The sequence below is a fragment of the Beta vulgaris genome, chromosome 3 (assembly GCF_026745355.1).
Source record: "Beta vulgaris subsp. vulgaris cultivar EL10 chromosome 3, EL10.2, whole genome shotgun sequence".
NCBI classification, from domain to species: Eukaryota; Viridiplantae; Streptophyta; class Magnoliopsida; order Caryophyllales; family Amaranthaceae; genus Beta; species Beta vulgaris.
Genome location: NC_079204.1, coordinates 10868200 through 10990705, shown reverse-complemented (window position 1 = coordinate 10990705; position 122506 = coordinate 10868200). Strand labels below are relative to the sequence as shown.

The window sequence follows — 122506 nt, the reverse complement described above, 5'->3', positions numbered from 1 at the left end:
ATCAATTTTATTGGCTCTAATATATGAATATGAGAACCTCAAAAAGCCTAAATCATCAACTTTACAAAGATATTGCAACATTCGAGCCAAGTTAAATACTCAGATCCGGATTTAATTAATCTTCTCCTAATAATTCCGTGTTGAGAATTCATTTAATCCATAACTTTTCAAAAATATGTGATTATTACCTAAACAATTCTTTTTTTATTCATATGAGCCACGAAGACAGTATAAAGTATAAAGAAGGGGAGAGGAATTCGAACTTGTGACCTATCATTCACAACGTACACGTCAATCTTAACCACTAGTCAGGACATCCTTGGTCCTGAACAACTATTTTTAATTGTACAACTAGTTTTTAGTCCCGGAAGATATCCTGGGTCATTAACATTTTCATGTTAAAAATATCATCTAATGTTGCATAGCTTATTGGTTAGAACTTTAGTATATTAACTTGGGATCATATACATAGTTGAATCTTATATGGAGCATGGTTTTTTCAATGTGTATAATGATGAAATAAAATGAAACAACTTAAGGGAGAGTGTCTGGCGTGTAGACTTGCTTAAGAACGTTTTTAATATATTACTAGTGTGTGGCTCGGGGGTTGCTCCGGGTGTTCCTGTTTTAATTTTTGCATAGTTGAACTTTTGTTTCTATTGTTTATATATGTAAATTGTATTGTGTGCTACTAGCTTTGTTTTGTTTGTAATACCATGCATGTATTTTGTAAGTTGCGATATAAAACAGCTAATCACGATCGAAGTTTAGCGTTAATTTTACTTTTGGGATAGTAGATATATGTCAAATGCAATAATGAAAATAATATTCCAACTTCATGACTAGAGGAAGGAGATGACGACCATTATTAAGACATATAAGGGGTTTTGTGGACATGAAAATTGATGAAACATATTAGATGAAATGGTAAATGTATTTCAATTTTTATTAAGAGGTCAGGGGTTTGATTCAAGACACCAACATGTTTTTCAGAAAATCCTGAGGGAGGGTTCCACGTGTCGCGTAAACTTTGATAATGCAAGCACACCTTTTAATATATTTTTATAGATTAGGCTAGATTAGCCCGAAAATAAAATGGTCATACAATTAATTATTAAATGTTTATAATTTTTTTAATAAAAGAATAACATAATTAGAACATTTTAAATGTAATGTCGGTGAACCAATATATGTATTTCCACGAACACTTGAGAATGACATTTTCTACCATGAGATGCATCATCGTACATGTGATGTCCACGTTGCCTCAAAATACAGTATAAGTATTATCATACTTTTTTAATAGTAAGGAGAAAGACTATGTCTACATCTCAACTCACGTGGTATTCTTAGTCTAGTATTTGCAGGCCAGACACTTGATAGACTGATAATAAGGAGGGAAGGAAGGGGAATCCCTACCCTAAGTAATACTGCAGTTGGAAGGATTCAACCTTATAACGCTAAGATTATAAGGTGAATCTCCTACCAACCACACCAAGCTATTATCATATGTATAATGCACGTGACCATGTCTGGCTCCAAAAATTCAGTATGAGTACTCTAAAATGGTACAGTTGCTATGTACTATCAATAGTCTATAATCCCATTGAATGAATTACATTGGTATTACTATAAGCTGTTTTTATCAAGGAAATTCTTAAGGCGGAGACAACGGGATTTGCAAATGGGTGTAATGAGGTGAAAAAGGTTGTTTTAGCAATCCATATGCATCTTGTTCTTGATAATATATACTTCGTCGACAATGCATATAGTTCGACGAGATCTCATACGATAATTGTTGGAAAAAGAAGCCATCCAAATTTTCAATTCTTTGTACTAAACACAATATGCATATTTGTACATTTGTCATCTGGACATTGGTTAACATTGTATCACACTAGATTCGTTTCTTATAAATATGTTGAAAAATGTCTTGCTCTGACTGTAGTAAATCTGATTAGATAATGTCATTATATAATAAAAGGTTAATAGATAAAGACGGTCAATACAATTTTGTCTTTTATATCCAAATGCATGGAACTAATGCTTGATTCATGTCACAATATATATAAAACAATCTTAGAATTGATTAAATAGAAACAATTCTACTCCTTTGATTTCGGTGATCCACATTATTATCAAATCAAAAAAGATTCAGCATCTTGTTTGGTTGAAATAAACCATATGAAAATTCGTTGACTTCATTTAGTATTCTAAGTATTCTGATGTAATTTGCATGAATCATGGTATATTAGAGTAACTTTTCAGTATACATACTAATATAAAAAATATAGTGCAAGCGAAGGTGGATTTAGGGTTTTGAATGTAAGTTCTATTAACAATCAATTTAGCAAGTAATAGCAGACAATAATAGAACAACAAAATAAAGCAATAAAATACACAAAAGGATTTGTACGTGGAAACCCAAGAATTGGGAGAAAAACCACAAATCTGCATTAGGAATCGATGAATGTTCAAGAAAGATTACAAAAACACTCCAAGAACTCTCTCTCTAGCTTTCTCTCTCTTGAATATGAGAATAATAATGTAAACTACAATTATAAACGTATTAGGGTAAGTCTATTTATACCCACTCGAAAAAAACACGTTTTCGCGTCGAAGAAACCCGATCGGGCGACTAATTGCCAAACCAAAACGGATGCGGGCCCAATCGGGCAAGGAACGCTCGTGTTGTAATTCGTTCCTTTGCCTGCTCGGGCGAACAAGCCCGATGTCATCGGGTGCATCACGAAATCACATTGTTGCACACCTTGTCTCGGGCCCAATCGGACGAAGCCCTTGTACAGCAATTCAACGCCTTTTCCTTCTACGCAACCTCATCTCCACACGCATACACCATGCATCTTGAGCCCCATATTGACAATATGCCCAACATTGAATTTGGGAATCCTAACAAAATTAAGCAAATAGACAATGATCACAATACACAAATGAGAAATTCAGTTTCAAAGATAAGAAACTAATATATATTATTTGAGTTATTTATTAGATATACCTTCATTATATCGATATTTCAATACTATCTCCATTTTTAAAAAATCCAACAGATTGACTCTTACCTTTAATATCTTTAGTTATTTGTTCCTAAATTTCTAAAGAAGTTGATTAATATAAATTTAGTAAATGTAAATAACAACAAATCCAAAATTTTACATAGTAATATTATTTCTAAGTATTTGTAATAAATTTGGCCGTGCTTAAGAAAGCAATAGTGTACGAAGGTTGTTTAATTTATTTGAAAAAAGAAGGAGATAAATCGTTACATCACAACGAAAATTCGTTAAAATTAGAAAAAGAAAAAATGGTAGAAGAGGAAAGATAAGAAAAGGAAGTAATAAGAGAACTAAGAAACAAGAAACAAGGCTTCAAAGCAAAGAATAAAGAAAAAGAAAAAAGAAAAAAAATTAATAATAGCTAAAATTGTACTCATGAATCAATCCCGCGTCAACCTGCCTGCAAGAAGATGTGAGATAGTTGACCACTAGAACAAGTTGGATTATATGATTTTAGTACGGGAGTATTAGTTTTTATCTATTGTAAATATCTGCTTGACGTTAAGAATTAAAAAAAGAATCTTTTTTTTTTTTTGTAAGGCTCGTGCGACCCGGGAGGCTAGGATCCTTAATAGGTCCGCCACTAAGTGCAAGGATAAAAGATTATAGTTGGAAACTTGGAACTTATCTCATACATGCGGGGATCTTTCAATCGTAAGTGTAAAAGTTTGACTAGGAAAAGGAAACGATCTAATTATAACATATCTCATAGATGTGGATAGGTTTAAAATAACATGATGTTCAGAATCACATATATTTAAAATCTCGAGTAACTGTTTTGAGATTTCCTTAAGAACTACAAGAAGATATTTCAGAAATTTCAATGACAACTATAATAAACGTGGAACATATTTCACATTCGCTCTACAATTTAATTTACGCTTGCAATGTATAAGTTGTGACTCCCCTGACATCGAGAACTTTTGAGAGCACGAATTGGGTTTGTACACGAAAAAGCAAACCATTTCGACGTAGCTCTAGACACAATAAATTGGTAATAAAACTGTAAAAATTACTATTATTTACAAGTAAAGATCCTCGATCTTGAATTATTTGAAGCATGCATCAAATGTAAGAGGAAGAACACAGTCCCTTAGCATCATCCTAATTGTTCACTCATAATTTAATAATGTAACTATAATATAGTAGTTTATAATTTAGGTAAAATTGGACTCAACACCCTAAATTATATTGCGGGTGCACTGAATATTCCCAACTACGACTTATATCTAGACCACCCCAAAGTATGGACCTGGGTGCAGTCCATACCATAATTGAAGTCGATAATCAAAGTTCTCATCGGCTTTAAGTTGAGTGCTAGATATTGGGCGGCCTGTTAAATATGACTTGAAATCTTGTGAATGGCATAAGGCTAACTTTGAATGCACATATCTCTCAATCTATAAATGATTTTGATGTGATTCAAATTGGAGGTGATAGCTTGTTCAAAGAGCTTTCCAACGATAGGTCATATGCCCAATTTCGATGAGAAACGAGAAAGTTATGACTGTTTTACGAAAAACTGACGAAGCTGTTTTGTCCCGGGCCCGACCGGGCGGATTTCGCCCGACCGGTCGGGCGGTGCGCAGTTTTGAACGCTGAACGCGTTTTTCGATATATTTTTCGTTTTAAGTTATCTTTTAGGGTTTGTACGGGTTCCTTATGATTATAAAAGGGCTCTTAGTGTTCATTATTATTAACACAACTTATGAAACACTTTTAGCCTCTAGATTTAGGACTCTTGTATTATTCTCTCTGATTTTCTCCATTATAGTGAAGAAGCTCTAATCCCCCACCTGTGGATGTAGGTAAAATTTGACTGAACCACATAAATCCTTGTGTTCTTTGTTTGTTCATCTTTATTATTTTCTCACCTTCATTATTTCATTGATTTTCTGTTCCGCATTAATCAAACTACAACACATCCGTTATAACACGGCCGTAGAAGCGTTTTCCTTTATTGTGGTTGAACTTCCTTTATTGTGGTTGAACTTCCAAGTAGCTTGAACAATTGCAGGCAGTCGATGTCAACAGTTAACCCTGCCATTATCTAAACAGATATTTGATTTTTTCTTGAAACTTGAAGTGAAGCTGGGCTCATTGTTATTATGTAGATTTCACTGTTTCATAATTTAAGGTTCATTTGGGAATAAAGAGTGAATTTGGGGAAGTAAAAGGAAACTTGAGATGGAAGTCTTTTGTTTAGTTAAGGAATGAGAAAATGAAGGCACACACCTTTTTTAGTTTAAGTAAAAAAAATTAGGTTTAAAAAAATAAGAAATTAAGAAAGGGGAGACGATCTGGTGAGAATTCTGGGCACCAACCTCATTTATGGTACGAACTGTACCCATCCATACTTTGGGATGTTATGGCTATAAGTCGTAGTTGGAGTTGTTTGGTGCACCCACGCTATAGTTTAAGGTGTTGAGGCCAATATTGCATTTAATTTAATTAACTTAACAATAAGTGCTCATTAACCCACAAATAGGCCCATTGCATAGACCTTAATCAATTGATAGATTGCTTAATGATTAACTTTAATTTGCAAAAGATCACAAGTCATGTCTGACATTACTTGTGTCCTATTTGAGGAAAAAAAAAACCATCGATAATAATTGAAACACTTCTCTCTTTTATGTGAGAGTTTTAAGTGTCAAATGCACGCACATACACTATATGTGACTTAATAATTTCTCATCTGTAGTTTTTTAGTTTGCTCACTTGGAGTCTCGACACTATTCACAGTTAGAGAGAATATTCTAAATTATTTTCAATATATAAGTGAAGGATTTATGTCCTCGACTTAAATGCAATTACTAATGTATAATGGATCATATTATAGAGATAATAAGTTCGTTATATTGGGTCGTCTATACGTCTTGCTAGAGAAAGCTATAGAACTTCGGATTAGTAAATAAATAAACCCGAAACCCAATGTAACGGATCCTACAAGGTCACACATTAAACTTGGATCAACAAAAGAAACCTAGAGCCCAAGAGGGCCCGGCCCTAGGGTGGCCGACCAAGAGAGGGGAAAAGGAGAGAATTCTGACCTAAATACTTTTATATATTTGGGTTAGGCAGAAAAGAAAATCATCAGTTTATTCTATTATTATTTTCTCTCTCCTATTCTCTCTCTTTCAAAGTCACGTAAAAACTCCAAAAACAAGAAAGAAGTTTTCTTCCTTTCCAACTAGCATTGGTGGAGTGTTGATTCGGGTTGGTGGACTAAGTAGAGGAATCACATCTGAGATTCTCAATCCGGGTTATTCAAGCTTTGTGGAAATCACGCTACAAAGGTTATTTCTAAACTTGTATGTGATCCTTAATTGTATATGCATGTGATCTTGATTTAAGTGCTTATGAATTAGATTCATGAAATTTCGCTTTATAGTACTTATAGATTCCTACAATAAGAAAAAAAAATTATGGTCATATATGATCTTATTTGATTTGTCTCAACATATATGAAAAAAATGATCATGTGAGATTTTATTAGTATTCAATGATTATAATTTTTATTAATATGTAATGAAAGATATTTAAGGTTTAAAAAATTCATTAACAAATGCGTGCAGACTTACAGTCAAAACAAGCAAATTAAAAAAAATACATAAAGTATTAATTAACTTTTATAATTATTTATCCTGAGTGCATCCATGACTAAAGTATATCTTGAACAGCCATGTTAATTTCTCCATATTTTGAACTATTTCACTTATACCTAATAGCTATTTTTTTTTTTTTTAATATCTTCAATATGCTGTCAATTAGAAGTATAAAGTGATTAACAGTGCAAAGCATATAGAATAATGAAGTCAAATCAATAAAGTGCCCTAGCATGAGTGTAAACATCATCTCATTTGACTTTTATTTATTTTTTGAACAAATCTGATTTGACTTATTAAAATTAGCTAGATTGCATGTATATAGGTAGCCAATAATCATACATACTCGTGCTTTATGAATAGACGGACAAAACCATTGACTACCTTAGCTTGCTAAATTGCCACATAATATATATAAGTTCTTAAACTCAACATAGATTCATCATAACTTCTTAGAAAAATTTATGAACAATTGGCAGTTGCCACCGCACCAATTCCATTAATCATCTACGAACAGTCAGGAGAGAGAAATCCAAAAGATAAGTGCCAAAATTAAGTCAAAAAGATGATAGTGTTGTGTTGGGTGAATTTGAATACGATTGATGCTTGTATATTATTGGTAATGTATGGTGAAGGAAAATTCCCAATTAAAGTTGTCTATTGCTGGCCTAGAATTATGTGGTATTACTAAATACTATACCAACTATATATCTATAGAACTATAATTGAGCCCACATAATTCAGAATTTGGTGTTTGATTTTATTGGAGCTCAAGGTTTCTCATATTGCACCTTGCATATATATTTATAGCATTCAACAACATAGTTCATGTCCTTTTAAAAAATGGATAGTTTTTACTATAACGAGGAGAAAATTTAAATAGAAGAAGTTCATAAGTTTGTCTCTGACAATATCAATGTTATCATTGATCACACCTTTTTTCATTAATTAATCACATATTTATAGTACAAGATACTCTTCATCCATTTGTCGGAGTCAAACTCTCCATCCACTTGTCGGAATCAAACTCTAAAGTAGGCACAATGCTAAAAGCTGCAAATTGAATAGCAGTAAAGTGGTGGTCTAACTGTCAAGGGACTGCGATTTCAGATGGTGGGCCACCCACCTGAAACAGATCGTGAAAGCCCAATTAAAGGAGGAGGAGTGATGGACATGGGCGGAATAGAAGCAGGCCATGGGTTGAGAAAGAAGAGATTTATAGGCTCAAGGAACGGGGCTTGATGGTGGTGGTGTCAGGGGTGGATCTAGGGTTTTGAATTTGGGAGGTCCTAACTAAACCAAGCAAATAGACAACGATCACAATACACAAATCAGAAATTCAGTTCTAAAGATAAGAAACTATACTTTATATTATTTGAGTTATTTATTAGATATACCTTCATTTTATCGATATTTAGTGCTATCTCCATTTTTAGTAAATTCAACAGATTGATTTTTACCTTTAATATCTTCAGTTATCTATGCCTAATGCTTTTAATAAGTTGATTGATATAAATTTAGTAAATGTAAATAACAACAAATCCAAAATTTTACACATCGAGTAAAATTATGCTTAAGTATTTGTAGTAAATCTGGGCCATACTTAAAAAAGCAATAGTGTAAGAAGTGAAGTTGTTGAATTTATTAAAAAAAAAGAAGGTAATTAATCATTACATCACAAAAAAAATGGTTGAAATTAGAAAAAGAAAAAATGGTAGAAGAGAAAAGATAAGAGAAGTAAAAAGAGAAATAAAAAACAAGAAACAAGGCCGCTTCAAAGCAAAGAACAAAGAAGGACGAAAAAAGAAAAAAATAATAATTAATAATAGTTGAAATTGTACTCGGGGATGGAACCCGCGTTAACCTGGAGGCAAGAAGGTGTGAGATACTTGACCAATAGAGCAAGTTGGATTATATGAATTTAGTGCGGGGGTATTAGTTTTATCTATTGTAAAAATCTGCCTGATGTTAAAAAATATAAAAAGAAACTGATTTTTTGGTGGGGCCCGTGCCACCTAATACCCTTAATATAGGTCCGCCCTGGGTGGTGTTGGTGGTTTTGTTGTTGCTACCATGGTTATGGATAAGAGATGAGAGAGAACGAGTGCTAATTGAGAGACATGAGTGTGAAGAGAAAAAGGTTTTGATGGTGGCGGGGAAGGGAAAGAGGAGGATTGGCAAGAGGAAGAGGAGTTGGTAGCAAGGGATGCAGGAGGGAGGAGAAACAAAGATTGAAATAGGAGGAAGAAGAAACCTGTAAAAAAAAGGTTAAAAGGGAAAATAAGGGGGGTTAATTGTTATTTTTTACAGGTTCAACAGGTAACCTATCATCTTGAACCATGTGTGTGAAACATCCCTCCCCCTCAAAGTTGGGACTGCTTAATATTAAATTAAACTTAAGATTGTTTTTGTTAAGGGGGGCATAGTTGGGAGTAGGGGTGTTAATGAGCCAGGGTGGCTCGCAAACTGTTCGAGCTCGGCTCGGTCAAAGCTAGGCTCCAGAGGACTCGGCTCAAGTTCGAGATCGACTCGTGACCTTAACGAGCCAAGCCTGAGCCTAGTAGAGTTCGGCTCGAAAGCTCGCAAACATGTTCGAAAAATTTTAAAGTTAAATTTTTATACATTAATTTTTAACCCAACTTGAATTTCAATTTCAAGTCCACTTTAAAAATATATACGAATTTAAAAGTTTTAGCCCAATTAAAAAATACAAACTAAGGGCTTTTTTCTCAGCCCAATTAAAATTTAAAACAAAACAAACAATTGAAACAAAGACCAAAAAGAATGACTGGAAAGTTAAACCCAACATCCCCAATTTCTGCCGTTCTTCTTCAAGGGTTTTCGAAGAATCCTACATCCCAATCTCGAGTACCAGACCTTCGACGGCGAACCTTACACAGCGACCAGCGTGCGTTGGTTTTCTTGGTGGCGAGAAGCAGTCTGCGGCGGCGAGCAACATCTTCTTTGGCGGCGAGTATGATGACAGGTAATGTTCCACTTGTTTTCGTTATTTTTAGTTTTTTTTTTCGATTTAATCTGAATTCGAAGTTTCTATGTGCCATAGTATGATGAATTCGAAGTTTTTCTATTTAATCTGAATCTGAAGTTTTTCTATTTAATCTGAATCTGAAGTTTTTCTATTTAATCTGAATTCGAATTGTCTATACATTTTTTGAGTTTAAGTGGTTTTGCTGGAGTTGGGTGGGAATGAGTTCGATATTGGAAGCAAGTGTGCTGAAATGTAGTAGAAACATTCTCGAGCTTTTTCGAGCCGAATAGTTCGCATATTCTTTCGAGCCGAGCCAAATTTTTCTTTTCTCGAGCTCGAGCCGAGCCCGGATTTTCGAGCTCATCGACGAGCTTTGAGCTTGAGCCGAGCTTGGACCCTCACATTCTAGAGCCGAGCCGAGCCTGGCCCTGTTCGGTCTCGGCTCGGCTCGTTAACACCCCTAGTTAGGAGGGAGAGGAGGAAGAAGAGACTTGTAAAAAAAGGTTAAAAGGGAAAATAAGGGGCTAATTGTTATTTTTTTACAGGTTGAGCAGGTCATCACATATGTACTTGGACCATGCGTGTGAAACACCTACCCTTCCTCCTCAAAGTTGGGCTTGCTCAACATTAAATTAAAATTAGGACTGTTTTTGTCAAGGGGGTCATAGTTGGGATTGTCTTTGTTAATTTTTCCTTTTAATAATAATATTTCCTCCATTTTTCTACTTGCAACGTTTCTCATTTTTGAAAGTTGTATATTACGTAAAAACAATTGACGTTATTGGTAATATATTATTTCTTTCTCTCTAATAGCACATTATATCCCTTTTTTTTTTATCTCTCTCCTCTTCTAAATTATTGTGTCACACAGACACTCCAATGTTGTAAGTCATAAAAAACAGAGAAAGTATATGTTACTTTTCGTTTTTTGATGGCCAAGTATATGTTACTCTACTAGCCTCATATGCTCGCAATGCGTGCGTTAATTTCAAAAACTTTTTATTCTATTATATAATTCATCCGTACTATAGTTATGATTACACTTAAAATGTGAAAGATTGATATTTTTTTTATCGTTAAAGATTGATAGTTAGAAAATTCAGATATATTGGTCCGCTAATGTAAAAAAACTAAAAAAGGTTGCGAGTGATTTTTAATATTAAATTTTTATGAATGAATTTTGAACAAAAAGAAGTGACATTATGAGTTAGTTTGACTAAAAAAGAATCAAATGTAATGAGTGTTTCATACTTTTCACGTGGATATCATGCATACCATCTTCTCTTATTAAATAAAGGTCAAAAAATTATTTCCATTTAATTTTTTCATTGAAGTATTTGATGCATATACAATTTTAAACTTGTTTAGAATAACAAGTTCAAATGAGAAAGAATTATTAATTGTTTTCTTTTGTAATTTATTCATTGAATTAGATCATTAAGGGTAATTCAGTACTTTTGAAGGAGGACACCATCTTTCTCCCCCATTCCCTTATATTGAACTATCAGAACAATTTTCTCTATAACCATATTTTTTTATACCCATCTAAATCCCACTAATAAAGGTATTTTATCATCAAGCTTTGTTTATTGCTAAAACATTCTGATAATTTTAGAGTTGAGCAAGAAGAAATTTTGCATCAATCTTTTGTCCATAATATATTTTTATCATATAATTCTCCTACTCTAATTCTCTAATTTATGCACCAAAATAATAAAATTCCTACTTTTCGTAAATGTATAGATAGGACTACATGACTAGCCCCAATATTATGCTTTATTGCTTTTGACCTCAGAACACAAAGATGAGGCAACTAGTGGTACTACAGAAAATAAGGCAATAATGTTTGACCCGAAAATGTAGCAGCGGTATTTCTGTCCACCACCACTTTCCTTAGGTTTGATTTCAAGATAAAAGTTGAGCTTTCAGCCATTATCACAAATTCACAATTCTAAAATCTGAAAGAAACTTAGGAATTAATATATGTGCATTTATGTGCATGTGACCTGCATTCGCTAGCAATTTTCGACATTGACTTGTAATATTGCATAACTTTGCTATACGCTTGCAAGTTGCAATTGGCAAAGATTAATGCATCTACTAGTGTCACTCTCTTTGTTCAAAAATTAATTTTGCTTTCAATCCTCCTGAATCTTGATGCCATAAATTCATACAAACTTGATTTGTTTTGGAAATTTTTAAAACAACATTTTACTAAATACGCAAATGTATCATGTAGCAACTCATCCCCTTCACTTATGTCGATTATGCAACTTACCAATGGGTAAAGTGTAGGGGGTTTGACTTGTCACTAAATATTATCCTTGCCAAATGCTCCCATATGCTACCTATAAGCGTGGAATACATTCATAAATGATGTATTATGACACTTGGATGCATTATTTGAGTTATTTTTATCGGGCCTTGGAAAAGTTTTAGAACTGTGCATTACAGCTTTCAACAGTGATGAATATAGGAATTATGCGGAACTGACCCATTTTTATTCGTCGAAGAGCTTTGTGAGAGTTTAAAGATACTGTGGAATGACGCTTGGTGATTGAAAGTCTTTGCATTGCCTTAAAATGCCTTGCATGATGTGTTTTTCGTCATCCCAATTTCACCTTGAAATGGCTCTAAAGGCCACCATGTATATGTTCTAGGGCACAAGAATGTTTTCAAATGCGCTCCCATAACCTTAGGATGCATTCGATGGGATTCATCATTTAGGTCTCGAGAATGTCCGAAAGCATGTATCAAATTCATCAAATTTGCTATTTTGGGACCATTTATGGCCATTTCTAACCCTAACAATGTTATCATTATGCAACTTTTCAGAGTGTCTCATGTAGCTTTGTGGTGACTCTTAGGTTTTTGGGACTCTCTACATTAACTCAAATGTGCTCCATGGCTTGTTTTATACCTTTCAATACAACCCCATGAAGAGATAGTTAAAGGTTATATGCCCTTTCTAAGACATATATATGAGTGCTTTTCAATGTCCTTCGATGACCTCGTGATACATCTCATAGAGTTCTTGACCCGACCCCGTTAGAGTCGATAAATCATATATTCTAACCTTCAATTTTGGATGTATTTATGTTGTTTCCAACTTTTTAGGCCCGGTAATGTTGTTTATCTGTGACCTCTCCAAGGTCCACAATATACTTTAGGATGACTCTCGGGTTTTTTGGACCCTTTACATTGGCTCAAAATGTCTTCCATGATTTGTTTTGCAACTTTGTAGCTCAACCTAGAAATGACTCCTAAAGCCATCATATGTTCATTCTAATGTTTAGGAGTGCCAAAAAATGGCCTCCTACTGCCCTAGGTTTTATCCATGGGGTTCATCTCTTGGGGGTGAGAATATCTGAAAAATGTGTAGTTCGCCTTCAATTTTAATAAGTTTGGGGCCGTTCTCAACTTATTCTAGGCTCGACTTTTTCAATTGATATGAGGGTCTCGTTATGCTTTGGAAATTTCAGGTGAATTAAACCCAATACATCGCCTCAAAATGCCTTATACGGCTTGTTTTGCGTCTTTATTTCGAGTTTCTCCTTGAAATGACTCTGAAGACCATCATATGTCTTGGGTGGATTTTAAATGGTTATCCTATGGCACCATGATGTATCCCAGAGGGTATGTTATCTAGGCTTCGGGAATTTTCAAAAGCATGTAATATAGCCTTCAGTTTTGTTATTTTAGGGTTGTATTAAATATTTATTGCCCTACCATGTTTTCTATCCAGGACCTTTCTAAGGATCTCTGAATGTTGTGGGATGAATCTTTAGTGCTTTGGACCCTGTATATTGCCTCAAATGCCTTGCATGACTTATTTTGCACCAATCTATTAGTTTAACACTAATAAGGCTCTAAAAGCCATCATATGTCGTTCTACAATTTTGGAGTGATTAAAAATGGCCTTATAAGGTCCCGATATATATCTTATACATTCCATCACCATGTCCCCTAGAATGTCCCAAAACGTGTGCCAGCCTTGATTTTTGGCTATTTTTGGGCCATCCTTGGACTTTTTTGGACTTGTATATTTTTGTATCAGAGATACTTTTAGGGTCTAAAGATGCTTTGGGATTAATTCCAAGTGTTTTAGACCCTTTATTTAACCTCAAAATGCCTTCCATAGACTATTTTGCATCATTTGAGATCCTCCCCGAGATGGCTTCGAATGTCATGAAAGTTTGTTAAAGGTTTGAATGCTTTCAAATGGAATCCTATGGCCCAAGAATATATCCCATGAGGTTTGTTGTCCGCAACCTGAGATTTTTCAAGAGCGCTTTTTTGACTTTTTTGGGTCCGTTCATGTTTTTTATTTAGGACCTTTCCATGGATCTTTGATGCCTTGGGCTCTCGAATCCTTGAAACTCTCTACATTACCTCGAAATGCCTTCTAAATTTTTATTCACAACTTGTTGTAGCCAATTATTAACAATCATAACTTGGTCCTATGTGTACGTGTCTTGCCTTACTTAGTAAGATTATGTTCTCATACTTAGCCTTTCTCTTGTGAAAAAGGACTTCATAATTTGCTTTGAATGTATTTAGGTTCCGTACGAGCCTTTATGAGCCTTATATAGGTTATCTTAGGGATTAGAGGGAGGGAAGAATTGAAGTGACATAGTGATGAACCTTATTGGGTCATGGAAGCAAAGTCACAATTCTCGGTCATGTATTTGATTCGTCGAAAAGGATTCACCTAGTAGCTCGGTAGAAAGTGTATTTCGATGACTCTCATGATGCATCCGCCACACCGGTTTAGCCTAAGACACATTGCCTATGGGCCTGAAATCCTTAATGTACGACGATAATCGAGCGGCGGTTAGCATTACATCAGTTCTGGACCAATTTCTAGCTTAAAGGTATTCAGTCATGATCTAACGCATGGTAGTTTTTTTTCCATTGGCTTTCAACTAGGTGTAAATATCAATTGTGCAAACATCAATTTGGTTATGATTCTTTCATTTTTTAAAAAAAAAATGGAGGGGAAACCTGGTGCTTTGATTACACTAACAAAACCATATACCAGGTAAAATATGCTAGTACGACTTATTATACATTACGTTAAAATTTGGTCAGTACATGGCACGCTAGTGTGCGTTATTGGATTATTGCCAACAACGTAACATTAAAATAGGAAACATACCGTTTTAGGCCCTAGTCTGTTAGTCTATGAAATTTGTTGATTCTAGAATCAACAAAATCTTTGATAATATATGTGACTCTTATTCCTTTAAGCACAAACTACTCTAATACCACCAATTCAAAGTACCATCATAAAAATACAATCACACAAACTACTACCTAATATATATATATATATATATATATATATATAATATATATATATATATATATATATATATATATATATATATATATATATATATATAATACAATCACGCAAACTACTACCTAATATATATATATATATATATATATATATATATATATATATATATATATAATATATATATATATATATATATATATATATATATATAACAAACAAATGTAGGTGTACATTATTTTGCTAATCTTAAAGATCAATCAAAACTCCCTATTAATGAGTTAACATATCCCAATTGATGTAGATGTATTAGTTGTAAAAATTATCTAGTGTTTCAACAACAATCAACAAGCTTTAACATGTTTGATCTCTTTGTAAGATAAATATATATACTCAAGAGTCAAGACTCAAGAGAGTAATTAAAACATAATCCCGTGCTTCTTATGAATAAGTCATGTCCAGTCTTCTATGTGGGGCTAAATATGCATGTGTGGTAAGAGATGTTCCCACTTACTATTAAAATTTAGAAGCATCAAATGTTTTGCCTTTTCAAATTAAGAGGATACAAAAGCGTGTTTTTCGTAAGATAATTTGTTAATGGAATAAAATAGAAGATATGGAATTGGAACTTGGAAGGTATTTTATGGAAATTTTTTATGATTAATGGTCCCAACAAACAACGGCACTCTTTCTTAATTATGTTTATCTCTTGCTTCCTTTTCTTATCTCTGTTATATTGTTAAGGCAAATATATTGGCAATACTAATTTCAGGGAAATTTGTTTGATTTTGATCCAAATTTATTTATTGTTGTTCTAGAGTTCCCTTCCTTTTAAAAAAAACAAAAAAAAAAAAAAAAAGTTTCCCTCCAACCTTGCTTAAGTTGGCCATGCTTTAGATGAGGGTAATGATCACATTTGCCAGCATCATTCTTAATGTACACTCGTTCTAATCATTACATCATGCACACGTGTATAAGATTTCTTATTTTGTACCTCTTCTATTTCTAAAAATACATCTAAGCATGGTTTTCGGTAGGGTTATCAATTCAATCCGGATTTGATTCTAATTCGCTTCGATACGAAGGAAAAAAATTCGAGTTGGCTACAGCAAAAATAATAATTTGAATTCGACTTCGATTAAAATGAGGAGGTCGGAGTCGGATCCCTAGAGATGGGCATGGGCCGGTCCGGGTCGGGCCTGTTCACGGGCTCGGCCCGCGGGCTTGGGTGAGTGTTGGACCGGGCTTGAAATTTTAAAAAGTTGTCCAAGGCCCGGCCTAGGCCCAGGTAGCTGACAACGGGCCGTACCGGGCCTCGAGCGGGCTCGGATCGGGTCGGGCCCAAATCGTGCCGGCCCAGCCCATGCCTACCTCTACGGATCCCATAAAAAATCGGACATCTGAATCTAACTTCGACTTTAAGACAATTAATCCTTTTGTTATTTATATTAATGTATTATGTAATATGTATGTATATTTTGACTCTGACTTAAAGGCAATTGTATTATTTAAGATTTTTTCCTTGAAGAAATGATTGTTAAATAAAATAATAGTAATGTTTAGATTATATGTACAATACATGATTTCCATATGATTATTAAAAAAAACAGTAATAATTAGATTATTTGTATTATAAAAAAATCTTTTAAAAACATGAGGCGGAAAAAAATCAGATCGAGTCAGAGTCGGATGTTAAGAGTTTAAGCCGGATAGGAGTTGGATATTAGGATTTTAAGTCTGAAATCAGAGTCGTGTGTCGGAGTAGGAGTCGAACTCAAATTTAAAATCCGACTTCTATGCATAATCTGGTCCAAGTCCGACTCGTTGCCATCCCTAACTCTTCCTAATTCATATACGTTATCCAATATAATACTTTGTTTCTTAATATTTTTCATTATGTATAAGTAAAAATTACAAGAGTTGATATTATAAAGTTATGCATTAAGACAAATCAAATAATACTATATTGACTATATTTTTTGTATACATTTTGAGAGAGAATATAAGATAAGACTATAGTATTTGCTATGCAAATGATACATATATTTAGAAGTAGGGAATATTTCTTATATTTTTTGTATTCTCTATTGTTTGGACCACTTTTTTCATTTACTTTTTCAAGAGTTGGAGCTGGTAGCTCTTTTGTATATAGGATAATAAAAGCAACTGGAGTAATCTCCAATAGACAAACCAAAATGAAGATTAGAGCAATCTTTTGAGAATAAAGTTAGGAGGTCTAAATTTAATGCATGAAATTAGATAATGAAGCTGCTAATTTGTATCCATATGCTTCATTATGTTTTATAACTAAAACTAGGTTCAGATAATCAAATAAAGACCAACAAGTTCAAATAATTTTATATAACAATTCAAAGAAAATTACCTAAATTCGGTCGAGCAAAATCAAGTTGAAATAAACATCGACTCATAATTACTTGTAGGTAAAATTGAGAAACGCGAAAAGGTAGCCAAACTTGCATCTCAATGGTTGGCTACTATTCTTACCTTGAAAAAATGATTCATAATCTGGAATATGAGGTTCAACAAGATATTTTAAGAAGAGATGAAACTGTTTAAGAAGATTAGTAGAGCCAGTGGGAATATCAATACTTGACTGGAGCATAGTTCAATACCTGTTTGTAGTGCACAAAGGGGGAATCTAATTCATATAAGTGACCCTAAATCATTGCTTAACGACACAAATGATAATAGCAACCAGCCATTTAAATCACACAAAAGTTTTCCTGTGCAATTAACAACCATCATTTCTGTGTCTAAATTCTTTGACTAACGCCGTAAATTTGGTCCTACCCAAAGCAAATTGTGAGCAAAAATTGAAAATCTAAAGCTATCATAATGTTCCAGCTTCAAGCACCTATATAATGCTTCAAAAAGATAAATCCAACAAGATAATGTATAGAATTCAAAGCCAATAACGAGACAATAAGGGCTTTCACTGTCTCACTGGCCCAGTTTCTAGATTACCCTGGGGTAATAAATACCCTGTAACTTGTTTCCATGAAAATAAAGAACAGTGGTTTTTTCAAGTACAAAAATATTCACAGGAGAACTACACTAGCTTATTCTGACTTCTGAGAGATTAAAGTTATTTCACAAGAATACATAAATCACTTTTTATATGTAAAAGATTATTATGAGAATTTAAAAAAAAAAAATTGGTAAGAAGAATTTCTCTCGACTGCCCTCACACAGGGTCCTCACCCAGACCTATTGTTTGTAAAATAGTTCGTAAGTGTTGCAAAACAAAACAAAGTAAGTACGAGACATGACTGTATAAACAATAATAGAAAAGGCATGATAAGCATTTTTGTGTTGTAAATAATTTCATATTATTGGGAGAACAGAAGAATTCCAAAAGTATTGAGGGGGAAGACTATTTAAGAAAAGGAGGCGTTACGTTGGTCATGCTACAAAAATTTTACTTCCTCCAGTTCATAGTATCTGAACAGCATTGTGCATTTGTGCTATAGATTGTTCGTTTACGTCCAAATGCACTATTTACTTGTTTAATTTGTTTTACACTTTAACTAGCAATGCATTAAAATTTGAAAACATTCGCACCACCTCAAAAACAGAGTTGATAAGTAGGGAGCACCTATAAATTACAACGAATGGTACCCTATTTTCAGTAGGGAATCTGATCATCTCATATCATTCACATTATTGTCTAAAGAGAGTAGCGCATAAAACAGAAAATACTACTCCCTACAAAAGAAGATGGGTAAATTCCCCCATCTCAGTGAAGGATGTATAACTAAAAGTAAATTTATCAAACTTTTTGCCAAGAGATCAACGAACAGTTGCTCGATAAGTCCGGCGAGATAATTAAACAACAAAAGTTTTACAAACCTTAATCATATTTCATTAAACCAGACGAACATGTACAATACAAACAGACGATAACAGCAATTTACAGCGAAACTAACTATTGTAACTCAGTTATAATTGGAAATTGAAGAAAGTACAATACAGACAAAAAGGGGGAGGGGGGCAGAAAGAATTTACAGTACCCTCTAGCAGATATAGCCAGAGTCAGCTCCTCTAATTGTTGGCAGCATTCTCTCAGTAAGCTACAATACCATGCTTTTACAGAAAGCTTGTCCCTAAAGAAAGGTCATTCAGATTGGAAAATATTTGGGATCTAGTGGTCCCAATCTGGTGGGCAATGTCTAGTTGTTCTTCCAGTGGTAACATTTCATAACTGCAGAAGAGAAACATGATTATTACAAACATCTTACCTTTGAAAATTACGCTGCAAAGTAGCAGCAGCCAAATTAAGGTATTAGTAAAAACATGTGACATGTTGCAAGGGGAAAGGAAAAGAAGAAACTGATACTCACTGGCAGAGCAGCTCACAGTCAACAATGTTGTCAGGCCCAGGGCGATGTGCCCTACCAATTGATTGGAACTGGCGAAAAGACTTAGGATTTAGCCCAGCAACATGAGGAACAGCATCAACAAGCTTTCTCTGCAACGATTGCAGCCTCCGAAATGATAGCTCATCAAGAGGTGCGATACAGCCCACGCTTCCATCAAGAGTACCAAATAACAAAGCGTATCTATTAGTTTTATCGGGGCCTGGAGTAGCATTGGGTCTATCAGATGAAGCGGGAAGCATTTGCAATCGCAGGAACTTCGTCACATGGGCACCAATATGAAACTCAGCTCTTGAAAGAAGCTTCTGTCCTTTCCAACTCTCAGAAACCTTTGGTGCATAGTAGAAAATCTGTTGGAAAAAAATGCCTTAAGTAGATGGAAGAAATCTTCAAAGAAAAGGAAGCTGGTAAAAAAAAAACCATAGCAAATTTGGAACATTATGGGTTGGGCGATGGATAAGAAGGAAAGGAAGCTGGTAAAAAAACCATAGCCTTGAAGAAAATGTGAAGCAATCCTTTAATCAACCAAAAAGTTCTGATATAAGCAATTGCTCCAGCAGACTCAGAGAGTGCGTGTGTGGGACAAGCAATCCCTCTAATCAAGTAGAAAATTTTCATGTAAACAATTATTTCAGCACAGAGAGTGTGTAGTTGATCACTCCAGCACAAAGCATCATCAAACAACAGACTGGAAAACATGCTACTGGAATATTATGTCCACTTCAACCAGTAGGCTTGGTTACGTTACTACCTACAGTCGCTTTGAATTATAGTGGAAAACATGCTACTTGAAAATTATTCTAGCTGACTGCCAAATAAATTCTAGTTAAGTTGCTATCATGCGCTACAGCAATCTTTACATGAAACCCAAATCTTAATGTACCCAATTCTTTTTCATTACCTGTCATCAGTATACATATTGTGCTACACCCATATACAAGAGGTGGTTCATTCAAATGAGTTCAACAATGACTACTGTTTTAGAACAAGTTATTAACAAGACTATTTCAGAATGGATGAATAAAGGCCTTGGCTTAAAATAAACTAACAAGCATGATAATCCGTGTGATACTCTATATAGGCTTTTGAAAGCAAATCATTAAGCAGTAAGCCAGATACACCACCATCCCCAGATTAGAATTTCACCTATACATAGATTGTAAAAGAAACTATTATTTGTCAGTCCTCTCTAGTCACAACTAGCACAGATGCCTAAGATTAATACTAAATTTTATTACATCGGTGTTTTCTCATCAACATGATACGTGGAAAAAAAAAAAATACCAATATAGCTGTTTCTAATCACTTGGGATTCTTATCACTGTCCTCAATATTAGATTCTAGGCATTAAACATATTATTGATCTAACTTAAGTGTGATCACCTATCCACCCCCAATGAATTAAAAACAGCACATTTGCAGCACAACTCCAGTACTTGATGTAGTTAAATTGCAACATTAACAACATGCTCTTTCTCCTCGTAAGAAATCAATGAGCCTGCCTGCATGCATGGTACATGGACATAACTTCCCCCGGTCAAAGGGAAGTGCACCCAACAAGGTAATGAGAAAGGAGGCCAAGCTTTACATAGGCTCATCTATGAAATAACACAGGAAGCTGTAGACGCCGACTAAAGACTGATTTATACACCTGACGGAAATCAAAACCCCAGTATCATCATGAAGCACAAAATTCCCCTAGAACACTCATGTAGGATTCGATTGCTTTACCTCGATCAAAGATGGTGTCAAAAACCAAAGTTCTACTACTAAATAGATTAGTTGCTTGTGATTAACCACATAAAAGGCAAATAATCATTGCCACTTTCAATCTTATCTTGTGCCAGCCTTTTAACTTAAGTAAATCTGCACCAGCTTATACAAAATACTAACTCATAAACACTAGATATATCTATAGGTTAGCCAATCATTAATAGCCCTTCTAATTATAGTCTGATACTGCTACATTTTCCATTCTAATTCTGTTCCAGCTGCTACAAAGGTTTTACTAAAAACAGTCGAAGTGCTGACCTGAACATTCTTCTGTTCATCTGCAACTACAAGGCTGAGTGTGCTCCCATCAATCAGAAACTCAGTTGAAAAAGTATCAAGTGATGCAAAATCCTTAGCTAACAAGCTAAGTTGAGAACCTTGTTCCTTCCAACTAAGAAAATATATACTCTTGTGAATGTCTCCAAGGAGAATAAAATTTTTAACCTGCAAAAGTCATTAGAGTCGTGAGAACTAGAAGAGCATTCTTGATATACTTCTCATTTTTGTACTTTAAAGGGTATCAAAAGCAGCTAAATGTATACTTAATAGTTTCTAAAAAGCAAATTAGCATAGTATTGCAAATTTGCAATAATCATAATGAGGTAAAAGAGCAGCAAACTACACTCAATGGATAACCAAAAAATCATCAGACCATCCATTGATATTCATAACTCATATTTTTTGATAAGACAAGTTCCACTCCATAGAAATTAGAATTATGAAGGGGACTAGTGGAGCACCAAAATCAATCAAAAAGAAACAGAAAAGAACTCCAACTATGTATCACATATAACAACACAAACTGGGGAAAGCCGAAAGCCCGTAGCTAGTGCCCTGCCCCTGTGAGAAGCTGAATACAGTACTGAGTTCTATAAGGATGCCAGAGAAGACACCTGGTTCCAAAAAATCCTCCTATGTCTCCTCAGCCAGATTTTTCATATATTAGCAACAACAAAAATGCAGCTCACCACGATTCCTAAATTCTTACAAACTGGAATCCAACAAGAAGTCAACTCGTGGACACTCAACAGATTCCGCTTTCTCCAACTCCCAACTCATATGGGTTTCTTCTAGCGTGAAAGTTGTCGTAAGATTTAATACCAAAGCCAAAGCCTAAGAAACAAAGGACATTCAACTTCTTTAGACTTGTATTTTCGAGATTTTACTCCTTATTTGCTCGATATTATATTTTCTCTGTCGAACTATTGGACCCATTGCCATCTAACTTATTCAGACATTAGCATGATAAATAAATTAGCGAACTTTAATATGTATTCAAGGTTCATTACAGAATAAGCTCCATTATCTCAACATATCTTGAAAATCTTGCGATTCCACAACATATAAGATCCAAAACAAGTTGTATGCACATTGCAGACACCATCGGATGTAACTGGCTGCAATTTAGATGAACCATTTTTACAGCAGCCCTTTCAATATATAACATCCCCGTCATGCAAAGTAAAGATAAAAAAAAGGAGGGTGAGTAGAAGCCAGTGCCAGAAGGCATTACATACAATGTTTAAGCTCACAACATGCAGAGGTGGATCAAAAAACGCCACACCATTCAACTCTGTACCAGTCCATTTGTGCAAGATAATTTTGGGGCCAGCGGCTATTAGCAAATGACCCTGAAGTGAAGCTAATGCAGATATGGCACCCTTCAATTCCTTGGAGTATATTTCTGAAACCTGAGGAAATACCCAAGAACAAATAAAAAAAGTGCTCACCTGCACAGCTTTCTGTAAAATCTATGCTTTACTATAAAATCCCAAGAACAACATATAGTAGATTTAACAACTAAAATTTTAAAAAATTTAACGATTCAACAAAATACCAAATTTTGAGGATTGTCTGATTTCCCCAGGGAATATAAGAGCACCCGTCCTCTTGCAGCCACATCTTCCCCTTGCACATAAGCTGTCCCAATAGCTAACAGGGTTTCATTTTCCTTAGTGGTTGTGTTCTGTAGAAGACAATGATAGTGGAAAAATCGAGAGTGATATAGCTGACCAGAAACAATCATCAAAGTTGCAGGCAAGAGACAGCATACGGAAACTAGTCCATTTCCAACTGTATGACGCACTTACTAGGAGGGTAACCATTCGCACAGTGAGAGCATTTTCTGAACTTTGCATAGGAATAGTAGCTTTAGTTTGCCAAACTCCGCCAGATTTTTCTGGCTCCAAGATCCGAATTTCAAATGCATCTGTCGTGTAAGTCTTTTGTAGCTCATCAGAACTAAGATTGTCATGATCAATCTGATGGCCAGTTTCTTGATCAACTAATGAAGAAAGAATCTGATTTAATGGCTTTATAACCTGTTAGAAAAGACATCACGTACAGAAAAGAATGAGTTGCATGATATATTTAGCAGCACCTATCAAGGTAAATTACATTATAAAGGAAACAATAACAAACAGGCAGTATAACAACACAATGCCAGTAATTTCAATATTCAGATCTAAAAGCACTATCAAAGTACGCGGCTCCAGCAACTAACTTCCCTGTGACAAATTGCTTCATTGAATGTTTACACAACCAAAAGGTGCTTAACAGTTAGCAGTTTTTGACAAAGTCATCAAGTATTAAATTGTTTATTCAGTCGAATTTCTTATATTATATGTGGCTAAAAATTCAAATCCATTTTTCCACATACTTGAGCTGCTTACAATCATATGCAAAATAGGCAAGTGTGAGTGTGTGACCATTGGTAAATGGATATGCTATCAGCATCCAGGACTTCCTAAATTAATTTAACCAATAACAGCAGAAAAAGATGTTTTATCTCTCATGTGTCCTCTACTCCTCTTCCTTTTGTCATTGTTCAAGTTTAAGATGGAAAGCAAAATTAGATTCTGGGAGGATGCATGGAAACGGTATCAGCCTTTTCTGCATGTTCCTACAACTGTCCCCCTTTTCCACACTTTCTGATGTACTTGTGTCTGCTTTCCACGTCAAATATGATAAGGATCTCCACTTATATCCCCCCTCCCCACAAAACAGGGGATAAAGGATTTATTTAGATGCTTGAGGTTCTAGTGCTGCAATTATCATTAATTTTCTGAGGTGGAAAAATCAAAGGTACAGGTGTCTGATTAATTGATGATCTCTTTATGCAAGTTCATACCAACAACGCCCCCCCCCCCCCCCCCCCCCTCTTCCCAGTTTCTAGCCCATGAATGTTTCCCTTAAGGCGAGCTTTTGTGTACAACCTGAAATGGGTTATTTTAACATTAATTAAGTGCCCCAAAACTGAACACTGGAGTCAGCTATCTTGAAAGATATTCATTTACTTTGTCGTGTCAATAATGTGTCATAATCTCGGGCCTTTATCACTGACACATAACACAATATCTTTGGAATAAGGTGTTTGTTTTAGAAGGAGACTCTTGGCTTTAGCCATTCCCTGTTTTGCATTGGTCACAAATTTGCTTTCCGAGATTTGGAGGGTCCAAGAAGAAGATGCTGTAGTGCCATGTTTTATGACAATTTTAGTCTTGTTACTAGACGAAGTTTAAAGCCTTCTCATCATGCGACTAGATGTTAGACAGCACATTTAGCTTTCTTGTAGGCTCAGGCTGCAGGTGATTTCAAATATTACCAGATTTGCACATCCAAAAAAAATCAGGCTATTTGAAATATTTGATTGTGATGGAGAGCATTGCACCCTCTTCACTAATTTTACGTATACTGTCTATTTCACAATATTCGGCCTAGTTACCTCTTCTTGAAAATTATGCAAAGTAAAAACTAAGAGTGGCTTAGTTGAATGATTAATTAAATGCACAAAAGTGGATATTGATTTTGATGTATCCTGAAATTGAAAAGAGGAGAAACATTATGAACAAAGAAGCACTTTCTGTTTCACCCATAAAAAAAACTCAGCTAGCTTACAGTTAGCTATTAGCAATGTATTCATCTGGTGAGGAATGAGGATCCATGGCATGTGTAATTTAAGGGACTATCTGACAGATACACCTATATGAATGCAGAAAAAGTGCAGCAAACACAAAATGCAGGAAAAGAAGAAATTAGGCAAGAAAACAAACTGACTTATCAATTATCATGTTGCAATATGGCAAAATTAAAGATATCAACTCCTCAACCATTAGAATGCCAAGATGCAGTACTCATGAAAGAACCACGGTTGCAAGAACTTACAGGAAACGAAACGATAAGTGGGTATAAATTCTTCTCCGCAAAATAAGTGACTTGATGTGGAGTGCCCTTCAGTGGCATCTAATATAAATGAAGAAAACACCTCGAGTGAGCTCATCAACAATAAATGATTCATTCATAAACATAATGTTAACAATTTCTAAAGAAAATAAAAAGGGAAACCCGACCTTTTGCACAGGCCAGTGATTGTCATAACTCAGTCCAGATGGCAGCTGACAGATTTTAAGAAACCCCTATCACATCATAGTGCAAAATTTATCAGTCAAATGCCTCGAGCTAGAATTACAAACCATTGCGCCACAGGTGAGGATATAACCTGTGAGGTCACATATATAAATCCATGATTGCAATTGACATTGTGGAGAACTGTGAAAGCGGCAATGGGTCCATCACATAGCTGCAACCAAAGGAAAGACTTGTGTTTACATTGCCAAACCTAGAAGTACAAGTAACAGCATGTGCAAGTATAATATGTACAAGACAACAAACTAGACAGAAGAGTCGAGGGTTGTCAAAAGTCTTTAGAAAAGAAAACCTAGGAAGTATTTTTTTTGAATGGTAGCAAAGTACATATAACAACCAAAGACAACATATCATGTTTCCTGCATGGGTTATGTATCCATGCTGCAAATTATAGTCTGACCTGTGGATGAACACGCAAGCGCTCCCTGAAAACCATAAACCAAGCTGGTCTCATCCCAGAAATAAAAAATCCCTGATGACTACCAACATTCTTGAAAATGGAAATACGTGGCAGGGCACCTTCTGCGGGCACTTCCTCCCGTGTGTGCATATCCAACGGCATGCGGAGAAACCTCAAATTTCGCAGCCTAGAGGAACTTACACTATCAAGAGTACTCGAATCTTTTCCTCCTTTGGAATCTTCATTTTTAGCATTTTCCTGAGCCTCAAATACATATGCATGATAACAAAGAATAGTTCCATCTGTCAGAATTCCAAATAGAAAAGGGCGGCTGTGCTGTCCTGCCCATCTATGCATTGCCACCTCAGAAACCTTAATGTTCTGCACATTCTCTTTTCTGCCCTGACTAACCGGATCCTCGGAGATCTCATGAAGTTCTAGTAGTGATTCTTTCACATGTGAATCAATAAGATGGGCCTTTCCAGAGATGAATTTTTCCACAGAGAAAACACATTTAAAACTTGGTACATCAAATATTTCAAGGGTGCCATTGTCATAACATGTGATACAATAGATATCTCCATCATGTGGCACCCCATCTGAAGCATCAATAGCCTCACCAACTCCAGTTGAAAGCCAAGCATCTGTACTGGCCTTCCGGAGCCATGGCTCAGGACCCCTATCATTATACAGAGTGCATGCAGAGATTGATTTCTTTGAACCTTCAAATACTGAAGGAACATTAATGGACACAGTGCAGTTAGAAGAATCTGCATATCAAAATTAAAACAAGGCCAAATGAGATATTCATATCAAATAATTAAAACAGAATACAAGACAACAATGTCACCATCATACCTCCAACAAGAAGCTGGATACTACCGTCACTCATCTTTAGTAATACAAAAGGATCAGCAATTGATACTGCTGAAACGGTTACGCTGTCAGTCCCAGAACCTGATTCTGTGCTATTAGGTCCAAAATTTAGCTCCTGGGTCATGTACGACCCATCTAAGATTCGGGCACCACGAGCATAGATCTGGATAACACGACGCCTAAATACAAAAGGAATAATACAACGCACAAGAAACTACATCAGTCCATATTATCCAATTAAACAAACAGTCCATTTAAGAATTTTATGACACTGCAGAGCACCCTAATAATAGATGCCATCCAATCTTATTCCCAAAACACATAATACATCCATGTAGATTTTCTCGAGAGACAAGTCTTGACAAGCATGATATGATTCTCGGATGAGTAAAAAATCCGCCTTTCAACCCATCTAGGCATGTAGCCTTCTATAATCTATATATTCTTTCTAACACTGAAACCATCCCACAGCATACTTCTAGAATCATCCCCCAAAGAAACTCCCGTATAAAAGAGAAAATTCAAATAAGAGAGAAACTTGGTATCCTACAATCTTTAAAAGAGATTTTATCAAAAGTGAGAGCATCCTTATCCCCTGTCACTGAACTAAATATGTGATAGCTCTAACGCATGTAAGCAATATGCATGTGACGTGCTACTAGAAGCTGATTTAACTCTTCTAGTTGAATCATTACGAAAGAGTATTCTCATTCATAATGATTGCAAATTAAAAGGTCTTACACCTCTAAACATAACTGTAAAATCCTCCCAAGGGAAAACAGAATAAGCACGATCGTGGAGTCACAAGCACTAACTAGCAAGGGTATTATTACTTCGAGTCAGCCAATCAGATTATGACTCTACATTTCTTGAGGAAAAAAATCAAAAACAATTGTTCCAAAATGAGGTGTTAAGTGTCCATAACCATGTTGAGTCGAGGATCTGACACGGCTACTTACCTACTTTAGCTAAAAGTAAAATGGAGAGTCTGAGCAGCATAGGAGATATTCACTTACATGTTTATGAATTTAAGAGGAAGCCATCCTATATAAGCCTAGACAATGATCAAAGAATTCAAGACATATTACTGTAAATACTCACCTTCCAAATAAATTCCCTGCAGCAATTGTACTCCCTTGAACATAATAGTCAACACTTTCAGTAACTTCACCGAGAAGATCAGCAGTTTCAAGGACCTAAAAAGATGGGAAACTAGTTGATGAAATAGAGAATGAAAAAGAATATCGATGCGGTAATATGGGAAAAAAAGTTTTGAGACACTCCATGTGTACATTTCTGAAACTAGAAATTTCAGATTTGAATTCAATAGGTACAAAATGTTTCAGTTTCATGTTTCATCAAAAAACCTCCTAAAAATCAACACCACTCAGCCGGGCATGAAGATTACTGTCAACTTCAGAATAGGAATCGAAAAATTCAAATATATTTCTCTTTTCAAACAAGAGTCTCTACCACTATTAGTAGATAAAACGATTTCTTTTACTTTTGAATTCCGAAGACTTCGATTAGGAGTCAATACACAAATATTTCAGGTCATTTCTTTAATTTGCTGTCCATTTTAAGTTCATAGCTTTCGCGGTAACAAGCTGACACCACTCAGCCGGGGATGAAGGTTAATGCCAACTTCAGAATTGGAATCTACAAATTCAAATATTTCTCTTTTCAGACAAGAGTCTCTACCAAGCTGATAGTCGTGCACTCATGCTACATGACTTGTCAATCCTCCCAGCAACACTGTTGTATTTTTAGTCATACGGTTTATACTATTAAAATGAGCAGGAGGCACGGAAAGAGAAAATTAGAAAGATAAATAGTTCAAAGGATAGTCAAATAAAACATTAAATGTGATGGTAACTGTCGACATTAAGCTCCCCGTAAAAAGATATAATGCCTGTTTGACCCTGCAACCCTGCCCAAAGTCACTACTCACTCGGAGTGCTGCTCTATGGCCAGATTGTTCAACTGTTGACATAAACCCGAAATCAAAATTTGAAAGAGATTTCCAGAAGCACAAAATCAGCTAAAGAATATTGCAATTTGCAACTGCATCTCGAAACATGAATAAAGTTTAAGCCACAAGAACAGGAACCCCACGACAACAGTAGCTAATGTGAACTACAGCAAGCATGATGTTGTGGCCAATCAAAGGAGCGGATGCAAGACAATTATTTCCACAAACGTTTGCTATATGCAATTTTTCCAAAAGGGTTGAAATAATATACCTAAAATAGGAAGCTTATGCTCTCAATTCACAAGCCAAAATATTCATGGACAAAAGAGAGCAAGAGGAAGCAGATTCATACAACTGCAGCAATGTTGATGAGTGGTCAGCAGAAAGAGTAGAAATCACCTTACCATTGTTCGTGCCTCTAAGCTTATGATCAAATATGCATGATATTCGTCCTCCTCGGAAGCTATCTTGGATGCATCAGAATTATGATTGCGAGAACTCTTGTGATAGACAGTCCATATACCTTTAACTCCAGGCAACTCGACCTTCAATCATCCAAAGAGAGGAAAAGACACCAATTACTCACAACATCACATTGCAGAAAGAACTGCTAAATGAAAATATTCATTATTCAGGCATTGTGGTCAACTGGTCATAACTCACACCTGTAAAAAATTTAATAATCCATAAATTTAAAGAAACTAACAAAAAAAATAAAGAGCCAAATAGAGGCCTCTTTCAGATTGAAAAAGAGTCCACAGCGGTGGTGAAACTAGATAATGACTAGAAGGCCCCCCAACAACCCCAATCCCCCCCCCCCCCCAAAAAAAAAAAAAAAAAGAAAAAGGGAAGCTATGGAGGCGTGTGAGTGATGAGAATTTGAAGAGTTCCTTAAAGGTTGATTAAAGAAGAATTATGATGGTGTCTATGTGCATACAGACGAAGAAAGTTAAAAAAAAAGGCCAACACAGTGATTAAGGTATTCTGGATGGCCAGACAAGCATAAACAAAACAGAATTTATCTTCTACAAAAGGAAAAGTCATTTTCTTCCTTTTCAACCAATATATGAAGCTGTTCCTAAACCAATACCAGCTGAACATCCCAAAAAGAGCAGATTATATATGTTTTCAGATCTCATTAAAAAAGCAATGATTGATGATATCCTTTACAATAGTCATGTTAACAGAAGTACAGGAATAAAGCTAAGACAATAGGACTGGAGTAGATAAAACAACATACTTTTCCATCTCAGCAGTGATAACTCATCATGAAAATAGGGATGGAGGGAAGAGCACAACAGTCTAAAGTTCCACACTGGAAAAGAGAGCAAAATACCAAAAAAAAAAAAAAAAAAAAAAAAAAATTGCATATAACCCGTGATCTACCAGAACATACCTCAGTAATCATTTCTGGGCGAATTGAGCGCTGAAGAACAGAAAGCGCTCCATTCTTCCCATGTCCAGAACAACAAACCTGCAAGAAACACATTGTGAAATGTAGAACTGATAATAAGTGAAATCTGATCAAGATTAGCACAAGATGATATATCCAACTTTTCCACCAGAGGAAGTTGTAAAACATGGGGTATCTTTTAGTTCCCTAGTTGCCAGTTTGTCACTATCAAAAATCCAAACCACATGAAGAAAGATTCAATTCAGAACCCTTATTTCAAATTAGTCAAGAAAAGCAGAACTGACCAATTCATAATTACTCTGTTTAGCAATTCCAGTGGCATTGGGGTTTGCATTGATCCTTAAACCATATGAGAAATCCTTCAAAGGACCAATATTTATCAATGAGTCCCTTACTGCAAATGAGAAAGATTTCTGCAAAAAAAAAGTCATGTCAAGTTGATTAATCAATGCATTATTTAAAGCTAATTAATTATTTGGATTTCACAAGGTAAGTCTTGTTACAAACCAATGTATTACTTAGTGTTATACTTCCTCCGTTGGGTAGTATCTTCTCTCTATCTCTCTCCTTCACATGGCCCCCACTTCTTATTTATCTCTATCTCTCTCCTCTTCACATGGGTTTCTTAAACAATGTGCCAATGGGGTATGTTACAATTATTATAGAACGGAGGAAGTATTTTTAATTTGCCCCTCCTTTTCTCTTCCTACTGCCAATTTACACTGGAGCAACTGGGGTCTAATAGTCAATTGAACTTCCGTTTCAATCTAGATGCTAGAACCTTAAAGACCATAATATTAAAGTACAGGAAAGTACAAAATAAACAGTAACTGCACTAAAGCATAAATGATAGCTGAGTTCTTTGCCATTTGAAACAAAGCCCATCTACCTACACCATGGTGTCAAAACAAGGCCGCATCGTATTGTATCGCCCATGCCGTAAAGGTTTTCAAATCTACCGAACCGATATTACCCGCATCGTAAAGGTGTAGAAAACTGCAGTTTAGGCGAATTTTAGGATATTTCATGGTTTAAGCCGATATTTAGCGGTACGACATCCGCATCATCCCTGTTCCCGCATCACCGTGACCGTGACCGTTACCGCGACCGTGGCCAAAATCGTATTTTCGAACTATGACCTAAACACATCTTTGGCATGTTCTTACACTCATACAGATAAACCTAGGCACAATAGTTATGTGGTCTTGCAAGGGAAGGAAACAAAAAAAAATAAAAGGAATCATAGCTTGCATCCACTTAGACAAAAGTATGGCTTTGAAGGGCCACGATTCTAAAGCTAAAGAGCTTCAGCTCAATGCCAAAAGGCCCCATATGCTTCTTGCCTCGAGCAGATTGGCAATTTATCTCCCTTCATTTTCCCTGCAATCACAAATGTCGATTTGACCAACTTTTAGGTCATGGGACCAGCTAGATTCAGTGGGTAGAATGTGAAATCGAGGGACACACGAAATTGCCTGACCCAAGGACTTGTTGACAGAATTCAGGTATACACCAAGTGAAGACACGCTTAGAAAGAAAAACGATCTACAGCTCTAAATTCCAGATATTTCCCCATAATTTGTCAGCAACATTTTTGGTTCTTTCTTACGTTAAACAAGCATTCTTACTTTGTCGTGTTGTATAACTATGCTTTGCACCTTATAGCACAGGTCTTCATGACCTTGCATCACAGTCCTAGCAACACCGCACTTGAGTAAGGTAATATTTTCAGCAGCTCTAAGTATCTCAAGCAGAAACAAAGAAGACAAGCAAGAGAAAGATGAAGCAGCAATATTCCACTGGTTGAATGGAGGATAAAAACAGACTATGGAATGCAGATGCAGTGGATCCAAATCAATTGAGTCTTTTCTTTATAGCAAACAGGGTATTCTGTCCGGTAAAGGAAGATTCAGCTTAGGCATGTCGTTGTTCAGTAAGAATTTTACTATACAGTAATATAGAATAAGTCTAATGATATAACATCAATTAAAATTGTTCGTTGGCGATATCCAACCCCTTCCCCCCCCCCCTCCCAACACCACCCAACCCCACAAAAGAATAATCCAGATCCATGCCTTAAAGTTGAATTAAAGAAATTCGGAAAAACAAATTTAAAAAAAAAAGGAAGTGGATGTGCATTATGCAGAACAACTTTTCGAATATCAGTGATGCATAATGCATTAAAAGATTCAGATACAAAGACAGACCTGTGTAGAGTCTGCTTTGTTAGGAGTTGAGCCATATAAAGAAAGTTCCTCACCACCAACCATATCTTGTAGAGCATCTGATGATGAGCGCCGTAGCCGTTTCGTTGACGGGGCATCAACCTCAATATCCCCAACCTGTTCAAACAAAAAATTTGTTGCGGGGGATTTGTCAAAAAAAAAAGAAACCATGTACACGCAATTTAGAAGAGGACAAAACATCCTCAAGTATCTCAAAATTTAAAACTAAAAATCGACCCGACAAAACAAAAAGGGGGTGTTAGAGCGCAATATTCCACCTCAATTCAAAAAGTACAACGTTGCTTTTTTCCTGACTAGAAAAACTGCTAGAAAAGGGTAGGGTCTAAGAACAGAAGCATACAAGCAAAAACAAAAAATGGGAGTAACAAAACAGAGAGAGAAAAACTCAGGGGATCAAGAAGCAGCAAAAGTCATGTGTAAACTAAAAACGGAAATTTAGATTCCATAAAGCACCTCTTCCTTCACAGAAGATACAGAGGCTGTAGGAGCACTTCCAGAAGTATATTGCACAAGCAAGCTATCTCCCAAGCGGCTTCCCAGAAAGAACAAAGAGTTTCCAATAGTTGTTATATCCTGTAAAATAGACAAATCTAATCAATGAAACATCAAGAGGCGGTTATTCTTTAACTGAAATAAAACCATGTCCTGACGTAAAGATTCATGACATGAACTATGAAGGAATGAATCAGAGCCATGTTGATATCTGTAACTAACCGATGTAAGCACAGAAGCTCTGGACTTCACAAGGTCAAGCCTCTGCACAACCCTGCATATCAAGAACAGGTTTGATTTTTTTTTTTTTACATAAAAGGAACAAACATGAATAGTATACAGAAACTACCTAACAAAAAATCACAAACCAAAAGAGATTTCCGTACTTTTTTCCCGTCCAAACATCAACAACTTCTTAGCATGATTCTCATGCATGTTCTATACATTGATACATGAGTAGCTGTATGTAATATTGGGCTGTTAGTTAGTAAAGGACTGTAAGGTGGACAGCAAAAATTGCTCTTCTGTTTAGCAACTATAGGTGTTTTTACTAGTAAGTGTAAAAACAAGATCCTAGCGCTAGTTTCCAAGGCAAAATGTATAAATTATCTGCAAGTTACCAAGGCAAAATTTGACGAGTAGGAGCTCTGAAAATTTGGGTCTAAGACAATGATGCCATAAGAACCCTGGGGATACAAGCAATTCAGAACTTCCTCTTTCAACCTTATATTTTAAAGGGTTTGATTCTCACCCACCACAACTTTCAACCCCTCTATCCATCCCGTCAATACTTCATCTAATTGAAGCCTAATAATGGGCTTGGATGTACCAACCTTAAAAAGAAAAATCGAACAGAAGTGCATGCCAGTCACACTTTGCCTACAGCAGTCTTTGGAGTTCAGCATAGTAGGTCAACTCAGTTATTCCAATCCCAAGATTCTCAACATCTTATTCAAACATCAGAATTTGCGATGATCCTTCAAATGGATAAGAATAGCTTCAACAAACTACCGTTTTCCCCGTCGCAAATGTATGACACCTTAAAGAAACAAGCCTAAATTACCGTCTTCAATTGCAACAAAAAAACTTTTAGTAAAACCGACATCTGTTTTTCCATTGCACTACTAGTTGCACCATTTCCTACAAGTCTCTTTAGATGCCTGTCTTCAGTGATCAGGAAATAAAATCAAAATAAATAAAACCAGTTTCGCCACCAATAACAGGAGGGCAAAACTCTAAAGTCAGAAGCATGCCCTTAAGCTTTCATGTGAGTTTATCTACAAAAACGAAAAGTCAAGCGCCACTGAATGCTCAAGTCTCAACACTTAATTCCTGGCTTTTTTCCCCCATTCACCACCAAATTCCAACAGAACCACACTCTACACTTCAAGGATCTCACCTTTCTTCATCCTTTCCCATGTCACAAGAACGTCATTAGGAGCAAGAGATTGAACCAAACTCATCCAAGCAAAGCTGAGGATAAGTAAAGAGATAGAACAAATTCAATGACTATGGAGTATTCAATTCTGCATTATACTTGGACACGGCTGTGAACATACAGAGTGTGTCATAAAGTTTGCATGGTTTTATACTTATCAAAATGTCCAAGTCTGCAATCCCATTTGAATATCCAACACAGCTACTAGAAGTGAAACAAAGAGGCAACTGAAGAATGTCATAAAGTATGCATACCATTAAATGACTAATAATTATACAGGCATTATTGTTGTGGCTCGGAGTCTCCAGCAGTTCGCAAAGAAGTAACTAGCGAACACTTAGAATATAACTTAAGAGATTAGACCACCAACCTTCCATCATAAACAAGAGTCAGCAAAAGTAGTTCACCAGTTTTAGTTGACAGCATGGCAACATCATTGGCCAACCATGTTGCATGGGCAGTATCAAGCTCCACAGTAAAACTCGATCTTGGCATCTCTTGGCTGACCAGAAAGTTGCATAAAAATACACCAATGAAATGCGCAATTCACATCAGTAAGAAATATTGCATAAACAATAAGCAAACTATAAAATATAACACATCCATAAAGGATTCAAAGAAACTGATAAGTACAAAAATTTATTAAGGATCTTATCTTAGGTAATAAATCGGGATATGAATCTTTTTTTTTTTTGGATGGGTGTCGTGATGAACTAGGCCTGGGAAGGGGCCCTACTGCCAGGGTGGTCCCCAGCGCAATTGGAGCCCGAGTGCCCAACCCTCCCCCCTCCCACTAATCCCATTCTACCACGGGCATGTATGCTTTTGCCTGAAATCATACCCAGAACTTGCTTCACAGGAGGTGGAGTTTATACCTTATGAGCTAAGATCAACTGGTCCCTTTGGAGTATGATATTGTCCAAGAAAAAAAAAAAAAAAACAGCAAACTCACAAGGAATCAGGAAGTGATGCCAGAGATTACAAGTTGATCATAAGAAACTGATTTTTCGATAGAAACATAATATTCCCATAATATATTTTGTGGGAGAAGAAAAGGAAACAACTCTAACTCGTTATATAAGGTATGGATCAAATTTTGGAAAATAGAGAAAAGCCATAACAAGAGTGATTGTCTAGCCATCAAAGTTCTGTCACATAGAAGATTTTGTAACCTGTGCCCCACAAATCCCGCCCAAGTAATAGGAGCAGGGATAATTCTTAATGAGGATGTTGCACCACCTGGAGGCTGGAGAAACAAATACGGAAGACATTACATCCTTCTACTCAGCTGAGAAGCAATGTAGAGGAATTCCCCATAATACAGGTGAAAAATGAATTTTTTCGCAACTGATGCATGTAAGACGCCACTAGAGGCAGCGGAGTGATTAAAACTCCCACCAAAGTAAGGTAAAGAGACACATAATTTACTCAGCCTTAAAAACTCCACACTTCCATTTCTTTATCTCCTTGCCTATTTCTATCGTCTATTGAATTTAAAAGGTACTGTATATTGGTCGTTCAATCTCCTTAAACATAACTAGGCATGAATGACCTTCCTTTTCTCCAGCCATTAGTGTTTAAGTCATGTTTGATCTAAGGGAAACAGGTAGCAATGCAGCATTACTCCAGTACCCATCTTTGTTTCGAATCATAAAAGACACCTTAGTAATTGCTACCCTCTGAGGTACAAATTCGAACCCTGGAAATAGGTACTATGAATATCTGAAGTAAATCATTATAATAATGGGAAAAAGGAAGGAATGCTACTAAAGCACATATAAGAAAGGCAATGTACAGCCTATTTGTGTTTACTACAAGTGCCAAAAGGCTAAGAGCAGTACTTGTCGGAGTATTTGGGTTTGCATATTAAATAATTGATCATTATGCAAGGATATAAGGTAAAAATCTAGAGGAGAATAAAAACTACCTGCCATCAGCTGAAACTGCAAAAGTGTTCACAGCCAGAGCACATGACATCGACTGCCAAACAAAAGAATATTCACACACGTTAATAAACCATGTTCTGCAAACATCAGTTGAAGTAGCTGACAAAGTACCAGAGTGCTTAGAGAAAAGATTGACGATATCAAATAAACGAAACATAAACAAATACAATGTAACAGCACTGAGACAAATGCTTCTAAAAAGACTTAATACCTGGCTGTGATAATAAATAGCATTAGTGGATATTACAAGAACACCGCCAATTGGAGAAGGAACTGCAAGCAGCTTGTACGCATCATGTGGCAGATTCTGTTACCAGATAAAGGAACATAAGTCAATAATAATATGAATGTGTCAAGACTAAGAAAGCAAGACAACATACGATCAAAATTAAGTTATATACATCCTCGGAGAAAAGGACTCGATAATCTTGGGAAGAGCTTCGGATTTCACTTTATTTAAGAACACGCAAACCTAAATAAAAGTGGTTTATAAGACAGAACTCTCCGAGTCTCCTAACAAGATGTACGGCGTATCTATGTATCTGACACCTCAAACAGATATAAATACATCAGCACATCATTGAGATATAATAAGAAAACATAAAAAAATACACCTTAACCACGTCTAATGCTTCACCATTCCAACACTACATACGTAATTAAGTGGCAGCTCCGTATGCACCTATCCGTGCCTTGTATATAGACTTAATATACGGCAATGGGGATTATCAATCCTTGAACGCAGATCACAATGCCTTATAACCAAATTTTATTTTTTTAGTGTTCCACTTTGCAAACGCACAATTTTATTCTCAATTAGCAGAATTGATAAAAAGTTGGTATGTTGAGATTATACATTACAAACAATCCTAAAACATCGTACATAAAAACGTTTGTTTGTAAGAAAAAGAAGTAAAAGAATTGAGTCGAAGTGAAATATATAAACACTGCAAAAAGTCAAATTGGAACAAGTAAAAAAAAAGAGGGAGTATTATTTACTACTTATACATAGTAAAAACCATTATTCTTTTGTAACAAAAGCATAGAAGTAAATCATAAATTAACTTATTTATATTTTATTATAAAAAAAACTTGACACTGATGGCCATCTTTCCTTATTGTTCTTGAGAAACTATTAAGATCCTCCACAAACAGATAAGTCTGCAAAATTGATAGGGATCTCAATATGGATCGGTCAATATCCACAATTTGGGTCAATCCCAATACTGATGAGCTAATTTTGGCAACCTTCAAGCACATTCAACTATTCTAAATGAAATGCAAGCAAGAGTAAAGCAGCTATAACTTTTTTTCCTTCCTCTTCCCGTTATCTTCCTTTTTCACGTTGACAAGGTTCCTAGCCCTCAAATCCTCAGTATAATTGTGCAAATACAATGAGGTGAAAACCTCCTCTATTACAGAGCAGAAGATAAGTATATGATAGCAGATGAGACATGTGACAGTCAGTTAACAACCCCCGAACGGCCCAACCCCACCTTACCTCACAGATGAGAATAACACAAGAGTGGAACCAGACACAGAGAGAGAGCGTGAGACGGAGAGAGAACTAGGAAGGTAAAAGTAGAAAACTGTGGGGATGGGCAGCTATTGAACAACCAATTAAGAGCATTATAGATTATCCATAATCCTGAAGCCTTCAATTTTTAAATATGCAATCGTAATCCTGCTCCCTGTTAATTATTCTAATGATAGCCAACTTGAACCTCTTTGCAATGCTATTTTATCCAACTGGAAACTTACCGTAGCAGACCATATAAGGGGATGTTGCTTCATCGTTGTGTTGATACTAAGGGCTGAAAGCATGCAAGTGTGGTGCTTCCATGGGATCCTCCCCGCCCAAGTAAGCTCCCGCTCATGAAGAATTACCAGCACAGGCTCAATATATCCTGAAAATCAAACCATGTGCATTTAGAAGTGCTTCACCAGAAGTACAGCTGCAAGGGACGATATATGCACGGAGAAACAGCCATGAGATAAATGTAAAGGGTTTCACAGGAGTTAAATATGTAAATATAAAGTGACATAAAATTCTGTTAACACAGTAAGAATGGGACAATGCAAATATTTATATTCATTTCCAATCTGCACGTAATTCTTCCGTACAAACAAATAAAGGTTTTGCTTCATGAATGAATATGAAACTTTTAACACATTACATAAGTTAATTATGTAAAATCAAAGTGACACAAAATAAGTATTACAAATTAAGAATGCAATATGCAACAATGCAAATATTTATGTGCATTTCCCATCTGCATGAAGTTCTACGATCCAAATAGAAAGGTTGTTTTGTGAATGAATACGAAATCTATAAGATATTGCTTTCACTGAACAAAGACTGTGAACCTCACCATGAACAAATACAAAATCTTTTACATGCTTGATGTCCAACTCCCTTAGATTAATCAAATATGTCGATTCAATGCGAGCAGATGCTGCACCTCCAGAACCAAAGCTTTCATCATCCCCGACTAAACCTGTACCAGCCTATACCAACACACAAAAGTAATCCATTTATACAATATACTGCACAGAGAAACAGAGATACATCATGCATTCAAAAAACAAAATTTGTATGCCCTATCAAACATTTCAAACTTCATGGTGCCTATGCATAGGAAACTGCATAACAACATGATACTGGAAAGTATGATGTTCTAATCCTATTAACAGAAACTGTGATATTTATTTTTGGATCGCTGATCTTACTGGATTGGGTAGTATCGAGGTCCAGAAGAGACCAAAAGTTGCTGACAGATACATTCATATATTGCTATAAATTCTTGAAGCTGCAATATAGTCTTCGTTACGTATCAAATCTCTTACATAACCCAACTTCGGACAGTATAGAATCAGCCCTCATTTTTCTACTCAGAGATACACGTGCCTATATTGTCTGTGACCAGAATTTAGCCTCCATTTCATGAAAAATCTCATAGACTCAAACTCTTGCTTTGATGTTCATTTGAAGGATCTCGGAAATGATCAGGCTTACCAAAGGTCAAGGTGGCCTGTCAAGGCAAACATGTGTTGCTATGCTCCACATGAGAGCCAAATTTGGTGGCAGATGTTGGGTTAAGAACAGTAGAGACACATACCTCCAACTGACTTCATTCCTATAGTGATGAATGAATACCCTACATAATGCTAGGCAATGAAGAAAATTTCACTCTGCATTAGTTTTGTAATACCATCCATGATAGACCAAGAACAGTATCATTTGTTCTTCTTATATCTTACTTTTTTTTCAAAAAAAATTAAGATCTATGTGACATTACTTAGCAAGATACAAGTATACAACTAAACAGAACTCCAAAATATGCAAGCAGTTGCAGTAACCCAGGGGGAGAATATTCGGCCCACAACTATCTTTAATGACAAAGTCACTCCCAAATTCTGTCACTTTCTCTATCCACATAACCTACAGAAATACAAAAGAGCACACTTGCTTATAGAATTCTCAGTTCTTAGTCCCTCAATATCAGCATAATCACCTAGAGGGATGGAGACGCGAATAACTTCTGGCGGTACAAACTTACTTCTACCCTTTGTCCCTTCCACCTCAAGGAAAGTTCTAACGTGTAATGAACTGAGTATCTGGACAGTAAGTCTTAAAGTAAGAAGATAAACATCAACATGAAGTCATGAAGTAGAAGCGAATTTAGGGGATTTTGATAGTTGATTGTAGTTTGATGCAATCAAATGAGGAGCTTACAATCCCAAGCCTTCAGGCTTCGAGTGGCTGGAACCGGACACCCCCAAGTCCCAAGACAAAACAAAGTAAAACAAAACTCAACCAAATTCTGCTTATCCCTCATTCTGACTGATCACCTCTATATATAGAATAATTTTTTCCTTCTCTACTCTAACTACTCAACTTATTCCCCAAGATACCTCCTAACAGATCTATACTGCCATTTATAGAACCACTCCCTCTAGGTCAGTCTATTACATAAAGACAAACAAATGCATCTTTAAATATTTAATTCTACCCTTTGTCCCTTTCACCTCAAGCAAAAAGAAACTAAAGACAAACAAATAGATCTCAATCTCTCCTCAAAATTTTAAACCTGAAAAATACTGAATTTTATCTGAAAATACTGTTTCTCATTCTTATGTCCCAGCTCCCAGGTCCTATGAAAACCCACTCATGCGCTAATAACCAATGGCCACCAGTCAAAAGAAACCGAATCCACATAAAATATACCAGAATTGATCAAGCAATTGTTGCAAGCACCACAATAAGCTACTATGGGAAATCAAAATCATGGCTTTACCTCTACCCACATATTCCCTCGACCTATTACTTCCTAGGATCTGTTCACTTCAACTTACTTTTAGTCATTCTCAGGATAAATAAGAAAAGTTCAGAAAAAAAAAGTTCATACAAGTCAAGAAAAAATAAGTAAAAGTTAACAAAAAGTAGAGAGTAATTCTGAAAAGTTCATAAAGTTCAAAGAAATTAAGTAAAGTTCAAAAAATAAAAGATACGTTCTAAAAAAATATGTTGAAGAGAACATTCCCTTACTTATGCCTATTACCTCGATAGTCACTGCTTATCATTTGATTTTTAAGTTCATCCATCATTTGTTACCCAACATTGATACTCCCATTCCACTAAATGCTTCATTTAAAGAATACAACTAATACACTAGAAAAAACATCATTATTTAAAAAAAAACATATATTGGACAAATTATAGGTCAAAATACAACAACTTCCCACTCTTTATCCAGAATCGTGCGTGACAAAGAGGTGAGACAAATAATTATGCAAAGGCCAACTGCAAATGATTCATAATTGCCAGATTTGATTCCAAAATTAATCAAAAGGGGTGAAACTCACCAACTAGAAGACCTTTGTTGTGCAATTATATATTTATGAGACCATTGTGGGTCCACTAGGGTGAGTCAAATAAGATATGGGGGAAAAAGAGTTGTACGATCATGTGCACGATGATGATCAGTGAAAGCAAAGATAGCCCAGTGGTTAAATGCCTCCACATGAAACACATCTCCATCATGATAGTAGCGGGTTCGAATCCCAATCTAAACACATCTGCTGGTTTTCTTAAATTTATTTTGCTGTTTCTTTTGATGGTTTCCTTCCCAACTTTTTGGTTTGGAATTGCATTTCCTTCCTTTTTTTTTCTCACTATTTATCTGGATTACCCCTGCCTTTGTTGGTTTCCTTCCTTTTATCAATTTGCCTCTTCCGTTCTCATTTTCGAACTTCCTTTCTTTACTCTATTTTTGAGGGGGGTGAAATTTTCCTATTTGTGTTTGCTCCCCCCTTCGTTATTCACAATATTAGTTCCAAAACAAGCAATAATCCAAAACCTTACTCCTTTGACACAAAAAGCCAGGTCCTTTTATACTCACGGCCCGTTTGGTTAGTGGTCATAAATAGTGGTAATGGTAATGAAATATAGTGTAAATGTGTAAAGAAGTTCTCATGCCAATGACCATGGAAATGATAACTTTATCACAAAACATGGGTTTCCCTTTATAAATTTCCATTACCACCCAATATCACCTTCCGAAGTGGTAATGGATGGTAATGAGTTTTTAGGAAGAAATTGGATATCTTGGGGTGAAGTAGCATTACCACAGGTAATGACATTGTATTTGTAGTACAAATTTACACTATAATGCATTACCATTCCCACCATTCATCGCCTCTTACCAAAGGAGCTGTCAAGGTATGAAACTTGTCGGGTACAATTGCAACTTTCTTGTTTCGATTTAATTGCACCCCTATTGATCATTAGTAGGAATTTGGACTAAGATATTAACTATTCTTTAAATGGTTATAGGCAAAAAGTCTTTGAAACCACAAGCTAGAATTCCTCGATACACCAGTGTATGAGACCCAAAGAATACACAAAGGCCTCTGCTTTTCCCAAAGACCACCTTGTGAATAGCATCTCCTTAGTTTACGGTAGTTAGAAGATTGATTTCAAACAGGGGAAACAAGGAAATGTAAGGGAAAAAAAGTTGTTGAAATCAAGCTACTTCATTCAAAATGGTGCAAAGCAACCGAGGATCGTGACAGATGAAAAAAGAGACCTGAACAGTCTTAAGTATTAGCATTTGCAGATCATAAACAAGAACTCCGCCGCACCTTCCTTGAGGATCAACTTTCACCAAAGGGCCTCTTGCAAAGGATTCTCTTCCCCTTTTCAGATGAAGCCAATCTGGACCCTCAAAACAATGCAAAGAGCTGAAGACAAAATGCACAAAATCAGACACCGTAGACTGAAAGTCTAAATAAATTAATCAGCGAAAAGATGGGGAAAAAGCAAATAAAAACTTAAGATACACCATAAGCATACCCTACAACAATAAAGAGCACAAGAAAATGTGAGGGAGTTAAAAAATAAGCTATACATGGTAGCTTAGTAACATTAAGTAAAGATTAGATAACAGAAAGCCATGAAGACAGAACTCTTCCCACAAAATTCAGACAACAAATTTTTGTTTCAAATCCGTTCCTCTTACAAAAGGAAAATGCATAGAAATAATGAATAAAGGTCAACAGGAACAAGTCCCTGAATTTTCACTTCGACGCAACTGACTTTGGGGAAAGCTCAAGCCAGGGGAACACTCATGCATTCAAGAAGAGGCTTGGGAAAGGGAAGACCCTCTTTTAAATCTTTTTGAAGTGATACTTATCACCTTACTCTTCCATACTACACTCTTAGGGGGAGTTTGGTTAGGGGATTCAAGAAAGGGTAACGGAAAGAAAGGTCTTAATTCTCTTTCTTGGTGTTTGTTTAGTCACTTTAATCATTACCTTTACCCCTTCCTTTCCCCCAAACTCCTCTACAACCATTCCCTACTGCCCCCCCCCCCAGGTTTCACTTACCCTTTCTCTCCTCTACTCCATGATCACTTGGACCAATTATTGACCACCACAGTCATCACCGCACCACTGCCTGACCCACCTTCAAAACCACCACCACCCCCCCATAGCCAAGCAACCGGCCAACCACCTCAGAAACCACCAGAATACCCCCCCCCCCATAACACATCAATCACCTCGGAAACCACCAACAACCCCAAAAGCCACCCACCCTCAACCCCAAAACCCAATCAACACCCACCAAAAACCAGCACCACCCACAAGAAACCTATCCCCCACCCACCAAAACCTAGCCACTACCTCCAGAAACCGCACCACCCACGAAATACCACCCACCACCAACAAAAAACAACCCACAAAACCACTACCCACAAAAGCCTACAGATTCGTAAATAAGAAAAATAAGAGTGAGAATGGAGAAATACTTCTTATCATTAATAATTGGCTTTAGGTGGTCAAATTCAACCAAAGAACTTCAAATCTGAAGTTTTTATGGTCGAATTCAACCAAGAGATAGGCGGCCTTGGAGGAAGTTGAAAGGCAAGGGTCGGCGGCAGTGGAGGAAGTGGAAAGGCGAGGGTCGTCTGCGGTGGAGGAAGTGGAAAGGCGAAGGTCGACGGCGGTGGGGGAAGAGTAGTGGTAGAGCAATGGTGAGAGGTGGAATTGCTAGATACCAACCAAAACAACCTTTTTCATCTAAGGGTTTTAGTTTCTTTTCCCCCTCTACTCCTTTCTTAACTTCATTCCCTTTACTCCATTGATACCAAACGGCCCCTTATGTTTAATTCTATGGTCAAGAATGCTGATCTATTCAGTACATTATAACGTCTACTTTATGGGTAAACCTTATGTTTGGGAATTAAAAAAGCTAGCTTTGTTTCAGAATCCTTTCGAATTATAACCTACTCTTAAAGATGACATACACACCTAAAAAGTACGTTGAGTAATTGGTTGATCACCTACTGCTAATTTGTCCTGGACTCCTGGGTGCACTCTTTGTGGTGTATCATGTATGAGGAATTAAGGATCTTCTTGTTCGGGTTTTATTTGGTCCATAAAGCCAAAGATGTGTTAATTGTTCTAAAAAGAAGCATGAAGTATATGTGGATTTGGAAATGGGCAACTTAACTCCTCTAGCCATTTAGTGCAGCACTAGCAAGCAAAGCCTGACATTTTTTCAGGAAAAGCTTACTCAAAATAAAGATTATAGTTTCCTTCAGTAAGACTTCTCTGTCACACTTCACTGATACCATGGTATCTCCATCGGTCCATCCTATTCTGATTTTGTGGCAACGATCAAGCATGATTTATCAGCTTAACTGTGTAAGACATGCTATTTTGCCCGATTGCAATCTTGCAGATATTGGTGAAATCATTAGCTTATACAGTTATACCTTGATGGACACTCTCTGTTTGAATATGCCTAAAAGCCTTTGATTCCCATCTAATAGTATTTTTTATCAAGAACTTAAAAAGAAAAAAATCCAGAACACCTTAATTAAAGCCCTTTGGAAAGACCATGTCTTACATTTATGCTAATTATAACTTGTTCAAGGGCTACACAGAAAAGGGAAAAAAAAACTATTGTGAACCAGGAAGTAGATAAGCCTACATTTATGTTTCTCAATGGTTATCATATTATTATAATAAAAGAAATCAATTCAAGACCTCAAACATGTAAACTACAGAGCCAAACATTGTTTATCAAAAAGTAGCAGAGTCTATAGTGTCTTCATATCATAGTAAATTCGTGAATCTTACCTTGCACGAAGACTATGAGTCGAGTCATCATACTCCAAGACGGAAACTTTTGCATCTCGAAATGCTAATATGATAGAATCTCTTCTTCTAGAACTGTCAGAGCCACCAATTGAGAGTACAGCCATCGATTCAATGTTAGCATGCAACCTGGCAAATCCCAGTGGTCAAAAAATGCATTCAGAACTTCACAGTTCACAACCACAAAAAAAAATAGAAGGCTAAATATTATAATGGTAAATCAAATTAAAATTTCTCATCCAATTAGCCAAGAGATCTAATTGGTTTAAACATATGCAGACAAGCTGAAACAAAACAAAGAAATACATTCTTCATGCTGTCTACACAAAATTCCCAGTCCAAACAGATATATACATATTCCCCCTAATCTAATTGGTTAATTGTTCTCGTTGCCGCCCACATTTACTTAATTGAGCTATAATTACAGCTCAAAATGTCAAAACCAACTACATTTTCCATCAACAGCATAATAAACTAAACTAAGCTAAAACACGAAAACTACGAAACTCGAAAAAGAAGTAAACGGGCAAACCTATAGTGGCAAACAAGCTCCAAAGAAGCACCGGAAACACCAGCCATAAGACCGCCACGCTTAGCATCAGAAGCAGCATTGGTTTCCTGAAGGCGAACGATGTAAACCTCGAGAACATTGGCGGCGGAAACAATTAGATTAGGGATAGGACCAATGCCCGGATTCCTAGGCCAATCAGAGTCGAGGTCGTCGGAGGGAAGTGTAGGGATGAATTGAGCTGTGGAATCAGCAATGGAGTGAGTGAGGTAACCAGAAGCGCAGTTTTCGATGCCGGTTGCCCAGTGCATCATCTTGTATGCTGCGTAGCTCATTGTGGAATCACTGAGGAGAGAGAGTGAGGGTTTCTGGTTTCTAGGGTTTTGGAGTAAGAAGGAAGAATGAGTTCTGAAAGCCTAAAACCCCTGTGTTAGAATTTTCGCTTGGCGGGATGGTTCATCAACTCTTATTTTTGTCAAGACTGATAAGTGCATATCATCAAAGTTCATAGACTAAGGTAGGAAAATTGACGCTACTCTTAAAGTTAGAAATTCATGGATTGTGCTTCCTGTTGTGAGAAATAGAGAGAGAAGTTATGCAAATATATCAGAGAGTATTGTATTGTATTGATGTGTAAAACTGATTTCTTACACCGATGTATTTATAAGCAAAGTTTTCTACTGTGCACAATTGCAAAGTTTTCAACACGGGAGAAAATTACTTGACATGCATTAAATGCACGCAGGAAATATGGACTTCACACATATGTGAACAGTGGACTTCACACATGTAAACAGTGGAATTGTTCATTCTACTGTTTCTCAACACTCCCCCTTGAATGTCCACTTATAAGTCATAATAGACGTTGTCTCATTAAGAATCTTTGTTAGGTAAAATCCCGTGGGAAAAATCCATAACTAGGGAAAGAGTACAACTATTATGTATCCTTATATGCTTAAAATCAACTGCCTCATTAAAAACCTTGTCAGGAAAAACCCAGTGGGATAAAAACCTGATCGAAGGGAAAAAGAGTGCAGCGCATATAATACTCCCCTGAATCTAGCATATATCATGAAGATGACGCATTCCAATTTTTCGGACTAATTCTTCAAATTTCTTCGCCGGAAGGGATTTGGTGAATAAATCTGCAAGATTCTCACATGATTGGATTTGTCGAATGTTGATCGTCCCTTCCTTTTGGAGGTCATGAGTGAAGAAGAGCTTTGGTGATAAATGTTTAGTTCTGTCTCCTTTGATGTACCCTTCGCTTACTTGGGTGATGCATGCAGTATTGTCTTCGTAGATGATAGTTGGATTTGTTGTTATTGTTTCCATCCCGCATTCTTCTTGGATATTCTTGATCATTGACCTTAGCCATACACATTCCCTTCCAGCTTCATAAAGAGCAATTAATTCTGCATGATTTGATGATGTGGCCGTCAAAGTCTGCTTCGTGATTTCCAAGATATTGCAGTACCTCCATAAGTGAATAATATCCGGATTGAGACTTAGCCTTTTGTGGTCTGAAGGTAGCCAGCATCTGCATATCCAATGAGTGACGCATTGGTCTTGACTGATAGAATAATCCGAGATCTTGTGTTCCTCGAAGATAACGTAATAAGTGTCTGACTCCATTCCAATGTCTCTTGTTGGTGCATTGCTGTATCTAGCTAACAAGTTTACTGAAAAAGCTATGTCAGGTCGAGTATTGTTAGCCAAGTACATTAAAGCACCAATTGCACTTAGATATGGTACTTCAGGACCAAGAATCTCTCGTTTTCTTCTCGTGGTCTGAATGGATCATCTTTCTCATTCAGGGAACGCACTACCATTGGAGAACTTATTGGGTGGGATTTGTCCATGAAAAACGTTTCAGGATTTTTTTGTATAGTTTGATTGATGGACAAAAATCCCATTTCTTAGATGTTCCATTTGCAGGCCAAGGCAAAATTTTGTCTTCCCGAGATCTTTCATCTCAAATTCTTTCATCAAGTATTTTGCAGTCGCTTCAAGTTCTCTAGGAGTTCCGATAATGTTCAAATCATCGACATATACAGCAATGATCGCGAATCCTGATTTAGATCGCTTAATGAAAACACAGGGACTGATTTGATTATTTTTGAATCCTTCTTTCAATAGGTATTCACTAAGACGATTATACCACATTCTTCCAGATTGTTTTAACCCATAGAGTGATTTTCTCAATTTTATTGAGAACATCTCTTTGGGCATGCAATTTTCTGGTAGTTTTAGTCCTTCAGGAACTTTCATATAAATATCTGTGTCAAGTGAGCCATACAAATATGCGGTCACTACATCCATCAATCTCATTTGCAATCCTTTCGAAACTGATAAACTTACCAGAAATCTTAGTGTAGTTGCATCGACTACTGGAGAATATGTCTCATCATAATCAATCCCTGGCATTTGCGAAAGCCTTGGGCTACTAATCTTGCCTTATATCTAGTAACCTCATTTTTCTCATTTCGTTTTCTCACGAATACCCATTTGTACCCAACTGGTTTTACACCTTTTGGTATTTGGGTTATTTGACCGAATACTTCACGTTTTTCAAGTGATCTCAATTCTGCTTGAATTGCCTCTTTCCATTTTGGCCAATCTTTTCTACGGCGACATTCATCAACTGTATTTGGCTCTACATCATTTTCATCGTATGTCATTTCAACCGCTATCGAGTAAGCAAAAATTTCATTCAAGACAACATCTTTTCGATTCCATTGTCTCTTTAGAAACATAATTAATTGAAGTTTCATTGTTGTCTAGCTTTCATGTTCCTTTTCTTCTGGAACACGTTTCTCTTCATTTTTGTTTTCATCATGCTCTGTTGGGAGATTTATATTAATTTCGTTCGTTGTCTCCCCTTGCCTTTTCATTTTTCTCGGTTTTAAATCTTTAGAACCGGGTGGTCTGCCACGTTTTCGACGTGCTATTGACTCATTTTCAATTGCCTTATTGTCATTAGGAATTTCAATCCGTTCCGGAGCATTCGCAGCAGGTACATGTGACTTTGTCACTTTCTTAGAATCTGTGAATGCATCTGGCAATTGGTTTGCAATACTTTGCAGATGAACAATTTTCTTGACTTCTTGTTCACATGAATTTGTTCTCGGTCCAGAAACGACATTTGCGATGCGTTCCATGTAATTTCCGATTTTATATTTTGTGGGTCCACTTTCTCTCCCCCTAAGGATGGGAATACCGACTCATTAAAATGACAGTCGGCAAATCGAGCCGTAAATAGATCACCAGTTGTTGGCTCTAAATATTTGATAATTGATGGAGATTCAAATCCAACATATATTCCCATCCTTCTTTGTGGACCCATTTTAGTACGTTGGGGCGGAGCAATAGGTACATGTACAGCGCACCCAAAAATTCTCAAATGTGAGATATTCGGTTCTCGACCAGATACTAATTGTAATGGTGAGAATTTGTGATAGGCTGTCGGCCTTAATCTTATCAATGTTGCCGCATGTAATATAGCATGACCCCAAGTAGTAGATGGCAATTTTGACCTCATTATTAATGGTCTTGCAATTAATTGTAGTCTTTTGATTAATGATTCAGCAAGACCATTTTGTTTATGTACATGAGGTACAGGGTGCTCAACAATAATCCCAATAGACATGCAATAGTCATTAAATGTTTGGGATGTAAATTCCCCAGCATTGTCTAATCTTATTTTCTTTATTGTATGATCTGGGAATTGAGTTCTTAATCGAATTATTTGAGCCAAAAGTTTTGCAAATGCAACATTTCTGCTTGACAGAAGGCTCACATGTGACCATCGAGTAGAGGCATCAATTAATACCATGAAATAACGAAATGGTCCACATGCAGGATGAATAGGCCCACAAATATCTCCTTGAATTCTTTCTAAAAACATTGGAGATTCAGTGGCAATCTTATTTATAGATGGTCTGATTATCAATTTGCCAAGTGAGCATGCAGAGCATGTTAATTCATTTGACCGAGGAATTTTGACATTCTTTATAGAGTGTCCATTTGAGTTTTCAATGATTCTATGCATCATTCCTGTGCCAGGATGGCCTAATCGGTCATGCCATAGAGTAAATGATTTTCTATTATCTAACTTCTGGTTAGATATCATATTAATTTCAATCGGACGTATATCTATGCGATATAGTCCCGAGGAAATTGCTGGCAATTTTTCATAGATGTATTTCTTGCCGTTTTTCTCTGCTGTTAGGCATATGAATTCCTCTTTGTTCACCGTCATTGTTTCCAAATGGTAACCATTCTGACGTACATCTTTGAAACTTATGAGGTTCCTTCGAGATTTACTCGAATATAATGCGTCATTAATTATCAATTTTGTCCCATTTGGAAATATAATGCAAGCTTTTCCAGAGCCTTCAATTAGCTTGGCTGTCCCAGAAATTGTACTAACATTTGCTTGGAATATTGTAAGTTTTGAAAAATACTCTTTATTTTTCAATATGGTGTGTGTTGTCCCACTGTCCAGGAGACATTGTTCTTTAGTTCCAACTTCTGATGAATTCATATCTTCATAAATAATAAATACGATGATTAGTATAAGAAAAATACGTATTTTTATTAATAATAAGGAACAAATACATGAAAGTGGATATTGAAGCAGTTGAAATAAACTAAGCACATTAATGATTGTGATCTAAACAAACTTATTTTCAACTTCAGCATCATCCATAAAAAAATCTGAAACATCAAGGCTGGGCATGGATGTAGTGGCTTCATTAACAAAGTTTGCTTCAGCATTTTTTCCTTTGTTTTTTATTGAAGCTTGATATAGATCTACCAAATGTTTGGCAGTACGACATGTGCGGCCCCAGTGCCCAGTCATGCCACATCTATGGCAAGTATCATTTCCTTTATAGGACGTCTGCCTCTGATTTCCAGATGATTGTCCCCAATTTTTATCAGAATGTTTAAAATTATTATTTCTTGGGGAAAATCGGCCTCTTCCACGTCCACGCCCTCGGCCACGGTAATTACCACGTCCTCTCCCACGACCGTTGTAATTACCGCGTCCACCACTATGTATAGCATTTGCTTCTGGTGGATTAGAGCTTTCTATTGCATTTATCTCATGAGTGGCTGAAGACCCCGTAGGTCTAAGATTATGATTTTTCAGCAAAAGATCATTATTTTGTTCAGCCACAAGTAGTACTGAGATTAGCTCAGAGTACTTTTTGAAAGCTCTGAACCTGTATTGTTCTGCCAATATGATATTAGAGGCGTGGAAAGTGGAGAGCGTTTTGTTTATCATTTGCTCTTCTGTGATGGGATGATCACAATATCTTAACAATGATACAATTCTAAACAATGTTGAATTGTAATCACTGACCGTTTTAAAATCCTGGAACCTCAGATTGGTCCAGTCATAATGTGCCTTTGGGAGAAGCACATTTTTGTGATGCCCATATCTTTCATTTAGGCTATCCCATAGTTCTTTTGGATCATCCACAAGTAGATATTCACTTTTTAAACTTTCATGTAAATGATGTCTTAGGAGGACTAAGGCTTTTGCCTTTTCTTGTACAGTCGCAATTTTAACTGATGCGGCTGTTGTAGTTGCATCCCCTTGTTGGGTTGTCACATCTTTAATTGTATGTTCCAGTCCTTGGGCCTTTAAATTCATTTGGGCGTCCACCGTCCATTCTAAAAACTTTTGCCCAGATAGATCTAGTATGTTAAATTGTCTTTTCACTAGATCTCCCATTCTTTTGACTACAAATAGGTAAATATTTGAAATTAGTAATGATGATAAATCACATATATATATTATCTCCCCCTGATTTATATCATTATTATTATAGATAAATAATACAAACAAAAAAAACTAAAAATAGCGTACAACAATAATGAAGCTAAGCAAAAAAAACAAGAAAATACCAAAAATAGAAACAAAATACAACAAGTGAATAAAAAAAAAAAACTTCCTAAAATGCACTTAAAGACAAAAAAAATTGATATTCATGTGCATTTTTCGCCATTCTTCCGGGGGAATATTTTTTTTTTTTCTCCTATTTATGTATTAGGAGATATATCATTAATGCCATGAGGAGGAAAAAGAAACCGGCTATAAGAAATAAGTAGAGTTTTATTTTCCTAAAATCCTCTTCAAAAGAGGAAGATGAGGGTGGAGGACGGTTGTCGTCGGCGTTAAACATGGTGGCCGGAAGGTTGAGGAAGAAGGAAAAAAATTTGTGGGTTTAGAGAAAAAAAATCGGAAGAAGATAAGGGATATGTGGTGAAAATGGGGATGGTAATCCGCTTTTATAGAGGGTTATCCCTAACTGTGCAGTTCATATACAGTTAAAAAATATACAACGCAATAAAATTCTAATATTGACAAATATATATTAGAGCATGCTAGTAAATTGGTAATATAATATATGTAACTATAAATGCAAAAAAAAGTAGAAGATTAGAGACAATAATATATAATAATGTTCTGAATGCTTGTTCCCTGCATACATACGACATTATTGCACATATAAGACATAATAATGCTATCATTCACTAGGCCGTCCATATAGGTGGCAATAAAAAAATTAACCTGTCCATATAGGCGGTTTAAGAGCAGATAAAATAAAATAACGTAAATAAAATGTCCTTGCCCTCCATGAAGGTGGCGTTAAAATTATTTGTTTTCTGCGTTAGTAGTATGGTGACGTTTACTACTAGTTTCTTCCTGTTCATCTCTATCTCTTTTATTACTGGGCGGAGGTTGATTTTCAGCTGGTTGTATAGGAGGGTTATTATTGGTGTTGGGAACAGGGGTTTGTGGGTTTTCTCTGGTATGAGTATTTGTACCGTTGTTACGGTTACTGGGTCGGGGCTGTATTACAGTTCCCCTCGCTGGGTTGGTAGTGAATGGCACATTGTTTCGCTCTATCCAAAAATAAATACCCGAGACAGAGACATTGTGTAAAACAATGTTAATCCCGTTACTTTTTTGGTCCATGTTCGGGTAGTAAAAGGGTTGGGCTTGGAGAAAAAAATTTAAACTTAAAAACAAAATGGATGTAAAAATTTTAAAGATACCTTAAAAAAAATTTCCGGTAGAACACTCGTGCTGATAACGTGTTGTGAGAAATAGAGAGAGAAGTTATGCAAATATATCAGAGAGTATTTGTATTGCATTGATGTGTAAAACTGATTTCTTACACCGATGTATTTATAAGCAAAGTTTTCTACTGTGCACAATTGCAAAGTTTTCAACACGGGAGAAAATTACCTGACATGCATTAAATGCACGCAGGAAATATGGACTTCACACATATGTGAACAGTGGACTTCACACATGTAAACAGTGGAATTGTTCATTCCACTGTTTCTCAACACTTCCACAATACTTCATATACAACATTTACGAAAATTAAAATGAATATTTTATTATTGAAGTGGAATATTACAAAATTTTATTAATGAAAATGAACATTTTATTGTTGAAGTAGAATATTACAAGAGTTTACTTATGAAAACGAATATTTTACTGATGAAGTGGAAAATTACAAGAATTCAATTACGAAAATTAACATTAAACTGTTGAAGTGGAACATTACCATAATGCAATTACGAAAATGAATATTTTACTGTTGAAGTGGAACATTAACATAATTCAATTACGAAAATGAACATTTTATTGTTGAAGTGGAACATTGTCATAATTCAATTACTTAAATATAACATTTGTTCGTCAAACATAAAACGTATTTTCACGAAAACCAGAGTATGTAAACGAACATTTCTTACAATAGAACGTTTGATCATCGAAAATAGAACATAATTTTCTGCTAAAAAATAAGCTTAAAACAAATATTTAATGAAATAGAACATCTTCTTATTGAAAATAGAACAATTTTCAATGAAAATATAACATTTTTGTTGTAAAATATGCTTAAAATGAACATTTGTTAAAATAGAACATTTGCATATTAAAATTAAACAACTTTCACAGCCAATAGAATATATTTTTTTGCTAAAAATATGCTTAAACGAACATTTGTTGAAATAAAACATTAACTCATCGAAAATGGAACAATTTTACCCGGTGCATCCTGCTCTTGGGGGAGCATAATAGTTTTCTCACACAACTCGTCCCATTTATGGTGGAAGATTTTATAAGGTCTCATTTTTTTTGCTCTATACGTTTCTTTTTAATTTACCCATTTTCCTTTTTTGATTTGTCTTTTTTTTTTCTGCTAAAAAATAAGCTTAAAACAAATATTTAATGAAATAGAACATTTTCTTATTGAAAATAAAACAATTATCAATGAAGATAGAACAATTTTCAATGAAAGTAGAACAATTTTCAATGAAAATACAACAATTTTCAATGAAAATAGAACATTTTTCAATGAAAATATAACATTTTTGCTGTAAAATATGCTTAAAATGAACATTTGTTGAAATAGAACATTTGCTTATTAAAAATAAAACAACTTTCACAGACAATAGAATATATTTTTTTGCTAAAAATATGCTTAAAACGAACATTTGTTGAAATAAAACATTAACTCATCGAAAATGGAACAATTTTACCCGGTGCATCCTACTCTTGGGGGAGCATAATAGTTTTCTCACACTACTCGTCCCATTTATGGTGGAAGATTTTATAAGGTCTCATTTTGTTTGCTCTATATGTTTCTTTTTAATTTATCCATTTTTCTTTTTTGATTTGTCTTTTGCCTTTACACTATTGTTTTTTCTATTCTCGGTAGGACCGTTTATGGGTTGGGTTGGGTTGGTTTGGTATGTAACCCAAACCAAACCACTAATTTTACATTTTTTCAGCCCAAACTGCATCGCCTTTTTCCCAAAGCAACCCAAACTGAACCACACAAAACGGTTTGGTTTGGTGTGGTTTACAATTTAACCATATTTTTATCCGCTATATAAGTTTTGTAATCCTCAGAATAAAAAAAAATTGTTACAAAGTTATTGATAATCAATACATAATTCTCCAAAACTACACAATAAATACTGAGCAAATTAGTGGATGTAGGAGGAGCAGGAGCACATAAGGAGAATTGCATAAATGAGATGAGTGATGAGTGCAAAGACCTAAACTAATACTCTTATTGACTTGTATAGTCGTATTATTTGTATACTCGTATGTCTGTTAGTTTGTCAAGTGCTTTTCTAAAAAAAATTAAAAATCGATAACCCTTATTTTTTAAATAAAAAAAATCATATAAATTTGCGGTTTACTGTGCGATTTCGGTTTACAAACATTCAAGCCCAACCCAAGCTGCAAACTGTAGTTTGATTGAAATACCAAACCAACCTACATTTTGGAACCGCAAACCAACTCAAACCGTGAAAATACGCATTTGGATTATGGTTTGGTGCGGTCCATACCGCACTCTAGATAATCCTAATTCCCGATAACATGTCTAACCTATTTTCTCCTCTTTGTCCACTCATGTCATTCACTTTATAATATTTTAGCTTACCTTTTTTTTTTTTAGGTAAACTCACAAAGGAGATCTTACTTCACTATATCGAAACGAGCACCAATAACAACAAAGTTACCCTCACTTATTTTCTATCTCCAACTTTTGAATACCACTTTCATACTTTAATTTGTATTTTCTCCTCCAAACCCCCCCCCCCAAAAAAAATGAAGTGAGAAAACTAAAAAGATAAGATATAGAGAGAGTACTATCTTATTGTACATTTGGTTCATTGTTCTTGAGCTCTTAGAAACGAAATCTATTATTGATTTCCTTTCTTCTTGTTTAGTTGAATCTCCAAAAATATATGATCATTACTTGATGGTAGTGGATCTCCCAATATGTTATATTTCCCTCTTACTCAAGTAACAAAGTCCATTTATAATGTAGTAATGGTTACCATTCTCTTTGTATTCCATGGCTTAAAGCAAACAACTACTAAATTAGTCATTTTTGTTACCATTATTCTCCTAAGTTTTCTTTATTATCTTGAATTGCTTTTAATCTTAGGGGAACCTCATTTCAAAACGGTCCTTTAGTTTAATAAAGATGTTAAGTAAGTTTATTGAAGCACATGATGACACTATCTGATAATTATCTTCTAAAATAATTAAGTACGATGAAATAATGTGATGTGTCATAATCAACCAATTAAACAAGTTAATTAAGTTGAAGAACCATCATGGGTCGTATAGGTCATCCAAAGTTGAGACTGTTCTAAGATAAAAGAAAAAAAAGTTGGGACCTTTGAAAACGAATCAGTTATAGTTGAAATTGATAGTGTCAATATTTAAAAGGAAATCTTGATTTTATGATATAACTAACTTTGTTATATTATACTATATACACTAAATAATTATACATAAACCCAAATGCACGTAATGGATCAATGGATGTTTCAAATTATAAAAATATGTATAATAGTCATAGTATATTAACATTAAATTTAAAATCGTAAAAAATAAAGGACATTTAAGGTGCTTTAGTATACACCAAGCTCCTTAAAAGTTGGCTTATATGATAGATATATTTACTTTTTGTTACTTTTACTATGCATGCTATTTAAAAAGAAAACTTGTCCATATCTACACACACACAAGCGTGCGTGATAATGTATATACGCCACGTGGAACCTCTGTTGTTCCACTAGAATTGTTCAATGTGTACATAAGTCCATGTCAATTAACAAAAATAAAAACAGTACGAACTCGAGCAATTACGGCCCCAAATACGAGTTTTGATTTAAGTGGGGCTCATCTTCCCTCTCCTATATCTAAATTCGGTCTATGTATCTTTCCGTCGAAATCAAAAGCAAGGTTTTATGTTAGAGGGATCTCAAGTTTTTTTTTTTTTTGTTAAAAAAGTTAAAATCATATTAGTACGTAGAGGTGGGCATGGGCCGGGCCCGCACAAGCCTGTTCGAGCCCAGCTCGGCCCGTTGTCCGCTACGTGGTCCGTGGGCCTGTAAAGGTCAAGAAATTTTATTTCCGGCCCGCACCGGCACGAGCCCGCGTGGGCGCGGGCCGAACGCTCCTTTCCTTTGTTTTTTACTATAAGACTGTCAAGAATACAAAAAAAAAAAACATAAAACATGGGCCGAGGACAAAATTTTGAAATCTCAAGTCCGGCCCGGCACGACCCGCCACTCATGGGCCTGGGCCCGCCATTTACTCAAGCATGCGACCCGAGCCCGCGAACAGGCCCGACCCGGCCATGCCCACCTCTACTAGCACGTCTTCTATGAAGATTGACAACCTTACATGTGCCATAAAGATGTCAAATTTTGAAACTAAACAAATCACTATTATCTATCCTAGAGATGTCACTTCTATTATAAGTGATCCATTTACAACACCTAAATTATACTAGCGACAACCTTATACAGTTACCAACCTATTGCAAACTAATTTATCTTCTTCTTTTTTATGAACTTTCATGGATTTTTCTTTTTTATTTTAAAATTAAGTTGTTTTTTTCCTTATTTATTATTTTTCATTCGATTTAATGCTAACTATTTTTTAATTTTTCTAAACTCTTTTGAACTTTTTTTTTAAAAAAATTTATGAATTTGATTTTAAACTAAAAAAAAGCAAAAATAAGGTGGAGAAACTACGGCTTAAATATATGTTTAAAAGTAATATATGTAAAAGAGGAATTTTCTGGAAGCGAACAAAGCACCACTTAGGATCGTCATGTCATAATATTTTTCTTTTTTAAAAAATAGGATTCTTTATATTAAGAAAAATACATATATAGCGTTTTAGATAGCGGAAAACATTTCTTCGATTTTGAATAAATTAAGTATGAATTTTTTAACATGATTTAAAATATAATTATTATTATATAATTGAAACATGCTCAAAATATGCTTCAAAAATAATTAAAGCATAACTAAATCACTATAGCATTATAAAAAATATGAATTACAGTAGATTTAAAGACTATAAAATTTTTTAACACATGCTGCTCCAAGATTTCAAAATCCCCTCCCCCCCCAAAAAAAAAAAAAAATCAACTGACACAACAACATACAAAAAATTTAAAAAAATCCGACAACGCGTTAATTTGTCCTCGAAAATTGTTTTATCTAAATCACTATCTAGCAAGTTTTTAAAATAAATTATTATAATTGTTCTAGTTGAATTCTCATAATTTACGAACTTTAAATTTCTCTCTATGTTTTTCTTTATTTGCTACATTGTTCTACATGGTTTTCAAGACGTTTTTATCACTTAATATCCTCTTATCCCTTTAAAGTGACAATTACAAAAATTTGATATTATGATTTTACACACCGAGATAAATCTAACAAGACTATACACGACTATATTTTTACTTATAAAAAATCAAAATAATCATTCAAAGTTGGTAGCCAGCTTTTCCAAAATAGAAAAGCAACAAATAAAATAAGCGAAGAGAGTAATATTTAAATAACAATTTACTCCCTCCGTTTCCTAAAGATCTTCCCACTTACTGTTCCTACAGATACCAAGGAAAATCAAGTTGTGTGGGGGCATGGTGTGAGTGAAGTAGGAGAGAGAAAGGGGTTAGTATATATAAACAAATAAAGAGGGGTTAAAGTAGGAGAGAGAAAGGGAGTAAAATTGAATTAATAGTAATGTAATGGTGGACCATATGATAGTGACATGAGAGGGTAAATAGGGAAATTTGTTTTGCCAAATAAGGAATAAAGCAAAAGAGGGAAGATCTTTTGGAAACACCCTTAAACGGAAAGAGGGAAGATCTTTAGGAAACGAAGGGAGTATAATATACATCAACATCATTGACAAAAGTTTATTGATGATTCTAGTTTGGAAATCTTATGATATTATTTAGTTTATCAATAATTTGGGTACTCGATTCATACTTCATAGATAGTCATATAAATTTGTGATGAGATAAGCAATTTCATGTAAAAATATCTATTAAATAATAAATTTAAAACATGTAACCACTAATATTAAAAAAAATATTTGCAGCAAAGTTTATAAAAAAAAAAGCGAAAAATTATTTTGAAAAAAAAAAGAGAGGTGGAAACTTTGAAAGATAAGAAAACATCTTCTTTTTATCCACTCCTAAACAAAAAATTTGAAGGGGCCTGTACCACCCAGGATCCCATATGAGCCAGCCTCTATTTTTTAAAAAGTAAGAACTTGTGTAGGATTACTGAACCATAATAATACTAACTTTTAGGTTTTTGTACCTTATTATAGTAGAAACAGGAGACTACAATATAAGAATCGTAGTAAATATAAGATACTATAGTAAATATAAGAATCATATTAAAATTAGAAGAAAATAGTATTATACTACGATATTATCATTATAAATACTTATAAACCTAGCTCATGCTCATACACTGAATTCAAAAGCTTTAGTATTGACAAGATTTGTGAATGTCCCTCACATAGGCCATAGCTATTTGACTTAACATCAACACTTACACGACGAAGTACGTCAGTAGTAAGTACAGTACGTAACGACGAGGGTTCTCGTTCAAGGGAAACAGAAAGTCATAAACGTGAAGATCAGATTTTTGGACCTACAAAAACAAAGACATCCCTGTCAAAGGAGCGTTTTCGGGGGTAAAAATACGGGACCCACAATTTCAAATATCCTGGAATTGCTGTTATATGTCGTTAACTTCATCATCATCATCATCAACAACAACAACAACAACAACAAAACTCTTAAACCTTCCAGCAAAAACTCCTATCTTCTGCAACGATTTTTCCGCCAATTTCCCCCTAAAAATTCTTTCTTTCTCTCTCTCTGTCTCCTCCGTTTTCTCTCTCCTAGGGTTTTCAATCGAGAGAGAAAAATAGGGGAGAACAGAGGGAGAAAGCTAAGATTAAAAAGGGGTTATCTTCTCCATTTTACGTCGTATTTAATTTAATTCTACGTTTTTAATTGAAGAATTTAAAGAATAATGGACGTAAAAATGGAGGAGGTAGAAGATAAAGTTTGTGTTTTTGAGGATTCTTTGGAAATTGACTTTGATTATGAGTTCGATGTTGCCAAATTTTATGATTTTACCAAGATTGAGACGCCTGAAGAGATTCTGGAATATGAACTTTGGTTTGAATTATCGGGAGGTCATCCACCTTCTCGTAAGATTATTCTTTGATTTTTTTTTGTAATTTTATGGATTTTGTTACACATTATGAACCAATTTTGGTGTTTATATGATTATTTTTCAGTAAATTTGAAGTGAGAATCTTTAGACCAATTTTGTATGAGAATTTCAGATTCTTTTCATGTATTTTTAGCTTGCAAAATTGATTACAATTGCTTGTCTTTTACAGTGAATTTAGTGGTTAAAATTCATATACAAGCTCCAAATAACTTGAGGTGACACTATTTGATCTTAGATAAAATTAATTTAGGGCTTGATTTTCTCATCCTAGCGAATTGAATTCGAGAAAATTACAATTCAATTCAAATAAGAGTTCCCAAGTATACTCCACAACTAGATTAAAGTTTGGATATGGTTGAAATAAGAGAATTTCAGGTGAAAAAGGAGAAGTTTTTTTTTTCCTTCTCAAGTTGTCATATTTTCATGCATTGAGATTTGATTCACCCTTTTTACAATGGTTCCTTATGACAGTTCATGTTAGCCGACCTCAAATTTGGGACTAATTCTATTAAATTAGTAAAGAATTTTGACAACTTTTCTTTATGCATAAGGATTTCTTGGGTTTAATTTCGGATGAACTACAACTCAATAAACGCAGTAAGTAGTTCAATGTTGAAAAGCAGATTATTGCTGAGTACACTCCAAGAATAATGTGTATTGATGGTGTAACAGAATTAATACATGTAATATATAATGCACCGGAAGTCCATATATACCTCAGTTTGCAGGATATTTCTTACTATTTGTTGTGTAGATTTGCCGGGCTAGCCAATCTGATGTAAATCGTGAAATGAACACGTTTTCTAGTTCTATTCATTGATAGTTCTATAACGTTAACAATTTTGGGTATATTCACCATTTATCCTTTCAAATATATAATATGTTAGCATTCATCAGCTTTGATAATGAAGTTGGACAAGGGAGCAGATGACTTGGAAAGTGTAACTTCTTCCACAAGGTATGAATCTCATGACGCATATTCCACCGATAATGACAGTGGAGAGTTTGAAGTTTCCTCAATTGAACAGGCCAAAAAAGGTATGTTCATAATTCTCTGTAAATGTCCTTTCTTGAATTTAATGGTTTTACTTTCAGCATCACGACTTTGAAATTATGGACTGGAAGGGCACCCGCACATAGAATGCTGAGACACTTGTATGTATAATCCTAGTCAAATGAAGGAAAAAAAAGAGGGCAATACTTGTAGCTTCTTGATGAAAAACAATGCAGCTTCTTTGACGTTATTTTGCATTTATTATTATATCCGTGTATTCTAGGACATTTCATATACTGAGAGTTCAGCAAATATAGAGCCCTATTTTTTTGTCTATTCTTTGTATATTTGGTTGGGCAATTCAAAGAAAGAGGTTCTAACTACTATGGAATTGTTCTGCTAACAAGCATTTTTCTTGACAAATACCCTTTAGCTCATTTTTTTGTCTGAAATTAATAAATTAATTCCTGTACTGTATGTCCAAGTGTCACAGGCATGCTGTGTATGGTAATCTTTGTGTGAATAGTTCTCACAATTGATCATATGCTCTTATATGGATTGACTAATAGTCATTTTCAGTTGTACAAGTTATGGTTTGTCCACTGGTTATGTTGTAATAAGTTTTACCTTGCCAATAACCATTACGTTTTGTACGAGTAATTGTCAGTTTGTCACCAAAAGAGTAATTGCTGAACAAGTGTTCTTTTGTTGACACTTAGTTTCTGCCTTTATCTTTATCCCCCAACCGAGCATGGATATGATTTCTCCCTACTTTACAAATGGCCATTAGCTGCTGATGCATGTGCAGGAATTTATGGTCAATTGTCATCAACTCTTTTTGGTTTCTTTACCACCTTACTGGTTGCCGAGGCTGCAAAAATAACCAACTATTATGTATCTTGTCATTGATATTGAATTTCATGTATGACTTGAAGCGGTTGTCTATGTGTTGATGATATCCAAAGTGACATCATAGCTGACCAATCTACTTCCACCCCCCCCCCCCTCTGAAATTCAACTAAATAACGGACAGGGCGACTATTTTTGAGGTCGAAATCGATGCCCACATCGCAGCCAATATTTTCAGTAAGCTCCAGACTATTACAACCTACAGCAAGCCTTTTGGCCAAGCAAAATCAACAAATAGGCGTCTGTTCAACAAGAGTTCTCGGAAGGTACTCCCAATGCTTTATCTTATTTTCCTATAATAAACTTTGATATAAACATTGATGATGCTCAAGATATAATTCTCCTGGTGTTTATTTCTTTTCTCCTTATCAGGCTTCAGAAGCTTGGAAATCCCATCAAGTCTCCTGAAGAAATTGAGGCTACCAAAAGACAAAAGTTAGAGATTGGTTACTTGCTCAAAGTAATTATTAATCTTAAGATTCTTTTGTGATTATAGGCTATGGCTCAATTTGTCTTAATCTTTTGATGTGAATTAAGTAAGGTTATCAGCTACCTGAAATAACTTCCAATGACATCAAATCACTTTGTTATTTGAAATCTTTTTCATTGTCATCCACGAGATATTAGGAAAGGTCATTAAAGAAGGCCAGTGAGGATAATGGCATAGATATCCAAATGTTTCCTGATGCAGTTCAATCATTAAGGCATTTCACATTTGTAAGAAACAAAAGTGTATTCAAAGATGGTGCGGATTATTTTACTTTCCTTCTTTTAGATGATCCTGTGACCTCATCTTGAAATAAAGAACAGTTTGCTTAGACTAATGAATAATCTAACCAGAGCCTTCTACCACAGAATCAGAGGTCTCTTGGTTTTCTTGGTGATATCATTACCTTTTCTGTATCATACAAGCAACCCCTACTTTACATGTAAATCCATATCTAGTGCGTGCGTCGTTCTAATGATTTAATAGTATGTCCACTTTAATTTTTCATCAAAAATCTCTCAGGGTTGAGTCCTCTCTGACAATTCTTAATTATTTTGATGTAATATCAGGTTGCTCAGCTTAAGCACCAAACAAGTTTTTCACACAAGTCATCTAAAAAGGTGAGTTCTGTGTAATGTATGATCGTATTGTTGCTGCAGAGGTCATTGATTATCTTCTTAAGTATCTCAGTTTATTGGAGTAACAGGTTCGTTTCCTTGGTGTCATATCTCTATTATATAAGCCAAGGGAGGAGGTGTGGTGTCCTCTTTTGGAGTGACTAAAATACCCTTAATGATCTAATTAATGGAATGAAAAAAATTACAAAAGCAAATCATTTAAAAATTCTCATTCCAACTTGCCATTTTATCATTTAAAAATTCTCATTCCAACTTGCCATTTAAAACAAGTTTAAAATGGTATATGCATCAAATACTTCAATCAAAAATTAAATGGACAAAATATTTATACCTTATAAAAAAAATGGCATACATAACGTGCACATGAAAAGTCTGAACATTCACTATCTTTGATACTCTTTAATTCAGTTAAACCAACTCATTATTTTTGTTCTTTCTGTTCAATATTCATTCACAAAAAATTAATGTTAACAATCACTCACAACCTTTTTATTCTTTTACATTAGCGAATTAATATATCTAAATTCATCTAACTGTTGAAGTTTTCACATTTAAGTTTAATCATAAATAAAGTACGAATGGAGTATCTAATAGAATAACAAATTTTAAAATTAACGCACGCATCGCGTGCATATGAAGGCTAGTTACTATCTAAGGGTGGTTTCAAATTTTTCTTTTGTTCTCCCTGTCTCCTTTTTCTTTCCAGGTTGGAACTGCTGATATTAACCCCTCTCATGGAAAGCCAAAAGTTACTGTTCCCAAAGAACCAGATTTAGCAACAGCCCGTAGAGCACTTAGACACAGGTTCTTAACGCGTTACTGGAAAATCTCAACCGAAAGGCTTTGTGTATAGTAGCCTATATTTATTTGAATTATTTTCCCAAATTTCAGGTCCAAGAATGGTCCACATCTGAGCTGTGATGCAGAATATAATGTCTCTTCCATTAGAGCAAGACCCTTAAATGGAAAAGTTGGTAACTTCTTACAGGAAGACAATATGCTGATATATGTTCACAGAGAAAATCTTAATTACTTTGCTCTCCTTGGTTGACAGATTCAGGAGACTCAATATTCTAGTCAAGCAGTTAATAAAACATCACTCTTGCCACAGTTTCAGGTTACATTTTCATATAATATCTAATGTTGGTTATTGTTATATTCTACTAATATATGCCATGGATCTTCATAAAATCTAAGCTGATTATAGTAGGTTGAGAGGAGGAAAGCTCATTAACATCTTACAAGATATGGAAATTAACTTCTTTTACGCAGGATGGAAATATTCGCCGTGGAAAGGTAGCTAACTCTAGTGGAATGCTCAACCTTAGAAGGTACTTTTTCCCAGCTTTCAAGCCACATTTTTCCTTAGTTTATTTTTCTCTCTAAATATGATTTTAATGGGGATACGAACTCTAAATGTCGTTTCGTTTGACTTGAAAATTTGGTTGATAAACCTATATATTCTGCTTCATGTAATCGTCGCTGTTTGACTGTCATGTTCTAACTCTTGTGAATCATTAATGTAGAATTATTTTTCAATTTAGGTTGATATATTTTTGAGGATTACGGAGGATTTTTACATAGTTGTGTTTTCAGGACAAACTCCATCAAAGTTTTGGCACAAGAGAAATCTGACCAGGACTACAACTTTAGAGATCATCCATCAAATAAGAAGGTAGTGCTTCAAATATCTCGTCATGTCATGTTCATTTGTAGAAGCGAGCCTACATGATAATTATGACTGAATGCCAAATCTGCATACAGATATTCTCGAGTGAAGGAGATATTGGTGTGTTCCGAAATCGTAACAGGGGGACCACTGTCCCTAAGGTAATTCTGCTGTAAACAGTTTCTCTTCTCTGTTGCATGTTTCTCTTGTTTCTGGACTTTGATTATCTTTTCTCTAATGCTTGTTAAGGAATTCAAGCTTTCCAACAGTAAGAAACTTTCCCAGAATCCACCAGCTGAATTGTTCAGCAAGGTAAAAACTATGATGCTTATCCAGATGTTTTCTGCCCAATATTTCAATCTTGTCTGATTTTCTAACTTAATCAAGTTATTGCCAGCTAACTTTAAATCCTGAAATTCATTCTACTTTGCGGCTTGAAGAACGTCCAGTTCAAATAAAGGTATTTGTTTTTCTTGGGCCCAATTCCCTCCCTGTGCTTGTTGAAGAGGCATGGACCTCACTAGCATGGAGATTTTTTTTCCTAATTTTGTACTATTACTTGTTAGTGCCCCTGTTTCCCTGTTTGTGGTACATCTTATTATCTCGAGCGTGCCTTATAATATCCCTTTCTTCCCTGATTGAAGGTTCTGAAGAAGGCTGTATCATTTTCCAACATGAAGGAAAACAAGGTATATCAGCATCAATGAAACAATTTAGCCACTGAATAAAGTCAACTATGAACTTTATATTTTAATGTATGTTAATGATTTTCAAATTTTCAAATGGCATTCTAGAATGCAAATGCTGTCACTCGAAAATCGATGAGGTGTTCAGGAAATGGAGGTAGGATGATCAGAGAGATAGGAAATCATCTTCCTAGTGTCAGGTATGGATGAATTTACGTTTTTGCAAAAAAGTTAATATCCATAATTTGACCATTTATTATTAAACTTGGATTGTTATTGATAATTCATTGCATTGGAACATATGTTAGTATTTAGTAGAACAAAAGCTACCTCTATCCCAAGAAAGTTATTTCAATAAGCTTTTTCAGAACACAACCTCAATCATCTAAAACTTTACTACCTTTAAAGACTACTATATCGAACACCCATTTCCATCTTTCATAGAATATTGACTTGGTCAATCATCTAAAAGCTACCTGAAAAGTTGTTGCCGAACACATCATACATGTACGATATCTACGGAGTTAAGCTTTGGATATGACTCCTTTATCCTGCCCCCCTTCATGGTTTACTCCACATCTACACAAATAAACATGTTCCTTTTCTTATCAGATTATGACAATATTCTTGCTCTTTCTGCAGGAGCTTCAAAATTCACTGAGGCTATATCAGATCACCGTTCGTATATATATATATATATATATATATATATATATATATATGCTCGAAAAGGAATGTCAATGAAGTTGTATATACACAAGTCGTGTGTACAGTCGTTTTGAGTTCCTTGCTTCACTACACCTATGTTCTTAACATCACATGCCTGCACAGTAGGTCGTCTTGCTCGTTAGCTAGTTGTCAATTAGTAAATGTTATAACTTGTAAATGGCCCTGAATCCTTATTGTTTCAACTTGTGAAGGCAGGAAACAAGAACCAGTTTTGTAGAAATCAAGTCTCCAATTCCTGCTTTTGTACATTAACTTTCACCAAGGGTATGTCCAATGTAATTGACGCACACCATTTGATGAAATTAACTTGAACTTTTTCTTTTCCTTTTCCTTTTAACTTGATGATCAAGTTGGAATGACTCTTAATGTACCAAAATGTGAAGATGATTGTGAATACAAATTTTAGATCTGCAAAATAAAAAGTCAACAAATGTGAATAAAATAATATTTAATTTATTTATGTATTTGGTTACAATCTCTATGTTTTGATTCTTTGATTCGATTTCCGTGTGTGCATTTTGTAATTCACAAACAACCTTGATCTTCTCGAATAAGTGCCTTTAGGCTTGATCTTGTTCAAGAATGTTGACGTAGAATAGAGCGACACTTGAGTTTTTTTATACTTGGTGTTCTTTTTCTATAGGAAGGGAAGGATTTAATGTTGATTTGTTGGATCTCACGAACAAATATGATCTTCTTGAATAAGGACCTTCGAGCTTGATCTTATCCCAGTTTGATGTTTGAAATTCCATATTTAGTATTGAACTTTAAACATAGTATCATATATAATACCAAATTTACTATTAACATGAAACTTCAATGAGTTATCAAAGATTTGCTTTGCGATTTTGAGGGACTAGGAGGCCATACCTGAACCTCTAGGCTCTAACATTGCTTTTTTGTTGTGGAAAACTTCCAATATGCTTGTTACACTTACACGAGAACACCTAATGATAATTTGGGTGTAGCCAAAGCTGTACTTTTGGTTAATTTAGTCTTTCAAAGATGTGATTTTGGCAACCCGTATTTTAAATGTCACCTACTGACGTAGGAAGGTTGGCGGATAAGTTCGATAAGGAAGCGCGACAAAAAGCCTGAAATGATTTCCACTAATCGGGCCGACGGAGTTCGATTGCCTATTGTGATACCTTTTCGGAAGCGGAATGGGCCAACGAGTCAAACTCACAGATGCTGTGATGTATAGGCTTTTTAAGCCATCCGAGTTCGTTTAAGGCTCGAAAGAGGCATTTTAATTATTTTCGGATTTTATTATTTCCTTAATTTCGTATTAGGGTTTTGTTTTACGTATTTAAACATTTTTAGGTCATTGTTTGGAGGCAGTTTTCGACTTTTAATAATATGACAGAGTTCATACTCTTTTCTGGTGGATTCCGGAGTTTTTACAGATTTATCGCTTGTAAATCTGTCTGTTCTTGATCGAGATTAGCGTTTGCTTTTCTCCATAATTTCCGACTGCGTCACCTACTCACTTAATTTAAATAGGCACATTGCACATTGCACATTAAGACAAAGTAGATTTCGATAACACGAATCTAAACTACCGAAAAAGGGGAAGAGGATTCTTTGGTATGCGTATGCATAAAGTAAAGATGGCTACCTTAAGCGGTGTAGACTGGTCACTGCTGAGCAATTTTTTTTGAACACGGATATTTTTTCTTATCTTAGAAGTTTAAAGTCCAGACATAATTTTGAATACTTGTTTGTGAAGATATGTTCATAGGGATGGTAGTAGAACCGCTCATTTGTTAACTCATACGACTTCCTATTATGCAAATTGCTAACACTCAGGGGGTCTGAGTTGATGGGTGTACATATGTTGCAACAGACATTGCATAGGAAGTATTTTGTACTTCGATTGATATCATGTTTACAAATAGATATTATGTGGTATTAATCTTTGCCAAAAAAATAGGTGATGATTTCAGAAAACAAGAGTCAAAAGACATATTATGCCATTATGGTAAATCAGAGCAAGAGGCCTGTCAGCCTGTGTTAAGTCCGTAAAAAGAATAAGTCTGCTGCACTAAAAACTGATAAAAGCTTCACCTATAAACGCCGTTCTGTGCAAAAACTCGAATTCTGTAGTTAAAATTACAAGGATGATGGATCCTCAATCGAATTAAAGGAAAGATCATCTGATTCTACCACTATTAATTCATGGCATGCGAGATATTACAAGCACAAATTGGAAAAACAATATTACCAAATGCTTAATTTTTAAAAACCACCACAATATCCTCACTCTAACTAGTTCCCGCCTGAGGCATTCATTTGTCCTCCTTTCCTTTACTTCACATGCCTGATGACTGTCTCTATTCGTACACGTAAATCAGGTATCTACATTGGTTAATCCATTTTATTCTGTATCTGCCGATGTATATGTACGAGAAACTCAACATAGGATAAACCCATTGGAGTCTTGTCTTCTACCATATATGATGAAAACAACATTCCTGGAGAAAAAAAAAGTCAGATATGAAAGAGAGAGACAGAGGCCTGCTTTAGTAAGGTTAAGAACTAGAATTATACAAATTACGCCAGTTCACTGTCCAAGAAAGAAAAGAAAAGCAATACCATTCTTTTATGTTGTACTTTTTCTAGTTACTGTAACTATATAGTTAGGTGAATGCTGAGCAGTTAGGTGAGTTGAGCACAAAAGCACAGGTCAAGCAAAAATGGTCTGAACATTTTGCATTGAAGGATAGTATGTTAACATGGAGAGCAGAGAGCCAGAGATACATGGTCAAGCTACAGAGAGATATTACTCTAGGCTACTGTTGTACCCAGAATTAATCCTGTGAGTCAGATCTTGGCCACTACATTCCTCTGAAAAATCGACCTAAGGTAGAAGGGTAATTCAAACACACTACAGGTTACCTCCTTACCATTTTACGTCACTACACCCTCATTTGACTCTCACTCAATAGCCAATAGTAAATGGACTGTGTATTTTAATCCGTCCCCCAAACTCCAACTTGGCATCAACCCCAACTCTACTCTCATCTACCAATACAATACAGTCTGCAAATAACCCACCGCGATATTTCACTCTGATATAATTGACAGGACAAAAGCACGTCCAACTTCTCAAAAGGAGGTCCTTTCAAAAAAAAAAAGAAGGGAGACCAAGATCACACAGGAGTAAAAGGATATATATGTTTATGATATAGTTCAAAAAAGTCTTCTCATTTTCTTACTTCTTCTTTCGCCTAACCCACTAAGCCGAATGTATATCGGCCTTGTCTTAGTCCAGGTGTGCAGAAAAATGGAATGGTAACAGCAATATTATGGGCCATTTGGAGAGATAATGGGAAGAATGCTTATGATTCAAGGACTCCAAAGGCTGTGGCGAAGACACTTACTATTTGGGGAGGGGGGTCAGGAGGGGTACTCCCTTCCTATATAAGCACATATACGAGCATTGCTTATACAAGATTACGAGAATAATGTGTGGTTATTAATGAACTAATTATATAAAGAATAGTCTTTGAACCAAAAGTCCGGATATTACCTGAAGGGTCTCCTTGCTTGCACAATTTTAAGCTGCAAGAAGGCATTTGGCAATAGTTAGTGGTATTTCACAAAAGAAATCAAGCATTATGTAATATTTTTCCTTAGAATTAAGTGAGTTAGCAGGTAAAGTACCGTAGATAGGAATATCTCTGACGTCGTATCTCATTAATGACTTCATTTAGCTTCTTTGATTGTGCATTATCATGTTGTTGCAGCACAAACTGCAAGTACATAAAGGCACAAACAGTATAGTCAACAAATATGAAGACTATAGCTACTATCTTGCCCAATCCAAGGACTAACTACTTCAATGAAGACTAAAAAGACCATGCAAAATGACTAGAAATTACAGTAAGCTGTTGCACGCATCTCTCACTATTTTATGATATGCATCCAGTACACATTGCAGCAATGCAAATATCGAATATTTTGACAAAATGCATAGAGCTACTCACATATGTATTAAGAATTTGCTATGTATTAAGAACAGTCATAGATGAGATGAACTGTATTGCATAGAGCAACTTCAAATACAGCTTATAAGCGCCATTATCTAGAACTGATGATGGCACTAAAGGGCCAAGGGGTAGAGCTTGATAAGTTTCCATGATGAATTTAAACATAAGCTTGGAATACCTGAGTAGGGATTTCCGCTACTGATGAAAAGCCAAACAATTGCTGCAGAAGATTAGAGTTCACAGAATTCCCGATATAAATTAAAGCATCTTGCCCATTCTCAAGAAGGTAAATTCCATCATCACTGATGTTTTCACTAGAAAGCGGTAGCGGAGATGGAATAAGGGAGCCATCCGTTTCCTGTCCAAGAGCAGTTGGGGAGACAGAACAGCATCGACATAAGAACAGAGGGGAAAAAGTGGCCAAGGAAAAGCTGCAAGAAAGCAATAACGTGTACCTTAGAAAAAAGATCATGGACAGAGATCAGCCTAGGATACACCAATGGAACTGCCAGAGGCGCAGATAATGAAGAAACATAAGTCATCCAAGACGACCGATCATCTATTCTTCCATCAGTTCTCAATCCGGTACTTTTAGTTAGTGCTGAAAAGAGTGATAAACAATATTAGGAATCCATGAAACAGAACCTTATACTGCTACATATTACATTACTTTAATATAACCTAGTTACACCAAGGAAAAAGGCTTATTACATATTAAGTGCAAGTGGGAACATGTTCTTTCAGTTCATATATGGTGATAATCCAAGGGAGAAATCAGGGCTCCATGGTCCACCTGTAATTTTTTTCCTACATTGTTGTCAAATCACATTACACTTCTATGTTCGCCTAGTGCGCTCTATAGAAGAACCCATCCGTAGTGAAGTTCACTGAAACAAGATAATCTCTAGGTGAAACTTGAAGAAAAAAATTAACATGACATCCAGACTTCCACAGATGCTCTTCTTCAGAGTACAAATGTGGTCAGCAGACTCAAAAGGCTGCTTTTGTAGCAAGTTAGCAACGCAGAGGCAGCTATTAGATGTAACAATCAGGAGACTCTGTCAGAATAATACACACTTCAAAAATATAGCAGTAACCAGTTCCCATGAAGGCAGGGACTTCAATAGCTAATGGAAATCGGTCATGTTTATGCTGGAGCTTCCCCAAGGCACGACATGATGGCTCACACCTAAGCAGGGACAGGCTGGGCAGCCAGACACAAAACCAAGTCCCAGGCATGGCGTTCCCCACGGACCTGTCGTGCTTCAATGCCGAAGTTTGTGCCTCATGCCGTGCTTTCGTAAATCCAAAAATGCAGCCCAGGATCGGTTCCGCGTGCTCAGTACCATGCTTCGGTGCCGGCACAGCCCAGTACCATCATACTGGATTCATGGTATTTGGGAATCCAGAGCTTATTCGAAAAATCATACTAGAAACAGGAAACTAGGAAAGCATATCGGCATCTGCCAAAATAATCTATTACTTATTTGACCATAAAAAAAAGCATGGAAATGTAAAATGTTCAGGATAAGCAGAAAGCTTAATTATTTCTAATTCTACACAAACCCGCAAAGCTTGGTCAGTTAGTACCTAGTTATGGCACAACCATTACAAAGATTCGAATCTCTGTGTTATTGGCATAGTTACTAATTCTAACCCCCAGGTACTCACCTTCTACTTTAAGAAAATGCAGAGATGAACAAGGATATGCGGGCTGAAGTTCTAACTAAAATTTTGTCCCTATGAACTTATCCGAGAAGCATAGAGCAGCTCAAAGAAATTACTTCAACTCAAGCATAAGAACACTTGTGTGTATAATTGGGGAGAGTTCGTGTTTGGAGGCATTTTGACCACAAAGTAATCCGATTTGAGACAGCTCTTTACCTGCAATTCTATCTAGTCCCAGACAGTGGAAGCAGGAAAGTTTAAACGCCATGAAATGTAAGCATATACTAGATTACACATAATATAATGTCAAATTCATCAGAAAGAAGAAGAAACATTTTAGGGCAAACAAGAAAGAATAATTGTAAAGGAAATAACAAATGGTTGATTACATCATGAATCTAATAAGGTCAGCATTCGCAAACATAGAACATGTTGCAAATTCCAACATGAACACATAACGTCGGTCTCTAGCAGTTGATCTAAATAAGCAAGGGGAGTCAAAACATACCAAGGGTGTATAACGGCAGCAGTTTGAGTGCCTCCGGCAGAATGAGTTGGCCAGAAGATTGGACTGTTGAGCAAAATTTTCGATATGCATGCAGAATGTTGACACAATGATTTGTTGCATGCTCCCTGACTTGTGAGAGTGGAAGAGTGGGAATTTCACTTGCAGCTGATCAAAATGGGTTTGTCAATTCATATAATAAACACACCGCAAAATCTAAGAGGAGGAGTATCACACTCATCTACAGTCAGGCAATATAAAATACATTACCTTCCTTCAAGAAACATGTGAATTGAGCATCCAAGTCAGCTGAGCGGAATAGATTAGGTAGCGTACTTGTACATGAGAGAGAGAGATTCATAACTCTGATTCTTCTTTGACCATACACAGTGGTGTAAAGAATGGCACACTGGATAAGCAGATGAGTTAGTTGAAGATAACAATCAAATAATTCCTCTACTAACATGAAATATATTCTAATTAAGTGGACAGGAAGATGTTGCTTATTCAAACAGGTGCAAGATCTAAACCATAAGCAAATTATAAAAGTTGTCGCCGTATGATGCACTGGTTTACCTGAAAAGCACATTCTGCACCATCTTGTAGTTTCTCATCATGTTTTAAGGTTACCATTATAGTCTTATCACAGTCAATCTGCATATCAATAGCTCAATTAGAATGATATCCAGTTCCGATCCACTGATTCCATAATAAGTTGCACACAGAAGTATAACGCACACACACAATAAATAAGCCTTGAAACTTTTGTCAAAAAAGAAAAGAAAAAGAGGTTCATTACAACACCTGGAAAAAAGTTGGGGTGCGGGGCTCAATCCAAAAAGAAGAACATAGTTTTGTGACAAAATTCCAGAAAATTCTGTTAATTTCCAGCTACATTTCCCAACAATAACCAAAAAATCAATTATAACGCTTACCCAATTACTCCTCCCAAGCAAAACCTTTTTCAAATGCTAAAACATGAACAATCAATTCACTTTGTGGCCCATGGCAGATTAGCAATACCCTTACCTTCAGAAACAATCCATCAATGACATTAACCTAAGCATATTTCCTAGAATACACTAAGTTGCCAGTTTTTTGTTTGGGTAAAACGTGTTAATAGATAAAACTCTGAGCAGATGGAGTATATGGAAAGCATCCACATAAATATACTTACCATATAATCTTTCATATGGCTCCAGGAGCCTATTCACCCACACAAAATAAAAAAAAATGGCAAGCTAATCCAGAGAGAAAAGGAAACGAATTCGAGTAGGCGTAAAGTTTTTTTCTTCTCCTTTAATAGATATGATATATTATCAGGAGTTCAGGATTCCAGGACTTCAGTCACCCAACCCTCCTTTAATAGATATAATAAAATCCTTATTCACAATGTTCTATCTAGTTGATGCTGAATGACAATTCCACAAAATTGGCCCTCTGTTATCTCATCTTTATCTAGAACTTTGTCAGGAAAGATGTATCATTTCGCAACATGGGAAAAAGAAAAATTGTTCATCTAGTATCGAAATTCTAATCTAATTATAAATTATTTAGGTATTAGACATAGCAGCGATATAGAGACCTCATGGAGAAAGTATCAGCACTCTTAACAAATATTTTTGCAAAGGTAGCCACAGGCCAATAAAAACTCAAAGATCACATCTACTTTTTGACAATTCTTACAATATATGTTTTAGAAACATGAAAAAAGGTATTGATCCTGAAACATGATGATACTCTGCTAAGCAGTAGAGAAAGATAGCTGTTTAAAATTATTGGGCTACTTCTAAATGCATAAATAAAACCAGATTTACTGTTTCTCTATTTAGGAAAAGCACCAGAATCAAGCAACAAAAGAGGATGTACATACTGCAGGAAGATCAACATCTGTTGGAATACGCTTGCAGAAGTTTCCAGTGTATTCTTGGACTTGCAGGCCCTAAACATTATATGAAAGAAACAATCTTAAATATAACAATTTAACAAACAATTTTATAATGAGCCTTTCCATGCTACAGAATACAAATAGCCTACCTGGCTACAGCGCACACGCATCACAGCTTCAAAACCCTGTGGCCTTGATACATTCCATCTAAGATCGTTACATAGCTTGGCATTATCAGAGAGTGCCGAGAAAGGATAATAATAATAAACCTAAAATAGTAAGAATAACAAATGGTTAAAAAGGGTCCTACGCAAGTTATATGTGACAAGTCCATTAGAATACAGCAAGGAACCATCCAGATTACAGAAAGCATGATGATATGTTCAAACAGTGACCATTTATTAGACAAACTACAAATCCAAACTCCATAAAGTAAATGCTCCATATGGAATACGAAGAAACTATAAAGATCCAGAAAGGAGCTCTTTTAGTACTGCACCCCTCTTAGCTCAATGTGGTCGACTCTGAATGTTAACACTGAAGATAAGAACTAAATCCTTGGTATTGCCATTTTGGCACAAAGTGTTCAATTTAGAGAACTTGAACCGTCAATCAATATTCAAAGCTATACAACTGCTTTAAAATTGGCTGATAATCCAACCATCTTATAAAAACAAAAACCGTCAGCACCTTTACCAATCCCCTGTTCATCTAGCAATCAAGTAAACCAGAGTAGTGCATAAGAAAGCAAGGGAAGAAGCTGCATTTTCAACAATAAACACAGCAACAACAACAAAGCCAAAGTCTTAATCCAAATAGGCTGGGTTAGTGGAATACCAAAATATACCAATTATTTAAGATAATCAATATCAAGAACACTGACCGACTTTCCATAAGCAATCTATAGCGCTCAATCTACTCCTCTTACTTCATACTTCCCTTTATTTCTTAATTTAATAGCCGTATTGAAATTACAGTGGCAACCTCTGACCCAACCTGAAGTTATTGAGAGAAACCTAGACCCAAAATAGACTGAACAAACCCGAATTTAACCTATTTACGGCATCTTGTAATTAAATTAATTTACATTATCTAAAATATTATTTGAGCCACCTCTAACTGGAATGTGCAGTGGAAGCTACATTGGGGGGGAATCGTGAAGTGTTCAAAACAATGTAAAAGAAAATGTACAGCTCAGTTTGAATAACCCAAACTACATTGATGTTTTAGTGTTTAAATTTACCGTTGGATTAAGTCATCAACACTAAAGCACATCGAAGAGCATCATACAAGAACAACAAGATCACATGGGCCAGAATGATGCAATACTGTGGCTATCCTTAGAATATTAGAATGTAGAAGGATCACAAGCCATAGTTTTGCTTAGATTCTAGTTAAAAGTTTATCATCTAAATATTGTAAAGCTAAAGCAGACAGATTCGAGATGCCTATATATGAAATATATTACTGAATATACTCCCTCTACTTCAAATATGCACCACAGAACAATCAAAGGAAACCCAGAGCCAATGGACTTCAGACACCACAACCTAAACATCCTAAAGACCTATCTGCAGAAGCAGTTTCATAACATCATAAGATAAAGAAACTTCAATTCTTCCAGACCATGCAAAGGAACATCACAATAGTTATATATATATTTCCACAAGCAACAAGCAGATACCCTGAAAATGTAAAAGTTGTTGATATAGTTGTCTTTTACTAAGTCCAGCATCATCAAGGCCATCTGAACACAAGCTACAAGCACAACTAAACACAGTTCTGAAATCCATTCCTAAACTGAAAATCCACTACTAGGCACCAATAGTAAGCAATTCATGAAGCACCATTCTGGTACACAAAATAACCTTCACCAATAAACAGGATTGCAGCAGAAAATCTTGACATAAAAGGAGCATTTTACAACGTGATAAATAGACCAACGAAAGAGTCATTCATGTATACCTGTCCCCCAGTAGTCCTTGGCAAGAGAGAGATAGAAGCAATATCCACATACGATTGGGTAGTAAGAAACACATCAACGCAGACCTGAAATCATTGCAAAGAGAACAGGAAACTGAGTGTCCAAGGTGCTCAAATTAACTAGAAACACTGACTAGCAGTTACCTAACGGCTTTTGCAATGTCACACAGATGTCATAATAGTCACCTGATATTCAGCCAACTCTAAAGCCATTTCTCTCAAAGTCTTGTCCACAGGCTGAAGCAACTTATGAGCCTCCTGAGATTAATAAGATTATAGGAATGCGTCTTTTGTTAAAAGCCAAAATCATGCTTATGGACCATAAAAAGCATATTACAGAAAACAGAAAAAGTATCCTCTTGAAATAAATAAGTTCAACAATGTCAAATTAGCAGAATTGTTTTACAATTCCCAGGATCAGAAATGGTCGGTCATTTAGCAAAGAAAAAGAGAGGAGAGAAGAGGTCCAATTATGTTCTGTGCTGGTCCACTGAATTCAAGCCATACGTAAGACCGAAGAAATATATCAGCTCAGTAGGTGAATCAAACCAGCATCTTATGTTAAGCACAAGAATACGAAAAGAGATCAGAAACATAATGATGATTTGGTAGTTATCAATCAAGTCTTAAAAGGAAGAAACCATCTAGTCAACCCCAAAACATTCTTAGTTCAGAAATTTTGAAAAAATCGAAATTGGAGATTCATTTTTATTATGAAGCACTGAAGCAAGCAACCCGCAAGACTAGACATACCACGATGACTAAGCTCCCTAACAAAAAGTGACAGGCTTAAACTGCAGATCTCATGACTAAACAAATGACTTTTAGCAACAAAAAATACTCAGTTAGCAGCTAAACAAATGGCTTTTAGCAGCACAAAACTGTCTCCCATATTCTAGTTTCATCACCAACCTGGCTGTCACAACAACAATTATTTTTAAAGAGAGAATAAATAATGAAAAAAGGAAGCAAAAACCTAGGGGATAAGTTTTAAAACTAAAACACGACTCCCGCCTATAGCAAAAGCAAACACAGCACACCTCTGGCTCTGGTTCCCCAAGCATACAAAACGGCCCGACAAGTGAGCAACAAAATGGGCACCCTCAACTATGACAGAGATGCCCCCACCAAAAGGCAAGAAGAGGGTGTACCTGGGTTGGTATTTTTGGAGTACAATGATCTCTTAATAATTCCTCTGTTTTTTAATAGTTGTACCCAAATCCTTGGCACGTTTGTCCAAGCACAAATTTGAGCATTGATATCTATGATTGTGCATAGGTTAAAATTGTAAAAAGATGATTTTATGAAAAAAAAAACATGGAGAACAATCCAGCAAGTTCCACATGACTAGATTTATCCTTACATATACATAATAGAAGACGGTCAAAGTCGAAAATTGAAATAGTGTCAAAAGTTGATATGGTACAACTACTATATTTCTGAAGTTACCTTATCTCCAGCAGATATGTTTGCTCTACCTTCAGCTTCTCTAGCAGAAAGGTTGCTAATGCCAATTGATGGTAAGACTGCACACACCAAGAGTTATACTCTTATAATTTATAACATTTTTTATACGTACGAACACTGAGGCAACTCAATAAAGGACAAAAAACTGTAGCCAACTAAAAAACAAACACCCGTTTTTTAGCAATAACCGTCAGTCTTTCTATTCAGAAATGTCTCACGATTATAGAAGCCATTCCAGAAAAAGTATAATTCAATTCCTGGCATCTGCATGACAACCTAAAAAAGGCCTTTCCAGTTTCTATAACATGAAATTGTTCTGAGACAGATTATAACCAACCTTAGGACGTAGGAAGGACATGCAAGAAGAGGAACTGTGTATAACAATAGAAACGAGCAAAGATTTTATAAGCTTAAGCTAGCAAGGGAGAGAACCAAAAGTGAAGCCAAGAAAACCACTTTCTTAGCAGTAGAATTTTCAAAGTGTGTATACCTCAAAACTTCTAGCATTTGGCTTTAAGCCTTGGTATTTCACCTATTTCCATAATATCAAACTCCACCACTAATTACTAATTCCATAATATCCAGGACAAGACAATACTGCAGCTACCAATTTGTTGTTTCCAATCTAATTGTAACTGACATGAATAAATTCACCAGGAAAAGCAAAAAAGCAGAGAGATGTATTTTTCTGTAATGCAGCCTTCCTTAGGCTACAATGTGCTGTCCTCAATCAATTTAGAGATGATAATTACTCTCAATCACAATAAAAAGAACAGCTATGGATATAAGAATCTTTTAAGCTCTAACCTCTGCTCTTATGGTTAAATAGTACAAAATGATGGTAGCATTATAAATTGAGTTAGACTGACTAGTGTTACCATAGGATGCACATATATCACCAAAACTTTGTCTGATGCCAACATAGAGAGTTTGAGAAAAAATATTCTAGATATGTAAAGGGTAGTCTGATTAATAACATTTGCATAAAATGTAATGTTTCCACGTGCAAGAAAGATTTACTCAATTAACCATAAGGGAGAGTAAAGCATTTTCTGTTTTTAATAACAATGACAAAGCATTGCTAAGAGATATAAATATATAAATCACTTGCCTGATTGAAAGACTAAAAGCTTTCCTCCAGTGCTCTTCATTGCCAAGTATGCCCCCTACAGGTAAATTAAGCATTTTATCATACTTGTCACCAAATTCTATCGCAACAGAGCATAAAGTATTTTTTTTTTAAATTCGAACTTTATATCTGATTCTGATCCCTCTCTTCATCCAGACCACCTCCCAGTTCTCAAGGACCATTAATCATACTTGTCATCAAACTTCTAAAGAATTTTGTTAAGTCATACTTGTCACAAAAGTCTATGCCAGCATGTTAACTGAAACAGCATTATACAAACAAAATGATTTTTCCAGTATTTACATGAATATTTTATCACAATACAGGCCTTAAGTCTCTATCCTTCTCATGCATAGTTTGATTTCAGACAATGTGATTTAGCAGTTAGAACAACAGCACCGAGAAAGCACACACATTCGAATTTGATATGGTGAAGATACACAGATGAAAAATGACCGATGGCTCTACTATACACAACAGTATAAGGTTAATCCTGCAGCAGGTCACGGTTCTGATAATATTAAAAAGTATAAAATGGTTAATCATAACTTTGGTGACTTGTTGACATAACAAACAAAAGAAAAATCTAGTGCAACAAAGCAAGGGTATCATGCTCAAAAACAAGATTTATGATCACACTTGTTTTCATCTAAACATGGCTGAACTGACACCAATCGTACCTTGACTGCAGCACCAAAGGCCGAATCAGCAGTCATATTACTCTGAAACATGGTTGGAATGCTTTCCAGCAATAGCTCTAAATGTTGACGGCACTAAGTCAAAAAAATAAAAATCTTTAGTTGATGAACTTAACCACAAGTAGAGGGAAAAAGGTCCATGTTTGATGTAAAACCTCGGAAAGTTGAACTATGATATCAGTCTCTAGAGGAGTATAGACATCTTGTACATCAGGAACTATGAGCATCAGTGGCTGCAAAACAGAGCAACACTTTAGAAAATTGCTACTTGTTGGCACATTAGACATGCATTAGTAACATACAATTCAATATAATATATGATTTATATAGAAAAAAAGAGTGCTCCAGCCACAATATGATAAGTGTAAGGATAAGATCATAAGACACAAGGAAGACAAATTTAGTAACCAAATAAAAAACAATAATCCCAAGGATCTAAACGCAAGAATAATCAACCAGATAACTGATCCCCTAAAACAATCCGACATCTTGAACTTGTAGCCTCTAAGTTCTATTTTTAGCTAAGAAGCAGCTTGCCAGCATCCTTATATTCTAACCCCATATTCACTATCACAGCTAGGGCTAGAAAAGACTAACGACCCCTTTCAATATAAATATCCAGCAGAGAAGAAAGCTTCCTGTCTCATGGAGTAAGTATATTAAAATCCATTATGTGAGGGTTGCACTTAGTAAATTCTCAATTGATTATAAGAATACATAGTAGATTGAGGGTCAATTATAGACGTGGTAAGTATGCTGATCAAGCCAGAACTCCCAGTTGTTAACAATTGCCTTTCTTAAGAATGCTAATCTCAACGAGTTGATGGCATAGAATGCTAACGGGAAATTCTTAGATGTTTCTTTTTCAAGACTTCTTATGATTGCAGAAAGAAGGTTTGGTTTTAAGGTCATTAGAACTACTCTACTTTCTCTTGTGGAGGTTGATCCACACATAAATCATGAGATGTTTTGACTGCACGATAAGAGAAGTTCTAAATTTCTCAAAGAAACTCCATAGCAATTTCTCAGCTAATGATATTCCAAAGAAGAAGGCTTCATGATGCCTCCTACAGCTTTTTTTCTCTCGCAACAGCAGTTAAGGTGAAAAGTCCTGAATCCTGACATAGAACGTCTTCAAGGAAAGAGAGTCTAGACTTCCAAGCTACTGTATCCTATGTCCATTAGAGAAACTCTCTTGATTGTCTTTTACTCTTCTGTCCTTGGTTCTCGCTGTTTGGAATTTTTCCGGGATGGGTTGGGTTAAACCTCGTTCAGAATAAGATGTCCTAATGGCATCAAAAAGAAGGTCAAAAAGTTGGACACTCAAAACGTAGGAAAAAAATTCTATTGCCAATCTGCTGGTGCACTTGGAAAGAATGAAAATAAAGAATTATTGAGGGTAAAGCTCGCTTTCCTCAAGAATTCAACTTTCTTTCTTGAGGCTATTATGCTGGAGTTCAATGTTAGTATCTGATTCTGAGAGGCTCTTGACTTTCCTTGAATTCTAGCTAACATGTAACATAATAGCGCGAGCTTTTGGGGCATGCCATTTTTTGCTCTACCCCTAAGAAAAAGTTGCGATATGATCAGCATTCAGAAATGCATCAAAAGGAACATCAAACCAAGACAATTAATAAGTGTGGCATGCGTTAAGGATTTATAGGACAGCTGACTGTAAACCTGCTGCAGTGCACGTTTTAGATTGTAAAAATGTATCGTTGAGTCAAATGTTGCGATTCCCACCATAGTTCTAGGACCTTCCTGCAATCAAGAAACATGGGAACATAGAAAGCCATTACTAGGAGTCTGTAGGGTGTCTGACATGCATTGCGAATTTTAAGAAGACCCAAATTCCATAATACACATTACAAATAAAAATAAAAATCTGTGACATAAATGAACTAGTTAATATCATCATGTAATACTTTTCTGACATCTATTTATCAATTTCACAATACTAGTAAAAGAAGATATGGAAATTTTCTAAAATAAAAAAGTTTGACCTATTATTTTGAAACAAAGGTAGACTTTAAAAACAGAAAGGAAAAAGGAAATAAGATTTTCATGCAACCATAAAATTCAATGGAATAATATATTTTTTCAGACCGAAATAATCCAGCTGAAAGCCTGAAAACTCAAATCTCTGATATCATTATCTTTATTTGTCATCAATAAAACATATCCGAAATCGATGAATGGTGCTGTTCACATTTTAACCAGAAATATTGCATCTTAACGTGACACTTACTGGGAGATCAGCAATAACTTGACTGATAGCACTACAAGCAGCTGCAGTCGCACCAGTTTGTATGGCATTCATGGAAACATCAACAAGGAAGAAGAACACTGCAGGCATTGGATCACGCACCTATAAAGACAAGAAAAGCAGCGGTCAATATTACGATTCTAGTTTTTCTAGCATGGTTCGTGAGTTTAGATACAATTCTGATTTCCCTCACTTTCTCCCGTTTGATCATGTACATATTTGAATATGCTTCTGATTTGGTCCATTTCCACGATTTTCAGAATATCCCTCAATTTTCCGTGAAATGTACTCTGACAAGTTGGGCAGTAATCTACCATATAACTAGGTCATATTCTGTGAAAAGTATTCATAACATGAGTATCTCCCCACACATGGGTGAGGGGGGAGAGGGGAGCCTCAACCCCCCCCCCCAAAAAAAAGAAAAAGATTTGCATTTTTTAAAAAAATAAATGTAAAAAATTGTTGGAATATCTCCAATAGGTTTAATTTTCAGATTCCCCCTCCTAAATATTTGAACCCCCTATATAGTTTTCTGGTTTCAGCTCTGTCCCCGCGGACTGCAAAGTGGAAATAATCAAACAATAATTGATGAAGTTGTATGAAAACCAACCATGTATTCTTTTGTTGCAACAAATTCGACTGTTCCTCTGCATAATTCAGCCCTTTCATCAGCATCTCGACGCCGACCATCAGGCCCAAGATTGCATTGGTAGTCACGTGGAGTTTCATCAGTAAATCCTGCAAAAAGCATAAAACCAAATTTGCAAGTATGAAGGACAAGATCTTATCCAAGTATTAACAAATAGCTAAATTTAGTAAAAGAAGTTTTATGGAACTTGCCATTGAGAATATGTAGAGCTTATATTTAAGACTGTGAAGTGAAAATTCTTATACTGTGGTCATTATACAGTACCCTGCCTTCTATATACTTATAATTCCAAATCAATTATGCAGAATCATCTGGAGTCTGGACTCCAAGCAATGATTCTATAAAAGAACAAGATTAGGAGCCTTACAGTTTACAAGGTTAGAAACAAAATTATGTATTTTCGAAACAGGAATTGAAGTGGTAGATGACAATGATGATACTACTATAATATGGCCTCATGAAGCGATAATGTTAATACACTTCATCCAGTTACAAATCTGGTGAAGGCTTTAGAGATACAAAGAGACTTGGATACCTCCTGCAATGCAATGAGAAACCCAGAAAGGAAACTCTCACAAAGTGGTTCAGACAACCTATATGCTTTACATATGCATAAATAGTAAAATTATGTATTATGCTGTCCTTATGTATTATGCAGGCTTTCTCAGTAGACTTCCTTCTACGAATCTTAACAATCAACTTCCTTCACTTCAATCAAAATTTCATTTTCAGGTTCACTATGTTAGCAACTCAGTTTACACAAGCTTTCCACATTGAACCCTCGCAAAGATTCTAAAGATACCTTTTAAATAAATTAAAAAAGATGTTCTTGAAAGCAATTTCTAACTGCTAAAACATGAGAACTGATGAGACTATAGTTACAAAACTCCATCAGGCAAAAGAAAAAAAAAATCATTGTTGATACAAACCACACAAGTTGCAGATGAATTGACGTCCCTGATTGATAAACTTCATGAAAGGGTTTATGTAGCCTTTGCAGCGAGAGCATCGCAAAGGACCTCTTTCCCCAAAGTCAACAACCTGAAAGAAGATAAATCAATCTTAGAGAAATAACTGTGTGACAAACTTAACATGCATACTAACGGAGGTCAGCAAACAAAATGCTTCCCAGTATCATAACTGATGAACTTCATTATCCAGATATCAGAAGACAAGTTGCACAATTCCAGAAAATATGACGTGTAGAAACTTATATTTTTAGTAGGCGTATAGAAAGTTCATAAGGGCTATTTTCCATTTCTACCCTCCATCTGTTTGCGAAGACCTAAGAATCAACTATAAAACAAATAAGCTTCAAACAAGAAAACAGAGGCTATGAGATACAATTGTAAAACTAATCAGTGTATTTGGTTCACAACGAATGCTCAAATTTTGGGGCTAAGCTCTATTCCAGGTAGTACTATATTCTCTGATTCTTTCCAATTCTGGATATTCCCTTCTACTACCTCCTGTAATGTAATAGCATCTAGATGCCTTTATTCCGCTCCACTTAAAAACTCTACAGGAGATCAACAAACCCTTGATCTAACTAACTCTTAACATACAAACATCTCAGAATTACTTTCCATGAGGTGTCACTCCATTTCCCTTAGAGGCTCTTCTTGCATAAGTGAACAGCAGAGGCCTATGCTGATGCCTTGCATGTTCAGTGATCACCCCATGCGCTTGGCAGGTTAGGTAGCATGAACTTCACTTGTCATTGTCAAGCAGTGGCAATAACGTGGTCAACGTCTTTGCAGCTCGCATATGATATCCCAAGAAGATGGTCAGTGCAAAACTGCCTTACACTGTTTGACTCCCTTCTCAATTCTCACAACTAAAGAATCAGAATCTCAAGTAGGGGTCCGTCCAGCAATCTTATTCAGCACTCTTAAGAAAAAATATTCACCGAAACATTGGGCTGGTTATCAGATCATTCCTAATCACTGTCTCTCCCAAACAAATCTGTCTACTTTTATCCCTTTATCTTCCTGTGAACTCTAATTCCAAAATATAAACAGAAGCACTTCATCGCCAGGTAACAACATATTACCTGGATGGGCTCCTCAGATGGATGAGGAAGAGCAAAGGGTTGAACAAGCAAAGCCAACTGCATCCCAGATGTTGCCAAAACCTCGCTAGTGCATGGGATCTGTTAAAAAAGCAGAACATTATCAGTCATTCTAAGATCTGAACTCTAAAGTAAAAAGAAATTTATTCCCTGCTTAAATAATCAGGCTAATTACCTGACTTGAAGTACACCTCATGTAGCGAGGGCTACAATTTCCTGTGTCTGTAACAATATACTCGCTTGTAGCAGGCTTCACCAAGGACAGGGAGACAATAGAGTTTAGAAGCATTGCATAGTAGAATGAATAGTAACATACTGAAACATATTGCATGTACAAACTCAAAAGAAAAGTAAGGAATGAACGGTCAATTAGCGATTACAAGGAAACCTAATTGACAGAGAAAGCCAAACGTTGAACATAAACCGAGAATTCCTTGTGGGATGCCATCCCAAAAAGAAGTTACATTAACAATCCACCAAAAAGTGGAGGTCGTACAAAGCTTTATCCACTTATTAAATCTGTGTGTTACTCTAAACAATAAACAGCTGAATGGGCATCTCCTCTAATCCTGTTCCCTTCTCATGAAAGATTTAAAATTTTGTTTTTAATGTCTGGACTTTGGGATGCCATTTTCCATACCTCCTACCCCATTTTATGAAATAGGAAAAACATAACTTTACAATATGGTGACCTTTTCCTCCTCCTTATCCTTTAAATGCTTAAACTTATAGAGCAAATGTTTCTTCCTGATTCCCTCTTCCTCTTCAAATTTCCAATTATGAATTAAAATAACCAATTTACCATTCTCCTCTTCCACTTCTCCCCCAAAAAACAAAGACATAAAGTTATTACACTATTTCCTTCAGGTTCCAACACCTTACAACGTTAAAAATAAATAGGGTCTCCTTGTTTAGTTTATAGCTAAATACTATACTCACAATAGCGTTCTTACAATGTCCAATTCTCAATAAAATTCATTTCTGCTACTTGAAAGATCCAATAGTCCATCAGGACCCATAAGGAATGGAAGTTAAAGCCCAAAACACTCACTACAATAGCTAAGACATATTACATGATTTTCAAATATTGTATTTATTGTTTCTACAGTAGATCAAGATAAAGTACCGGAGGAGGATTGGCCTGATTGCTCTGACGAGTCTCATACAAGATAACTGTTGAGCTTGGAATGGGGCGAGGAATTTGGTTGGGATCAACCTTTGATGCTGTCGGACCTCCAATATGACTGATAGCAGGTGGCATTGTAGCCATGCTTTGGCTAGCTAATGGTGGTGGCATTCCATACATCATTGGTGGTTGCACAGAACTGGACAATGAGGAAGGAGCCAACTGACAAATTCATGATTTAAACCCAATATAAAATATAAGTCAAACAGTACCACAAGAGATTATCTGATGTTTATCACCAAAGCACATGCTTGTAAAATGCATGCCAGCATAAAATGTAAGTACAAGTTCAGAGGAAGTATAGCATAATATTATAGAAGGGAACATCACAATATCACACATCAGAAAGCAGGAATGTTAGAAACATAAATGCATAGATATATCAAGGAAGGTTACAGGTAAACATGGGGAAAGAATAAACTTTAAAAAGGTCTAGGAAATTTCTTAGCCCACCATAAAAACAGAGATAAGAACTCCTATTTAGATCACAAGAATCCTTAGATGTCTCAAATGCAGCAACCTCAAAGTCAAAATTTCAGACAATGTTGAAACAACTTTACGTTAGAGTAGTTCTTAGTATGAAAACGCCATATAACAGGTCAATGTTGAAAGCATATGGACTTCGATGAGATCTTATGCCTCAAACACAGCATTTTGTAATAAGAAAATTACACCATTTAGACATATGTGGCATATACTCTACCAACAGGAAAGAAATTCTGCCCAAAAAAATCAACATTTTGTTTAGCATTAGTTCGTGCACTTAAATTTGGAACAGCATTTATAACTTAGAAAGGGATACATAATGTAGTATCAAGCCATCGATATGTTAAAGGTTCAAAAACAACAAGCAGGTTTAAACATGCAGAAAGAAGTGTAGGTACCTGACGCGGTTGTGTCTGCCATGGTTGTTGCCCGAAAGTAGAGCCGGATGGTGGTTGACCACGTTGTGGTACAACGGAAAAAGGAGATGCTGGTTGTGATGGTCCTGACAGAGAATCCATTGGAGGAGCAGGTGGACCACTAGCACGCTGACTTCCTTGATAAGGATGCATCATGGGAGGCTGCATTCCAGAAGGTGGGGGCCCTCCTACGAAAGATTGCTGCGCTCCTTCAACAGGAGGCCTGCCAGGAAAAGCTCCAGATGAGAATGGAGGCCCATTGCTGATGGGCCGTGGTTGAGTGGAGGAGGAAGGAAGTGGACCTGTCGTTGCTGGTGAAGATCCAAAGCCAGAAGGGCGAGCACTTAAATGCTGGGGTATAGGTTGTGAACCTTGAAAGGGAGGGGGAGATACACCTGGAGGATGAGACCCAGGAGGAGGACCTCTAGAGGCGAAAGGAGGCTGACCAGGCATAGGACCTGAAGGTCTACCGGGTCCCATAATGGATGGCATCGTACTTTGTGGAGGTCCACCAGGGGTTACCACGCCCCTAGGAACAACACCAGGTGGCGGGGGTCCCGGCCTAGATACAGGCGAAAGTCCTGAAAAAGGTGATGGGTTTTGGCCAAAAGGGGGCGGCCTACTAGGCCCACCAAAAGGTGGCACTGGAGCATTTTGTGGTCGATTAAGCTGCAAATTCTGGAAGTTTTGTGACAATGAAGCATCTGGACCTCTAGGAAAATTAGGAATATAACCAGCCGGTGGTCCAACCGGTCGTTGGGTGTTGGGTCTAGATGCCCCTGGCTGTACAGGAGCCGACATTGCACCAAAAAAAACTAGTATTTCCCCTCAAAACTTCAAACAGATATCGCCGTCCCTTTGCAGAACTGATAAAGACAAACTGACCAGCAAATAAGTCAGGCAAACAATTTATAATTGACAATTGTAATACTTAATCTTAGTATAATCACGTTACAGCTCAATAGCATCAGGTTCTAGTGTAAATTATAAAGGCAAAACCTTGCTCATAAAAATACTGTCCTAATCACTCAATTCCCTTGATGAACAACATCAAGCAGAAATCAACCAGTAATTCCCAATCAAATAAACATCACTTTATTCCAAAATCAAAGCAAGTTCAAGTGGTTTACAGGGAAATCAACTCAGATATTTTAGGGCTTTGAAACATTCATCTTTTTATTTCATTAATTCAACAATTATGCATACAAGATCATATAGTTCTAACAATGCAGTTTAGGTTGTGTTTGAAAACAAGCAATTCATTTCAAATGATAAATTTCAATTTCAGAATTTGAAATTTCAGAATCCAGTTCCAAAAGATGTGTTTGGAAAATTACAGAATTTCATTTTCAACATGATGTTTGGAGGTAAGTAGAATTTGTAAGGATGGAATTGTGAATTTTAATGTCTTTAGTCTCACTAATGAAGGATTTCCTCTGCCAATCATTTGATTCATCAATGGTGGATAATCAATAATAGAGAACAAATAAAAGAAGTAAAAGAAATCAGCTTAAACTAGCATCAACCTCTGATTAAATTTGGAAAAAATTAACCCCAACTTAAGAATTTACTCTTTGGAAAAAAACTAAAAGTAAAAACCCCTAAAGCTTAGCCCAAGATTGAACCTATCGAAGATTGAAGATTTCGAATGTGTAACAACCAAATTTCAGTTCTTGAGCCATGTAAGCTGTTCGAAAATACTATAACAGAAAAAAAAAAAAAAAAAAACATCAATTTCTTCAATAAAAGGAAAAAATTTCAGTTTTATGCTATTATATCTGAAATAGTGTTCCATATTGATTTAAACTGTGATGTCATTGCTGTTTTGAGAATCAATTAAAAGTTTATAATTGAAATTATAAACCCTAATTATTACCCCAAATTAATTATTCCAAATTGACAAAGTAGTTTAATTGAAATGAAATCAAAGCTTTAAAACTTGAAATTCACCTCAAATCGAGCCAAAAAAAAAAAACTAAACAATTCACCTCAAATCGCTTATAACATCAAATATTTGTTTGAAATTCATAAACATGGACTAATGGGAAGATTGAAGAACGCAATCTTTTCAATTTGATTATGATCATATAAAAAGAAATAGGGGTTAAACGCGATTACCTGATTGACGCAAATGCGAAGATTGAAGAAAGAAAATTAGGGAAATTTGTAACCTAAACAAGGTTTTAGAATGGCTGAGGAGCGAAAATTGAGAGTGATCTATGCTTCGATCAAATGGTACATACTTTGGAGGGTCCGTTGAAAGATGTAAGAAACATGCTCAAATATATACTCTATTTATTTATTTTTATTACATATAACTTCTTCTTTTGGAAAGGAGATATGACGTCAAAAAATTGAATATTGAAGTATGACTTTTGTTTTTGGGTGCTATGCTTGTTTGATACTCCCTCTGTTTCATTTTAATCTACACACTTACACTTTTCACGCATACCAATGCAAAACTTTGAGGACATATATCTTTAGCATGGTTGCTAAATATAACCTCACTTTACTAATACAACTCTACAAAATATCTAAAATACCCTTAGCCTTAAAACTCATTTCACCCATTTCTCTCTAAGTGCTCCTCTCTTCACTCCCCCCTCTCTCTCCTTCCTTCTTCCTCCTTCGTCCTCTTGAAGATGTTTCTGATTCAATATATATTGATGATCTATGTATGAAGCAATACTGATAATTAATTTTCCCTCCTTGCATTTTGGTAGAGACTAACTGAACTTCTCCAGATTCTTTTATGACTACGAATTGAATGAATTTACGGGGAAAATAAAGAAAATCATTGAAGAAGAAAATCATTCTTTGCCGGTTTGTCTGGCATGTACTTTATCCCATGAAAGCATAATGAAGATACTGTGAAACCATCAAATATACACTGAAGTTATGGTTTTTGAAAAGCCAAATAGCAGAGAACACAATACTTTATGAAAAACCCACGTCTTACAAATTTCCTTCAGTTTGTGCAAGGCGCACGAAACGGATTCAATTGTTTCGTGCAGGTTGCACGAAACGGAATCATCTGTTTCGTGCAGATTGCACGAAACGGAAGCATCTGTTTCGTGTAGTCTACATGAAACAGACTAATCATGCATTACGAATTTGCGAAAAAAAAATTCACAACTTGAATCATAATTGCGAAAAAAAATTCACAACTTGAATCATAATTACGAAAAAAAATTCACAACTTACATCAAATTGAAACTCGATTGGGTCAAAATTATGGTCCATTAAATATCAAATTAAAATTTTTAGATCTTCAATGAAGTTTTTTATATCTAACCGTTAGAGAGAAAGAGAGAATATTTTTTAGAGAGAGAAAGGATTTTTTAGAAAGAATATGATAATAAGGGTTTTTTGGGGTTTTTTTTAAGGTTGCGTTAGTAAAGTGAGGCTGCGTTTAGCAACATCCATCTTTAGTTTTGTATTTGTAAAAATTATAAAAAATACATATTAATAAAATACATGTTATGATGAATCTAACAAGATCCCTCATGACTATGTTTTCATGCGCATATAAATCACAAATGATGGTCAAAGTGAAATTTATGAATAGTGTAAAATGTCAAAGTCTGTAGATTAAAATGAAACAGAGGGAGTATCTTTCTATACTACTTCCTTGAATTTTGTTTGTTCTCCAAGCTTTTCTTATTGGGAAATCATAAAATTTTTATCTTAAACAATAACTTTTTTAAAAATTGAATGATCTAAGTCTATAATAACTTATTGTTTTCTTGAAATCATGTAATATAATCAGTTTTCGTTGATATAATTAGTTTTCGTTTGATACTATTGTCCGTTTTTTTGTTTAATTAATCACCTTTTATATATTCAATTTTTATGTGACGTAATCAATTTTTGTTATGGTAAGTTATGATATGATATAGTCAGTATTTTTTTCTAATAAAGTTAGTTTCCATGTGATAAAGTTAGTTTAGATACACAATAAATTATTGTGAACCCTGTTCGAGTGTTGAAATGTATATTTTAATGAGTAAACAAAAAGGGGTAAAAAGTTAATTTTACGTAGTTTCGTCCTCTGTGTGAAAATAAATTGGAATTTTAAAAAGTAATCTTATTAAATTTGCATAATTGTTTACAAAAAAAAGAAATTATTTACAGTTAATAAATTGTAAGTACTTTACTTTTATTTTTTTTGCACAAAATAGTATTTTTTTAATAATTAAAAACATTAACTATTACGAGTTAGTCCGAACGGAACTGACCTTGAAGTCTCGAGAATGTGGCTCCCCTGGTTGACGAAACCGTAAAAAGAAGTGACTGTCAAGCAGATGAATTGGTTAGCTCAAGAGGGTTGACGAAACCGTAAAAAGAACTGATTGGCCAACGGATGAATTGGTTGTGGGAATTCTAAAGGAGTAAAACTTTAATTTCTTGATTGAAATGTTGTTACACTCATCAAAACTTACAATTTAGTGATCTTCTAATATTCTATATTTATTTTTTTACTGATTACATTTATTTTTATTTTTATTTATTTCTACAATGACTACCGATTGCATTTAGCTGTTGATAAAATTGGTACTTTTGATGAGTGAAATGAAAATGGATTTTATGAGGAAAAAATGAAAACTAATTATAATTTTTTTTGAAAAGTTTTTCTTATATTACATAAATATAAATTAAACTAAATGAATACTTTAGTTTAAGTCAACAACTAAATGGTCGTGATAGAACATTAGAACTAAAGCTGCTAATTTGAGTGTACAAGTCAGATTTAGGTCAGATTATCTCAAAATAAGAATGTGTTGTTTTTGTACAGTGTGTATTAGGATATGGGGTGCGAAAGGAAAACCAAAAATTAAAGCTCCCTTCAACTAGGTTATACGTAGCCCGATCAAACCTGAAAAATACCCGGATTTGGACAGATTTGTTGTCATGAATTTAGTCCCGACCTGTTTTTTTTTTATGTTTTGTTTTGTTTTGAGATGGATTTTGGACAACTTTATTTTTTTTTGACAGGCGATTTTGGACAACTTTAAACTGACTTATTTAGTTCAAATTGTGACTTGGCGTCATTTGGCCCAAAAAGCCGGTTGGTTTTGAAAAAGGACGGGGCTTTGGCACAAATTTTTGACCAATTTGATTAATGGATATTTTTTTTAGGCACACAGCACACTTCATCTTAATTCCGATATGACATGCAATTTTTTCCCAAACAAATAAATTCTGACGTGGACATATGATACACTTTATACGTCATTGAACCAATAGAAAAGCTCTTCTTGGAAAAAGAAAAATGAAGTTTTTTCTATTTCTCTTTCCCCCCTAAAAAAAGGAAAACAACAGATAAAGAAAAAAAGACGCTGAATCATAAACCCTAACACAAGAATACCTTAAACCCACCAATTTTTGTCTTCCCAAATTCTCTCTCCTCTTCTGGTGATGGTAACAATGGAGGCGCAACAATCCTCTGAGCATCAGCAGAAAAGGGTAGAAATTCAATTTTGTGAAGAATGCAATTCAAAGGAATTTAAGTATAAATGCCCAGCTTGTTCTCGTCGCACTTGCAGTCTTACTTGTGTTAATTCCCACAAAAAATCATCTGGTTGTACTGGCAAAAAGAAAACTACCCAGATTATCCCCCTTTCTCAATTTGACGATGCTACCCTTCTTTCTGGTAATTTCTCTTTCATTCTTGCCAATTTGAGCATTTTTTTATTGTTTATATATAGTTGTTCATGTATTAATATTGGGATTTTATATAGTATATGATGTTTGTTGTTTTGGGTTTGATTAAATTTTGATAGAGTATGCTTAAAGGCAGCTTATTTATGCTTGTCTGATATTTATATTTGGTTTTCACTATGAACCCACTTATGTTCTAGCTATTGATTATACGTGGATAATGTGAAACATTTTTCCGGATTAATTATGGTTAAGAATAATGTAATTTACAGTGAGATGTGAAAAAGGGTAAACTTTGGTTTTGTTGCTACTTTCAATTCAATTTGAATTAGTATACAGGACACTAATGCTATTTTTGCTGGGTTTAGATTATAATTTGTTGGAGGATGTGAAAAGGGTAGCTGAATCTGCCCAGAGAATGCGTGTGAAATTATGTGGGTATCACCCTCAATTTAGGCTCCCTTTCCATCTTAAAGCGCTCCGTGGCGCTGCATGGAAGAGCGGGACAAAGCTTTTGTTTCATTCTGCTGGGATGACGAAGAGGGAAAAGAATCAAACTAGGTATAATCAAAGGTAATCATCCGTACTGTAATATACTGCTTGAATTTGGTCCTATGATTTGGAGAACTGATAATCCCTCAATCTGAAAAAGATTATGACTTCAAGTTACTGAAAGTGCGAGGCCAATAGTAAGTCTTGTGTAAGAATGCATTACAATGAAATAACGAATTAGCTTGTATCTCTAAGGGGTCACTTTCTATTATAAGTGACCCTTTCAAGATAGCTAATTATCCTCGTCTTACCATTAATCATGGTAAGGCAGTCTTTTTATGCGATTTTGTAGTGAGGCTTAAATGGCCTATTTTTAATCACAGAACACTCAATTAACTTCATCTAAGGCAAAACTTATGTCAGGTGGTCTGCTTCAACCTGTATTCTGCATTTTTGAGGATTTTTTTTTTCAATTGAATGTTCATTAGGTGGTTAATGTGCTAGCCTTTATATAGTTTTCTTTGTTGAAATTGGGGGAGAGGGTGTCAGAGTACATAGGTTTCAAGTGATTCCAGAATTGGGTACATTAGAGCATTATACAAAGATAAATTCGCGAGTATGTTATTACTTATATTTCAGGAAAATCTTTTTTTTTTCAAATAAGATATAAATAAACTATAGAAAAACAATCTTAAAAAAAAGTGATACTTACAACCCTCCATTTACAAAAGATTGTTACTTTATTTGCTGTAGTCTTCAAGATGATGAAAGATACTAGCACTTCTCATAGTAGTTTTATGAATTATTAAGTAGAATAAATATCTTTTGCTTTCTGGCTAGTCAAATTTCAGACTTTTCCGAGTTGCTAGTCTTTTCTCCAAGTAAAAAGAAAAATCTTGTAATGTGAACTGTGAATTATAAGGGGGTATGGATGTGCTGCTTATTTATTCATAATATTTGTTTCTCCAGGAAGAAATCTATCTTGTGGACAATTGAATGGAGGTTTCATTCAACAGATGTTGTTTTACTTGAAAACGGGTGAGTTGTTTTACTGTTTATCTCAATGAAATCTCTTCATGACAACCACTTTTCCTTTCCTTCTCAGACACTGTTCTGGTAAAACCTTGGTGATTTGTCATTATTATTGTATCTCAAGGAATTGGTTATCATTTGCTTTTTGCGCATGCTGAGTATCTTATTTCTAACTTATCTAGAGACGGGGCTTTCCATTATGTGTCCTTGCAGGGTGCATGAAAGTACAACGTTGCGCTCTGTAATTGAGAAGCATCTACAGCCAAGTCCATGGAGAAATAAGTTGAGGAGATTCTGTGAAGAACCTCTGGACAATCTCAAGCTTTTTATCCGTAAATATCACAAGGTTCGCAATTTCTTTGCTGTATTTGTTATTTACTAGTTCTCAGGTTTTGCATGGTTCCCTTTGAAATGTTTGGACTTTAGGCAAAAGACTATCTTTGTATGTTTTCCAATTGTAACCTTAATATCCCAAACTTCATCAAAGCATAAAAAAGTGCCTGATCTCCTTCTCCTTCTCCTTCTATGGGTCTCTCAGTACTCAGTAGCCAATCCTGTAGCTTTTTCAGCTGTACTTGTCATCATAGTAAGTTAGTAACTAGACTGTTACATGGATATGTGCATTTTGTAAATTCTAAGTAAGTTATTCTGATAATGGAAATTTATGCAACACATTTACATATCTTAAAATTTATACATCGTCTAAAAAAATTCTGGACAATCATCATTAATGCTGTAATCATGACTCATGATTTTGGACATTCAGAGTGTGTTCTATTCAGCTTAATGTTGCTAAGTTGAACTTATATATACTTGTTGAATGTATTTTTATAACTTTGTAGAGCAATGAGACGACTGATTTTGAACTTCAATTTATCTTTCCTTACCTTTTCTGGTTCTGAGATCAGGGGAACAGGTTGGAGCCATTATTTTGTGTCAACCTCCGTTACCTGAAACTTATTAAATTGTATCTTAACTTATCTTATTTCTCCAGAAACTCGTACTACTATTTGTTATTAGCAGAAGAGAATGGATCCTTAGTTTTTCCCAGGAGATACGACTGCTGCTCAGATTATTTTTTTTCTCAGATAAATGGCTAATATCAACAGATCACAATAAATCATTGCAGACTCATTACTGATCTATAAGCAAACATTGAAAGCTGTTGAGTGCCATCTTATGGTCATCTTTTGTTTGCAGGGAAGCAAAGCACCATATCGTGAGCTGGATCTAGATACCTCACTGAACCAACTGCTTGGTGGTTTAGTTATCTTGGAATATCCAGTTATTCATGTTTTCCTTACCTCAGACAGCTATGATTTTGAAGTTGTTAAAGACGTCAGACCCCATCCAATAAGTCGGCAGCAGACAAAGAGATCCTATAAAGATGACACTCCAAATCAAGTGGGTGTTACTTTCAAAGAGGAAGAGATTGAAGAAGGTGAAAATGTTCCCGAATCTCAAATTATTGATCTTCTGAAAATCCCGGAAATGGAAGCGCCTAAAACAAACTCAATTAGTGTTCAGATGATGGAGAAGCAATGTAATGACTTGCCAAATAATTCCGAGAGACAGAAAATTGAAAGTGATGAGGTTTTCTCCTGTAATGTTGGTAAGGAAGTGGAAATGTTGGATGCTAAAATTGAGGATTTTGATTTTGACCAAGAATTGATCGATGCATATTCGTTTATCATGGAACAAAGTAATCCGGATGACTTTCTTGATTACAAACCTGATGGTGAAGGAGAAGACCATGTAGATACTAATGTATACTTTGCAGATGTGGAAGACTTAGAGGAAGGAGAGATTCCTAACTCTAATTTGTCTGTTTAATTGTATCATTTCAAAATTTAAAGTAATTTAATTGTACGTGTGCCATCTTTATGTGGTACAATGCATTCTCTCCTTGAGGCATATGCAGTAGGTTTTTTGTTCTGTTTTGGTGTTTTATGTTCTAGTATATCACATGTTTTCCCTGTTTTTGTTAACCACATGGCAATATGCTTAGCAATGTTACATATCAAATGAAAAGCTTGCTAATTGAATTAATTTGTGCCCGGGGAATAAAATCTCCTCGGTTATTTTACTTGTTCATTATTCACAGGAACAATTATTAATGTTATAGGATTTGTCAACAAAGGATGAGGAGCTAGCTCATGTGGTAGAGCATTCCCCTCTGATCTCTGAGGTCAGGGGTTTGATTCTTACCCCCAGTATTATGCTGGGATATTTCCTTAGCATGTTTTACCAGCCAATGTGCTGGTAGTTCCTACAAGGCTAGTAGCCTTGGTAGGAGTTAGCCCTTGGGTTGACTTAATTTCCCAATCAAAAAAATAAAATAAAAAAATAGGATTTGTCAACAAAATATCAACTGACTCTTTTAAGTTTTATCTGATACTCCTTATGTTTTTTTTTTATCTTTGAACTTAAATATCTTTTATTATATACTCCATCCATTTTCTAAAGATCTTCCCTTTTTTCGTTCAAGTGCGTTTTCAAAAGATCTTCTTTTTTTTACTTTATTTCTTATTTGGAATTTTTTTTTCCTCTTTTTACCTTCTCATGTCCCTATCATATGGTCCACCATTACATTATTAATTCAATTTACTCACTTTCTCTATTCTACTTTAACCCCTTTTTTATTTGTTTATTTATCTTAACCCCTTTCTCTCTCCTACTTTACCCACCCCACACCCCCACACAACTTGATTCTCATTGGTATCTGTAGTAATAGTAACAAGGAAGATCTTTAGGAAACGGATGGAGTATTGATAGAAATTATAACGATTGAATATTAATAATGTACAGATTGAGACAAATGAAACAAGATTTCGTCACATGATTATATTTTTTCTTATAAATTGAAAAAAAAAATTGAGAAGATTTCATATGACTATATTTTTTCTTATAATGTCAAGATTTTAAGTGAGAACGATAAAAAAAACAGAGGGAGTACATAACTAAAAAAATATTAATGAATAATTAAAACTGTCTTATAAAAACAAAGAGTTTAAATTGCTCTTTTATATAGGTGTAACGACAGCTCTACAACGTTTGTAGGCAGTTTTCTAGCATTAACTAGTTATTGGGCCCGGACTATGCCCCGTGTAAGAAAAAATTTCATTTATTAATAGAATACTTTATGATAATAACACTAAATACAACTTAGTCTAGTGGTTAAAACTTTAGTACATGTACTTAATATATTATGGGATTGAGATTAGTTAAATATCATTCATCAATCACATATTTGCCCACCAACGTAACAAGGAAAACAAATCCAAGGCCAAAAAAAGGAAAAACATCATCAAAAGATAACAAACAAAAAATAAATATAGCGGAACATTCTCTCTCCACACATATCTCACTGATTCTTGGAATAACGTAACTAATGGAAAAATAATTACTTGTTCAGTCGAGTGCTTCAAAATTCACAGTTTAGTTTTTAGTTTTATTGAATGGTTTCTATTTGCAAAACTCGTGATATTAAAATACTGTAATCTATCATGCCAAATTGCATGGGAAATTCATGTTATTAACAATATAAACGAAAAATCAAAGATGTCTTGGCCTAGTGGTTAAGATTGAGGTGCTGTGAAGTCATAAATTCGAATCTCTCCTCCCCTTCTTTGTACTTTGTAATGCTTACTTTGTAATGCTTTCATGACTCATATGGATAAAAAATAATATTATAAACGAAAATCTTCATATTCAAATCATTATTAAAACTGCTAATTTAAGTAAAAGAACTACAATAGAACGCCAATAACAAACACAATCATTTATTCGTTATTCTAACATCTTAACTATTGACTAAACTAGAATCATAAGTGCAATCTAATCTAATCATCAAATTTAACATAAAAAAAGAAAAGGAATCTAGGACAATTAATTGAAGAAAACTTAATAATAAATGAAACTACACTACTACATCATAATACGTAGATCTTAGAATTGCATGCGATCAATGAGGTCAACAGCATTAGTAGCAAGTTGAACGAGTGTTGTGGTAGAATTTTGCACCCTAGTTATCACACTGTCTCTTGCTCTTAACCCTTGCAAATTAGTTATGCATGCATTGGTAGCCTTAATAACATCTTTTACGTTGTTTTCCATGCTTTGTCTCTTTGCTTCTTTATCACTCTTACTACCACCACCCAAGTGGTCCGTAGCCTGCATTGCGGTGTTCAAGGAGGTAGCCGAGCCACCAACCGAGCTACGACAGTCGTTGAGTGAGTTAAGCTCTCGGGTCCATAGTTGAGGTTGTTTAGATAATTGAGTAATATTGTTATATGCAGATTGAACCTCTGATATGGTGGCCATGATGGCGAGGCGAGTGGATTTTTTAGGGTCACTGTTGATGCGGTCAGCGTCAGGGAGGAGGGTACGGAGGCATAGGGTTGAGTACGTCGCGTCGTCGCAGGTGGCTATGAGGTAAGATGTGGCTGGGGAGTAGCTTCCTAAGGTGGTAGAGGTGGCTGAGAGGAAGAGAATAATTGCTAGGAGAATGTCAAGGAATTGGAGAGCCATCGCTTCGTTTTTTTTTTCGTCTCTTAGCTTGTTAGGTGTATTTTGTATATTGCTTGGTGGATGTTGTAGGTATATATATAGTGTTTGGGGGGATGGCTTAATAATTGGAAAACTCGTAGGATTAGGATTATGAGTCCAAGTCGGCTACACAAGTCATAATTCTAGTAGAAGCAAGTATTATGGTATCACTAATTATACAATTGAAAGAAGTATATGGGTTAAATCTGAATTTGAGTCATATTTTTTTCTTTTTCATTTGACAGGTGATTTATCTTATCTTGTCATTGTCAAGTCGACATTATTATATCCTTTTTCATCTCTGATAATATTGATTTCTTATTATAATGAAATTCTCGAACAAACTCCTAAAGTGAATATAATTGCGATATTATGACTTTTGTCAAAGTATATAATTTTAATTATTAATATTTTTAATTATTAGTAAGTAGTATATTGATTAATTGATATGTTCAAAACAGATTTTACGTATTAGTCCATCGACATAATATAACAATGTGTTGCATAAGTATAACTTTGTTATATATCGCTAAAAAATTATGCTGACCAAAAGATTAGTATGTGTATATTGCAATAATCAAAGTGTAGGAAACGAAGGAGATATATCGCTTCTAATTAAACCATTACGTATTATACAAAAATTGAAATCACTAGCAAACCATTTTCTTTTAATATACTAAATTAATTCATCATTGTTGCACTATTTGCATATTTTCATTTTGACTATTGTATATTGTTTGCAATTTATGTGTAAAAAAAGTAGTGATGGCTACTAGTGCAGGCTAGACCGTGGGCCGTAGCGGACTTGGCTGAGATTTCGAGGCCTGGAACGGGACCGTGAAATTCATGGGTTGGGCGAGCTGGTCTGCGGGTTAAAAAATCTTGGCCCACACCGGTCTGTTACCGGTCTTCACAGTTCGAGAAGCGGTTCTGGCGGTTCATGGGTCTAATTGGCTAGACTGGGTTGGTAGGCCGGCATGAGAATTTTTTTTTTCAAGATTATTTAATCATTGAAATTATTCATTATTCTTACATAAATCTTTAAAATGAATTAAAATATATACAATTATCAATATTAATGAAGAATTTTATTACTTTAAAATTTGATTGAATAATAATATATGCAATTTGATTAAAATATATACAATTTGATTAAAATATACACAATTTGGTTCAACATTTACTTGGGATGGACCGATTTCGTGGTCCGGGCTGGGCGGTTTTAGTAGCAGGCTTTAGTGGGCTTGGCTCAAGAAATCTGGCCCACGACCCACCCACCAATTTCACGGTTCGAGCTGGGTTGGACCGGGCTTTATTTTTGCGAGTCCGGGCCATGAAGTGGGCTGGGCTGGATTGACCCGCACTATTGGCTATCTCTAAAAAAAAAAGTAGTTATATAGGATTTTAAAAGTTAGTGATCTCAAATTACAATTACAAAATATTAACGTTTTATAAATTTTACTTCTAAATGATAAAAAAAAAAAAAATTGATGCAAAAGAGGAGTGAAAACAAGCCCCAAACAAACTAAGAAAGAAAAAGGGGAGTAGTAACACCCATGACGATGTCCTATAGAGAAGTGACAGTATAGAATGCGGAGGCGCGTTGTAATACATACATATCACATTCTCAGCTTGGGCCACCCCTACATTAGCTAATCTATCTGCTACTTTATTTCCTTCAAGATAACAATGAACTATATGTAATTCTGAATCAGAGGAATGAATCAGTGAACGACACAAATTGATAAGATGATAGCATTCTCCACCATGGAGGTTTGCATTTTGGAACGCTTCGATACATGCTTGGTTATCCATTTGCAGAACTAGCTTGGTGATGCACTGATGCTTAGGTTACCTGGGGCATAGCCCGGGCCTAATAACTAGTTACATTTAAAAAACCGCGTAACTTTTTGTAATTCTTTGACATTGAACAACCCAAAAATTGAAGAGATGAGTGCTTCAGAGCTCCAAATCATCTTTCAATACAATTTCGAAAAGATGAGTGACAACGATTAAAAGTTTGTCGATCATTTTTTGGAGGCACATTTTGAAATTGAGATTTATGATACCTCAACTTCGGATATGGTACTAGATAATGTTTTTGATCTGGATAGCCTTTATTGGCCAGATAGTACTTACCAAATTAAAATGCAAATTAAACGATCAAAATCAGTAATGTTTAGCACTATAGATTGCCTATAATTCATAAATATTAATCTCGAAAAAGATAGAAGAGCACATACACTATTAAACCCACCTTTAGGTGGTTTAGGAAACTTCATTTCTGGAGTTTCAATTACATGACGGAAAACACGAGTATCATATGCTGAACATTCCCATGCTGCTGATATAAATGTAAAACACATAGCAACACAAGTAGCCAACACATTAATGCCCTATTCTTTTGAACTTGTTTTGGGTGACTAAAACTAAAAAATTAACTGAATTAAACCGAAATTAATTAAAATGAACTGAAATGAACATAACTGAACTGAAATTTACAGAACTGAACTGAAATTTACTGAACTAAATTGTATATTTAATTTTCTAAAATAATAATTATAATAATCGATAATAATCAATAAGTATTAACATAATATTATCAATACTTATTATTGTTATTATTATTATTTATTATTATTATTGATCGATAATAATCAATTATTATTAACATAATTGTAGAAGTTTGCGGTTGTTGTTGTAATAATGACAATAATCTCAATAAAATTATTAACAAAAAATAATATACTGTAATTAACCAAAATAATAATAATAATAATAATAATAATAATAATTATTATTATTATTATTATTATTATTATTATTATAATAACAATAACAACAACAATTACAATAACAATAATACAAAAAATGTTTTAAATAAGTCCACTTTTGCGTGGTCTTCCCATTTTAAGTCTCCTTTTGATTATCCCTGATTGAGTTAGACTTGTATGTTTCAGTAGGTTACTTATGATACGTGTTTCAAGTTACTTGTCAGTAACTTGAAGTCGTGGCGCCAAGTGATAGCGCCACGTGATACAATTCCTAGTTTAGGATCGCCTATTAATATATATATTAGTATAGATGTTTAGTATACATATGACAATTTTTAATCTCATCATATCACTTATAGTGTATGACTTTTACCTACATAAAATAAAAAACCGAAAGTTGACAATGATATCGAACGGGAACGTAATTTCTAGTATTCAGTTGCCAGTTCTCAAAATTGACACGTTAAGTACAAAGTTGGCACGTTAAGTATAAGTATGGTACTTTCAAGTTTATTATTTATATCTATGACTTTTATATTTATAAAAATCAAACCTAGAAATCGACAGTGATGTCGAGTGCTTAACTTTTGCCAAAAGCTACTAAAAACTAAAAAATTAAAGCTATTTCCAAAAACTTAACAACCTTCAACATGATAAGTCATATATCTTTCCTATTATATCTTGTGTTGATTTGTAAATTATATGTATATCGTGAGGTTTGTTATATGACTAATGTTCATCAAATAATATTTTCAAATTTCATAAGGTTACTTTTGAAACGACATGTGTAGGTGCCTATGCAGTACCAGGTTGTGAAGAGGGCTCTTATGGGATTGAGATTGAGAAAGTGCCCCTCCTTCTGTGTAGCACAACAGGAGCATTGCTCCAATTCTTTAGATAAACTCATGAATCAGGAAAATCCTATGTCTAAAAATAGAGACTGGAAGATTTTTAGGCAGATTACAGAGGGTTTGCATTCACTAGGAATTAGGCACAGAGATTTAAAACCATCAAATATCATCTTATTGGTTGGCGAGAATATATAGCCCAAATCGACAACTTTGGATTCGGTAGGTAGACTATTATGAGAATGAATTTAGTTTTAGATTTTCCATAATCTACTTATGTAAATTGCAGCATTTGTTTTAGGTCAAGGGGTTGGAAAGGCTGAAATTGCCGAAGATTTTTACGTGGCTCCAGAGTTAAAAGAGGAGGATAGGCCTGTTTCTAGTAGGCGTAGCACTTCAAACCTTCCCCCTAAAACCGAAACAACACTTAATTACTCATTCCTAAATCTACTAAGCAACAACTGTACTTAATTTATTTCATCGAGAAACTAGGATTTTAAAAAAATTGAATTTTCAGACAAATCCAATCTAGAGTATGAAAACTCATATTGGATTGGATCGGATCAGATCGATTTCAAACTCTAATTGATTTGGATTCAAATTGGAAAACTAACATCCAAATTTTATTCGGATCGGGTTGAATTAAACTCTAATCCAAACCGTACACCGAACTTTCACCCTTAATTACTAGTATTAATGACCTGCTGAAAAGTCTCGACCGTTTCCACATCTATAATCGAGATTCCATGCCACATTCCGCATCTCATCTCGTATCTCAATCTCTTCTCCTTCTAACACATTAGCAAGTGGTGACATCTCTCTCAACACCATATAACATTCTCCTTAGACTATCTATTGTAGCATCTCCTTAAGCCAAAATATAGTTACATGAAATCTCATTAGATCTATCTGAATATATATTATTTCAAAATATCAATTTTTTTTATACTGTTCGACTTGTTGGGAATTGTATCTATAATAGCTAAATTATGCATGAGCAAGCATGTACACATAAATGACATAGGAAATAATAGTATTATATAGTAGGGAGATTGTTCTCTTGGCTGTTCTTCTAACCTTACCCAGCAAGTATTTTTCAATGCTGTTGATCATTGCAAATCCCTCTCAAGTTCAAAAGTCTACCAAATTTGAGATAAGAATAGCTTAAGAACAAGAAATAGAACATGGATTTCAATACGATCAGTTGTTCTAGACTCTCAGCTATACTTATAGTTTTGCACGACGAAAAGCAATGGTGACCAAAAGCAGGTCGAACAATTTGAATTAGATCAACTTGTCACGAAAATTATGGGAAAGATAATGAAAACACCTCCAACATGCCTATGATGAAGGATTGGCACTGTGCCATCCCTTTGTGCAAGGTGGAATGCTCATGAACTCATCGAATTCCTTCACATGAACATCACAGCATTTCCACTGCAGGCCAAGAAAGCCACTCTTTAATATTCCGGGATAAGAAAACGCATATTGATTTGCAATGTAAAAAAAAAAACCAGGTGGAATCTTACCCCTCTCATTCGGTCATGGAAAATGGCAGGCCCCGGATGATAATTGCATGCAGTATCATGATTATTTATCTCTTCAAAGGTTTGACCGCATCCCTTATTCTTACAGATTTGAGGTTCATTTATGCCGATTATCATCCGAGGGGCAGCAGAAACATTTTCAGCCCCTTCTGTAGCAGCAACTGCTTGGGAATTAACTTGTTTGGCATTTGGCTGTGAGCCTGTAAAGATTTGGTATTACATCAGAGATCGCGATAAACTAAATACTCCATTACTATTAGTATCAAAGAGAAGGCCATATATGAAGGCAAACCATATGCACATCAGTCTAGTACTCCATAAATCTGTAATACAAGTACTAACACGTTTCCTAAACAAAAAGCACAAACGCAGAGATTAATACCATGGTCTGAACAGAAAAATCCCTGCCTGCACCTAGAGCAAGTTTCTCTAGATGATTGAGCTGGTGCAGGACCAGGGACAGGACTAGGAGCAGGGGCGTATTTCCTCGGACTTGGGGCAGTCTTAGTTAGCACAGGTTTCTCAGTTGTGTGTTTTCCTGTTTTGCATCTTTGATAGACAAAAAGACAGCACAAAATAATGAATAAGACAAACTTCACAAGAAATAAGAAAAAAGAAACAAGAAAACAAAATGACCCTTGATGAAGATATATCTTGAGGATTGCTAGAGGCAATAGTCATAGAAGTAATGCACACATCTGAAATGACAGAGGACACACACCCTGGAAGTTCTAAGAACAAGCTAAAGTCATGACTTTTTTTCTTGCAGCAGCTCCACTCTTTCATTCCATCATGAAATATAGGCTGAAAAGTATTACGGAAGAGGCTTTAGAAGTATACTAATACAGATTAGAAGAGAGATATATTTATGACTACTACGGACGAGATTCAGAAGTGGAGGAATAATCTTAAAAAGGAGATCTAGCATGTAAGGAGAATGAAAGGAGAATGATAGGGAGGAGGGCACTTACTCCCTGATAAACAAAAGCGAATCCAACAGGTCCAGAGCCAATTATGCAATAAAGAAGAAAGAAAAACTGTTAGGCAACTCAACTGAGAATGATCAAACCAAGCTTGCATAGATTCCAAAAAAAAAAAGCAGGTATAGAACTGAAGTCCAAAGAGAAGTTGCAAAACTAATATTAACTGATCAATCACAACTGCAGAAGCTACAACATCTCAGGGTAAATATTTCCTTGGATTACTCATGAAAGCTTTGACCTAAGCAAAAACCGCATAGACAAGCCAAGCCGCTGTCTTATCGCCTTCTCTTCTTCTTCCAAGTGCAGCATAACCCCAAGGGGTTGTGGGGTTTTTCTACCAATGCAGGCCCTCCCTTCACCCCCATGGGGATGGTCTACAGGGTTCATAATTACTCCTGTTACTAGCGGACGCTTACCTAGCCAACGCTTAGATCCAGCTCTACCTTTTTTGGTTCACTCCAACATTCCTCACTTGTCCGACTATTACTAAGCAGTTTTTGGATATCAGACATACCTTCCCCAGAAGATAATTTTAATGTGGCTGATTTCCCTCTTTTGCAACCTCAGTTTCGCTACAGCACCCGGTGCTCTAGCTAATTGTCCACTCTTTCCAAGTGTGATTTCTATGTTACCTATGACTGTGCCTAAGGGAATATCGGTCAAAGGTGGGCATTTCCCATTTTTATAGGAACTTCTGTACCAGAAACAATGTTTTTTCATTGTTGAAAGGTTTTAACAACTAACAAAGGCCATTGGGTCCCTTAGCAGGATCTATACAATTTTGTCATTTTTGTTTTCTACGTTTAGCAACTAACTGCATGCTATTCTATTTGGATTTTGGACATTGTGATCCTATTTAGTACGCACATCTCTAGAATCTATTACGCATATCAACAATTGAACACTTCGATTAAAGCCAAAACGAGAGGTTACATCAAAACTTTCATAAAAGATCAAGGCCAATCCTGAGATATTATAGCCAGATATTCATTACTTGACCTCGACTTCAATGAAGAAACAGCTTGTATGCATCTGCTACTATCTATATTCCCAAGTCAAGACCACTTGAACACCATTCTTACACCAGTTTAGCAACACTTGCTGAGTGCTGAGAATTGGTCTAACACTAGCCTCCAATACACTACCTCAACCAAAATAATTTTACCTACTGAGTACAGAAATTCCATTCACTAGCTATATTTCCTAAATTAGCCCAAATTATACCACTTGGAGGTACAACGCTGCCTATTTCGGCTTGCCATTCGTTAAGCAACACTCGCCCAGTCAAACCCTAAGTAGATTCTTCTACGCTGAGAAACTCATTAATCACTCAATCCTAACTCTACTGAAGCCAAATCCACTTGACAAAATGCCTAAGTTTAAATTAAACGCATATAGTTGCCAACAATATGATTTCCCATTCTTTTACACTCATTTAAACCAAAAATAAGCATAAGTGCACCAATTATCAAGCATACTCTAGATAACAATTCATCAAGAAAGTAAAAAGTGACAATCAATAGATGGAATCTAGAGAATTAATAATAGCAAATGATTACATAAACAAGAAATATATGAAGAAAAAGCTGTATAATAATATACAAAAATAGAAGCTAAACGATGAAGATTGAAGTTTACCGAGTCGTGGAAAACGCAAGAACCTTCTGGATTATTGTCGGGAGTAAAAGTAGCGTCGCAGCCGATTCTCTGACATCGAAGCTTCACTACTTCCCCTGACATTCTCTCTCCTCTTTCCGCTTTACACTTCTTTTGTTAGTTTACAGACAGGAGTAGGACACTACTCGGATTTTGGATTTTGGATTTTGGATTTTGGGAAAGACACATGAAGTATGAACAAGAACTACTTTCTTTTTTTGTTTTGGTGAAATTTTTAATAATTTGTATGAGTTATGAGTTCCAGAAACTTTCAAAGCCTTCATAGTGCTTCCGGAGACATTCTATATTTTGTAATATTTTGTAAATTTCGAATTTTAGTTATTTGAGCAAAATATGTATAGATATAAAAAAAAAAGGGTTTGAGAGCAAATAAATCTACGTGTTTTAGGATAGGAGCATCTAGAAATTTACAAGAAACTTTGGTGAGGGTATTTTTGTATTCGTGATCTTGGACCCTGTTTTTTGAGCTTATTTTCAATTTATCTTTCCTCCAAGAAATCTAGAGATATGATTACTTCTAGCTTTTTGAGAGTTTCAAATTAGTTTCCCCGAAAGAGAATTGACAACGGTTAAGGAATATTGGACTGGAAGTGACGGTTATGAGTCCGTGATATAGTTGTGTCGCTTTGACTCAGGCAGATAATGTATCTAACGAGTCGTGTTGACCGAAAAGGTGATGCTCTTAACAACACGACATATATCAAGTAATATATGTTCATCAAAATGAGGCCACGATTTCGAATGAATCTAAAAGCATCACATTTATCAATAGTTAAAATCTCGAAGTTGCAATTTACCGACTTACACATGAGGTTGAACTTCTTTGGAAGCAAATTTAGGTAGAATCGTGTTATTCAATTCAACTCCCACATTGAGTCCTAAGAGTAGTCTTAATTTTTCAAGACTCAATTTAAAACTTTTCAAGACCCACCCACTTCAATAATGCAAATGGTTTCGTTGTCTTAAAATTAGATGGGAATTATGCCATGTTAGCAAAACTCATCTTAAAACTTGGGGCTATTCATGCTCTTATAAATTTGCACTTCCCACTCAAGGGGTGATGTTTTTTTACTTAAAACTCTGCTAAATAGATGAATTCTAAAAGTTTAATATCTTCGCAACACATAATTGAACTCCATAATAAAAGGTTGTACTATCTACATTCAATCAAAAGACCCTCAAAGGTATTTCTAAGCAAAAATGCAAAATTAAGGTTCAAATGATAACAAGTTACCCTGAATACAAATTCAGTGATAACAATTTTCATTGTATTCATTGATATCTCTGACTGAAGTTTTTGCTAAATTACAGTGGAAACTACAATCAGATGAAGAAAACAAAACTTCCATCACTACAAATTGCTCCAACATCTTTAAACTTCTCTGATCTATTCCTAGGTCGTGTACAGTAACTATGATCAATGATAATGGTACAATTTTTTTTGCACCTGTCAGAAGCTCAGTTAGAGGGTCACAAGCACAGCTGGTAAGAATCATATATGTACACAATCCGAACGAATACAAAAATTGTGTAACAATATATACACTCAAAAGCCGACTTCCAAGTTTTGTCAAAGTCAATATTCTGATGCTGAAAACCATCGCGAGCTTAATTCTCAATTCACAACTGATACCACTTCTTTAGGCCATTAAGAATCCTCAAAGTATTACATCTTTGAAGATCACAACATTCTATTGTGTGCATCAATCATCGAAACTCTCTCCTGCAATGACACCAGGGAAAAAATTTTAAAAAATAAGAAAACAATCGGCACTACTTCATAACCTTCATGCAGAGGCAACTGGTTTATTATGAATGGTAGTGAAAGGTAGCTGCCGTTAATCTTTTCATGCAGGAAACTTTTAGCATATACCTATTCAAGTATATGCATTGATACTTTTTTGGTAAATTGCTCTTACAAGGTACAAAAACTCCACATAAGGCCGTTAGCAATGATGGTACAGATTGCAAGTCTCAAGTTAAATCAGACCTGAGGTTGAGGTGGCAGTATAGTGGCATCGCTCCCCACCTTACAACCCTGTCTAGGGTTTGAATCTCATTGGACTAATTGGAGGGATTTCCCTTATATCCTCCCTCTTCAGGTGGGTTTCCTTCATCTTACCAAAATAAAGTGAAAGTTGAATCAGACCTATCAAGCCATGGAAAACAAAACTTGAACAAATGACCCTCATAATGATAAACATGATCTTTTGCCACGAAAAACTGAAATCTAATATGGCCATCTTTCAATATCCAGACAAATCAGACTTCAGCTGAATTGAGATAAACCTGAGCTATTGACTTCAGACGTAATGAGCTCCAATTAAAGCTCTAAAGTGAGAAAAGGATATATATTTTGTTTTGAATAGAAAATTTAAGTTCGCTACTTCTTTTGCGTACAAACTAGAAAGGATGGGCAAATTATTAGGTGTGCCCCTACATATTATGGCTACGGGCAAGAGATGGAAATACAAAGATCCCTTTTACATTGTTGCTACACACCTGAGTGTGGATCTCCGTGCATCACTCTTTCACTTGCAATGTTATCCAGTTTAGTATTTTGAAAAACTCGGCAAGAACTATAAATTCTAATAAAAGAAAATTTGCTACGTGAAAAATACCATACCCCCCCCCCCCCTTCAGCATAACTACTAAAATACTAAGGAAACTCATCCCAAAGCTTAAGCTGTAGGGAAGGGTCCAAGAGGACAAAGAACTACATATAAGATGAGAGAGAGAGACCTCATTCTGTAATACGCTGGTCTCTGAAGGGAACCAATGCATGAAAACTCCCAAATGAGTCAAAGCCGGCATCAATTTAAACAAAATTGGAGTAGTAACCTACAGGAAAAAAAGAAGCTTTACTGCTTTAGCTATAGATATATGTTGCAAAAGCTAAACAAAAGCTTTTATCCACAAAAAAGAAACATTAGCAAAAGTCGTATGCAGTATATCAAAACAAGCTTACCAAGCTAAGAGCAGTGGTTCCAAGAAGCAAAAGATACATTTTCCCCTATACAACAAAGATAGCAAAATTATAATTCATAGTTGTACATTGAAATATATAATACAAGCCGAAAGCTGATCTTTTCCACCACCTCTGAAAGAGTAAAAAAAAAAGTATTGCTCGATATGTTACTATAACTCTTCTTATTATCTCAGGTACGTGTGTCGGACAGCAGTCCACACTCCGACAAGGGTATGAAACAGTAACCCTACAATTTGATTTCGCCTTACACCTCAATTACATTGATCGACATGTTTGTAGTTATAAAATATAAGAGACTAAAAGATAGCAATGTTGAGCTATGTTATTTTGACTCTTCTATCGAAAACTTAAATACTTAACTTTCATCCTAAAATCTCAATTATTGTGATCCACATAAGTTCTCAAAAGGGGTAGAAACTTCAACCAAACATAGCAAACAAGTGAATCTACGTATTTTCGTAAAGTGAAAAGACATGGAAAAGTCGTCTAAAAATGATAAATATGTAGATCAATTAAATATACAAGCGTAAAAACTTCACTAGGAAAACACCAAAGCAATGCAAGGGAACTGCTCATTTCCACAGAAAAATAAACAAATAATAGATTCTCAAATTTTCTTTCATCCATTAGCACCTTCCAGCCACATGTCCCACAAAGCAGGCTGAAATTCAGGACATGATGCCAAACAAAGTAAGAAGATTCATTTTTATTCCAATTCTTTTGAAGGAGAAACAGAGCATCTATGGTCTGTTTTTTCAAAAAAGAAAAGAAAGTATACCTCAACAAGGTGGAGATTGGAAGCACGACTTAAGAGAACAAAAGCAAATTCTCCAATTTGAGCAAGTGAGAGCCCGACCTGTTTGCAATGAAAACAGACATTGCAACTATAAGCTATCTACATAGTCTAATAAAAGGAACTTAAGAAAGTACGAAAAGTACACTTACAAGAAGGGATGTCCTGATACTGTAGCCAAACGCCTTTGTTACCACAGCCGTAACTGATGTCTTAAACACTACAACCAGGATAACTGATGCGACCAATATATCAACATGATTCCAAAGAAATTGCACACGTATAAGCATTCCGATGCTGGAAAGAAAAAGAGCAGCAAACAGATTACGAATAGGCTCCACCTGCAATGTAAAGATCAAAAGATCAATCGGAATCACTTCATATGCAATTAGATAGCATAAGCAAATGCTAAGCACTAGAATGATAAGCTAATTCAATAAAGCATACAACTCATGCAGAAATTTTGGCAATAATGAGCTAATGACATATTTTCTGTTTTCAAAGGTCACCACAGCTGGCTGAACTTGAACACTTTTTCTCAAATAGCTGGTCTCATTCTTAGAAACATAGCATAATTCCTAAATCACATCTTTGGAATATAATAACACATAACCAATGTTAATATATTCTAGAAACATCTTAATATAGTAGACACATTTTAATAATCCCTTAGTTATTTTCTAAAGAACACACAGGTATTGCCCAATAATATTTATGTATTCCTAGTTGAGGGCAATCTTTAACTCTCTACAAAAGCTCAAAAGAAACGTGATTCAGATTCCATGAGTCAAGAGTTAAGACTGCTATAGGCAGCAATTATTAGTAGAACTTCATATCAACTTCTTGAAACTGAACGGTGTTTTTTGGACACTAGATAAACTCTTCAAGGAGCAAGACCAGTGAAGACAATCATGCATGTATGAAGCATGATGTGCTATCAACATAAAAACCAAAATTTCAAATTTCAGATGGCTGGTAATGGGTAGTCTAAAACCTTCATCCATGCTAAGAAATCCTCCTTTTTACCTTCCGCTCAGGAATTCAAAAACATCTTCAGCACTTCAGCTTGAATAGAGACAGAGAAGAATGCAAATGAATGAAGATGAGTGAGAAGAAGAGCCATTGTGATAAAGGGCACAAAAGTCTGTGGAGAAGAACCTTCGACAAACTTCTAATTAACTCTCTCTCCCCCAGGCCCACAGATCTATCCCAAATTCCCAGAGCATAACTATGTCAATCAGAGTCTTTAGAATTTTTGGAGTCGTCAAAAGATATGTTCAGATACATATTCTTTTGTATCAAGGTATCCAGAAGACCTTCAAAATCAGCCAATGTCTATCCCAATCCTCTTAAGCCTCATTAAAATAATTTAATCTCCAAATCGGTCAATTTCAGCACCAATCTGACAACTTTTCAGCATCATATTGAAAACTTTGGTTTCATATCTTCTCAATTCATAGCCTCAGCCAGCCTTTGGATTTTCTTTAGCCTCATTCCTTTGCCTATCGCTGTCGCACATGCTTCCAACCAATACCTAGCCGCCGTCTTTCTAGGTGAAGGATGGTCATGTACTCATGTGTTGCAGCACTAAGATTATCTGCTGTTATTTATCCCCCAGTTAAAGCCCATAAGCCTTAAATTCTTCGCCAGCCTTACGTTGGACTTAGATTAAGCGAAAAGTTACCAAATTGCATATTTTGTATTCATTCAAAATGGAAAACAATTACAGATGATTAGACAAGAGTATCTAATGAACGATACTCTAACTCTAGATGGATAAAACTTGAGTGGATCAAATTTTTTCTATTCTTTGAAGTATCTAATAAGCCATCCAATCACCTTCCGATTACAGTTGCATACATCTTACTCCCTCCCCTTCCTACCCCACACTAGGCATGAGTCCAACTTCTAGAAACAGAATGGACAGGTATATTAGTAGACAGATAATGACGGGAAGTCAACTTTTATCTACATTATATGTGAGGCAAAATAAGTTATCATAAATGTAAACTAGCATACAAAGGTTATTTCAGGTTGTTGTAACTTGTAACGAACTAGTAACTTATCCAAATTCCAACACAAGAGAAACTTTATTACAGAATACAGACTATTCATCTTGAAAGTCAAAATTAGAAATTAATTCTTGTCTCAATCTATCTCTTATTGCTGTAGACATAATTTCCGCAAGAAGCACCAATTCCCCAACAGGATTCAATGTTCTTCTTCCATTAGGGTTTTTTTAAGAGATCGCGGCAGCTTCATTTAGCCGGTAACAGAGTTTTTTATTTTCGCCTATTAATAACAGGTGGTAGTGGACTATACTGTGAGGCAAGTCCATGGAAGTGTCAGTATATGATTGTTCCACGGTTATAGAACAATCATGCATCATAAAGTTAGCAAACTGGCCAGAAGTAAATGTTCGTGGAAGCATACCTGGTCCAACGTATGCTGTGCAAAGTCCGTAGTAGAGATCATGACCCCAGCTACAAATGATCCCAATTCGAGACTGAGACCAAGTTTATCACTACACTGGAAAGGCCACAACAACAGGAAATAGATTAGCAACTGACATTCAGATTTCTCTTTTAGCACAGAAGCCAAACACCATAGCATCTGAATGTGAACAATGTTTCAGTGTTCATCCAAACAGAGAAGCTCACGGTTAACATAACTTATATTCTTGTCCTACTGAAGAAAAATACCAAGAAATATGATGTAAGATGATCGCCCAAAATTGGAAAAGGTGTTGCATTGACAGTGCTGCTGCTACCACTACTATTATTAGTCTATTACTATTGTTATGATTATTATCATTTTTATTAATATTATTATTATTATTATTATTATTATTATTATTATTATTATTATTATTATTATTATTATTATTATTATTATTATTATTATTATTATTTTGAGACAATAAAGTCAGAAAGTGGGATGTATTTCAGGACAGAAAAAGGCAAAGACAAGATCAGCTCTCATGGAAACTCAATAAAAAGACTCATAAGAAGAGAAACCAAAAAATTGTTAGTACTTACCCAAGCAGATAGCAAGCAGAATGCCACCAGAGCAAGTTGATAAAGTTCATTTGTCTGAAAAGGAAAATATATATGCCAATCAACATGCTTAGATACAAATGTAATAAAATTACAAAAAAATTAGAAAAATATGTGGCAAAAGTAAAGAATAATAAGCTCTTGGTTGATGTTTTGCAGACTCAAAGACACTTATGAGAGGATAATATGTATTGTGGCGGGTGGCTGTGTGAGCACCAATCAGACAAGCATGTAAGCTCAAAGACTATTGATAATTACCACAATCAACCTCGAACTGGGTGAATGATGATAAATTTGCCTGTCTCACTTATCTCTTCAATTTTATCAACATTCCTGCTAGATTTTCCACAAGGCATCGGCTACTAAGCCAAAACATAGCTTGTTATTAGCCTATCAAAAAGCTTCATATGACTACTTTGAGTACCCGTTCAAACAAGTGAAGCCAAAGGTTAAGCTATTCAGCTCATCTAACATAATAGTCAGCCATAATAAAAACCTATGCATGAACAAAATCCTTGAAATAAATTAACATAACCCCTTCAATTGTCCATGTTTCTTTTTTTTCAGCTAACGAGCCTTTTTGTTCCCTTTGCCAATATTCTTTGCTTCTCAAAAAGAAAACATTACCAATATTTTTCGACTGAGGGAGTATAATGGAGGATGATTAACATAAAGTGACGCTGAATTGCTGATACCATGAACGCATCTGCGATCTGCCTCAAGAACTGAACATATTTTATCCCATGTCACAGGACACTTCTTACCCTACTTCTGCTAGGGTTTTAACAATTACCATATGGGTTCCTTGGTTCTCCACTTCTCTAACAAGACCTAGTTAAATGAAGATCGCAAAAGGTGTCTAAAGAGGACAACAACACTCATGTACCCCTATGTACAACTCCCTCTACCCTATACTAGTTCGAACACTAACTTTCCTTTTCATCCAACACATAATTTTTTGCAACTTCTATTTCAGGGATGGTCCCACTAATATCTTAATACTTCTCTTTTATGGTTTACCCCACTTTGGCCCTCCACTCTCACTTTTAAATCATATATTTAAATCCTTGAAATAAGATAACAATATATGATGACTCAACAACTTAAATCCAAAAGACTAAAACTATGTCATGGTAAGTGTGCGAAGTAATCAGGGATAGAGGTAGTAAAGTTTTGTCCCTCATGTACGATCCAGCTTTTCCAGAGAAGGAAAAAATAAAGAGCTCACATTGTATAAATACAGACTAGCTTCACAATTTACCCATGAGAATATATGATCCACATAAGACATTGAATGCAATTGACTAGACCACCATTTATTCAATTTCAACTCAGCATTCATCAGAGAGCAATTGAAGAAGTTAACCGAGTTTTTGTCAATTATATAATAGAAGTGGCAAAAATACTCACTGACCTGAGATGACAGTTGTATCATCAGCTTTAGAAATCGAGGAATGAATGACCACGTTAATATAGATGCAGTAGTGAGGTATAGAGACAAGATCACCAACCTGAAATTAGAAGTCAAACTTACAATCAAACTTTTTGACTTGATACTGTAGTTTTAAAAGTCAAGACATTTGACAAAAGGTATTTATGATTTGCTAAGAAAAAGAAACTTACAATCTACCCATTGAAACAATTCCCTTCAGAAGGCCACTGTTACCGCCCATAACTGGAAGCAATGCAAACAGTAACCCCACAGCACAATCCTGAAATATTTCAAGGAAGATCAATGAGCAGCTATGGAACACTACCTAGTTTACGATGCTATATCAGCTAAATTTAAAAAATTTAAATCACCTGAAAAATAAGTATCCCGATAGCAACTTGACCATGTAGAGCATTGTTATAATTTCTTTCTATCAAAAATTTCACCACCTAGAAAAAGTTTTTGATAGAAGATTAATATGTAAGGAATGCAGCCATGCTATAAATAACAAAACAATCTTCAGGCTACAATAGATGGACGCAAAGAAATACCACAGCTGTTGATGACATAGATAGGAATGAACCCACAAACACACCCTCCGACAACTTTCCTCCACATATCTGCAGAAATAGTTGTAATTTGTTTCACCAACAGCCACAATGCAAAGCTTAAGGCTATTCTCTATTGAATGAAGTCCAGCTTTAAAACCTTAAGAGTTTTACCATAGCAGTTATGCCACATAAAAACATAAATACGATGATCTGAAGCATCCCGCCGAGAACAGCAACAGCCCCTACTGCTCTGAGCTGCATCAAAGTACAGTTAATACAGCTTCTACCGCAAAGCATCGGAGATAAGACTACAATAACTTGGTATATAATTAGATAGATTTGCATACAAGCTGTTTATTTTCTCACAATTAAAACAAAAATTTTCACGCTTTAATGAACCTTTTCATCATCTCCCATATCAAATAACAACAAGCACACAAATATAGATAACGGGTAAACCAATCTTACCTTGGTCATGGAAAATTCCAATCCTAAAGCAAACAGAAGGAACACAACACCAAATTGGGCAACAGTCTCAACCTGTAAAGAAGACACCATAATTAACATCAAAGTCGAATGAGAAGAATATATAAAATCTAGAACAGTTAATTAGCATTTAGCACCAGAAAACTCAAATAAAATGCCCAATATAGTGATCAGAAATAAACAGACAAGTAAAAGAGATATAATCAGACACAAAGGCGTTGAGTAAATATACTACTATGTGGAAGAATTATATTCAGTAATGGATGGTGGTTTATATAAACCAAGAGCTGCAGACATAGGTTATAAAAATGTTTCTTATTTATCTGTCACATACTTCTCACAGTTCAATACACAAGTTGTAATATCGAAATTTTCCATGCAATTCTGCATTTCTGCCACATGAAGTTCAGCACCAGACAGGTCAACATAAACTGCCCAATGAAGTTCAGAACCAGACAAGTAAAACATAAAGTTAAGTTGTCCAATAATGTGATAAAAAAACTACGCAAACATAAGGAGGAGATACTATCAAACACAATAAGCCAAAATGCTACTATAGGAAAGAACAAAATTCCTTCTATAATGGTGGTCCAATCCAAAAAATAACATTCATAGGTTATATAGATCTCTCTTTTGGATGTGTAACATACTTCTCCATGTTAAATAATGCTCATGCAATTCTGCACCGTGCACCCCCCGGCCCACCCCCACAGATAATTAAAGAAAGGAAAAAGAAAAAGCTCTCTTTTCTATGTTGCATAACAAGCTGAGTTTTCCCCGTTTCTATACAGTCTCAAAAATACTTAATCGGTGGTGGTCAGAAAGAAAAAAAGAGTCCACAGAAGCCAAAGAAGAGAAGAGAATACTACCCGCCAATCATATGAAATTACGATAAGCACTTCAACGAGGCAATTTTTTTTTATTTATCCAAAAGGGAACAAGAGAATCAATTGTTAAACAATCCACAACCACACACCTGAACCATTTCACTGATACAGTTCACACCTCCTGGCCCAATCATTGAACCCGCAAGGAGGTAGCCAACAATAACCTGCATTTTAATTGTGATTCACAAAGCTTGAAGTTATACAACCATAATGCAGACAAGTAGGTTTTTTAAACCAAACACCTGCTAGTATAGAACATAAGCCTCGCCCCAATAATAGGGGTTTTAGCTCTTGCTTTGTAATTAAGCAAGAAGAATAACAATAGCAAAAACCACACCAACTAAAATGACAGTGCACAAAAGAGTACCGGTTGTCCCAAACATGAAAAGATAATCCCACCAACTGCAGCAGAAACAATCAGCAAAACCAAATCTGATATTAGCCTGTCATGTATGAAAAGCGAAATGAATAATCAAATTCTAGCAATAGAATACATCTTAAACAGATACCATCAGATAACAAAATAGTAGTAATGAACTAAATATGTAATATTGAGTAACTTGAGTTGATTTCAGATGAAACTGAAAACATAGATGACTATATGGTAGACATTTGTATGAGACATTTTTCTCATACCTAAAATCTACTTGAAGGATTGGATATTTAGATTTCTTGTTAGACATCACAAACACATTATCCTGCAGGAAGACATTGTAATAAGAGCTTGTCACAACGATTTCCACAACAATCTCAAATATGATTATTCAAAGAACTCCAAAAGAAAAGTATATGTCCATGTCAAAACACCTTTTTATCGATCAAAGTTGCCATGTCATCAGATTCTTCATTATCCAAAGAGAAAACATCTTGAATCTGGAAGGACTTTGTTCCACTGCCACAGTTAATCAGTGACAAAGTCAAAAGTAAATATCACCTAATCTACCTTCTCTTCTTTATCTTTCTCTCTTGTTAAGATAAACAAATTCTAGATTAAATCAGACAATAAAAATGCAATGACTATTGCATAATGTCTCCAGTTGCTTCCTTACTTTGCTTCTCCTGTGTCATTCTTTTTGGCTTTTTCATGACTTATTTTAGCTACAGTTTCAAGCTCCGCCTGTTAAGAAACAAATAGATCAGAAGTTATCTTCAAAGGGATAGCAAGACCATGCTTCACATTTGAGAAACATTCTCTTAAACTAGCATTTTTACATAAGAGACATAGCATATCTTGTAAGACAATAACACTGTGATAGAACAAAATAAAAGAAATCCTTGTCATATCACATATGGCATTCAACAAAGTAATCAAGCAAGATGAAAAAAATAAAACTTCAGGCCTTTAGCTAGTGCAAGAAGGCCTAAAACAATGCAGTGTCCAGAAAATGCATTAACATAGCAATGGCAGCTTTCTTGTAAAAATTTAAATCATAAATCACTAAATTTCAAATCACTGTTAGGGCCATACATGTATTGCGCTAGAGAAACTATCTTTGATGTACAATACATCCTGTCTCCCTTTATGGTAACATATTTTAGGTCAGGAACCGCTCTAATGTTTTGGATAGGTAGGGTTCCTAAAAAGGCCAGCCTAAATACCTTTTTCTTACATTCCAAAATTATATATTGATATTTGAAAAACAAAGAGGGAGTAGGATACAAAAGAAGAAAAGAATTGGACAGCATAGAACGCTAGATATAGAGCACTGGCAAAGGACTAGAGAAGGTTAATTAGATTGTAAAATAAGAAATTAAATAGGGGGAACCATACTAAGGGAAAAGTCAATTATCTTGATGAGGTTCAACTTTCTCGTTGATCAAGCAATCAAACTTTGCCCTAAAGTACCATGTAAAGATTGGGTACAGTTGTCCACATCTTTCTTTCTGGTAAGAAACTTTACACAGGGATTACCTCATTCTTAACACAAATTCGACGATGTCTTACAGGATTATACACACAAGAGGCTAGGGAGGGGTGTGGCATACTAGTTTATCGAGTTAAATCTGGGGTCTCTAAAGTCTACGGATTACAAGATTTAAAAATTCTTTGCATCAAGTAGAACCTATTCAAGCTTCTGGAGATCACTACCTCAACCTACAAGAGCACTCATACAGCCAGAATTTTTGTTCTTTTTTGCTAGTTGCTTCTTGTTCATGTTTAGTGAATTTCAAAACCCTTGCTATCTTCTTCTCTCCCCGCGACAACATTCCAGTTAGTAGGTAACTCTCACTCCTAGAAAAAGCCATATAGTAGATGGCATGACCGATGCACCATAAACCACACCCCGTACTGACCAGTGACCACTATGCTCTTACATGTGACCTTCAAAGCCTACTAACCAAACCTGACAATTCACTAAGAGACAAAGGAAAAACAGGGTGTTTAATTACAAAGTTAAAGCAAACCAGACCATCTCTCACGCATCCAATATAATTCTTTCACATTTCAGATTACCAGAAGATTTGCCCACACAGAAAGCATTCAAGAAAACTGAATATTTGACAAGCGTAGATACTAGCAATATTAACAATTATTAAAATCTAAGCCAAGAACTTGAAGGGAGTGTGGACCTACTTGCTTGCCAGCTACACTGTTGTTGAAACTACTTCCATCAGAACCTGGAAAAAGAAATTTTTAGCAGGAGAATAGAACAAATGACATTAACATCATAAACTAAACATGCTGCTTCAAATTAGCTAAAGCCTACAATGTTTAAGCTTTGGCTGATTATCAAAATAAAAACAGATCTCTTTGGTTCGCCATCCACGACTATTGTTCCATGCAACCGGCTGTGGTCAATTTATGCTATTTTCATCAATAGGAAACAACCTCTTTAGAATTCATCAATAAGGATCATATACTCAAGATATTCACCACTATCCATGTATCAACTCAAAAAACCCTCATGCAACACACACCAACTTACAATAATTAGAGCAAAAATCCACGCGCAAGACCTCATTCAACTAAAAGTAAGCTACTTCAACTCAAACACATACCCAAAATCAGAGTAAAAAAACTATCAATTTCCTCAAATTGCATCAATGCTAACACTATGTTTCAAACAAACAAAACTTAAAAAATACGCAAAAACCCTAATTACAAAATCAGAAATTCAAAAAAGAAATGAAAGCAGCAACATTATCAAACCTTCAGGTTGATCATTCTCAGAAAACTCCTTCTCCAAAACATGATCAATCATCTTCGCAATAGTACCCTCTCCATCAGGCGGCGTAGAATTGAAGATATTGTTGCCGTAAAATCTCTCGCGCATTTCCTGATCAGATCTCGCACTGTTGCAGAATTTGAAATCGATTTTAGCAGCCACTAAAAGCAACATACACATCCAAAATCTGCTAAATCTCCATCTAAAAATCGATTCCAAATTCGCCATTTTTGCAAACCAAATTAGATACGGTTGTTTTCTCTCTCCTAGATTCCGGCGAAAGAGAGAGAGAAAAAAAGGAGGGGAAGTTGAAGGAGTTCGTTAAGTTTATGGGGAGTTTAAATGTTAAATTGATGCATGATGAAAGCGGGATCTCCATTGGTTGCTTTTAATTGCAACATGTTACCGGCGGATACCTTTTCCTTTTCTCCCCTTCCAAACTTTGACTTTTCAGGCAAGTAGGCAACTTGGCTATATGCCTATATTTTTTTTATTTTTCTTTTTAGAGGTAAGATGAAGTCCATTGCAAGGAAAGGGGGAATTGGGAATCCCTCCTTGCAATGGATGGGAATCGATCCCTTAACCTCTGGGATCGGAAGTGATAATAATACCACTAGGCTATCACCTGCTGCTCGGCTATATGCCTATATGACTATGTCTATATGTCTATATGTGAATTGTGATATGTCTATCTCTACTCTCTAAGCTATGAGTATATCTCTAGGCGATATATAGACACTAGTGGAAAAATGAAGAAGGGCTGCGCTAAAAAAGGCATGTAGGGCTGCGCTTTTTGACAGCAGCCCTTTCAGTAGCAGCCCTTAAGCTAGAAGGGCTGCGCTAGTTAGGAAAAAGCGCAGCCCTTCTAGCCCAGAAGGGCTGCGCTAGTTAGGAAAAAGCGCAGCCCTTCTAGCCCAGAAGGGCTGCGCTAGTTAGGAAAAAGCGCAGCCCTTCTGGGCTAGAAGGGCTGCGCTTTTTCCTAACTAGCGCAGCCCTTCCTACCTACCAAAAAAAAAAAAATTTTTTTTTTTGTCATTTTTTTACTCATAATCTCACATTTTCTGAAATTAAACAGAAGAGAAGAGAAACGAAACGAAAATACTAAACCCAAAACAATAAAAAGAATGAAACGAAAATGAAAAAAAGGAACAAAAACTAATATACAAAGAGAAGTATACAATAAGTATACAAGAACATTAATCAAAATAAACAAAGAGAAGTATACAAGAATAACATTAATCAAAATAAACAAAGAGAAGTATACAAGAATAACATTAATCAAAATAAACAAAGAGAAGTATACAAGAATAACATTCAAAACAAAGAGAAGTATACAAGAACATTAATCAAAATATATAAACAAAGAGAAGTATACAAGAACACTATAGATCTGAAAAAATACAAGAACTACAACCTAATAATGTTTAAATACATAAAACAAAACCCAAATACATAATTTAAAGGAAAAAAAAATTTCGGAAAAACTTAAAATGGCTATTTGGAGGCTTAAACGAACTCGGATAGCTTAAAAAGCCTAAACATCACCGCAAAGCAGTGAGTTCGACTTGTTGGCTCGTTCCGCTTCCGAAAAGGTATCACAATAGGCAATCGGACTCCGTCGTCATGTTTAGTGCAAATCGGAAAAACTTAAAATGGGTTTTTGAGACAAATGTTTATGGGAGTTTTTAAGAGAGAAGAGAAGATGAGAGAGAAGAGAGGGTGAGAGATAAGGAGGAAAGGAATAATGAGGGACGTGAGAGAGGAGAGAGAATGAGGGATATATATTTGACGAATCCCCGCTCAATATTTCAAAGCGCGCGATTCCGAAATTTCAAAATTTTTCAGGAAGGGCTGCGCTTTTTTAAAAAAGCGCAGCCCTACTAAGCAGAAGGGCTGCGCTTTTTAAAAAAGCGCAGCCCTTCACTTAGTAGGGCTGCGCTTTTCAAAAAGGCGCAGCCCTTCTTACCTACAAAGGGCTGCGCTTTTTTGAAAAAGCGCAGCCCTACTAGTGAAGGGCTGCGCCTTTTTTAAAAAGCGCAGCCCTTCTTCTTAGTAGGGCTGCGCTTTTTTAAAAAAGCGCAGCCCTTCACTAGTAGGGCTGCGCTTTTACGAAAAGCGCAGCCCTTCCTGCGCAGCCCTTTATGTTTTTTCCCCTAGTGAGAGGTGTTCATAGGTAGTTAATATTCCGAAACGATATTTCGATTCGGTAATCAAATGTTTCGGCGAGTCGCAACCATAACCGTTTAGAGCGATTATTGCCTAAACGGTTAACAGTTTTTCAGTATGTTTTTTCGGTTGACATTAATTGTTATTCAAGTTATACTATGAAAATTTACTTAATGTAAATATATATTTTCTATTTTAGTTCATATAATATAATATCATATATAAAGTATTATAAAGTGGATAATTAATCTATTGGAAAATATAACCAATACTAAGAATTTACTTTATTCCCTAATTAATAAAGTGTTTATATAGTACTAAATTTTTCAAATGATCATATACTTAGTAACAAATATTAAAATTAGTGTAATTGTTAGAAAATGTTTCACAATAATTAGATCTAAAAAAATTATTTTGGTTTTCGACTAACCATTTAATCGAAAAATCATAATTGTAATACCTTTTAATCGTTACCTTTATCGATTCGATAAACTATACCATTAAGACTTTCTTTCGGTATATTTACCACCTATTTAGACTGATTTCTCGAATTTTCGATACAATTTTTGGGTTTCATATTCATTTGTTATGAACACCCCTAAGTATATATATATATATATATATATATATATATATTTATATATATATATATATTATATATATATATATATATATATATATATATATTTTAAAAGATAAGGAGAAATCTTGACAAGTTGGGTGGAATAGAGGGGATCCAAACTTGTTAAGGGTGAGAATTGATCACAAGACCTCGTGAAACTGGAAGGAAAGCTCTAACCATTAGGTTATCCCTCACTCTCAACACCCCTACCTATATGACAAAGGGGTCTTCCTCAAATACTTCCTCCATGCTAAAATAATAGATTTTGCTAACCTCCGTCCTAATTTTACTTACCACTGAGTGCCCTTTGACACTAACAACATTCCTCTACGTTTGATCGCCCAATAACAATAAATAAATAAACTTATTAATTATTATAATATGGCTTATAGAAATAATTTATAAGCATTTACATTTTATAAAGCATCTTGGCTGAGACGAGTTTTAGGTTATGACACTTTTAGATCAGTTTAAGCATATTTATCAGTTTCGTATGTTTTCAGTTTATGGCATAGAATTGGACCTATCATTTTATGACATAAACTAAAATTATTAGTTTATGACATATTTATCAGGTTTAGGCATATTCAATAAATTGAATTTACAAGAAAACAAATTCACTAATCAAACAAAA

The 122506-nt window shown here is 35.4% G+C and overlaps 6 protein-coding genes across 11 annotated transcripts; 2 read left to right on the top strand and 4 right to left on the bottom strand.

The window, feature by feature from the left end:
• Nucleotides 1-18833: 18833 nt before the first annotated feature.
• On the bottom strand, nt 18834-46057 carry LOC104906596 (cleavage and polyadenylation specificity factor subunit 1). The gene is made up of 26 exons (XM_010695371.4): nt 45549-46057; nt 44999-45145; nt 42442-42595; nt 38725-38860; nt 38114-38259; nt 36564-36659; nt 36334-36386; nt 34777-34908; nt 33191-33242; nt 32930-33049; nt 32438-32572; nt 30515-30643; nt 30213-30290; nt 29221-29361; nt 27946-28040; nt 26827-27023; nt 25969-26738; nt 25642-25722; nt 25493-25558; nt 25308-25385; nt 23234-23464; nt 22981-23109; nt 22661-22834; nt 21402-21587; nt 19335-19720; nt 18834-19195 (listed from the first exon to the last, which is right to left on the bottom strand). The coding sequence occupies exons 1-26, from the start codon at nt 45857-45859 to the stop codon at nt 19081-19083; spliced, it is 4338 nt and encodes a 1445-aa protein (XP_010693673.2). The 5' UTR covers nt 45860-46057; the 3' UTR covers nt 18834-19080.
• Nucleotides 46058-59137: 13080 nt separating this feature from the next.
• LOC104906595 (hypothetical protein) lies at nt 59138-66217 on the top strand. Of its 4 annotated transcripts, XR_007272464.2 has the most exons (17): nt 59148-59619; nt 60543-60683; nt 61673-61814; nt 61921-62008; nt 62605-62655; nt 63380-63477; nt 63565-63643; nt 63728-63790; nt 63946-64004; nt 64270-64348; nt 64438-64503; nt 64592-64654; nt 64740-64802; nt 64987-65031; nt 65137-65228; nt 65671-65858; nt 65949-66217. XR_007272464.2 is itself a non-coding variant. In XM_048641037.2 (16 exons), exons 1-16 carry the CDS (start codon nt 59439-59441, stop codon nt 65687-65689), a joined length of 1320 nt encoding a protein of 439 aa, XP_048496994.1. In that variant the 5' UTR covers nt 59138-59438; the 3' UTR covers nt 65690-66217. The 4 variants fall into 4 exon arrangements, 3 of the variants coding, with proteins under 3 accessions (XP_048496994.1, XP_010693672.2, XP_048496995.1); XM_048641037.2 differs by having other exon boundaries at nt 59138-59619; nt 64601-64654; nt 65671-66217; XM_010695370.4 differs by having other exon boundaries at nt 65671-66217.
• A 1577-nt stretch (nt 66218-67794) lies between these two features.
• Nucleotides 67795-88442, bottom strand: LOC104906594 (protein transport protein SEC24 B). Of its 2 annotated transcripts, none has more exons than XM_010695367.3 (25): nt 88280-88442; nt 86144-87041; nt 85200-85421; nt 84249-84323; nt 84056-84154; nt 82932-83043; nt 81964-82091; nt 81336-81455; nt 80768-80848; nt 79243-79320; nt 79070-79162; nt 78372-78426; nt 77243-77319; nt 75980-76051; nt 75776-75859; nt 73960-74079; nt 73796-73864; nt 72499-72576; nt 72193-72331; nt 71926-72090; nt 70205-70350; nt 69928-70107; nt 69424-69512; nt 69290-69321; nt 67795-68231 (listed from the first exon to the last, which is right to left on the bottom strand). In XM_010695367.3, exons 2-25 carry the CDS (start codon nt 86960-86962, stop codon nt 68125-68127), a joined length of 3240 nt encoding a protein of 1079 aa, XP_010693669.1. In that variant the 5' UTR covers nt 86963-87041; nt 88280-88442; the 3' UTR covers nt 67795-68124. The 2 variants fall into 2 exon arrangements, with proteins under 2 accessions (XP_010693669.1, XP_010693670.1); XM_010695368.3 differs by having other exon boundaries at nt 86144-87027.
• Nucleotides 88443-91440: 2998 nt separating this feature from the next.
• LOC104906593 (uncharacterized) lies at nt 91441-95281 on the top strand. Its single transcript, XM_010695365.4, has 5 exons — nt 91441-91814; nt 92191-92395; nt 93284-93352; nt 93560-93692; nt 94547-95281. The coding sequence occupies exons 1-5, from the start codon at nt 91580-91582 to the stop codon at nt 95177-95179; spliced, it is 1275 nt and encodes a 424-aa protein (XP_010693667.2). The 5' UTR covers nt 91441-91579; the 3' UTR covers nt 95180-95281.
• Nucleotides 95282-102532: 7251 nt separating this feature from the next.
• Nucleotides 102533-106000, bottom strand: LOC104906592 (cysteine and histidine-rich domain-containing protein RAR1). The gene is made up of 5 exons (XM_048641036.2): nt 105685-106000; nt 103785-103867; nt 103446-103612; nt 103046-103263; nt 102533-102953 (listed from the first exon to the last, which is right to left on the bottom strand). The coding sequence occupies exons 1-5, from the start codon at nt 105784-105786 to the stop codon at nt 102858-102860; spliced, it is 666 nt and encodes a 221-aa protein (XP_048496993.1). The 5' UTR covers nt 105787-106000; the 3' UTR covers nt 102533-102857.
• Nucleotides 106001-106943: 943 nt separating this feature from the next.
• LOC104906590 (K(+) efflux antiporter 5) lies at nt 106944-119544 on the bottom strand. 2 transcript variants are annotated; one of them, XR_008968706.1, is made up of 21 exons: nt 119069-119543; nt 118493-118536; nt 116967-117034; nt 116725-116809; nt 116554-116615; nt 116285-116360; nt 116007-116081; nt 115013-115084; nt 114716-114799; nt 114545-114613; nt 114365-114442; nt 114185-114273; nt 113976-114072; nt 112544-112597; nt 111939-112034; nt 109658-109846; nt 109491-109568; nt 108692-108736; nt 108466-108564; nt 107714-107840; nt 106944-107446 (listed from the first exon to the last, which is right to left on the bottom strand). XR_008968706.1 is itself a non-coding variant. In XM_057393576.1 (20 exons), exons 1-20 carry the CDS (start codon nt 119310-119312, stop codon nt 107405-107407), a joined length of 1746 nt encoding a protein of 581 aa, XP_057249559.1. In that variant the 5' UTR covers nt 119313-119544; the 3' UTR covers nt 106944-107404. The 2 variants fall into 2 exon arrangements, 1 of the variants encoding a protein (XP_057249559.1); XM_057393576.1 differs by lacking the exon at nt 107714-107840 and having other exon boundaries at nt 119069-119544.
• Between the last annotated feature and the right edge of the window lie 2962 nt (nt 119545-122506).

Excerpts from the sequence above, each read along its gene's own strand:
- LOC104906596 (XM_010695371.4), bottom strand. The coding sequence starts at position 45,859 with ATGAGCTACGCAGCATACAAGATGATGCACTGGGCAACCGGCATCGAA. Across the intron at positions 23,465-25,307 it reads CACTTATCGTTTCGTTTCCT|GTTATAAAGCCATTAAATCA; the intron begins GTAAGTTCTTGC and ends CTTTTCTAACAG. Across the intron at positions 22,835-22,980 it reads CAGACAATCCTCAAAATTTG|GTTTCAGAAATATACTCCAA; the intron begins GTATTTTGTTGA and ends GTATTTCCTCAG.
- LOC104906592 (XM_048641036.2), bottom strand. The coding sequence starts at position 105,786 with ATGTCAGGGGAAGTAGTGAAGCTTCGATGTCAGAGAATCGGCTGCGAC. Across the intron at positions 103,264-103,445 it reads ATTTTTCTGTTCAGACCATG|GCTCACAGCCAAATGCCAAA; the intron begins GTATTAATCTCT and ends AAATCTTTACAG. Across the intron at positions 102,954-103,045 it reads TCCATGACCGAATGAGAGGG|TGGAAATGCTGTGATGTTCA; the intron begins GTAAGATTCCAC and ends CTTGGCCTGCAG.
- LOC104906593 (XM_010695365.4), top strand. The coding sequence starts at position 91,580 with ATGGTAACAATGGAGGCGCAACAATCCTCTGAGCATCAGCAGAAAAGG. Across the intron at positions 91,815-92,190 it reads CGATGCTACCCTTCTTTCTG|ATTATAATTTGTTGGAGGAT; the intron begins GTAATTTCTCTT and ends TGCTGGGTTTAG. Across the intron at positions 93,693-94,546 it reads TTATCCGTAAATATCACAAG|GGAAGCAAAGCACCATATCG; the intron begins GTTCGCAATTTC and ends TTTTGTTTGCAG.
- LOC104906595 (XM_010695370.4), top strand. The coding sequence starts at position 59,439 with ATGGACGTAAAAATGGAGGAGGTAGAAGATAAAGTTTGTGTTTTTGAG. Across the intron at positions 64,349-64,437 it reads ATCATCCATCAAATAAGAAG|ATATTCTCGAGTGAAGGAGA; the intron begins GTAGTGCTTCAA and ends ATCTGCATACAG. Across the intron at positions 64,655-64,739 it reads CAGCTGAATTGTTCAGCAAG|CTAACTTTAAATCCTGAAAT; the intron begins GTAAAAACTATG and ends AGTTATTGCCAG.
- LOC104906590 (XM_057393576.1), bottom strand. The coding sequence starts at position 119,312 with ATGGCGAATTTGGAATCGATTTTTAGATGGAGATTTAGCAGATTTTGG. Across the intron at positions 114,800-115,012 it reads TGGAATTTTCCATGACCAAG|CTCAGAGCAGTAGGGGCTGT; the intron begins GTAAGATTGGTT and ends ACTTTGATGCAG. Across the intron at positions 114,443-114,544 it reads CTATGTCATCAACAGCTGTG|GTGGTGAAATTTTTGATAGA; the intron begins GTATTTCTTTGC and ends AACTTTTTCTAG.
- LOC104906594 (XM_010695367.3), bottom strand. The coding sequence starts at position 86,962 with ATGTCGGCTCCTGTACAGCCAGGGGCATCTAGACCCAACACCCAACGA. Across the intron at positions 83,044-84,055 it reads CATCTGAGGAGCCCATCCAG|GTTGTTGACTTTGGGGAAAG; the intron begins GTAATATGTTGT and ends ATCTTCTTTCAG. Across the intron at positions 74,080-75,775 it reads CAAGGACTACTGGGGGACAG|GTTTATTATTATTATCCTTT; the intron begins GTATACATGAAT and ends TTACTATTTTAG.